This window comes from Ricinus communis, chromosome 3 (genome assembly GCF_019578655.1).
Source record: "Ricinus communis isolate WT05 ecotype wild-type chromosome 3, ASM1957865v1, whole genome shotgun sequence".
Classification (NCBI taxonomy): Eukaryota; Viridiplantae; Streptophyta; class Magnoliopsida; order Malpighiales; family Euphorbiaceae; genus Ricinus; species Ricinus communis.
The window spans coordinates 5,297,414-5,423,464 of record NC_063258.1 but is presented as its reverse complement, the minus strand read 5'-3'; the positions used below and the strand labels follow the sequence as shown (position 1 = coordinate 5,423,464).

Here is a 126,051-nt window from a genome sequence, read left to right as displayed (position 1 = left end):
CCGACTCTCCTTAGCTCAAGCTTCGCAATGGCACTGGTTTCGTGGCGATTAGACTCTATTTATAAATCAACGGCCGAGATCGTTCGCAAACCTCTCGGGATGATCGGGGGTCAGATCGAAAAATTGGAAGCAGGGATCGTCATCAGCGCACCGTTTTGAGTCTGATGGTGAGTTCGGATCGTCGATCGGACTCCGGCGGCTGGAGGCGAGTCGATCGAGCGATCGAACGTTTCAGTAAATTTTCTCTGGTCCATTAATTTTTGGAAATTCTTTGATTTAATTCGTGCTTATTGTTTTGTGTTGAGTGTTTGATATTTGTGAGTCAAAAATAATTGTCTGTCAGTTCGCCTGCCTCGTGATTTTTGTGCTACTTGGTGGAGTCGGGAAATTAGTGAAGTCTTGAGGACCCGACTCCCGTTGTGTTAAATTGTTGGATATTTCTAGTATTTTTCTGGCAGGTCTTAGACCCGTTTTACGGGGGGTAAATTTCTGTATTGTAGGGGAGGTTTTGCCGGATTTTTAGTAGAATTCTCCCGAATCGGGATTCTTAAACAGTCAGTCCTAGGATCTAGACCTAGGATTAATTATCGATTGTTTCAGCGTTTTGATAAATTATTTTTCTGTGATTAGATGATCTGTCTGTTCGGCTCGCTCTAATTGAGGCCCTAGAGCAGAGCTAGGAGGTCACCAAATCAGTGAGTTAAAGTCACTTAATCGTTGCACTATAGCTAAGTCTGAATTTAATATGCTATTTTAGAAATTTATGCGTAATATAATGATTAGTATCGCAATATAAATAATTGCACTTGATTATTAATTATTAAAAATAATATCATAATTATTATTAGTAACGTTATAACAATACAAATATTATTATTTTTTCCACACGAATTGCACGTTGCTTTACCCTAAATTTTTAATCTTTATTTCAATATGTGTTGAATGATTTCATTAGACAATGATATTTATTAAATGTGATGATTGCAATTTGGGAATGTGGCTTTCGTAGAACATGCCACCTGATGGGTTACATCAGGACCGCGTGCGCACCGGTAATGATCATGGACAGGTAATAAGATTATTATAAGTTTTGCCCTTGTCGAGCATGGCTCTCTAGGCTGATTTGAGTAAATTGCCGGAGGTAAGGTCCCTGGTCGAGCATTACTCTCTAGGCGCCGGCTTATTTGGATACCTAAGTGAAAGGCTTAGGCAGATAGTGAGATTTAAGTGACCAGACTGGAAGTAAGGTCCCTGGTCGAGCTTTGCTCTCTGGGCGCCAGTCTTATTGGATAAGAGAGCCGAAAGGCTAAGGCTGAGAGTCAAGTGACCAGACTGGAGGTAAGGTCCCTGGTCGAGCTTTGCTCTCTAGGCGCCAGTTCTGTTGGACTGAGAGATTGAGATGTTAGAGTTGAGGTTAGTCGAGATGTAAGTGTTGAATTAAATCGAGATGTTAGAGTTCGGATTAGGATTCTACTGAAGTACTCCGTCCCGTTGCATGTGGAATTATTTTTGTATAAGCATGGCATGACACGTATGGTTTGCATGATTTATTAATTATTTTAAAATTAAATAATGTGATATTGAGATGTTTAAAACTGTTTTAGATATATGATTTTAGCTCACTCTCGAGACTGACAGTCTCCATTTACTGTTTTTCAGATTCGTGACTGTTAGTCTTCCTGCGACTCTTACTCAGTAACCCGACTTCTTCATCATCGGGTGGTGTTTGATTTGGTATGTAAAGTTGTAAAAATCTTAGATACTCCGCAGTAGTAATAGTAGAGGTATCAGTAGTAATTTTCTGAGTTTCGGGTCTCGCCTAATTTTTCCGGCAGACCGAAGTAATTATGTAAAATGTAACTATTAAGATAATTTGTGGCTTTAATAATATTAATTTGAGATGAGAGTTGATTGAGTTAGTGAGTGTCAGGCTTACTACGGGATTCATTGGCCTTAAGCCTACCCATTCCCTAGTGCCGGTCACGGGTCCACAGAGTGGGTCGTGACAATACAATGATATGTCGGAGCTAGATAGGAGAATAGCATAACACCAAATTTTGATCTACCCACACATCAAGCCTATCAAGCAAAAAATGGGAAGGTTGAGACTAGAATGGGCAGAATAAATCAGAGAAGAGGTCACCAAGTAGGTAAAAACTAACTTTCTTGAGTAGTCGACTATCTTGAGTGGTTGGCAAACATCATCCCCGTCCCAAAGAAGGATGGTAAGGTCAAGATATGTGTGAATTAAAAGGACTTGAATAAGGCATTGTCCTAAGGATGATTTTCTACTACCTCATATCGATGTGATAGTCGACAGTGAGCTTTGAGTGCGATGTACTCTTTCACAAACGGGTTTTCTAGATATAACTAGATTTTGATGGTAGTTCTAGACAAGCTTAAGGCAACACTCATCACAAAATGAGGGACGTATTGCTACAAGGTTATGCAATTTGAGTTGAAGAATGCATGGTCAACTTATCTAAGAGCAGCTACCACCTTGTTTCGTGATATAATGAATAAAAAGGTTGAGGTGTACGTAGATGACATGATAGTTATGTCAGAAACAAGGTAAGAACATTTTCATGCTTTAGATAGGTTTCTCATATGAGTAGAAAGTATAATCTAAGGTTGAACAGTAAGAAGAGTGTGTTTGGGGTAACATCAAGAAAGCTACTAGGGCACATCGTGAGTCAACTAGGAATTGAGATTGACTCAAAAAAGGTTAAAGTGATTCAAGAAATGCAGACACCGAAGGCAGAGAAACATATCAGGGGGTTTTTAGGACACCTGTAGTACATTAGTCAGTTCATCTCCAAGCTTATAATGGTTTGTGATCCTATCTTTAAATTACTAAAGAAACAATATCCCATTATTTGGGATGAATGATGTTAGAAAGCCTTTGATAGAATCAAAGAGCACCTAATGAATCTGCATATGTTAAAATCGCTAATATGGGCAGCCTTTGATCCTTTACTTAGCTCTAGAAGAGGAAGCAATGGGTGCAATGGTAACACAATGTTAGCCTAATAAGTATGCGGTCTATAAACTCAGCAAGAATATCCTATGAGTCAAAGTATAATATCGTAGAAAGACCTTTTTGGCTATGATATGGGCTACAAGGAAGTTGAGACATTACTTTCAGTCTTAGACCTATTGAAGTATTTGTTCGAGGCTCCATCCTTCACTAGTAAGTTGGCTAGATGGTTGGTACTTCTGAAAGAGTTCGATATCAAGTACGTCATAAAAAAATGGTTAAAGGAAGAGCAGTATCAAAGTTTCTATCATAAAATGCAATCGAAAGGGACGACCCTTAGGATTTAAAGTTCTCTAATGAAAATCTAGGGGCAATTGAGATCCAAGATTGGAGGTTGTACTTCGATGGACTATGAATGGAAGAGGTGCATGATTATACGTAGTCTTGATCACACTGGAATAAGAGGTGCTACTAGGAACCAAGAGGTTAGACTTCAAGGTCACGAATAACATGGCAGAGTATGAAGTATATCTGTATGAGCTGGAAGCGGCTATAATGGCATGAGCCAAAAAACTGATGGTCTACAAAAACTTTATGTTGGTAATCAAATAAGCAAAAGAAGTATGAACAGTGAAGAAAGAGAGGTTGAAACCATATATCAACTACCTAGGTATTTGGTTTGTAATTTCTCCAAATGTTATTTTATTGACCTACTGATTGACAAGAACTAGATGGTGGATTCGCTAGCTAATCTCTCATCTATGTAAGACAACCTCGCACAGCTCCCGATGAAATCTTTGGTGATTATCAAATCCAAAGTACCTTCCTATTTATGGGGAAAGGATTGTGGATATCCAAATGGACCCTAAAGAAAAGCCCTGGTTTTATGATTTGTAGAAGTTTGTAGATAGTATGTGGAAGAGGCGCCTGCAAAGGACAAGTACGTGCTTCTGGTACAAGCCAGGAACTACATCAGGCACAACGGAATACTATAAAAAAGAATAGCCTTAAGCATTCAGCTTAGGTGTTTGACTAAGAGAAAAGCATAAACAATCATAGAAGTACACAAAGGGGTGTGCGGGCCTCAGATGAATGACATAGTGCTGATTAAAAAAATCATGCATCAAGGCCATTATTGGATGACAATGGAAAAGGATTGTATAGCCTTTATGAGGGAGTGCCATGAGTGTTAGGTGTACAATAACCTAAATCATCTACCTCAAATAGAGCTTCATAATTTGACATCTTCAAGGCCTTTTGCAGCTTAGGGGATATACATTATTAGGGAAGTGAAGCCTCTCTTCGAACAATCACAAGTATATAGTGGTGACAATTGATTAATTCTCAAAGTAAGTCGAAGCTAAGTCGTTCACTACCATGGGGGCAAGACAAATAGCCAGGTTTATAAAAAGGAATTTAATTTGCAGATACGGAGTTCCATACCACATTGTGACAGATAATGGTATGCAATTTATGGGAGAAACAATAAATATGCTTAGAGAACACAAGATCGAACATCATATGTCCTCTCCATACAAGTCTTAAGCTAATAATATTGTCGAAGCAGCTAATAAGAACCTGAAGAAGGTATTCTCAAAGATGAAGAGTAATTGTAAGGATTATTGTTTTGTCTTCCTTTCATACTTTAAGTATATCGGACTACTGAAAGAACATGGATAAGGCAAACATCATACTTTTTGATTTATGGGACTGAAGCGGTTCTTCCAGTTGAGCTAGAGTTGAAGTTCTTAAGATTATGCTGGAAGTTGACATATTAGAGTATCAGTAGGTGGAGCAAAGGTGTGAGTAGTTGGCTCTGATTGATAAGAAGAGAATAGAAACCTTGTATCACATGTAGTTGTACTAGAAGAGGGTAGCTAAAGCATTCAATAAAAGGGTGAAGCTAAAAAGGATTAGAGCTAGTGATCCAGTGTTGAAACACACGAGGCCTACAACATTTGATCCTAGAGAAAAATTCATGCCAAATTTGAAAGGCTCTTACCTTGTAAATAAGATTTTACCTAAGGGTGCTGCTAAGATTCAAATAAGAAAATGAGTTCTTTAAGCCATTAATCTAGATCGTCTTAAGAAATACTATATTTGAGAAAAAAAAGAAAAAAAATAATAAATAAATAAAAAGTGCCTATTCATCAAAAAACTTGAAAGGGCTAGTTAGGTAAAAATACATGCTATAAAAGAGAGAAAATATTCAGCTGGAAAATCCGAAAGGATTGGCTGATAACGTGAGTTGTATCATGAGAAGTAAAAATGTATATGTTTCAGCCTTTATTGAATAAATAACATGGTCTAGAGTTTTTATCAAATTTGCATATGAATGCTTATTACTTTATACACTATTAAAAGAAAATAAAATATAAATCTAAGTAAAATCTTTGAGATCTAAATAATAGAAGCATCTTCATTTTCTCTTTTTTGTACTAGCCTTCTTAGATTTAGCAGACAACTCTCGGATCCTCTTATCCCTTATAAATCCAAGTGTAGTAGTAGTGTGGAGCAAAACTCAAGCCTTGAAGTTATCATCAATAGTCAAGTCACCTTAGTATCAATATTGCGCTCTATAGTGCGGTGGAACTACAACCTCTCAATCTTGTCCAAGAAGTCCTATCTCAATAGATAACCTTTAAAGTTAGGTGGATATTCTAGAATCAGCTGCTTTTCCCATACTGACGGTAGAGTCTAGAGGGACTCTTAAAATCCAAGCAAAGGGACACAAGGCCCTTATACGAGAAGCTGAATTTTTCACCATGGACAAGTCCAACGAATGAGGGTATCTAGTACACCCTTATCCAGCTAATCCAATTATCCGGCCTTCATGACCTTTAGGTACAACAATTGAGTGAACTTGCACATGCTTCATTTCATACTTGGCAATATTTCTCGGGATAGCCAACAGCTAAAACTTCTTTTACAACTAAATCTACAAAACATAAAGAAAAAGGAAAAAAGAAAATGATAAGTTGAGAATCTAAGAGGACGACTTAAGCAAAAATAAAGTCTACTCAGTTGAACGCCTGAAAGGACGGCTTAGACAAAAATGAAGGCTTGAATAAAATAAAATAAAAAGAGATTTGGTTGCATACTTAAAAGAGGATAAGATTGCCAACAAATCTTTAATGAGTTTTTTATTTATCTAACCCAATAATGGTTCAGCTAGAAGCATTGGAACTCGATTAACACCATGCTTCACCTAGTCAATAATGCTAGCAATCTGAATATCTCCCCCTCTTTGTGGAAAAACTAGCAAGAATTAGGTATAAAGGAAGAACCTCACTATCCTAACCCAAATGTTCCCATTCTTTTTTTTATCATAACAGGCAATCAGAGAAGTGAGGGTAACATATTCATCCACAAAATGGGAAAGTACCTAAGCTGGGGGTATATTGAAAAACTCACAAGTTTTCTAAGTAATGGATCATCAAGTCTTGGCGAAACAATCAGAAGGGTGGACTCACTAGGGCCTTCAAGAATGGCAATGAACTCTTTGATCATTAGGCACAGTTCATGGTAGTTGAAACAAAAAACATGATCTTTTTGCACCAAAAGCTAGTAGCTGATGAAAAATCCTATAGTCAAGCTTGGTATGCTGCAAAGCCTTGAAGCAAGAAAGATGAAATGTTCCAAGCTCGACCCACTCATCACTAGTTAAAGTTTTGAGATGTGTTTGAGGGCCCTTTCACTACCTTGAGTCATATTTTCAAAATTAAGGTAGGAGGAATCGCGTTTAAAGTTTCCAAGGGAGCCGATCGATTGTGCATAGAGTCGGTTGACTGTGTGACTTAGCACAACCCAAAAACCTCAGTTTCAAATTATTTTGATATTTCGGTGCTAACACGAGTTGTATACAAGTTAAAATTGACATTGAACAATGTGCTGGGAATTGATATTAAAACATAAGAAAAGGCGCAATAGAAGCTAAATAGTTTTTTTTTTTTAAATTCCCACTAAGGATCTCATTTTAGTATTCATAACATAAAACAAGCAAAAGAAGGCCTACAAAGCAAATTTTTGCCAATCCAAAGAGTGCTTCTTGCTCTGTTGATTCATAGTTCTTCAAGGATGAGTGATGCACTTTAAAGCTACTCAAGTAACCCCTTTTGATGATCCATAAAAGCTTTTAAGTAAAGATCTCTAAAATTCTTTTAAGAGATTGAAAAAAGATATAGGAGATCAAATGCTAGTTTCTAGCAGGGGATGAATTAATTAATCTTATTTATTGATTCACCTAAAAATTCTTCTTAAGAAAACATTTCTCTCATCAAGAAAATCCACCAATATCACCCCATGCATCTCCTTCTATATATATATGACCTTTTTAATCAAAGTTCTTAAAGGTTTAGGATTTCTATAAAACTCTAGCTTACTTTAAGTTGGGTTTTGTTTTTCTAAATAGACTTTAATTAATATAAGATCTAATACATAGATAATAAACCCATCATATAAGGCTCATTATTTTTCAGATTTTTAACACCGTAATTGTCAAAATTAATTTTCTAAAGGAATTTTATCAATAATTATCTAATTTTTTTATTATTTATAATTAAATAAATATTTATCAATAATTATCGTTAGAAAGTATTTTGACAAAACTCTTTAATTATCTTTAATTCTAGGAAATTATTAATAATGAAAGGGATGTTTATCCTTGGCCTCTTGATCGGTCCAAATTATGTATAGATATTTAAGGATATTTTAAAGCTTTAATGATATATTTCTATACATAAAATGGTGAAAATATGTGCTTTTGCCTCACTTAAGCTCAATTGTCTATTTTCAGGAATATTAGCAAAAAGAGGAAAATATGGAGCTAAAAGAAGCTTAATGGGACATATTCGTGGCAAGGCCCAAGATTAAGATGCATGGACTGCTAATTATAAAGCCCAAGGGGTATTTTAGTCATTTTGTATAATTATTAGGATTTATATTAAGAGTTATTTATGGAATAGTATTTGGTGGAGATTAAGATACTTTAAGTCTTATCTCTTAGATAGACTTATATTAGTATACTCATATCTAGAGAGATTTATTTAGAGGAGGACTCTCCTCTATATAAATCTCTGCAAGGAGGAAGGAAGGAAGAAGGAGGGGAGTTTCTCCTACCTGCTCTCTACACCTGCCACCATTATTCTCTCCATAATTCTCTACAGTTCTTCATAAACACTTTAGTTTTAGTTTTCATTGTTCTTTTAGGATCTAAGGAGCTTTTCAAAAAGTGGAGATTGAGGACCAATCTTCTTCCTACTTGAAGAAATTCTGGATCTTGAGGAAGCTTTTTACTTTCTTATTTTTTTGTCTTTCTATTTAATACCATGATCATTGGGTTAAATATGTTAGGCTAGTTTTCATAAGTGTTTAGTTTAGTCTTTCTACTTTTGTATGAACCTTGTTATTTATTCATTTAAGGAATGATTTCTTTACCTTCATATCTTTATTAGTTTCAGTTATTATTATTAGTTAACCATCATATTAATTTAGCAATAGTAATTGTTATGAAAATCTTTAGGTTTAAGAGTATTAGAAACATCATCTTTACTTTAATCTATGTTGGTATAAGAAACCTAAATTGCATCATTAGCTTAAGTGATTTAGGGAAAAGGCACATCACCATCTCATTCATTAGATCAGGCTTAAAGTAAAATAAGGAGATTAGTAAGTAAATGGCTAGATTAAATACTATTTTTAGCATATAACTTTAGATCATAAGCATTTGCATTTGCATTGCATATTTATTTATTGTTTAGTTACTTTACTTTATTACCATTATCTTCTCAAACATATGATTTAGAGTGTTTACATTTACTTTTATTATTTTGTGTTGATAAGTAGTCTTTATAATAAGTGGCCTCATAATTCCTTGAGAGATCGACCTCTTGGTGAACTTACCCTTACTATAGGAACGGTTCGTGCACTTGCGAGTACTAAAAAAAGACATATCAAGTTTTAACGTCGTTGCCGGGGAACTGTGTCCAACTTTATTATATTGATTGATTATTAAAGTGTCTTGTGTTTGTTAGTTTGTTTTGTGTTTTGTGATTTGTTTTGTTTATGTATTTTTATTTTGTTTGTAAATTTTATTTTTAAGTTTTTTCTTTTAATATGAAATTTTCTTTTGTTTTGTATGCTTAGCAGGAAACAATTAGAAGAAGAATCAACAGAAGAAGTTGATATCATGGCAAACCCACCAAGAGAAGTAGGAGCTGAAAGGTGAATGACTATGAAAGATTATGCCCTGCCTACAATTGGTAACACTACTTCATGCATAGTTCTAGGTGATACATCTAGGAATTATGAACTTAAGAGCATTCATTTTAATATGCTTCCTTCATTTTATGGTATGCCTAGTGAGGATGCATTAATATTCATTAGAGAATTTCATGCCATAGTTCATATTTTTCCATTATCTAGACTTAATGAGGATCAACTAAGAATGTGGTGTTTCCCTTATTCATTGAAAGAAAGAGCAAAGACTTGGTTAATGACATTGCCTCCTAATTCTTTGAGAAATTGGAATGAAATTTATCAAAAGTTTATGAGTAGATTTTACTCATAACAAAAGACAAAAGAATTAAGAGGTGAAATTTCTAATTTTTATCAAGAGAATGCTGAATCTTTTCATGAAGCATGGGATCGCTTAAAATCACTTTTATTACAATGCCCACACCATGGATTCTCACTCCCAATAACTGACCAATCATTTTATGATGGGTTGACACACCAATATCAATGTATGGTTGATAATGCAGCTAGGGGTGCTATGTTAGAAAGGACACCTGATGAGGTTTATAATATCTTTGAGATGTTAGAAGTTAATTATCAATAAAAGAGTGTGAGGACAAAGAGAATAGAAGTAAATGAAGTGATAGCTAATAGTGAGATGGCTATGCAATTGGTTGAATTGACTAAGCAAGTTAATATGCTTACTTCAATAAAAAAACTCACTAAATAATGAGGTATGTGGTATTTATGGTATTTATGGTCATAGTGCTAATGTTTGTTCATCTTTTGATAATTACAGAGAAAATATGTATGACCAAATAAATTTGATGGATTCTTACCAACCTATGCATCCTATGAATGACCCTTATTCCAACACATATAGTACAGGTTGGAGAAACCATCCAAATTTTTCTTGGAAATACAATGACCAAAACCCACCACAATTATTGAGAAATCAAAATCAACCTCATTACCAAGACCAATATTCTCAATTCTAAAGGGACTCCAATCCTTTCTTTCACGATCAAGAACAAACTCTTTGAGCTAATGAACAAAGGAAGCCAAGTTTGGAAGAAACACTTCAATCATTTATGATGGCTTCTCATGATAGGATGGAGATGAATGAGAAAAAGACAGATTCCATTGAGGCTTCACTAAAACGTTTAGAAGCTTAAATGGAACAAATTGTTGAAGATGTCAATAAAGAGGAACTATCAAGTCAACCTGAACAAGCCAAATCCATTACTACTATTAGAAGAGGTGAGGTTGTCGATAATATTGCTATGGAAACTGAAAGGAATTTTCTTCTTATGCAGGTACACCTAAAAATGATGGATTAGTGCAAAGCAATGAGGAAAGCATACAAAAGGAAGAAAAAGTAGAGCCTAATCTTAGGCTGGAGAAGAAAGAAAATGAAGCATTTTCTGGACCTAAATTTCATAAGGCAGCTCAGCCTTATAGACCCCCTATTCCTTTTCTAAACCAACCTAAAGAGAGAAAAAATGATGAATTTTTTTTGAAAGTATTTAGATGCTCTCTAAAGTTAATACAAACTTACCTTTGTTGGATGTTATCAGGAATAAACCAGCTTATACAAAATTCTTTGAAGAGTTGAACACTAACAAAAGGCAGTATACGAACAACGAAAAAGTACAAGTAGCAAGTGTAATGCTTCAACATCAATTGCTTCTTAAGATGAAGGATCCTGGTAGCTTCACCATTAATATTACAATAGGGGATAAAAAGGATATAAAAGTCATGTTAGATTTGGGAGCAAGCATCAACTTGATACCGTATTTGATGTATGAACTACTTGGTTTGGGAGAGTTAAAGCCTACCATTATGTCTCTACAATTTGCAGACAGATCGATAAAATATCCTAGAGGTATAGTGGAAGACTTGCTAGTACAAGTAGGTAAGTTAATAATTCCAATTGATTTTATAGTACTTGACATGGAAAACACACCAGCAAGGGATAGAAAGCAAACCATACTCCTTGGTAGACCTTTCATGGCAACTACTAGAACTGTGATTGATATGCATGATGGAAAACTTACCATGACAGTTTTAGGAGAAACTGTGGAATTTAAAGTGTTTGATTTTCTAACTTTATCTCATAAATCTACTATTGATAAGTGTTCATATAATTATTTAGATTCTCTTGTTTATGAACAATTATAGATGATATTCTATTCTTAATTGACAAGAGTTTTTGTGACACTTTAGATGTTCGCATTAAAAGTATAAAGCCATACTTAAAAGGAATGACTTATGACGAAGAGGTGGAGTGCGCGGATGAACGCCCACCATGAGCATAATCAAGAATGTCTAGCTATAGACAATATACTTAGCAATTGTATTTTTATTTTTATGAATTTAAGTTATTATTATTATTATTATTATTTTAATTTATTTTTTATTTTTTATTTATTTTATGTTTATCTTGTAGGCTTGTATTTGATCCCTAAAAAGGCAATATGTCTCCATAAGAAGCAATTAAAGCTCCAACCAAAAAAAAAAATTTGAGCAAGCCATGTTGCGGCAACGAATTTTCACACGGGCCCGTGGCGAGACAACAGGCCCTAAGCGACCACGGGTTGCGGGACGCTCCGTGAGGAAGCCAACCGCAGCCCCGGCCACGAGCCGTGGGTGCTGCCGCGAGGAGGCCAGCGACATGACGCGAGTCATGGGTTACATGCTCGCCGCGAGAGGGCAGCGCATGCACAAGCCCGCAATGAAGCGAGCCCACAAAGATCGGCAGTATTAGCGAACGAATGGGCCCGCAGCCGTAAAAAAAACTTTTCTTTTGAGCAAAATTAAAATAATTAAATCCAAGAAATTGGGATTAGTTATGAATTATTTTTAGTTAAAATACCCTCTTTTAAAATTAAATATTTATTTATCTCCTCCACATAAATAGTGATATCATTGATCTAGGACTTTATTTTAAATTTTATTCTAGAATTTATATTTATTTATTAGGATCTAACTTTTAATTATCTTAGGATTTAATCTTTCTAGTATAGTTTATTATTTTTAATTCTTCATTATTTTTAATTTTTTATTTCTTTATTTCTTTTATAATTATCAATGATTTGTGTTCAAGTGTGCTTCTAAGGTTTGGATGGTGGAGATTGGAATTCAAGTTCATGGCTTACTATGCATTGCAAAATTTCAGGGGAGTATTCTATCTTTTCCTCTCTTTTTGTTCTTTATTTTTCTATATGCAATGACATTGAGGACAATGTCAAATTTAAGTGTAGGGGGGGGGGGGGGAATAGAATATTTCTTCAATTAACTTTATATGTCATATGCCATGAGAATTATCAACTTTGATTAATCTTTTGCAAAATTTTAAATTTTTCCACTCAACTTTTTCTTATCGTTCTATATAAGAGTCAATGAAAGAAAGCTATTATGTTAAGATTTTTGAACTCTTGAGTTAGTTTTTAATATATATAAATATAAACTCATGAGTTATTTGCACTTAAATGATCAAGTGTTCATCTTTTGTATATGGACATGATGAATAGTTTAATAACATTCGACATGGGTATGATTAGAAGTGTATGATTTAGATTATGATTTCCTTGTTGTTAAATTGGCTTACCTAAGTTTGTGAGATATGATATGGGCAAGTTTAAAGCTCTAAGTTTAATAACTTTACTCCGCTAATTTTAGTTGCTTAGTAACCGGGGATCTTCATGACCAATGTTGATTTTCGCGGAAAAAGGCAATTAAGATTATGAGTATGCAAAGCATCTTGATGTATGTTTTGTTGAGTAACCAGGTGCATTCATTACCATGTTTGTATTTACGTAAAAGGGCATAACATCTCAAGAAAGAAAGAAGTACCCCAAGTATCAAAAATTAAAATCCAAGGGGTATAAAAAAAGAAAAGAAAAAGTATAAGAGCTTCAAAAGCAAGTAATAAATGCATATTGATCTCTTGTTTTTGAATGAAGGTTTTGCCTTTTTGAATAGGGTTATGATAATTTGGATTATGCATCATAGTTGTATCCTTTGAAGATGAGTTAAACTATTTATTGTGAAACAGGTGTGAAGGATTGGATACTTGAGTCTTTTAATTAATAATGATTGAGTTTATATTTTTAAAGAAAATTATTATGACTCAAATGTTCTTGGGTTGACATGATCTTTGCATTAGTGAGATTCTTTTGAATAATATCTTTAAGCTGAGTAGGGATGTTTTTCATGATTTTTACAAAAGTTAATTCTTAGTTGCTATTTACTTGAGGACAACTAAAAGTTTAAGTGTGGGGGTCTTTGATCGGTCCAAATTATGTATAGATATTTAAGGGTATTTTAAAGCTTTAATGATATATTTCTATATATAAAATGGTAAAAATATGTACTTTTGCCTCACTTAAGCTTAATGGTCTATTTTCAAGAATATTAGCAAAAAGAAAAAAATATGGAGCTAAAAGAAGCTTAATGGGACATATTCATGCCAAGGCCCAAGATTAAGATGCATGGACTGCTAATTATAAGGCCCAAGGGATATTTTAGTCATTTTGTATAATTATTAGGATTTATATTAAGAGTTATTTATGAAATAGTATTTGGTGGAGATTAAGATACTTTAAGTCTTATCTCTTAGATAGACTTATATTAGTATACTCATCTCTAGAGAGATTTATTTAGAGGAGGACTCTCCTCTATATAAATCTCTGTAAGCAGAAAGGAAGGAAGAAGGAGGGGAGTTTTCTCCTACTTGCTCTCTACACCTGCCACCATTATTCTCTCCATAATTCTCTACAGTTCTTCATAAACACTTTAGTTTTAGTTTTCATTATTTTTTTAGGATCTAAGGAGCTTTTCAAAAAGTAGAGACTGAGGACCAATCTTCTTCTTACTTGAAGAAATTCTGGATCTTGAGGGAGCTTTTTACTTTCTTATTTTTTTGTCTTCCTATTTAATACCATTGATCATTGGGTTAAATATGTTAGGCTAGTTTTCATAAGTATTTAGTTTAGTCTTTCTACTTTTGTATGAACCTTGTTATTTATTCATTTAATGAATGATTTCTTTACCTTCATATCTTTATTAGTTTCAGTTATTATTGTTAGTTAACCATCATATTAATTTAGCAATAGTAATTGTTATGAAATCTTTAGGTTTAAAAGTATTAGAAACATCATCTTTACTTTAATCTATGTTGGTATAAGAAACCTAAATTGCATCATTGGCTTGAGTGATTTAGGAAAAAGGCACATCACCATCTCATTCATTAGATCGGGCTTAAAGTAAAATAAGGAGATTAGTAAGTAAATGGCTAGATTAAATACTATTTTTAGCATATAATTTTAGATCATAAGCATTTGCATTTGCATTGTATATTTATTTATTGTTTAGTTACTTTACTTTATGACCATTATCTTCTCAAACATATGATTTAGAGTGTTTAGATTTAATTTTATTGTTTTGTGTTGATAAGTAGTCTTTATAATAAGTGGCCTCATAGTTCCTTGAGATATTGACCTCGTGGTGAACTTATTTTTACTATAGGAACGGTTCGTGCACTTGCGAGTACTAAAAAAGACATATCACCTCTAAGGTTTTTCCTATATTCTCTATAAATAAAAAGGAAACCTTGGGCCAGGGGATTGGCAAATCTTGATAGAGAGTGATCGATAAACTTTTGGTAAATATATAGATATCTTAAAAAATAAACACAAACACCCTAAACACTCTAGATTCCTACTCGGTTTTTGTATCAACCTCCTCCTCTACTCCTGAGACTCAAGGATCTGAATAATACGTTGACAACTTAGGAATTTTTAAAATTTGATCAGCACACTTATCTCGTTTTCTTTTCTTTTATTTTTTTTAAACTTTTAGTGGCATGTTTAGGACTTGCTCTTTTAATTTTAATTTTATAGATTTAGATATAATGTTTTATATGAACCTTGTTTAGAACAGATATGCTTGTTTAGGTTGAATATGATATCTTTCATGTTAATTATTAGATTGGTCTGCTAAGTTGATTGATTAAATAATTTTCCATGTTAAAGATTAGAAAAATTGAATATGTTGTTCTTAATTAGATATGTTTCTTTTAGGAATTTTTTTTTCTTTTACTATCTAATGAATCCGTCAATCTTTATTTAATAGCCAACATGCTTAGGGCCTATTAGATTTTCACATCAGTAATTGCTTTTATCTGGATTATATTAATTCTTCCTAAAATATATGCTTTCTCATATTTGGACCTAAATCCCTTATTTTGCCATCTGACTATTATTTCATCAATTTTAATATTATACTAATTGATTTTTGCTTTCTTTACATGTTTAAATTGATGATTAGGGGGTTTCAGAGTGCAATTTTTGTTAAAAACCTGAGATAATTTCGAGTTGTTGCCCAAAGGAGCCGCAGAGCTAATTGGCTATGCATACAACCGATCAGCTATTCATTCCATGCTCGCTCGTTTTTTTAATTTTTGATGGATTCGACCCCTTTCATTTGTTTTTAGATATTTTTTCACTTATTTTAAGCCTTGAGGATGTACTTCTATTCTTTTTTTGCCTTTTTTTACTTTCTCATTTTGCATTTCTGTAATATGTAAATAGTAACAAATATCTGATGGATATTGACTGCTAATTAAAAATAAATCAAATAAATTTAGGTCTGAAATTGAACTTTGACATGAAATTAGTAGTCCATTAAGTTAACAAGATAGTAAATTGGGCCAAATTATAAAACTTAATTAGACTGAGGTGGGCTTTGCCATGTCGAACTAATAAGTTGATCCATTTAGACTTAGAAATTTAAAACAGTCTTTTGGCATGTAAGAAGTAGCTCATTTTAAAGGCTAGTAAGTTTGGACTTAATACATCAAATTAGGCTAGACTAAGTAGGCTTTGTGTATAAAAAATGAATAGTTAATTAGGGTAAAAAACATGTAAGGATTGGCTAGTTTAATAAAAATGGGTTAGAACTAGACAGACTTATGTCATGTTGTATTGCTTATGTGTAAAAATATCTTATTGCATTTATAGATAATAAACTATTAATTAATAAAATTAAGTTAGGAATACAAAATTAAGAAAGTTGGTTTTCAGATCCATCTCTCGATGTGGTGGTACTTCCTTAAGGAAGCGAGTTATCCTACAAATTTATAAGAAGTGTCCTGGTGATTACCTAGGTGGCGACTCCCTTCTCTATGCTAGTCTTTGTGACTAATTAGCATATTCCCAGTTAAGTTGAAAGCCTTGTAGTGCCTTAGTTGCTAAAGACACTTGAGTGCATGCGCAAAGCTACCGCCCACTCCTTGTAATATACTCCATCAAAAATAAACCCAAAGCCAATTTTAATTTTATCCAATTTCTTAAGAGATAATCTTATTTAAAATAGGATTGGTTTAGTTTAAAATAAACCCCGTTTAAATAAGAAAAACCATTCTCCTTCAATTAAACAATCCTTAAAAAAAATCTCTCTTTCATTATATTTACATATGTGCCAGTTTTCTTTTTATTCACATTTTTATTTATCTTTTCTTCACAAAATATTTTCTTGAGACCTATAAGAATATAAAAAAAAAACTCACCTAAAACGTTATACACACCAACTACCATATCACCTCTAGCCACTTTGTCATCATCTGGCCACCAGCTATCACCAGTCAGCCATGTTTCCACATGCAGAACATGTAGCAGATGTGCGACAACAATCTCCCCCTATACACATTGTTAGCCAACCTTCTTTCAATTGCCTATTATTATCTAGTCATCCTTTACCGACTGACCATTGATAATAACAACTCCTCTTTCACTGGTAGCCTTAATTTCATTAACGATCTCTTAAAAATTTGATATACATATACAAAGAGAAATAAATATGTATTTTGCCCAATTTTTTTTAATTAGTTTCATGGATATATAATCTTTGTATTGTTGTTTTCGTGTTGATTTAATGATGGGTATGTGATAAACTTGATTAATTTTATGGAGAATGAGTTAATTCTAATTGTTCATATTTTTAACAATTTATTTGATTTTAGCCAAAAGTTAGAATTAGGTAAAAATCAAATTAATAAAATATTAAAATAACAAAAATTAAGGATGAGGGGACCAAGCATATAAGAGGAGATCATGATCCATAGTACCACATAAGTAGTGAAGGAAGCACTTGACCATATTCTAATAGTTTGTAGTTGGGTGGTGCATGAACGAAGAGAGCTTTTTAATTGCATAAGCAACATTAGGACAAGTGATAGATATTGAAGGCTGCCCACAACTCACCAAAATTATATCACGACAGATAAGGTAATGCCTTGGGTCAGTGTAAAAGCTGGTTAAGTGGCTAAAGGTGTTAAAATTGGCTTGGATGGATGCATTTTCGCTTAAGTTAAGATATCAACTACATAATATTTTTGAGAAAGAAATAGCTCAACAGAATGAGGAAGCACTATAACCCTAAAGAGTATGATAATGTCCTAAGGTCCTTGAGTGAGAATCGAGTTATCAAGATCAAGATGAATTCTTAAACAACATAAGTCGAGCTACCTATCATCAGTTATGTACAAAATTAGATCAGCAAATTGATAGATAAATAAAAAGGTGTTTGTACGAGAGTTGGTAAAGGCAGAAATTTGGAGGAATTGGTGTAGTTCATGATACAAAGCTCTTTAGTTCCTGCTTAAGGCCATATTTCGCCTTTCATAAACGACAAACATGTGAAATTCAGTCTTTGTCAATGAATCCTGGTGGTTATTGCATGTAAGCTACTTCCATAAGAGTATCTTCTAAAAAGGCATTGTTAACATCTAGTTGTCTTAGTGGCCAACCTCGAGCAAGACTAAAAAACAAAAATATTATGGGTTTGATAACTGCTCAAAGTTTCAATTTAATCCACCACAAGTCGCTAGTGAAAGCCTTTTGCTATCTATGGTACTTTATACTTGTTAATAGCACCATCATATTTATGCTTAATGTAATAGATTCATTTACAACTAATAAGATTGTAAGAGGAATTAGGGGAAACAAGAGTGTCGTAATCCTCTAACATTGCTTTACGCCACTGTGGATCTTTGATGGCTTAAGTGATAGTGGTGGGTTAGAGATCAGTGTTGGACTGAAGTCACGCATGTAGGTTTGATTTCCTAATAGGTTTATGAATATTGTATTTGAAATGGGTGATTATGGGATGGTTGTTGCTTATGGTCGGTCGAGGGAGAATATAGTTGAGTTTTGTGGTATTCGTTATTATTATAGTTGATTGTAGGATGGGGTTGGTTAGTGTTTCGAAATTGTAGTTTGGTAAGTTCAGTTTGGTTGCAGATCTGGTGTTGTGAGCATGTGGGGTGTTAAGTAGGTGGTTGTATAAGATGCTCGGTAGTGATGATGGAGATCAGTTGTACAAGATGATCATCATGTGTTCATACTTGTAGGACAAAGATAACATCTCTCATAGTAGATAACCTTGAGAGCAATGTATGAGGACTAGATATTGCTTTATCGGTAGAAAGTAAGAATGGATGGAAGCATGCATGTACATATTCAAACAAGGGTTGAAACTTGGGGGACTTATGACAAAAAATAGAAAAATAGATTCTACAAGTCAGACATGGCAAGAGCATCATATTTTATTTATTTTGGCATCGAGATACATATATGCACTTTTAATAGTTAAGTACCCAATTAAGATGCAAGATTTGGATCGAGGGTCAAGTTTGTGATAAAAATATGGTCAAAGCCATATGTAGCATGAGCAACTGAAACACACATAGTTTTGTTATTGTTCTGCACGGAGCTAAATAGCTTAGCATATGGTGAGATAAAGTGTGGAGTGGGAGTAGGCATGCATCTTATGAGATAGACTGCTACAGTAAAAGCATGGTTTTAAAAGGCAATAGAAAGTGATGCATGACTTTAAAGGATCAACCCTATTTCAACAATATGACAATATTATTGTTCAAAGTATGTGTTGTGTTCAAAAACATATAGTGGTGTTGTGAGGTGAGAGATACCAGTGGTGGCTAGATAATTCTTTAGGACTAGATATTATTCTAAAGTATAGAGTGATAATCTTGTGGTTAAAAATATTTAGAAAGTTTTTTTAACTCCTCAAAGTTGCTAGTTATTATCATTGAATTATATTAATATTTGGAAGAATAAAAGAAATTCTTTACACTTTTCTATATATATATATATATATATATATATATATATATATAATTCATTCATCATCCAATTATAAAATACACCAAAAATAGCTAACAAAAATCACAATTTTTTCTTAAGTAATTAAAATATCAAAATTTTCCTATATCCTATACCTTCTTCAAACTTAAACTATCAATTAAAAATAACTATAAGCGATCTTTTAAAAGCGGAGAGCTTAATTAATAGGAGAAGTGGGAATATATTTTTAAATATCACTTGGATTAAATAATTAGAATTAAATGATAATAACTTGACTTTTTTTAGATTTAATTTGACAATTTCTTTCCTTGAAACTCCTTGATGACCAAAGCTTGCAATAAAAGTTATATTTGAATCAATGAATAAAAAATTGCTTTAATAATTTTTTATTTTGTAAATCTATTAATTTGATATACTAATAAATAAGAGTGTGAACAAGTTTATCAAATAAAGAAATTCAAAAATCTTAGAATTTTTGTAATTTATTAATTTTACTAGAATTCATAAATACTAAAAACTTTATTCTAAAGTAGGTCACTTTTGTCATCCATATTTGAGTGAGCAAGAAAAGCAGTTGATGAGGATATCAACTTTATGTATTACTATATATAGCATATACTTCTTCTTCTTTTTTTTGTCATATTATATGATGCCCTGACTAACAGGTAATTAAGATGAAAAATTAGATTACAATATTTTCTTTTTCTCTTATATTTTTTATATTAATTTTAATTTTAATGTTTAAAATCTAACTCAAATATAAAAAATATTAATCTTAAAAATTTAAAAATATCGAGTTTAAATTTTTAAATTTACAGTAAGTAATTTATTACTTTATAGCAGATATAAAAAATAATTATTTTTAATTATTTTTTAAAGTTAGTTGAATTTCTTATAAATAAAAAGTATTAATTTAAAATCTAATTTTTTTCTATTCAGAATATTTTGTCAAAAGTAAATTCTTTTATGTACAAGAAAGATATATTTGGCAATAATTGGTAAGTCTCATACTTATCACATACAATATAATTATATAATATACTAATTAAAATAAAATATGTGCATAATTTTTTATTTTTTAAAAAGTCACTCATTCTTTTTTTTTTCTTTTTCTTCAATTTATTTTTGGTGAGGGACCCAATTAGTAAGAAAGAAGGCTAGTCTGACCCGTCCTTGATGTTGAAAAGGAGTTTCTCTATGTTTGTCTCATTTTGGAATATGCAATTTTATTTTATTTTTCCTTTTTTCAGGTATGACAAGAAAATAAAAGCTTTTCCTATCCAATAAATAAAATTAAAAATTAGGCCATGCAAGTCTCTTTATGATTGTCTCATGTGAGAATATGAAAATTTCTTTTCTTTTTTATGCTTTCCCCTATCCAATAAAAATTAAAAAGAAAAACAAAGCCATGCCAGAATATGCCTCCTTGGACGTTCCTACAATAACATACAAAAGATTCAAATTCAATGGATAAACTGATCTCATATGTGCTTTCCCTTTGTTGCTTTATATTCTCGTGTGGGTGAAATCGAATAGCCTAGTCGAGTTTTGGCGAGCTTAAGTTTTAACTGAATTTGAATATATTTAATAATTTCTTACAAATTTTATGGGCTTATACAGACTTAATAAGTTTAAATAATTTTAATGACTATTAATTAAATATTAAAGTAGTTATTAATTTATTAAAAAATTAAGTTATTGATATTTTAATTTACGAGACTATAATAAGTCAATTTACGAGCTTATGGACCAAGTTTTTCTTAATTTGAGTTTGATATGTTTATTAAATGAATCTTGATAAATGAATTCAATCGAGCTTTTATGAAGGTGTGATGTATAATATAAATTTTCATGTGTTTTTTTATAATTTTATAAATATTTTCCCTTTTTTGCTTTCAGGACAAAATATAAATACCCATGTGTAGATAATATATATATATATATATAGTTAGTATTTAGTTTTTTTTACGTGCAATGAATTGCTGAACATGCTAGAGGATGATTATCTCAAATAATTGCTATGGATGCAATAAATATAAAGTGCGACCATTTGACTTATAATTCAAATGATTGTGTCGGTAATAAATAGACAAGATTACCTTAGATTTTTAGCTACACAGAGCTAATTAATGAGCTAAAGATTAAGCTAATAATGAGTTAATGATGTAAAATTGAGTTGTTAGCATGCAGTTATGAGATAAAAATGAACTTAAGGAATAAAGCTAAAACTTAGGTAATTGTAAGCTAAAAGCGATAATATAAAATGTGAGCTAAGGACCAAGATGCAATAAATATAACATTGAAACAATAATTGTAAAGTTACAGGATGTAATTAAATGCTGAGGAACACTTAAGAGCTCTGAACATACTAAAAACTAAAGATGAGAATTGCTTGACTAAACTAAAGATTGATTTTGTAATCTAAGGATTGTTATCTAATCTATTGATAGTTTTTTAATCTAAGGATAAAATATAAAAATAAAGTTTATAGACTCTCGGTCTATCTTGGTTTGATTGATTTGTTGGTTGGTTTTTGCTGATTAGAGGGTCCTTGCCTATTTATAGACTTCCGTAACTTGAGAGATGCTTTAGCATATTCTTCATTCTTGACTTGGTCCTCAGTTAACTCCCACCTTGAGAGCATGTACTATTACTTTTCACATTTTGTACATGTTGATGATATAACTTTCTTTTTCTAGTTTCTTACTTTTCTCAATTTTCTAGTCTTATTTCTCTCAACTTCTTTCTTTTGCTTAACTTCCTAGCTTTCACATTATAAACGTGCTTTTTTTTTCTTGGATAAGCTTCACTTTCACACCATTCCTTCTTGGCTGACACTTGTATTTCTTCATTCCTACTTCTCAAGAACGTGCTTCAAGCTTCCAAAAGATTATGTAATTTCTTTCCTCCTTCTTTATCCTTAATTATCATGTGTCAATAATTTTTAGAGATTATCAAACCAACTCCTGGCCAGTAGGCTAAGAATTTACACATGGATCAGGAATTCAGATATGGACCAAAATCTGTGGGTTTCAGGATTCAAATCAACATGAAAATAGTATTTTTCTATAAGCTTAACCAAATTTAATGTGTTTGGACTAGTGCTAAATTTGAATTGCCCCACGAATACAATAAAGTTGAAAACCTTATCTGTATAGATAGATCTCGCCCAAGCTCGGAGATCATCTCTAGCCTTAACATAAGCATACGTCCGTGCAAGAACTGCATCGTCAGCAAGATACGACCTTGTGTGCCCATGCGAGGCAGATCCAAGAATGTGTGCCTCGGCCGAAGGGGATGTCGCCTCATGCGTCAGCATGCTGCAAGGTTGACTATTGCTTGGTTTCGGGCATCTTATGACAATGCATTGCCCATACCGTGCGTTGACAACCTATTAGCACGCTCTTGCATGGGGTTGGGCCCCAACAGCTTTGGTTGGATCTTCCATCCCAGAAATTATTTTAGTCTCTATTAAGAATGATTAAAGCCTTTAAATAATTCACCCAACAAAATATTTAGTTTTAAGTGTTGCAAATCCTATAAAATACTCCATAAAGAATTAATCTTATAACAACTTAATTTTCTCCAAAATAATTAAAGGAGAAATCTTATTACAATTAGATATAATCTAATTAAAACAAAGAAGTCTTTTAATTCTTCAACCAAACGCTCCCTTATAACTCCAACTAATTTATGTCCATTCAAACTCTTAAAAGATACGTCATGTTTTAATTAGAATTTGTTTAAAAAAATAAATTCAATTAAAATAAGAAACTAAGCCTTTAAATAATTCACCCAACAAAACACTCCGTTAACCAAACTTGTCATAATTCTACTACAATTCATGTTTTGCAGCAAACATTCCCCCATATATCTCCATATATATTTTTATTTTCTTTTTCCTTTTCTTCTCCTTTTCTTTTCTTTACAACCAAATACTACCAAAACTTATCCCTACAAAGGTTGTCATCTCATCTCCAGCCACCACAGCGCCGGCCAACAACCCATCACCAACAGCCCAAATAAATAAGCCCCTCCATTGGTCATTCTTATGCAACTTTCTTGAAGTAGATATTTATGTAAAAACTTAATTTTTCTTGATTCAATATTTAAATATCTTGCATAAAAATTCTGAATTTGATGTATTTGATGATAGGCATGTGAAATTTTAGTGAATTTTAAATTAGTTCTATTAATTGAATATTCTTAGCAATTTTGTGATTTCAGCCAAAAAAAGTTGAGTTTAAAGAATACAAAAATAACTAGAATTGTTGTATGGTGATGATTTGATGATAGTGCAATTTTATGAAATTCTTTTTGAAATTAACTTTAATTATTTATGATAAACGTTTAATGTCCACAATTTTAAATTTGTTTTATTTAGCCAATGAATTTATAATTTTATTAGACTAGAATTACTTAATTTGTTAAATCCTTTTACATTAGAGATATACAAGTTTGGACTTAATTAGTTATAATTGAATTTATTTATTATTATTATACGATTCTAGTTTAGTTATTCAAGTCAATATAATACAGAACAATTCAGTATGATTCTCAGTATTGATTAATAATGAAGTTCAGAATCATAACAAGAAATAATTTCGACATGGTTGATGTGTCTAAATTAATACTTATAAGTACACGAACCATTCTTATAGTAAAATATTAAATTCATCTCGAGATCTATCTCTTAAGGAATTATGATGTCACTTATTATATAAAGTAATTATCAACATAAAATACTAAAAGTAAATCTAAACACTCTAACCCAATATTTTGAGAGAATAATGAAGTTCATAAAGTAATAAAATAAACTAGTAAAATAAATATACAATGAGATATTTAAATATACTATATGATAAAAATAGTATTTAACCTTGCCAATTACTTAGTAATTTCCTTATTTTAACCTTAAGCATAGATCTAATGAATGAGATGATAATGTTCTTTTTTCTTTAATTACTCAGCTAATGATACAACTAAAGTTTCTTACAGTAACATAGATTGAAGCAAAGATGGTGTCTCTAATACATTCAACTTAAATATCTTCATAACATTTATTATTACTAAATTAATATAATGGTTAATTAACAAAAATAACTGAAACTAATAAAGATATGATGATAAAGAAATCATTTATAAATATACTAAACTAAATACTTAAAAAAAACTAGTCTGACATATTTAATCCCATGGTCATAGTAAATAAATAGTAAGACATAAAAACAAGACTGAAAATAAAAGCTCCTTCTAGATGTATAATTCCTTCAAGGTAATTGGTCTTCACTCTTACTTCTTGAAAGCCTTCTTTGATCTTGAGAAAATAACAATATTTAAAACTAAATATTTGTAATGAAGAACAATAGAGAGAACTTTATAGATAAAAATGATGGACAGATGCAAATGAGAGATATAGCATAGAGAAGAGTCCACCAAAATAAGTCTCTCTAAAGATAAATCTATTTAATAGATATCATTATCTCCACCAAATATTATCCCACAATAAATATAATATAAATTCTAATAATTATATAAAATGACTAAAATGTCACTTAGGTAAATAGTGATTTTAAGCTATCCTATTAAAATATCTAGTCCATGCGTCTCGGTTTTGGGTCTACACAATATGTCCATTTAAGCTCCTTTCTTTAGTATTTTTTTCTTCATATTTTCCTCTTTGGCCAATATTACTTGAAAATAGACAATGAAGCTTAAGTGAAATAAAAACATATATTTTTATCATATTATAAATAAAATAATATATCATTAAGGCTCTAAAATATACTAAATAACTATATATAATTTGAACTTATCAATGTTTCAATTCAAAGAAAACTAAACAGTCAACTAATATATTCAGTTTTGAATATTTTTAATTTGGTTTCTCGGTACGGTTCGAGATCCCAAATTCTTTCCAACCTTAACAACACCCACCAAAATATCTAAAAAATGAACAAACATCTCTATCTAGATTAAATCAAGTTAAACCCAAAAAAGAAAAAAAAAAAGGAAGGGGACAAGTAGTTTCCAATAAAAATGGCCAAAAGCAACCCTTAGTATATTAGACATCGTTTTTAAACTTGGTATATTTTCAAAATTATTTCAATTAAATTAATTGGCGTATTCCAAGTATGTGTTATCATAGCTTATATTGGAATATATAGTGTACGAGAAATTTAATTCTTTATTTCCAAGCTTATTAGGATTTTTGACAGACTGTTCATATGTGTTTGGTTAGTCTTTTGGTCATTTCACATGTGATTGATTGCTGAGTAAGCAAGATTCTTATTATCTTAAATAGTTGCAATTAATATAATAAATATAAAATGTACGACCTTTTAATTTCTAATCTAGATGATTGTGCAAGTAAGGAACTTAAACTATACTGGACTTTTAGCTAAGACTAAAGCAGTTTTACCAAATCACTACGTAGAGCCAATTAATGAGCTAAAAGATAAGCTAATTAATGCATACTCACCTGTAAAGATCGCCCTATGCAAGCATGAGCTTGTCATTATTAAGTATAAAAGACCCAATTTATAGATTAGACATGCTTCAAGAATTCATGTAGTAGAAGATTGCTCAAACACTACCTTATCTCTTATAAACTCAGTGGTGATCACCTATAATCATAATCGCACCAACGGAGGACTCATCTACAAAAGCTGATAAACATCATCTCCTACAATATATGAGTTATCCAATAAGCAGGCTTATTTATGTCAATAACCACCATAAATATGACTAAGGGAGAGTTGGCGTAGGATAATATCATTTCCATCTGTTTAAGCAATTGTGCCTTTGGCTTTCTCTAATACCAATTTGGCCATCTCAGTAGTTTTTCAGGCACAATGCTTGGCACGATAACCAGTTATTTTTTATAGGTTGCATCAAGAAAAGTTCACCCTTATAGATTAGCATTTTCTAGTCTATACTACTAATAATGAGTTAAGGATTTAAATATGAGTTGTAAGCATGTAATTATGAGCTAATAACATGTAACTAATGAGCTGAAAATATAAAGATGAGCTTAAGGAATAAAGTTAAGAGCTAAATTACTATAAGCTAAGAGCAATGATATAAAATATGAGTTATGTAACTAGAAAGCCTTAAGGAATTAATTACATAAAGTAAATGACTTACAGGATTTTAATTGAATATCAAGAAACAGTTGAAAGCTTGATCGTATTATAAACTATAACTAAGGATTGCTTTTCTAAACTTAGGATTGTTATTCAAATCTAAGAGTTATGTTTTTACTCTAAAGATAGCTTGACTAATGTAAAGATAAATATAAAGATAAATTTTATATTATCTGAGTCTGTTTTGATTCAATTTTGATTGGTTGGGTTGGTTGGAATTTGCTTACTAGAAGGTACTTACTTATTTCCTTATCCCTAGATTAAGAAATAAGTAAGTATCCAAGACCCAATTTATAGATTAGACATGCTTCAAGAATTCACATAATAGAAGATTGCTCAAACATTACCTTATCTCTTATGAACTCGGTGGTGATCACCTATCATCATTATCGCGCCAATAGAGGACTCATCTACACGTGCTGATAAGCATCATCTCCTACAATATATAAGTTATCCAATAAGCAAGCTTATTTATGTCAACAACCACTATAAATATGACTAAGGGACAGTTAGTGCAGGATAATATCATTTCCATCTGTTTAAGCAATTGTGTCTTTGGCTTTCTCTAATACTAATTTGACTGTCTCAGTGGTTTTCCAGGCATAATGTCTGGCACGATAACCAATTATCTTTTGCAAGTTGCATCAAGAAAAGTTCACCCTTATAGATCGGGATTTTCTAGTCTGTATCACTAATAATGAGCTAAGGATATAAATATGAGTTGTAAGCATGTGATTATGAGCTAATAACATATAACTAATGAGCTAAAAATATAAAAATGAGTTAAGAACTAAATTACTATAAGCTAAGAGCAATAATGTAAATATGAGTTATGTAACTAGAAAGCTTTAAGGAATTTATTACATAAAGTAAATGACTTACAAGATTGTAATTGAATGTCAAGAAACACTTGAAAGCTTGATCGTACTATAAATTATAACTAAGGATTGCTTTTCTAAAAGAATTACGTTTTTATTCTAAAGATAGCTTGACTAATGTAAGGATAAATATAAAGATAAATTTTATAGACTCTGAGTCTGTTTTGATTCGATATTGATTGGTTGGGTTGGTTGGAATTTGCTTACTAGAAGGTCCTTATTTCTTTATCCCTCGATTAAAAAATAAGTAAGTATCTAAGACCCAATTTATAGATTAGACATCCTTCAAGAATTCACAAAGTAGAAGATTGCTCAAACACTACTTATCTCGTATAAACTCGGTGGTGATCACCTATCATCATTATCGCACCAATAGAGGACTCATCTACAAGAGCTGATAAGCATCATCTCCTACAATATATGAGTTATCCAATAAGCAAGCTTATTTATGTCAACAACCATTATAAATATGACTAAGGGACAGTTACTACAAAATAATATATTTTCCATCTGTTTAAGCAATTGTACCTTTGGCTTTCTCTAATACTAATTTGACCGTCTCAGTAATTTCCTAGGCATAATGTCTGACACGATAACCAATTATCTTTTACAAGTTGCATCAAGAAAAGTTCACCCTTATAGATTGACATTTTCTAGTCTGTATCACTAATAATGAGCTAAGTATTTAAATATGAGTTATAAGCATGTAATGATGAGCTAATAACATGTAACTAATGAGCTGAAAATATAAAAATGAACTTAAGAAATAAAGTTAAGAGCTAAATTACTGTAAGCTAAGAGCAATGATGTAAAATATGAGTTATGTAACTAGAAAGTTTTAAGGAATTAATTACATAAAATAAATTACTTACATGATTATAATTAAATATCAAGGAACACTTGAAAGCTTGATCGTATTATAAACTATAATTAAGAATTACTTTTCTAAACTAAGGATTGTTGTTCTAATTTAAAAGTTACGTTTCTACTCTAAAAATAGATTGACTAATGTAAGGATAAACTATATCTCGAATCCTATAATACTTAAATGTTTTCTTTTTTCTTTTTTCCTTTTTCCATTTCAAACTTTTTGATTTTAAACAAAAGCTCAACAGTGACCGTGAGCTACCAGAATCCCAAATAATGTTAATTCTTTTACAGAGATATGCATAGAGACCCAACTTTCTTGCTTAGTAGGCATTGGATGGCCATTTCTGGAACTTTAATTGAAGGTCTAATTATTAACCTTAAGCCGTAGTTCAAGGTCCAATTTGCACTTTAAGCTTTATTAGTACTGCAATAAAAACATTAGTGATGTCTTTTTCTCAAGGAACACTAAATTTATGTATTTCATTGAAAACTTTTTTTTATTATATTTTGTAATAAATAATATTTAAACATTGAGTCAATCTATCTGAATTGTTGAAGAGAAAGTATAATTTTATTTATTTTTGAATTTAAAAGACTCTTGGTATTTATTTTTGAATTTACTATATTGTATAAAAATTAAAAGTCACTCTGTTTAAGAAGCGTCTAACAAAAATTTTTCTATTAATTATATTATATATAGACATTAAAATGACTGTTTAAATAAGTTTAAACGATAAAATAGAATAAAATATTTATACTTTTCTTCTCCTATTCATTCATAATTTTTTTTTTAAAAAGTCAAATACATAGTTAAAAAATTCTGAAATATTAATAAAATTAATATGGGTCAAAAGAAATTTTTTAAAAAAATTATTAATTAATCTATAAAAAATGGAAATAAAATACAAAAACATTGAGAAGTTAGTTGGCGCCAACTAGTGAATGTGGATGGGCGACTTTGCTTGTCGTATCTCATAAGTGATCAATTAATGCCAAAAAGTTATGTATTATTAAAATATTGGTATATAATAATAATATTATTATTATTAATTTTTTATTACTAATATATATAATTAGCAGTTAATATAATTTTTTTCCATAAAACAAACAATTAATTTTTCATATTTTAAAAAATAAAAATTACAAATTTAAATTTTAAATTAAAAAATAAAAATTTCAAACTCGAGATTTTAATTTCGGATGGTACCAAACTTTAGCACGATGCTCATAATAATGGTAATATTATATCATAGTGCAAATTCTTAAAAGAAAATGTGAGGTCCATGGGACTGCAAGTAGACCTATGAAGCGATAGCTAAGCTGAGATTGTGATGTAAAGTTTGTTAAGACATGCAAAATCTGATTTTTGGACCACTATCAGTATTATTCAATCACAAAACCCACCTAAAAGGTGAATTTCTTGCCTTACTATTGATATAAACAAGCATGTAGGTGTTAATTCAATCAAGTTTCAGAATATCCATTTGCATATGAACATATATAAAATGAAAATATTAAGAATACAAATGCTTTGTTTGAGTTTTTTAAATTTAAGGATCAAGTAAAAATTTAAAACTTGTAACTAAAATGAACTAAATTAAATTGGTTCTTCGTTACGAGAGTGTTTTGTTCAATTATTTATATAGTTGATAGTTGTTTTTTATTCAGTAACACTTAAGAATTAATAGCTGATAGTTGATTTAGTTTCAATTAGCTAATAGTTGATTTGATTCTTTTGTTTATTTAGATAACATTATTCTTATTAAGACTTATTAATAATTATTTAATTTAAGTTGATCTAATATAATTAATCTTTTATAATTTATAATAAGTAATTATTTTAAAATTATACTTAATAGTCAAATAATTATGTTATTTATAATTATGCATTTGATATTAGGAAATAAATTTAAATTTTAATGCATATTTTTAAAATAATTTTTATAAATATTTTTAAAAATAAATACAATTGAGCTAAACAAAATTACTTGTAACATTTTTAATTATTATAAGCTATTTTTATTGATTTAAATTATTAAAAGTACTATAACAAAATAAAATATTTTTATAAATAAATTAGACTATCTATAATCATTCAACATATTATAAACAATTACAAATAAAATTTTATCAAATGATTTAATCTATCAATTACTATAGGTCAATCAAACCAAATGCTTTATAGTTCTTATGAATGAGTGAACTTTCTAGAAAAATTGATTTCTCTTTTTTGAGTACTTCACATCTTAGGAGAAAAAAAGGAAAAAGAGAAAAAGTAATCAAGAAAGACAAATTCTAAAGTTCACTTAGTGCATAGATATATTTGTCAAATACTATAGGATGTTAATAGCAACTTAATTTTTATCTGTTCTCTAAGTTAGTGGGTCTCTCTTTATTCTTAAAAATGTAACAATATATAATCCCAAAGATGCACCAGACTAACTTTTAGGTTAAACTTAGTAAGAAAATAATTAATAGGGACAAATTGAAGTTATGTAGTTTATTATCTATATAATAATAATAATAATAATAATAATAATAATAATAATAAATCAAATAAGTCAAATCTCTATCTTATAAACCCGTTCACTCCAAATTTATACTAAACTGTTTGGTTAGTAGTTTGACTTTTTCACATGCGATTGATTGCTGAGTGGTCAGAAACTGATTACCTCAAATAAATACAATGGACATAATAAATGTAAAACGCACTACAGTTTAATTTATAACTAAATGATTATATAGATAATAAAATGACCTAAATTATCTTAAATTTTTAACTAAGTTGATACAGTTTTACCAAATCGCTATACAGAGCTAATTATAATAACCTAAAAGATAAACTAATAATAAGTTAAGAATATAAAATTGAGCTATAAGCATGAGTTAAAGATATAAAATTAAATTGTAAGCATGCAAATATGAGTTAAAATGTGAAATTGAGCTATAAGTATATAATTAATGAGCTGAAAAGATAAAAATGAACTTAAAGAATAAAGTTAAGAGCAATGATATTAAAATGAGATAAGAAATAAAATGCAATAAATATAATACTGAAACAATAACTAGAAAGCTTCAAAAATTGATTGTTGAGGAACACTTGAGAGCTTGATCGTACGGTAAATTAACAATTGAGGATTACTTGATTAAATTAAGGATCGTTGTTCTAATTTAAGGATTGCTTGACTAATCTAAGGATAAAATATAAAGATAAAGTTTATAGATTATAGGTCTATTTTGATTTGATATTTGATTTATTCGGATTTGCTCATTGGAAAATTCTTGACTATTTGTAGATTTCCATGGCTTGATAGATACTTCTAGCATTATTTTTATCCTTGGGTTGATTTTTAATTAAGTTACCACCTCACCACCTCCAGAACATGTACTATTGCTTTGCACATTTTGCACATATTAGTAGTAAGGATGTAATTTTCTTACTCCACTTCCCTATTCTTCTCAATTTTTTAACCTCATTTCACTTTATTTTTTTCTTTTGCTCAACCGTCTTCTTCACATAACATAAATGTATCTTTCTTTTCTTCAAATATGCCTCACTTTCATACCACTTTCTTATTCTTTTTAGCTTTTCAGATTTTATTTTATTCCACCTCCTGCTTCTACTCAATTTCTTCTTCACATAGTATAAACATGTCTTTTAATTATTACCCTCTCTCTATTTGTCCTTTTTGTTAGTGAATTGGTTAAATAACTTAATTGATAAAAATAAAAATTTAATTTAGTCATTAACCTTACTATCAAGCATCAAATTATGGATTGATAGAGAATGACAATGTTGTTGTTGGTTGCTCATGTAAGAGTCCTAGTGAAAGCACAACCCTACTTCTATATGAAGCACCGAGTGCTCTGGATGCATAGTCTAAACGAGTATTAACAAGCCAAAAACATCTCTTTCTCTCTATTCTTCCTTTTCTCTTTAGTTAACCTCTACACTTTTCTATACAAACCTTTTTTCTTTATTTTGTTTCTTCATGAAAAAAAATCAGGCACGACTTCACTATTCAATGGCAGATGGTGATGATTCTAAAGAGGAAGAAGAAGTCTTAAGTTCTTTTGCTTTGATCGGTTTGACAACACTAAGGAAGAGGAAGAAAGGGAAAGAAAAAGAAAATAGAGAAGACAAAGCTATGTCATTCTATTTTTTTCTGGAATTGCTGACTCATATTTTTTATATATTTTATGTTATAAATGTTAAGCCTAAAAAGATTATGCTGTAAAATTAGAATTATAAATTATAAATTTAATTAATTTTTTTTGTTAAGCACTAAAATTATATTATTCTAAAAATAATTTTTATTAATAAAAATTTATTTGAATGAGATCGATATTTAAAAAAATTAATGACTAAATTAATTTTTTTTTTTTATCATTTAAGTTTTTTAACAAGTTTGACTAATAGAAAGAATTGATGAAAGGAATAAAAGTTAATAAAAATAAATATCAAAAGAGTACTCATGTAATTTTAAAAATGTGGGATTGAACTTATAAATTTTAGTAAATTTCAAAAAAGTAATAGTAATTTTTCCTTTTTTTTATTTTAGATTTATTTTGATGTCCTCTTTTTAGTATAAGAAAAGTACACTTTATATGCATAATTATGCACTTTTACTTGCTTATATATATATATATATATACACTTTTATAAATCTATTTTATTCTAGAAAAATTAGATTGTGTTATAAAATTTCTTAAATTTAAAGTCCCTCAAATCATTTGGTCCACAATTTCTTCTTAAAACTAAATCTTTGTAGATAATTTTAAGGAAATGATCACCATTAGATAAGCTTGAGATTTCCCTTTTGTTTTTAATAATTTTTTTGGTTCAAAGAATTGTTTTATGCATGATGGTATTGATGTAGCATAAGCTTAATAAAAAGAATTATATTTTTTTATTAATCAGTTGAATTCATAAAAATTAGAATTATACCTTTCCATGAACTCCTTAATCCAAAAAGCTAGGAAAATACACATCAATCTTTATTAATTCATAAAGAATGTTGAAAGTTTTCTTTTTTCTTTAAAAAAGAAAAGGATAAATAATCTTTTAAATTTTATTGATGATAAAAAAATTAAATTCTTAGGCTACTAGAGCATGTAATATAAATGAAAAGTAATAAAAAAAAATTATTTCAGCCTAAACTACAGCCCTGAATGTAACGAAATATATAATAAAATCACTATTAAAATGTACATCTTTCATGGTATATTCAGACAATAAATATGAGTATAAATTAAAATATTCTACAGCTACACAAATAATTATTAAATCGTTAGCACCGTATAAAAATATTCTTCCTAAAGGAACATAGTTTTATAAATAAGATATCATGAAAATAAATTAATAAAAATTATATTTACATGTTTATTCTAAATGGAACTACATATTCCAGTTTGAATAAAATTTTAAATTTTAAATATTTTTATTAATAATAAAATAATAATGAGAATAAATTAATAACAGCTAATGAGAGATAATGTCGATGGTCATGAAATCAAATTATCATAAGCTAAGAAATTGTACTTTTAGGTGAGATTATTGATTATTGGATAACTAATAATGGTGGTCCAAAAAAAAAAGATTTTGCATGTTTTAGCAAACTTTTATTATTATTATTACAGCACTCTGTGCACCAATCACAACCACAATATATATAATATATATATAGTAATAATATTTAAATATTATTTTAAAATATTTGGCATTAATTATTCACCTGTGACAGGCAAAGCCGGCCATCCACTAACTTCTAAAATGCATATCTTATCATATTTCTAAATTTTTTTTTTTTTTTCTATTTTATGAATTTTTTATTATTATGTGACATTCTCATAGTACTTTTTTTTTTTAATTTTATTTTTTTAAAATGGGGAAAATGACAGATTTTATTTAGACAAAAACCAATAGCAAGTACTGAAGCAATTACATCACCAATCCACACTTTGTCTAACTACATCACTAGCAGCTCCCAAGAAGTGAGCCACCTTCTTGTCATCTCGCGGACACGAGACCAGACCATTGTACGTCATCAACGCCCTACTAGCCTCACAAGAATATCACTGTTTCTGGGAGCACGCTTTGTTAGAAATATAAAATTACTTTTTAAATTTTATCTAATAAATTTAATTTTTTTATATGAAATTTAATTATTTATGAGGCTTTAGAGAATAGTTTTAGAAAAAATATTAAAAAAATACCATATTTTTTTATTTTTATCAAATCTATAATATATTTTTATTTTTATTGTGTTAGAATATAAAAAAAAATAGAATTTTAGTCTTTTTTAAAATTATGATTTTTATTGTTTTTATTTTTTTTAGTTGATTTTGTCTGAAACAGTTGAAAAACAACTAAAAAATAATTACACTGGAGATTTAGAAAATAAAAAATAATATATTTTTAAAAATTTATATAGTAAAAATAATAATTTTTATATTAATTTTAAAATATTTTTAAAAATTTGCCATAATTTTATATAATAACATGCATGAAATAACTTTCCATAATGAGATACTTCAATTTCTTATTACCATATTTTTTATTTTTTATCAGATTTATAATATATTTTTATTTTTATTGTGTTAAAATATAAAAAAATAATTTTTAATTTTTTCTTTAAATTACTTTTTTTTTGTTTTTGTACTTTCTTTGGTTGCTTTTAGCTAAAACAATAAAAAAAATAATTGAAAAATAATAAAAAAAATAATAAACTAAAATTTTTAAAAAATTTATACAGTAAAAATTAATAATTTTTTTATTAATTTTAAGATATTTTTGAAAATCTGCCATAATTTTATATAATAGCAGAAACTATGTGGATGAAATTACTTTCAATAATAATGAGATACCTCAATTTATTATTAACAGCCAGCTAGAGGTCCATCAATCATTATGTGTGCTTCTGGTATCTCCACCATCCATGTCTCCTTGCCTTTGTCATTCCTTGCACATCCAGGATCATGAGGCTTCTATTTTTGAGTAGTTTGACATGCTACCATATTCGGTGCTGCATTGCTGCCACATTTTCAGAGTAAATCCTGCTACCCATTTCACTTACTTGACTAGTTTTCTAGTACTAAACCATCCATGCTATGGCATAAGCGAAATCGAAATTCTTAGTTATTAAATCATGAAATCAGTCTCTTGTAGAAACTGTCTAATACCTAATACGCAACCAAACCACAAACATCCCACCCATGGACAGGTACTTCAGCTGCATATAAAATCACCCCTCCAATTCTTCTACTGATATTCTCTTTGGTTGGCAAAATTCTGTTGATAGTTCTCCATTTAAAGTGTTTGGTTTTTAGGGGGATGTTGAGTTCCCACATTAAAGACCATTGGAGAGTACTAGTGCCTTCTTTTGAACTTGATGCAACTTGCATTTGATTGCTTCTTACCTCTTTAAGTGATAACCCGACTTAATTGAAAAGAAACCCTTAATAGAATGGTACCAAATTCTCTTATCTCCGCAAGTATCTCAGCTAAGTGGGATTTGAAGAATTACATCAGCATCTTCTTTAAAGAAGTTGTCCAAAATTGGCTCCCTAATCCATATCCTACTGTTAGGGTGGTAATTCGCGTTTATGGATGGTGTTTGTATCGTATGGAGATGTAGATATATTGTGTATAATTTTATATATGTTTTTGAATTGAATTTTAATGAATTATGTTTTTGATTTGAATTTTGATGAATTCTGAATATATAGTTAGTATTAATTAGAAAGAATTTAAGTTTAATTAGATATTTATTTAAGTTGGATCTTCATTCTAGTTTCTTTTTTATTTATGGTTTATTTAGGACTTTTTATGTCCCTTTATATAGAAAATCTTGAATATAATATATTTATTTTTAAATTTCAAAATCTATTTTGAGTAGGAAATTTATGTCTTTCGACATGGCCTCTCACATAACTTTTTTTCTGGCATGGCCATGCTATTGAAATCTCTTCTTTCAATGCACCATACAGATACCAACACGGCTATATCATTCTAATTCATGATATTTTAATATTTTAAAATAAAAATACCTATAAAAAAGGAAACATTAATTAGCACTTAAATAAAACTCATAATTAGACTAAAATTGAACCAGAAACAATAAAATTCTAATTAAAACTCTAAATTAAAATATTCCTAATTAAAGTAGAATTCTAACAGGCTAATAACATTTATTTAACCAATTCATTAAAAGTCAATTCAAATATACATAATAATTACATACATCAAGCTTACATGCAAAAATGCAATTCAAAAGGAAAGCAATAAAAATTTGAAATTACATATAAAAATAAAAGTTAGAAGGGAGCAATAAGAAGAGGAACAACAATAATAAGAAGAGCAATTCATTATTTAAACTATTTTAATAGTTTTGAAAGTTATAAAGGTTCTAAAACAAGGTTATCACCAACTTTTTAACATCTGAATCATTCTCCACCCCTCCATTAACATCATCCCTAAGCTTAAGAAATGGAGTCAGCTGTCTTCTTTGGATAGTAGTAGCATGAAAAGTCTTGGTATTCTTTTTTTATCTCTAGCCTGAAGCCATTTAATTCTAGACTTTTGAATATCCTACTTTACCTCGAGGTTGCTCCATTTTAATAAAATCTCCAAGCAGGCCCAGTGACTTCCTTAGCATTCTTTTGATTCATCTCACCAGGAGTCAAGTTATGAACTTCAACCTAAAACTGACAGTATAGAGGAGTGTTAGATGGCCATTCCACAAGAATCATGAAAGAATTTGATATAAGCCATGGAGTACCATCTAGGATCCATTGCTTGTCCTATGTAGAGTGAAACTGAAAAAGAAAATAATTATTTTTTTTTTTCATGGATTAAAGATTCTCTTAACAGCTTCCAGAATTTGGATAAAGTTCCTTAACTGTCATGACTGATAGATTCTTGAAACTCAACATCTTCTCATGCAGTCTCGTACCCATGTCTGGCTCAAAGTGAAGCTCTAAGACTTTCTCTTCATGCTGCAACCATTTAGTTTTTGAATGATGTCGTCCAACATGCCATCCTCTAGTCGATTACTATCCTCCTTCACTAAAACTCTGAGATCTTCCAGCTACCCACCTAGAATAAATGCCACTATCTAAAAACCTGACCAAAGAAAAACAGCTAGAGAAGACCAGACATTAATATAACAAACCTACCCATTTTTCCTTGCATCTAATCAACCTCTAATTTGAGAGCAAGGGCCAATTTGTATAGCATAATTAGGCCCAAAAAGTAATCAAAGATTAAAGAACTTAATATGTGTGCATCGTTTTCCATCTCCAAAGGCATTTTCTATGAAATCAAATTAGATTAACATAAATTATTATTTTTATTTTCAATTCAATTTCTTTTTTTAAACTAATAAGAAATTTTCATAAAAAAAATTAATAATAAAAGTGATAGTATCCAAACTAATAATATTAAGAATGAGAATAAGGAACAAACTCATCTTCAAATTAATTATGGAAATAATATTTTGCTCAAGTTGCGTTTTAGTTCAGAATAAATAACAAAATTCATTAACATACAATGTGGTTTGAAAATTCTGGTATTTTGGTATTAGTGATGTTTATATTATTAAGGAAAGTTGTATTTCGTTTTCATCGGATAAGATATTTTGACAATACGAGTAATGTACGTAATCCACCTTTATTTGTCTCAATTCTTTTCCGACTGATATAGCATATAATATTTTTATTAAACTGTCTTTTAATGTTTTGAAATTAAAAGATGATTTTGTAATAATATTATATGTCACGTTAAGTGGACAAGAGTTGAAATAAATAAAAGACGAATCGTATATAATATTTCTCCACTGGCATACAATATGGTTCGAAAATTTTGGTGTTTGGATATTTATATTCTTAAGGAAAGTCGTATTTTATTTTTATTGGATACAATATGTGGTAATATTATTTTTTAAGAAAATATATAGTAATTATATTTATAAATTATAGCAATTTTTTAATATAAGAAATATATTAGCTACAAATTGAATACAAATATACCAAACTTGATAGAAAATTTCCAAAAATGAAATGCTCCTTTAGATTAAAGGAAGAAACTTTGAAAGCTTATTTTATAATTGAAGAAAGGGAGACAAAGTCTTGTGGCTAAAATCATTTTGTAGATTGTGACATCATTTAGTTAAGCCTAATGAGAGAAAAATTAAAAGCCCTAATGTCATTGAGAATGACACTTTGTTTGTTTTTCATTTTTCTTCTTTCCATCATGTGAGTAGGAGTGTGATTGAGCCGAATTGAGTTTGACACTATTTAATTTGAGTACGACGTGATCTAAAATTTTAAAGTTTGCAGCTAAACTCAAATTCGATTAAATTTTATTTTTAAAATCTAAGCTTGACTTAATAATATATATGAATATACCCAAACTTTAATTTTAAAAATTTATAAAACAATAAAAAAAATTAAAAGTTAAAATTTTACATCATCTCATTCTTTAAGCTCGAATTCGAATAATTAATACAATCAAACTTGACTCGATTATTATATATGATAAAATAATAAAATAATAAAATTCTGACTTATTAATTAAATTGAGTATTATTAAATTTAAATTCGACCCAAAATCAACCCTTCTTATTTTTTTAAATCAAAGTCGAATAGTTTAATAGGAACATAAATTTAAGTAATAATCTATAGTACTTTAGCCATTCAATTTTGTCAAAGGAGAGAAGAAATAAGTAGACAAATAATGAAAGCACCAACTCTAAATTATCCATATAATAGAAGTCCAAACTAAAAAGAATGAAGAGTCACTTTCCTTTAACCAGCAAACAGCTTGCATACATATTTTCAATTTGTCTTTTTGGATTTTTGTGGCCTGAGACTGGAACCAACTCTTATGGGTCACCTCATTGTTTGTTCACCTGCAAATACTGAATTTTTAACTTTATTTTACCTTTACAGTTGTATTTATAATTTTTAAAATAAAATTAAATATTTGATACAAAAATCTAGCTAAATAAAATTAAGTTAAATCTAAATTTAGTATTTAGATTTAATGAACAATTTTTTAATAAATATATTTATATGTTATATAATAGATATAATATATATATATATATATATTTTTTTTTCTCATATTAAAAAATTTACTCATTCTATAAAACTGTTTTCTCATATTAAAAAATTTATCTTTTCTGCGAACAGCCTCGTAGAAAGAGTAAATTTTTTAATATGAAAAAATAATTCCATTATACGGGATTATTTTATATAATTATATATTATTAAATGTTGATTGCCTTTTTCAGACGAAAGAGAAGCAAACATATGCAAAGTTGTCAACATAGAAAAATAAATAAATAAATCAAGCACTATTATACAATATCCCAGAACGTGTCCTTGTGGTCCTGAATAATGACAATTATTAATTATTATTTTAATTTATTGAAGGTTTAATCATCATAATTTAATAATCATAAGTTATAATAATTATATGAAGAGAATTATATTTTTAATCTTTATATTTTAAATATGAAGTCATTCTGTTGTTTTCCACCTTTTATAATAATGGCTAAATTAAAATGACTAATTTTCTTTTTAATTCATTGAAGTTGAATTGGCCTTTAACCATAACATGTAGATCTCTTTTATAATGATTGAGGAGTTTAAATGCTTCGGGTATAGAAAAGAGGATAAATATTTAGGTTTTATATATATATATATGAAAAATGAATATAACAGTTTTCTTTTTTAATTTCTATGGCTTAAAAACCGAAGAGAATTTATTTATACAATTTATTTTTAAATTTCATTATGATATTCTATTGGTATCCTTTTAGTATCATTTCTTTTAATAAAGTTATAACAATCTTCATATTTCATTATGAAATTCAAGTTTATCAACCTTTAATTCTAAATCGGCTACTTTTTATATACAAAGTATGTTTCAATGTTCTAAATTTGAAAGGGTCAGTTTATTAATTAAGCATGTCAAAGTCTATCTAAATCTAATTGAATTTTATGATTAAATATAATTCACTATCTTTTAATTTAATGGACTATAGATTGCATATGTCAAAGTCTAAAATTTAATAACTTAAGTCTATATGAGTTACTTTTAATCATCAGTCAAATAAACAAGTATTTATCCAGTATTTACATATTACAAATAAATAAAAAAAGTAACAAAGATAAAAATGTTACATCCCTAAGAATAAAAATTGGCAAGAATTAATAAAAAGTGAATAAAATAAACAAAGACTAGAAAAATTTAATTGTCGGGCAAAGATTCTGCAATAACTGTCAAAATCGGGCGATTAAAGGATGAAAAATCAATTGGTTGTATGAAAGAGCCGGTCGGCTCTGCGTATAGCCGATTGGGTCTAGGGGTGATTCTTGGCCAATTCGAGCAGACAGTAACATTTAACTATAGAATACTTTTGCAACTCAGAAAATTTGAAAATTCTAAGAATTTCCATTTTCCTTAAAAGAATTGCATATGAAGTTGGATAAGGTACATCAAGTGATCTAATATCAAACGCATTCCAAAATAAACAGAATGTTAATAGTGCAATAACATAACCTGCAGGTGTTCTTACTAATTGGCCTATAAAAATAGCCTTAGGAGAAGAAAGAGTAAGGTAAGTTGTCTTGAAATCTTGCATTAAATCAGCTACAGTAGTGGGTTTCATTACAATTGGCCGCATTTGTGACAGTCTGACCTAGAGAAGCGGTCCGACGAGGGCGAAAAGTGGACGCCGGGGGCAAAGATAAAATGCTTGGACAAGGAGCGGCTTCTGGCAGGCTTCTAGGATGACAGCACTCTAAGGTACTGGGGTACATGAATGAATCGAATTACACATCGAAATGGAGTGAGGAATGGTTGATAACATATATGTAAAGAGTTAGAACTAATCATATAAGGTGCCTTTTGGTTGTTTGGTCGTAGAGTTGTAGGAACTCCAAAGTTAAACGTGCTTGGTTCAGAGAAATTCTAGGATGGAGGACCTCCTGGGAAGTTCTTGAACCCACCAAACGGACAACCGTGAGGCTAGTGGGGGCCAAAACGGACAATATCTCATGTGATATGGTTTTGATAGTTACAACATTTGTTACATGTAAGACTTTGCTGAACTTTTATCAGCTTAACTCGCATGGTAAAAGAATTTGCAAATTGCAGAAATTACCTCATTGCAAGATTTTCTGCAGGACCTAGTTTTCACCTTTAGTTGGTCGCAAGAATATGAGATCATACTATTTGGTGTATTTAGGAAAATGAATTCAATTATAGAATGGTTCAAAGGCATTGCTGGAAGACATCCCCTTGTAAGTTATTCTCAAATTCTTATCCAATCTTTTGTCCCTAATTACCAATCTTTTTTTGCTCTTACGAAGAAACACATCTTGTTATTGCTTATCTCCTTATAGGTTTGTCTAAGGATACTAGTGAAGTGGATTTTGATAATGAAAGTGATAATGAAAATAAAGATGAAATTTTAAGGGATATATGTTGTTAGTAGCTAATTGTAACTGAATTAAAAGATAGCGAGGGTGAGCGAGCAACTTGAGACGATAGAAATGGTGGTGGGGGTGATTGTCTATGACCTGAAAAGAAAAAGAAATGAGAGTGATTTTTTTATTTTTAATTTCAATTTCAATGCATTCCATATTAATTGTTTTAAATATTTTTTATATCTAACTATTTATAGAGTTAATATTTGTTAAATATTAAGTTAGGGGAGGAGCATATAATACCAACTTTTAAGAGTTTAAAGATATATTTGTACCTAAAAATAGTTTGATGGCTAGTCTGCTCATACCACCAAATGTTAGGTTAAAAGATGCACCTTTTCCCAATTTTGTAAACCTCTCTTTTGTTAATGAGATATATGAAGTTATTTTTCTCCAGGTAATGGTAGCACAAGTATTGTATGTAAAAAAATATCCATAATATGAACATTGGCAATCATGTTAGTAGTTTAAACCAACAATACAAATACATAGTTAGCCTAACAATACAAGGGTTTAACATCTATATTTTGAAGGACTTACGACTTACTATAGCCTATTTCAACATCATCTTATCACCATGAAGACCATTACTGTGATAAAAGGAACATGATAATGCAACCACCATTAACACAATCACCAATACTGGAGTTTATCAATCTTTTTCACCATTTCAACATTCTTCAATTTCTCATTCTCGGCTAAAATATTCTCCAATTTAACTTTGCTCCTTAAATATTTTTCTAACTTCTCTTTTAGGGCCTCCCACTTCACAAAACAGGCTTTCTGCAATAGTGGAAGCTCAGGATCAAACCATTCAAAGAAGTTAAAGTCATCATATTAGAATCCCAAGCACAAAACTCAAGTTAGCTTAATAAAAACCAAATCAAACTTAATTTTCCATTGGCAACTTGAAAATGTGAAATTTTAACCATTCTAACATGGCATTGGTAGAATTTTCGAGTTGCGTTATCATCGGTTATGGAAGTTAATAGATCGACGTGCGTTTTTGTGGCATGTATACATCATTGTCGGGGTTGAGCTTGCATAAGAAGTAAATGTGCTTGATAATAAGGAGTTTGGTGTTGGGTGCTATTAGAGGAGGTAAAGCAGGAGGGGAATTAAATTTTAAGGTTTCATAATTTTATTTTAAAAGCAATGTTTTCTATTTGAAAATTAAAATACTTAAAATGCAATGTTCTGATGTGGCCCTAAAATAACGCACTTTGTCCAACACTTGAAACGCTAGAAAGCAGCTCACAGGGATTTGCATTTGTGATCTGAATTAAAAAAAAAAAAAAGAGATTTAGTGACTAGATTTACCAAAATTGAAAAATTATATCAAAATTGAAAAAACTGTAAAAGATCGTAATTTAATTTATAATTAGACCGAAGTTTAATCAAAAAATTTTATTGATTTGATTAAATTTATTAATTGAATGACTAATTGAATTATTTTTTATATAATTATTAAAAATATTAATCAATTTTTAAATTAGTTTAAATCACTTAGACTAATAATTTAATTAATTTGACTAGCTAAATTGATAATTAAGATCTTGACCAATTTGATTATTGGTTAGCTTTTTAAAATATTAACTAGTCGTTTAACTGTTATTATTATCTCGGTTAAAAAATCAAGTCGATAGATAAATAAATTATTTAATATTTTTTATTAGTTTATAATGTTTAAAAAAATAATAGCAAATTAACTAATTTTAAATATCACTTTTAATTCTTTTAAAATTTTATTAATGCAATAATATAAAAATTATTTTAAAGATATTTATTAATTAATTTAGTGTTATATAAATTACTACTATCAATATAATTGATATTCCTATTTTATTATTAATTAAAAAATTATTCTATTATTGAATATAGTATTAAAAATATAATTAAAAATATTATTTTATAGAATTAGAATTATTATCTAATTTTAAACTAATTATTAGTTAATATAATATTAAATATAATTAATATTCTATTTTTTAGGATAGAATTAGTATCATTATTTGATTAGAAAGTTATTTATTAGTAAATATGATATTAAAACATAATTAATATGGTAATTAATCTCAAGATGCATGTACTGCCTATGCTTGCAAAGAATAGAATCCTTACCCGAATCCCCATTCACTCGATCGACAGAAGGAACTGACCGATGGTTCTTCTTTCTGAAAAAAAAAGAGTCGTAGGTGCTCGTTCTATTTTGATTTGAATGGGCCCCGAGGTACATATGGCCGGCCCTTCGGGTGTCTCAGTGATACAAACAAAGAAAAGACGAATTCCAATCACATCCTCTATCACTTAAAGCCAATCCTTACGCTTAGGGAAAGCAGATTAGTTCGGTTCACTAGGCGAAGGCGAAGCAGAAGTCGCAAGACGCTTTCAATGACAATTTCTCTTTAGCAATCAGCCATCAGCCTCTTCAAGCTGTCGAATATAGATAAGAGATCCACTTCAAGTGAGCAGACGAATTGATCGAGGAAAGAGATGCGTATTATTATTAGAATAAGTATTTAATTAGGAACACAATTTATTAATAAATAAATTAATAAAAAAATCATATAATTACACATAAGTTTGAATCTCATATGTCAAAAATAAATAAACATGTAAACATAAAAATTATTTTTTAATTTAGAATTATTATCTAATTAGAAAACTAATTTTTAAGTTAATATAATATTAAAATATAATTAATATACTGTTTTTAGAATAAAATTAATATCATTATCCTGATTAGAATATTTTATTAATAAAATATAATATTAAAATAATTAAAATATTATTTTTAAAACTAGAGTCAATATTTAATTTAAAATATAATTTATTAATTAATAAATTAATAAAAATAACTATAAAATTATATATAAACTTGAATTTCACGTGTCAAAAATAAATATACATATAAAAATAAAAAATTTATATGTCAAAAATTAATATATAAAAAAGATTTAAAATTTTAAAAATTAATGTATACATATATAGATAGATATTTTGTATTTACCATAATAATGATTGTTATTATTTTGGTTTTTAAATATAGGTAGGTATATTGCATTTACCATAATAATGATCGTTATTATTTATGTTTCAAAAAATGAAGAAAACAGTGAAGTACTTTATTTAAGGAGAGAAGCATGCAATAATGACAAGGAACCCAGATCAGGAAGAATATTATTGGACTCTTTGCCCCTTAAATTTTCGTAAAAGACCAAATGACTCAATTTTTCATTTTGTCTAACAATTAGGTCTACAATTCCAATTTTAAGGCCTAATAAATTTAAATTTTAGCTATTTTTAATGGTTATATTATATATATTTCTCAAAGATATGAATTGAGTGTTGATTAATAAAATTAATATTACTTATTTTAATTAATTTATTAATATGTTAGATGAAGATAGTGGAATGATAATGATGAATATAGAGATACGACAATAATGAAAGTAAAACGGTAATAATAGCAGTGTTGTGAGGAAAATAATTAATTAAAAAAATAAATAAAATAATAAAACTTATATTTTAATATATCAATAAAAAGTGTGAATTGCAGTTTAGAAATTAGTTAAAATTTAAATTCATTTAGTCTTTAAATAAAAATTGTGAGTTTTTTTTTCAGAGAGTTTTATTGTTGGCAAAAACGAAATTGGACTGATTTGATCTAATAACATAAGCTCAGGGGTATTGGACCATGTGTCTGAATATTATTTGATCTGGTGAATAGATCATATGATAATAAATAAATAATGACAGCAATTATAGATGGCAAAACCAGAGCAAAAATAGCAAATTTATAATACAAAAAAAGGGAGAGGAAGGGCGCAAATGCAAGAAATCCAGTGGCTACAAATTAAAGAAGAAGAGAATTAAATGGGGAGCGGCACTCTCGTTGACGGTGTCCGTCGCTGGTTTCAACGCCGCAACAACAACAACAACAACACTTCCTCTGCTTCTGCTTCTGCTTCTGCTTCTGCTTCAACATCTACTAGTAGTAATCATTATATAAATAATTGTATTAAAAGTAATAAAAATAAAAATAATAATAATTATAGGAGTAGTGGACAGCCTGACTTATCGGGTGGTGTTGTTGAAGAGGAGAATAAGCTAACGGTTATTGAAGAGTTCGATTTAACAGGATTAAAGTGTATTAGAGTTCCTAAACGCATTACCCATTTCTCTATGGATCCTCACAAGAAGGTAAAAAATTCATTTTTCTTTCTTACTTTTCCCCCACCAAAAGAAAAAAGAAATAAAAAGATTGCATTTTTGATACTGGGTAATCTGTGTTACTTGTTTTCTTTTTCTTTCCTTTTTCTTTGGGTTTTATTTTTATTTTTCTGATATATGTGTTTCTCTGTTTGGTTTATGTTTTGATTGTTCTATTTTTAAAAAAAATTTATATTGTCAAAGGTACAAAAGAAAAATTCTGGGTTCTGTTTGGTGGATGGTAAAGGTGACATAGACAGATTATACAGTGTACAATAATGGTTAGATTTTAATTGGGTATTTTTAATTTTATTTTATTTAAATCCCATGTTTGTCCTAATATACATTTAAGTTTTGAATTTTAAAGAGTTAATAGTAATAGATAATCTACTAAAGTTTGATGATATGAGCAAAATTCACCTGCTTTTTTTTCTCTCTCTCTTTTTTCTTTTACGTTATGCAGGATTACAACTTACTTCAGTTAATGGCTTGTAGTGGATGCTATATAATGTAATTATCACTTTTTTTTGAGTTCAAAGGTGGGATTTCAAAAAGATTAGAAATTTGGGTAAAAACATTGTGTTCCTGATTCTCGGTTTTCAATTTAATAATGTGTTTTGCTACAGGTATACTGCTCTTTGTTGTTGGATTTAGAAGGTTTTAAGAAAGGGAAATTAGTAATGTTGATTTTTGCTTGATTAATTTCCCAGTTTCCTGTTTGACGATGAACGATCAGCGTCAGCATTTCAATTTTATTGATTGTGGTTGTTGATCGTCACATTTAATTTTTTGATTATTGTCCAATCCCATAATTGGTTTTACACATTGTATACATTTATGATGCCAGATTTATCGAATTAAATCATTTAATGTGTATAATTTGGATGGTGAATGAATTTTTTGTTTTTTCTTGTTTCCTCTTAAGGCAGATCAAGGAATCAAATTGGTAACTGTGATGTTGTTCCTTAAGTTTCAAGTAGAATTTTGTACAGAGTGTTAAGAGGATGAGACTACTTTATCCTCAAGTTAAGAAGGTTCAATTGTTAAGGGTCTTATTGGATCTAGTTTTCCTTAACACTATCAGAGCCTTAAAGGGTGGGGTTATATACCTCTCTTTCATAGAGTTCCCTTGTTGAATGTTTATTTATGATGTGATTGGATGAAAGATGTCATATCCCTTTCATGTGCTTTGTTCCCTATATTATATATTTCTGTGTAGACTTTGCACTTTGGAGTTAATATTAAGAGATTGCTAATCTTTATTCAGGGCTCAGCTGAAGCAGAATTTTTCACTGAATATGGAGAGGCAAGTCGATATCAAGTGCAGGAAGTCGTTGGTAAAGGCAGCTATGGTGTTGTTGGCTCCGCAATTGACACTCACACTGGAGAAAAAGTTGCAATCAAGAAGATTAATGATGTTTTTGAGCATGTTTCTGATGCCACACGTATTTTGAGAGAAATTAAGCTTCTTCGATTGCTTCGTCATCCTGATATTGTAGAGATTAAGCATATTATGCTTCCTCCTTCACGTAGAGAATTCAGAGATATATATGTTGTTTTTGAGTTGATGGAATCTGATCTTCACCAAGTAATTAAGGCAAATGATGATCTTACTCCTGAACATTATCAGTTCTTCTTGTACCAGCTTCTTCGTGGTCTAAAATATATACATACAGGTTGGTGTCTTTTGATTTTTCTTTTGCCTTTATTCCTCTGCTGATGGTTGATCCATTTTTCTTGATTTCTTGCAGCCAATGTATTTCATCGAGATTTAAAGCCAAAAAATATTCTTGCTAATGCTGACTGCAAATTGAAGATTTGTGATTTCGGTCTTGCTCGAGTATCCTTCAATGATGCTCCATCAGCTATTTTCTGGACTGTATGTTGTCCTGTCATAAATTTTCATTGTGTTTTTCTTTCACTATTTCTTTGCTACATTTTAATGTTTTTAATCTGTTTACTATTATTGGCAAATATGGAAGGCAAGCCTCAAAAGCATAAGATACTAACTAAACTCTTTATTTGGCCTTTTTCTTTTTCCAATTGTATACAGGACTATGTAGCAACTAGGTGGTACCGTGCTCCTGAACTATGTGGCTCTTTTTTTTCCAAAGTAAGCTGCTTTTCTATATTTGAATTCGCGGCCTTATTATTTTGTTTTCTGTTCTATTACTGCGCTGGGATGAATTTAAGGTACATGAAGAGAATTATGCTTTTTGCCTCTGACTATTGGATCTTAAATTTGGATGTCTCTGTGCTTTTGTTTCTTTTTTTCCTTTTCTTTATCGGGGTACTATTTGCCCCCTGCATTTTTTCATATTATATTAGTTACCTCTTAATATTTAAGAATTATATTTTTTCATCATTCTATCTTGTAATTTTATAGTAAAGCCCCCTTCCTTCAGAATTTGCATTAAACAATTGTTAACTAGGTTTTGTTTTATTCTATTTGCCACCTAATTTTTGGTATAATATACAAATTGCTCCTTATAATTTATTTATTATACTAGAACCCCCTTGTCTAATTTCTGTGCAAAAATTAATTCTAGTGTCTGTAAAAACATAATTAACTAGTATTCTTTTACTTACTCAAATTTCTAGCGTAGTCAAATCCTAGTAAAATTTAAGTATTTTAAAAGTACTTATATTTATCAAAATATTTAAAAATTCATATAATTTATTTTTAAATTATTAAAATAAAACAAATATTATTTTAATTATTAATTTTGTTATCCTAGAATTATAACTTTGATAAGAAGTTTGAGGATTAAATTATTTCTTTTATCAATTTAGTTTTTTGATTGCATTGACTTTCAAAACACAAGGGGACTTTAGTGCAATAAATAAAATATAGGGGGGCAATTTGTATATCATACAAAAATTCCAGGAGGCAAATAGTATAAAACTAAACCTAGTTAACGATTTTTTAACGGAAATTTTGACGGAACGGGTTTTTAGTATAAAATTACAAAATAGAATGATGAAAAAAAATAGTTTCTAAATGTTAAGGGGTAAGTAGTATGATATGGAAGAACACAGAGGGTATATAATAATTACCCCTTTCTTTATTTGTTTCTCTGTACATCATTCGAATTTATCATTGTACCTTGAGTGTGTTTGTATGTAGAGAGAGAGAGAGAGAGAGAGAGATTTACTTATATAGTTAGATCTTCTTATTCCTAGTAATTTGTCCAATTGCATGTCTATCATCATGTGAAAAGCATTGGGGAATTGCATGTCATCAGATTTATATTGTTGTATTTTCATATTATGAGGTTCAAGAAACTGCTTGTCGTTTCAATGATTAGTAAAAATTTGTTTGTTAAGGTTATGGATTTAACTAGTCTAAGGTGTTTCAGACTCTATAATAATGATGCTAATCAAATCACATAGACTTATATTCTTATATTTATTGGCATGCATTCAGTATCTGCCAGAAACATGTGTAAAGTTTTCAAAATTTTTCATCCTTTGCAGTACACTCCTGCGATTGATATTTGGAGCATAGGCTGCATATTTGCTGAAATGCTTACAGGAAAACCATTGTTTCCTGGGAAGAATGTGGTGCATCAATTAGATCTCATGACTGATTTGCTTGGCACTCCTCCTCCTGAATCCATTTCGAGGGTTGGTATTCCGTTCTGGTCATTCTTATTCCATCATCAGTCAATGCTTTTTGAAATTGTTTTAGGGCATATTTAATTTTAGAAAACAACTCTCTTCTCGATTTTTCTCATTATTGCACCCAAATAGAAACTTCAGCTTTCTATTTTGGTGAAAAATTATTGTATAAGAAGCTGACATTTTTGTACAACTCAGACATTGAAATTGCTTCAATCTTGAGCGCTGCAGTAGTTGTGCTTTACAGTTATTGGACTTGCCTTTCACTGTTTTATGTTCTGTTTTCTTATCTTATATTGTTTCTGGTTTTGTTATATTGTTTTCTCCCTTTTGATTTTGGCAGATTCGGAATGAAAAGGCAAGGAGGTATCTAGGTAGCATGCGTAAAAAGCAACCAGTTCCACTCTCACAGAAGTTTCCTAATGCAGATCCATTGGCTCTTAGCTTGCTTGAGCGCTTGCTTGCATTTGATCCTAAAGATCGTCCAACAGCTGAAGAGGTAATTTGAGGTTCAACACATACTTCTTTCTTAAAATTTAGATTAGATTGGTAAGTAAGATTCAATGCATAATTATTTTCTTTTAAATATTTAGATTAGTTTGGTAAGTAAGATTCCATGCATAATTATTTTCTTTTAAAAATTTAGAATACATACCAGCAAAATATCAGTTGTCTGGGAATACTGATGCTTCCAAAACATTTCCAAATTATAATTCCTTGCAGGCATTAGCTGATACTTATTTTCATGGTCTGGCAAATGTTGAACGGGAGCCATCCACTAACCCTATTTCTAAACTGGAGTTTGAGTTTGAGCGAAGGAAGTTAGCAAAAGACGATGTAAGAGAATTGATCTACAGAGAGGTATTGCTGTCGCACTTGATATGTACTTTGATTATTGTAATATGGTTTCACAACATCCCTTTGCTAATGGACTTTGATATAAACAGATATTGGAGTACCATCCTCAGATGCTACAGGAGTACCTTCGTGGTGGGGAACAGACAAGTTTTATGTACCCAAGGTAGGGTTATTTCTATAACCTTGTACTATATTAGATACCTTCACTGCAAATCTGTGTTTCGAGAAAAAACACTGCGGTTTCTTTAGAATTCAAATTTAGTTAAACCAGTTAGAAGTAATAAATTGGTTAGAATTTAAATCTATTCAAAATAAACCACTAGTCATACAAAATTCTTGCAAAGTCTTACACTATGGTTTTGGATTTAGTTTTGTGTGCTAGGTTACAGGCTGCCAAAGCCCAACACATATGAAAGCAAGATGTTGCAGCAGTTCATATCTAGTATGGATCTCTTTTATGAAATCGACCAAATATGAAAATAGAACAGTTTTTTTTCCTGTAAAAGTAAAATAATGATTTTATTCTAACTGACACCTATATCATCCATAATTGGTAAAAACATGGAGGGATGGATGGATCCTGAAACATCTATTAATGGGATGAAATATGCATATATACACCAATAAAAATTATATCCATATATACGTTATTATCCCTTGATGTGGAAATGTACTGGAAGGAACTGGCATATATGTAACATTTGGAATGGAAAGCAACAAAAATGTTTATTTCTGTGTCTATAAAAATTGTCATTTTTCTAGTTTTCTAATCCAGCACAACGCCACATTAAGGGACATTAATAGTTCTAATTTATATTTTGCAAAAGGAGCTAGCTGAAGAAATATGTTCTTTTCCATTTTAAAATTGTTAAATGATTTTACTTTTCCAATTTTTTATTCTGTTAGAAGTATCTCTTAGAAGGGAAATTCTATCCTACTCTGAGTGTATGGATCTCATCCATACACCAAGAGAGAACACAATTATTTCTGAAAATGGAAATGGGCTGTTCTTTTATCCTTTTCTTGTATGTGGAGCCCATACACCGGGAGTAGGATATATCTTCTGCTCTTACAACGTACAATGAACTGGTAATATATGAAAATTGTCAATTATAACACATTTTCAGTTATAATTAAATTTTTGAAAACTATTCGACACTCAGCTCTCTAAATGTAAAACTAGCACCTGCAACTACACAAATGGAATGAAGAATTGCTGAGAATTGGCAATTTGTTGTTAGTGCATACATCCTGATTAACTAACTAAATCTTTAAATATTCAGACAACCTTGTAACAGATCAAAGATTTGAGCACCGCTATCTTCTTTATTCTGCTATGGTCCAGTAACTTGATGTCTTCATATTATTATATACTGTCAACTGCAGTGGTGTTGACCGGTTTAAGCGACAATTTGCTCATCTTGAAGAGCATTATGGCAAAGGTGAAAGAAGCACTCCTCTCCAAAGGCAGCATGCTTCCTTGCCTAGGTATGTGGTGGACACAGAAAAATATAACTTTTTTTTTCATCTGTAACATTGGGCAAGTTTGTTTGTCTTCTATTTCTATCCACAATCTATGTGCCTAACTTGCAATCCTGAGTGATCAGTATGATCTGGCCTTAGCATGCAGAATAAGTCATCTTATCTGTTTATGGGTGTGCATTATGTACATGAATATGCATGACATAAAGTTTTTCTTCAGAGAACGTGTTCCTGCTTCTAAGGAGGAAATTGCTGAGCAAAGCAATGACTTTGAGAGTAGAATTGCAACTTCTGTTATAACAACTGTTCAGAGTCCTCGAGTGTCTCAAGCTAATGGTTTAGATAGTGCAACGACAGTAACAGAGAATGGCCCTTGTAAACCACACCCCAACAGAAGTCTATTGAAGAGTGCAAGCATTAGTGCATCCAAGTGTATAGGTGTGCAACCAAGAAGAGATTTAGAGGTAATTTACATTTTTAACTTGAAATTGTTGATTGTTTGGTTTAATTTTCTCAATTGTTATAGCTGCTATATTCTGTCTAAGTGACATGTTTAAAATATAAAGTATTTACTGAAATTGTAATATAGTTAAATTTATTATTCTACTTCGTTACTTAGGGTTAAGGATAATTTTGGGATATTAGAAACTTAAAAAGAAAAATCCTGGAATAAAAATAATTACAAGAATCCGTCATAAATTATAAATGATGGATTTTAGAAAATCTCACTTTTTAGGTGGGATCTTAAAACCTTAAAAAATGAGTGATTGTGGAGGGGATGGATTTCCTAAAATCTATGGATAGTGACCCTCTTTTGGTATGCCAAATGATGTTTTAGCTTAAATCCATGGATGCTGTAAAAGTCCTTGTCTGACATCCTCAATTTGAACGAGGCCAAAGTAATTTCACCATCTTCTAAAGCAGATCTTATTGCAACTGCTATATGGTGCAATATTCAATTAGAGAAGTGGGATTGTATGCCATGGATTTTTGTAATAAACCCCTTACAGTAAGCGGACAGCATAGTATCAAAGGGCTCACTCAGTGCATAAAAGTGCTCCCTGGCTATTGTAGGGGTAGGGGGAGGGTGGATGCAATAGTGTGCAGCCACTCTGTTGCATTTTTGCAAAGAGGTTGCTTCCACATCTTGAACCTGTGACCTAAAGGTCACCAAAGGAACAACTTTAACCTTTGCACCACGGCTTGCCCTCAAGTGGACATCGCAGTGTCATATAATCATATATTATATGTATCTTAAGATACATCATGATATTTTGAACAGTTGACAAAGGAAAGATTTCTTCTGAGTCCTGAGAATGTGTGTCAAACTGCAGACCAGTAGTTCTAAGAGAGCCTTCATCAGCATGTTTGCCGCCACTAAATCATCAACCATCGAATCTGTACTTATTAGAATTGTTGTTTATTATAATCGGAAATGTTGTTATGCAGTATTATCATTTTACTTTGTTTTTTCTGTTCATGAATGTATGTGGTGATGTGTTTTTTGTTATGTAAGAGAATTTTCATGGGAGGTAATGAAATAAAAATATAATAGAAGACTGAACTAACTTTTTGTTCCAACTACTAAATATGGTCTGCTAAACATGTCCTAAAAGTTGGTATTCTGCTTGCATCTGTTTTCTTACTTTCTAGTTTTTTCCTGGCAGGAGGTGCCGATTTCTGAGGTCAATGATGATTCTGTCAGTGAATTGTCTGGGAAAGTTGCAAATCTCCATGCCGGATAGCGATATTTGTTGTAATATTCTCGAGATTCAAATGTAAGAACCTCATAATCTGCCCCATCTTCCTCCATTATATGGATACAGGTAGAAGCAAACAGCAGTAGGACTTCATTGGCATAGTTACCCCATCATATGTGTTGGTTGCTAAATCATAAAAATGCAACTCCAGCTGTATTCTTTTGTTTCTGGGGAGAAGTCTATCTGTATTTTTTGGACAAACACAGAGATTTTGTTCTGTTGCTCAGTCATACTATATGAAAAATAGGAAAAAAATTTGACCTGAAGGAAAGGTGTCTTATTTTGTTCAGTGATGTTTATGAGGAAATCAATATATAGTTTATTTGGAATGAATTCTGATGCATTATTCAAACTACTGCTTTAAAAATTGGACTGGCCAGTTCAATTGGCAATTGATGATCAGTCCGATCTAATTGGTCTAAATAACTATATTTGCAGGAATTTTTTTTTTTTTCATTTTCTTTCTCTACGAATAAAACATAGTTGATTATCCAGCAGCTTTCTTTTTTTATAAAAGAAATAAAAAAAGGTCTATTAGCTATCATTCATAATTTTAATATTGTCCAGGAAGGCTTAAAACCAGCAGCCTCCTTTTCAAGTTTTGCAAGCTCCTGCCTGATGATTCCTCCTCTCTTGATCTTTGTCAACATGAGTTTGAAGCCCTTCTCTTCTGCACAATGAGCTTCCTTCTCCAAGAACTATTCTCCCACTTGTTCTTTACATCGGCTTTAACTAGAGTTTTCTTTTTAAGAACCCTTCTGATGTCAATCATTGTCTGTCAGTGTTAATTAACCTCCTGAAGTTCATTTTGCTCCTTAACATATCAGGAGCATCAACCAGAGCCTTATTTTGATCGATAACGTCGACTATAACAACTAGCTTCCTGTAATCCTTGTTGTAGTTGATTAGAGCCACTCTCCCAATGTACCTCTTGAACTGCAGTTTTGGCCGATTTGCTGAGAATTGTAGATAAAGACGATGGAAGAAAAGAAGTTAAGTTGAAAGATAAAAGAGATTAGATTGAAATTACTGAGAATTTAAAATATAATGTTTTTGGGGCTATTAAATTAATTAAGGTTTTGAATCAAATCCAAATCTAAAGATAAACACAACATAAGTTTATTATAATTACTATTTTAAAGTACGATAAGTAAAATATAATTAATTTGTATTATATTCGTCTAACCGACGGTTCAATCAGTTAAATCATCGAATGTAAACCAACCGCTTTAGAAATATTGTCGTATAATGATTTTAAAACTAATAAAAAAGGAAAAAAGCCTCTACCAAGCTGGTTGGTCTTTATTCTTATATTATAGACCGTGGTTTAGAATATATTATGGATTAGAGAACCATAATACGTGCAAAGACTTTTGTCTTCGTGCTTTTATTTTTTTGAAGTTATAATAAAATAAATATAAAAAATTATATATTGTATAGATTTTTTATATATTTATAAAAGCTAGTTGTTGATCTGTTCAAGCTTTCCAGAACATCTGATGTATAAGAACCTTCTGCAATAACACTCTCCAAAATTCTAATTACCATTACCAAGTTATCACACTGTCAATGAATGATGCAACCAAGGATGCATCTAAGTCAACTAGCATGAATCCACTAGCCTATTTCCTCTTAAATAGGGAGAGCGTTTATCAGTTTGATTTTCTCACCATTACTTATTTTGGTGTTTGAACGTATCCAGTTCGAGTTCGTATCAATGAAGGATTCCAACACGCGCCGAGGTTTAAGGCAACTGTGTTGATTGATGTATCAACTTACATGTCCAGGTTAACATTTCCGCATCGAAAGGAAGGTGAGCAGCATGCTGCAAAATGTTCTCTTGGGTGCATAAAAGAGAAGATGAAAGATGAATGGCACTTCGATTTTAATAGGGTGTATAAACTGTCAGGTTTATTAAAATTGTTTGTTAAATTCAGAAGCAAGATCACCTTCTCTAGTCAATGCTACTTAATAAGATACTGCAGAATCCATTCACTATAGTATTGCTGATAGAATCATGCAAATCATTTTTACATTATATCCATTCAGGATCCAAAAATTTGCAAATCTGTTCTGCATGAATATGCTGTCAGGATGAACCTCAGAACACCGAAGTATACAACCATCCAAAAAGAAGAGTTGCGACCAGTTTTTATCTCTTCATTGCTTTTCGATGGTAAAACTTACACTGGTGAGGTATGTGCAAGCAAGAAAGAGGCAGAGCAGCTGGCAGCAATGGCTGTAATCAAAACACTTCTTGGTAAGGCTCGATTTCATCAGACATCCGTAACCCTGCATAAACAGGTCATCATACCTGTTTTAATAGATGATGTCACACTGAACATTTATGTTACAGGATCTGATTTAGTAGTTCTACGACAAATAATTAACTCCAAAAACAAAGTGTATAATGCACGACATAAGTTCAGGAACTCAAGCTTCAAGCTAAGCAGCTTATGAGTTGTTCAAAAGTCAGGTAAGATTGCAGTCATCCATATTAGTTAATGAAGCTAGAGAATTTGAGTACCTGTACTCAAACTAATAATTTTTCAATGCCTGGTTGTTTAGTGGAGTCTGCTGAGCAGCTAATAATTGCTAGGGTAAGTACTCATCTCTCGAAGTGTTTTTTGAGACCACCACAGAATCTGGTGCAAGAAAAGTATCTTTTGCATAAATGTGTGAAAATGACCTGATTGATTAGGCAGTTCAGCTTACAGGAAAAGAATTAAAGCAGCTGTGTCTCTGTTTTCTATCAAAAACTAATACCAACTTTCTTTACCATGGATAGCCATCTACTGCTCAGGAGAAAAATCGAGAACTTGAGAAGGCTGAGGTAGGAGGAAAGAATATGCAAAGTCAAGGGCAATGAGTTTGTCAGTAAACTTTTTATTTACAGGTATTTCAATGATATCTTTGAACTGTGAAAACTGTCATAAATGGCAGCATTTTTGTTATCTTCCTTGTTTGTACCTGAGTCAGATCCTTATATGCATGTTATGTTTTTTTTCTCATATAACCTCAGCTACCACCATTTTATTAGCTTGCTTTTACTGAGTTTTGGATTTTGTATGTTGCTATTTTGGAAGCAAAAGAAATATTAAACAAAAAACGTGTTACTTATTGTTGAAAGCAAAAAAAATAAAAAATAAAATAAAAATCCTTTTACAATGTGAAGCAAAATTCATATAGTTATCAAAATACTATCATATTGTTATATTCACACTGTAGGAAAATCATAATTTGTAGAAAATACATTCTAGTGTGGAATGAGAGTGTATTTTGTGGATAAAGTGAATAGATGATTTCAACAGATGTTCATTCAGGTTCTGTGGTTTCTCTTAGTTGAGGAACTTCTGTTGCAGCTCCTAATTGGCATTGGTTGTTGAAACGTTTGATATATATATTGACAAATCAAAACCATATTCATTTTTCATAGCACAGGGTTCTATTTTGAAGCCTAAAACATAAAGGGAAATATCCAAAAGGATTATTGTTCTTAAGTAACTCATGCTCCCTACCCCTTGTTCTGTTTCTGATATTTCAGGGGATAATTTCTTTTTTCTTTGATGATGGATTTTTTTCAAGTTCTTCTAGTATAGTTCAAATATTGCAATGACTTTTCTGTTCCCTGCTTCTATCTAAGTTTCGATAGTCATTTTCTTGGCATTCTTGATGATGCAGGCCTGGAGGTTGCTTTAGTGAAATGCCACCATGTTCTGTGGATCAACCGGAGTGTTGAAGCTGATGTAACTTCTTTATGCCTCATGTACATATTCAATGTAAAAACAATATCTCTGTGAAAATTTTTCTTAAACTCAGTCATGCACTAACTTATGCTACAATTACCACTGCTTAATGGATTGTTATATAATATGTTAGTACTTTCAGTTTTTATCACTGAGGTTCATTCCGAGTCTTCAGAGCTCTCGAGACGATTCTAGATTTTTGAAAACCGAATGATAGTCATGATAATTACTATTGTGAAATTTTATATAGAACAGGTAGCCTTAACAGGCGCCTCGGCAAAATAAGAGGCATCCTATGATTTTTGTGTTGGTAGGTGGTAGCCGATGCCGCAGAAATGAACGAAGTGAACTCCATTAGAGGTTTGGGATTCTCCATGGTACCTTGGCAAAATTTACTTTATCACCTTTCAGTAGAATTTAGTTTATATTTTCGATTTTATGAACTGATATTTATTGAGAAATTTTAGAATTTTGTATCTTTAATTATTTTGGAGTTGAATCTTATTGAAGGTAACTTTGGCAAGGGAAAGTAAAAGAGAAAAGTAATAATACAAAAAAGAAGGATCACTTACTAAGAAAACAGAAAATTTCCTGAGAAAATAAACTTGTTCACAGAGGATCGAATTTGGATGATGCAGCTGAGAATCCATTTCCTTGATCAGAAAAAGACACATAAGAACCAAATTCCCAACCTGCACCAAGCAAATTCCATCCACCAGTGAAATCTGAATAATAGAATGCTCTGTTGCATGAAAGCAAATGAACTAGTTTAAATAGGCAGAAGCTCATTAGATGTAAGTTTAGTATGTCATCATAGTATACAATATTAGGCAACTCATGTATGGACCTGACATATATGGAGCTCATGAGAATGTTTTTTCTAGATTTTCATTTGACCAAGAATCCAAATTTTGGATATGGATGCAATGCATTACTACTACCACTAAAGCTTAATCTGTGTTCAGTCGAATGTATTTTAAAATAAAAAAAAAAGAAACAGAAATCATATATTTTACTTAGAAAGATTATGAAGTTTAATTAAAATAACAACACTGTAGCCTCTATATAAAGTTTTGGCATTCGTATACATTTGATGCCATTGACCTTTCTTTAGAAAACAAATTACATTTGCCACATTTTCTTTTAATGTTTTCACTATACTTTGTGACAGCAATTTCAAATTATGGTTTTTACTCTTTAGAAATTCACACTTCAGGAAGTGGACGACTCAAGCTTATAGTTCCAGCCATCTAAACCTTGATAGACATCAGAACTTAAATTGAAGGATGTACCTAATGAAGACTTACCTTATAACAGGGTACGACTTGTTGGAAGACAAGTTGTTTGGCTCTTGTCTTCTACATTTGTTTTATTTGTCTTCCATTTTTCCAATGTTTCACGAATTCCACATGGAAGGTATCTTCCCTTTTTCCAACCTGCCAAGATGCAAGGTGTCTTCCCTTTTTCCAACCTGCCAAGATGCAAGGTGTCTTCCCTTTCTCCAACCTGCCAAGATGGAAGGTGTCCTGTTAGTTCGTGTTCCTCTTATTATCTAAGGTCCATTAGGTGTGTACGAACTGTGTTCCTGAATGGTAGAGACACTTAAAATTAACAAAATACAATAAAAATGCTTACATAATCCGTTAATAAGCGAGCTTCTAATATAATATCAGCAACGCAATGACTTAATAGATGAGTCATTTCCAATGACCGAATCTAATTGCATCTCTGCAGAAGAAACAGAATTTGATCTCACTTCTTCCAGGATTAGATTTATGGACTTACATGACAGGAAGCAGTAATTCAAGCTTCTATTCTTTTGCTGTAAGAGTTGACTACACTTAACAGGTTAAATAGAGAAACTGGCAACAGTTGATAGGTATGGGCAGTATATCCAAATGCATCCGTGGTCCTTCGGTTTACAGTTTCACCAATAATCCCCACAAGAACACAAACCACCTTTGAAGTGGTGAAAGCGATTATTATCTCTTAAAATAATCAACCTTCCCACAATCTTGGAGATGTATTTAATGGCACTGTGACAGTCTTCACATACACGCAAGTTTTTAATCACACGAATAGGTCTCCCAGCTGGTACGGACAGAATGCCATATGCAACAGCCAATTTCTCGCTGTGGTACTTGAGCATGTGCTCTTTTTCCTCCTCTTCTACATCATGTAAAACCATTTTTGTAGAGGATAAATACCCCTCATGCTTCATTTTCAAATACATCTCTTCTAGAAATGCATATATTTTATCCCTCTCTGGGTGTAAGCAATCCCCAACTGTAAATGTATGAATTTTGTTTTGCACTTCAAGCCAACTATACCCAGGTACCTTCTTCACACCTTCATTCCTCATTTTCAATCTCATCTTACTAACATCAAGCCATCTTCCTGAAGCTGCATATAAGTTTGAGAGAAGAACATACATCCCTGTGTTATCAGGCTCCATCTTGAAAATGATCTCAGCAGCCTTTTCACCTAATTCAGTATTGCCATGAATCCTGCTTGCACCAAGTAAAGCACCCCAAGTTGCAGCATCTGGTTCAAAAGGCATGTTTCTGATTAAATTCTGAGCCTCTTCCAAGCGTCCAGCCCGACCAAGAAGATCAACCATGCAAGTATAATGAACTGAGTTTGCTATTATACCATATTCTTGACTCATTGAGTAAAAGTATTCAGTTCCCTTCTCAACTAAGCCACTATGACCACAAGCAGACAGAACACTAACCTGAAAAGCAAATAAATGAAGCTTGTTAATAGAGATAAGTTGTTGGTAAGAAAGAGTTGATTAGAAATCAACACACATTCATGAAGCATAATAGATATTGTATAAATTTAATTGGTAATCTAATTATATCATTTTATTTCCAGTGGATAGTTTTATCAGAATACTATGGATAATCAGAAAGTAGGAAATTTCAAATGGTAAAACCCTCTACTTTATATTATGTTATAACGAGGAGAAAATAGGAATTTTACAGCACATGCAGAAGCCCTTAACAAAGTCAGCCTGTAATGGTTACGAGTAAAAGACTGCTTAAACATTTCTTCGCTGAGAACTGACCAACTTGATCCAGAAGATCAATAAGCAAAATTGTTGCCTAATAACAGGCTAGATGCATAGTTAGACAAGAACCTCTTCAATTCTTACACCTTTTCTTGTCCACATTGCTCAGCAATTTTGAGATTCTGAATATGACTCCAGTCAGGAAGCCTTACCCCCAAAGGTATGGGGTTAAATACACTTATAACTTACTAAACTATCTTAAGTAACATCTCATTCTCCTAGGCAATGTCAGATTACATAGGAGAAAAGGTAGAAATTTTACTCATCATTTATTGAAAGTAGGTCATATAGATAAGTCAACAGTTACCATAGTGGCTTCATCAGGCTTAACACCCACTGTCTTCATTGACTCAAAAACTATCAGAGCCTCTTTACCAAATCCATGCCTTGCATAACCATAGATCATGGTATTCCATGAGATTAAATCCTTATCTGTTATTTCGTGAAATGCATCATCTGCTTCATCTATGCTCCCGCACTTGCAATACATTGCAAGAAGAGCATTCCCCACATAACATCCAGTCTGGTATCCAACCTTAACCAGCCATCCATGAAATTGCTTACCCAAATCCAGAGCTGCAATATCGGCACATGCAGTTAGAACAGAGGTAAATGAGGACCTATTCAAACTTTCCCCATCTCTTTTCATTTCCACATAAAGATGTACAGCCTCTTCATTACAACCATTTTGCACATAGCCAGCAATCATGGCCGACCAAGAGATTGAGTCACGCTGAGGCATCCTGTCAAATAAATTCCTGGCATGGGGAACATTTCCACTCTGAGCATATCCTGTTATCATTGTATTCCATGAACTAATATTTCTAAAAGGCATTGCCTCAAATAACTCTTTTGCCATGTCCATCCTCTTACATTGTACATAACCAGCAATCATTGCATTCCATGACACTGAATTCTTTTCAGGCATCTTATCAAAAATACTTCTAGCTTCATCCACCATCCCATTCTGCACATATCCAGACACCATCGCTGTCCATGTAAATACATCCTGAGTTGGAGACTCCTCAAACAATTTCCTTGCCTCCTCTAACTCTCCATTCTGTGCATAACCTGTAATCATAGTATTCCATGAAACCTCATCTCTCACAGGGATCCTATCGAAAACCCTCCTCGCATCCACTAACCTCTTCTTCTTCACAAACCCACCCATCAAACAATTCCAAGAAACAACGTCCCAATCCATCTTCGATTCAAACAACCTCCTTGCATCCTCTATTCTCCCGTTTTGTACATATGCTGCAAGCAAACCGTTCCACGAAATGGAATTCTTAACCGGCATTTCATCAAAAATCTCTCTTGCCTCAGCAATAAACCCATTCTGCGCATACCCAGATAGCATTGCATTCCAAGAAACAACATCCCTTCTAGGCATTCTCTCAAACAATCCACGAGCATCAGTAAGATTCTTATTCCTAACATACCCACTAAGCATCACATTCCAAGTAAACAAATCTCTTTCAGGCATTTTATCGAACATTTCTCTTGCAAGATCAAATCTGCCATTCGACAGGTACCCAGAAATCATTGCATTATACGTAACTGTGCTCCGACGGGGCATAGTGTTAAACACTTGAAGGGCAGAGTGACATTGGCCATTGCGCATGTGGGTGGTGATTGCCATGTTCCAGTTCACTATGTCTGAGTCGGTGGTTTTTTCTGATTCGTTCTTAGATTGTTTGAATTTTTGGGTTAATTCTTTCTTTGATGGGTAAGGAGTTCGGTTTGTGCCTTTAACTGATTGTTGGATCTTCTGTGTCCTTCTGCAGCTGCTGTGAAGCTGCCTCCATTGGCATCTCTCGCGCATTGCTCTAGTTTCACAAGTCTCAAGATTTTTTTGGCGCGCGATCCTTTTAAACGGTTAAAAACCTGTTGTACATGATCGAGAGGCTAGAAATACAATAATAAATAAAGCCTTCAGTTTTATCATAAAGTCAATTAAGTCCACATTCTTCATTTTGGTTTTTTCAGTGAGGGAAAAAATGAATCTCGAACTCGAAACCCAAATTTGAGATGCACCCAAATATTTCGAATCCCTTAGTCACCGTGCTACTGCATAGTTGTTCTTTATTTTGGTCTAATTAGGTGTAGTTATTCAAAGGATAAAGGATTTATTTTATATTTAAATTTATGATTCTAAAATCAAATAAGTAAAATCTAAATTGAATTTGATAAAAAAATTAAATTTTTATTTATCAAATTCTCATTTTTTAAAAATTTTTCATTTATTTTTACTTTTAAAAATATAAATATCTATATAGCAATACAACCAAACAAAGGCACATCAACCCTTACAAGAAAAGATATATTTGGTGGATAACAATCTCACCAAATGATATCATAGTTCTAGATCAAAGAAGATCTAGTCAAAATATGTACCAAGTCATTCCTATTTCTAGAAATAAATAGAAATTGACAATTTTGTAAATTAGTTGCCAAAGAAAGGATCTCAGAACAGATACACCCAGCAGCAGTAAGGTTGAGACAACCTCCATTTAACAGTTCAACTATTCTTTTATTATCCGAAAACAACACTACTTGATGCAACCCAAAATCTCAAGCCAACAGAACTCCTTCCATAATCGAGTTTAATTCTGCTTCAAGAGGAGATATCACGCATTTTGGATTCTTATACGCCCTCCTATAACCTTACTAGTGTTTGTACGAATGACTATCCCGAAACCAACAACAAAATTAACTTGATCAATGGCAATATCAATGGTGACTAGCATTGCATCCTATAAAATATTTGGCTAGCAAGGTTCTCGCTATCGAGACATTGTGCTGGATCCTTATGGTTTGCTCCCGACCATTTTTTAAGGTATTGATTAACATAAATGACAATGTTCATTGGATTGAGAATTTTACCTCTAATAATTATAATATTCCTGACAGTCCAAATATGCCAAAGCAATAAGACAAATAGTTGAAACTTGTGAGAATGGAATATATGATGAATCCGCAATAATGAAACCAATAAATCATTTGCTTGCAGTAAGCATTTTGCATTTGAAAATATTGTCAAATCCCACAAGTTACTCATAAAATCACATTCTTAAAACACATGAACTAATATCTCTTCTTCACAGTTGTATCGAGGATAGTAACAATCAATATTAACATGACAAGCAAGCAATGCTACTCGAGTAGCCAACCCTCCTTATAAAAATGCCATAAGAATTATTTGATCTTAGAAGGTAATTGAAGGTGCCGCAATATTCTCCACCACTGAAGATTTTGATGTGCAACTGATGTTTTAGGAATGTCTTTTAAACATCTTGCTACCTTGTAACCACTTTTAATTGTATAGAGATCTTTCCTTCTAAATTCTCATGCTTAAATTTCCAATTTGCAAGAGGAAACAAGTATCTTAAGTATACATTGAACTTTTCATCATTAAAAATATGTATTAACTTTTGCAAGTCCTAACCATAACTAGCAGTCATCAAATTTGCTACCATTGCATTAGCAGGTAGCTGTGGATATTCAATAGAATACAAAATTCCTCATTCATGAATCCACTTGTCATTGAACACATGAACTGCATCACCAGTACTAATTTTCCAGCATAAACCTGCTTCCAATACTGGTCTACTGCTTCACTATGAAAATGAGGAATTGGTTGTCGTAGTGGCTGGCAAAAAATAACTATAAGGAAAATAAGGGGTCTAAAAAAAATAAGGTGTTAAAGTTTAAAAAAGCATTGTATGGGCTAAAACAAGCACCAAGAGCCTGGAATAGTTGAATCGAAAAGTAGTTTTAAGAAAATAGTTTTTGAAGATGTATTCATGAATATGCTTCTCTAGGTAAAACAAGAAGAAAAAGATCTTTTGTTTGTTTGTATCTATATGGATGATCTCATTTTCATAGGCAACAATTTAAAGATGTTTGATGATTTCAAGAAAACAATGGCAAATGAATTTGAGATGAGTGACACGGAACTTATATCTTATTATTTGGCAATGGAAGTAAAGCAAATCAATGGAGGAATTTTCATCTCACAAGAAGGCTATGCAAAGACGATAATCAAGAAGTTCAATATGTCAAAATGCAAAAATATTATCACCCCCATGGAATGCAGAACAAAGTTAAAAGAGGAAATAGAAAAGATAAATTTCACTTTATTCAAAAGTCTTGTAGAAAGTCTTAGATACTTGATATGCATAAGCTTGGATGTTTTATTTGCAATAGGCATAATTAGTCATTTCTGATTTTTTGGAGAAACCCTCAATATCTCATATAAAAGCAGCCAAGAGGATTTTACGTTATCTTAAAGGCACAATTTGACTATGGAATCTTTTATTCGTTCTTTAAAGAATTTTTTTTTTATTATGATAGTAATTTTGCTAGTGATATTGGTGATTAAAAAAGCACCACTGGTTTTCTGTTCTTCTTAGAAAATAATGCAATTTCTTGATGTTTGAAGAAGCAACCAATTGTCACACATTCAAATTTTGAATATGAGTATGTTGTAGCTACATCATGTGTATGTCATGCTATTTAGTTACATAGGCTATTGAAAAAAATTCTCTTGGAGCAAAAGTAAGCTACAAAAATTTTGATTGACAATAGATCAGCTCAAGCTCTAGCTAAGAATTCAGTGTTTCATGATCAAAGCAAACATATTGAACCAAAGTGTCATTTTATTCGAGAATGCATTTCTAAGGAGATTGAGTTAGAGTATGTGAAAATTAATAATCAAATTTTTAACATTTTCATGAACCGCTCAAGTATGATAATTTTTAACAACTGAAAATGTGACTTAGAATTATAAAAGGTTCAAGTTTACAAGAGGGTATTAATTATTAAACTTGAATGTAAAAGAGTTATTATATGTTTGAAGTTATATTTAATATATGTTATATTTAAAGTAAATAAAATTTTATTTATGGTTGTAATTTAAATAGTTATTTTAAGCTCTTTACAATTAGTATACATTGCATATATAAATACGTTTGTAAAGTTTTAATTTATAAAAGAGAAACAGAAAACCAAGTTTCTGATATCTATATCTTTTATTCTCTTCCTTATGTGTATTTATGAGTGCCTATCATTTTCTAACAAAATCAGCTTCTAGCAAATCGTACGCAATTCAGCAATTTATGATATTTTGTCCTTCAAGTCTTATAACTTCCGCTACATCAAAAAGTATAAAGACTTGCAGAAAAGATATCTTTACAATATATCATCAAATTGGTAGATTATAAAACCTTTTCACAATAAGACAACATATCCAGTCTTGATAATAATTGATGTTGTAGTAAATGATGCCTTAATAAGCAAATGTACATATAATGCTTATACTTTATTAGTAGGAATAGCTTATAACAATTAATAATAATATAATGATAGGAAAATGCCTAAAAGAGTTACATGCATACATGGTTTGGATAGAATTAGCAAATTGAATGCTTTAATGAAACTATTTGAATAGATGAATATAAGTGTTATTTCTAATTGTCTTCTAGTTACGATTTTTATGGGGATGGACTTATTAAACTGAGTGTTAAATAGAAAATAATTATATAATTGTTTTGAATTTCAATTTGCATAAGACAATGCATACTCCAATTAGGAAAATGAAACAATCCCAAGCCTGATCTTCCAAGGTTTCAAACTATAAAATCAAGGCTTAGCGCCAATCCTAGGCCTCTTCTTAGATTTCAAACTACAAAATCAAAGGTATACCTTAAAAGTAAAAAATCTTCCTTAGAGATCATAATGGCAACTTTCACCTATACAAGTAAAGACAAAATGGAAGCATAAAACCAGGCTATCAAAGCAATTAATAATTAAAATTGAAATTATTGAACACTTATAAGTAAATGTTGGAAATCAAGAAGAGCAACAACCTTGTTCTTCTAATATAAGAGTCCAAGGTAATTTTCCAAGTAAAATTAAGCAAATTCCAAAAAGCATTACAAAGTTATCACTTTAAATAATAGAAAGCAATTACTTTTTTAACAATAGATATGATTAGTATATTAGTATATGAGAGGAAATAAAAAAAAATTTATATAAAAGGAGAATAAATTTCTGACATTAAATATCGAGCCATAAAGCCAAATCCTAATAATTAATGGAAAGCAAACTGAGACGTGCATTTATATTAGAAATTGTTCAAATTAAAGAGAGGTTCAATAGTCTTTTTTTTTATAGAAAATACAATTCTATTGATTTCAAGCATGTTAAAATAGATAATTATAATTTATTTTTTTTATTAACGCTAATATAGTGAAGAATTTATATTTTCTTCTATATTTATTGTATCAAATCAGAAAACTCACTTCTAAAATAATCAAAGAAAACATTTACGATATAAATGAACAGTAATATCATATCAAACTCTACTTATCTTATTAGAATAGTTGTTGAATATCTTCAAAGAAGGTCTAAACCTTTTATTTAATAAATTAATTTTATTTACAAACCATTTTTTCAAATTTATTTTCGAAAAAATTATCAGGTTTGCATCCTCCAATATTCTCCAAATGAAATTGAGTGCTTTTAAAGAATAATTTTGATATAAGTGAACATCTCATTTTTTTTAAAGCAAAGATAGCATAGCATCAAAGCCTTTAATCATACTTGATGTAACTACTCATTGTAGCCTTTGTAGAGCCTAATTCATTTGTATATATGTTGGCTAATATATATATAAAGATAATAAAAAAAGAATATGTTAAACATCTTTTCTATTTATGTCACAACTCTTATCTATTTGATCTGATTTTTTTTTTAAATTATATTTTATGCTATGTTTAGCTGAGATTTATAAAATAATTCATTCAATTCGAGAAAAAGACATATAAAAAAAAGTAAAATGTAAATGATAAAGTTGAAAAAAAAAATTTGTGTTATAAAATATATTGACTTACTAATGTAGAATTTATTTGAAAATTCTATCTATATTGTTAAGATTTAATTTAATTATAATCAATTCCACATAAATTTAATTTTATAGATTTTAAATTAACTTTTACTGTATCTAAATTAAATTTATAAATTTTAAATTTATAAATAAATTTCATAAATTTTATGAAATTCAACTAAATATAACATTAATATTTTGAGATTAAAAAATAATTTTATAAATATTAATGCTTTGAAATTAAAAGATAATTTTATAAAAATATTATATATCGCGAGTAAAAATTGAAAAAATAATAAATGATACTCACAAATATTTTAAAAATTGGACCAACTTTTTGTTGGCTATTAATACTACAAATCAATACATTGTGTTAAGACATCATCTCAGTTTCCTTGTGATATACATTAACATCTTATATTTCTTGACAATGACATTTAAGAAAACAACAATTATTATTATTATTATTATTATTATCATTGGAGTAAATATTATCACGTGAAACGTTAAGGCTGCATTTGGATTTATGGCACACTTTTGTATACTTCTCCAACTCAAATTTTTGGGGTTAATTTTCTTTAAATTTTTCAGAATTCTCTTTTATGATTTTTCAAAATCTTTTTTAGGAAAATAAATGCTTAATTAATAGAAGAGATTGAGTATAAAGATTGGCTTTATCTAGATTTTTTCTCGCTATATTCTTTCGTGCAAAATTCCAAAAATAAAATCAAATATATATATATATTTATTTTTAACATATTAACTTTAAATTTAAATCTAATTTTATAATTTTTTATTAATTTATTAATTATTATATTTTTAATTACATAATTATTCTAATTTTAAAAATAGTATATTAATTATATTTTATATTATATCAACTAATAAATTAATTTTTTAGTTAAAAAATAATTATAATTCTATCCTCAAAAGCATATTAATTATATTTAATATTATATTAATTTAATAAATTAATTTTTTAATTAATAAAAATTTTAATTCTAAAAAGGTATTTTAAATTTTATTTTATTTTTATATTTATTAAAAATATAATTTGTAATTAAAATTATCTTAACTTTAATAAGAAAAACTGGACTATCATTCTATTGATTCAAATAAAAAATATTAAAATACTAAAATTTTAATTATTGATTCTAAATTCACAAATCCTTTCACTTTCAATAGTAAAAGGATAATTTTAAAAAGAAATAGAGAAAAGTCACATTTTATGCTTTAAAAACTGTGCTGACAGATCTGAAATCTTTTCAGTTTTTTCATAGATTTTGATTGAAATACTACTTTAAACAAAATTAATAAATTTGATACTTTTTCATAAGAAAATAAATAAATTTAATAAAAATAGCTTTAATATAAATGAAAAAACAAATTAAATAATATTTTAAAATTTATATTAATTTCAAACATATTCTTAATCTCTATTTGAAAATTTTATTTTAGGTAGAAAAAGAGTAAAGAGGTTAATTATTTATTTATTTAATTTCTTTTACTTTTTCCCTTTCTTAATTTTTGTGTGCAACCCAAACAAAAGGTTACTCCCATGGCATGAAAAATAGTGAAAAGGAAGACTAAACCTTTACGTGCGCTTAGCAGCAAGCAGTTCTTTGGAAGGCAGCAGCTTACTTTATGCTCAAAGGCGTGCAAGCTCAGATTTCAAGGCTTTCTTCTTTTTTTCTTTTTCTTTTTCTTTTTTCCCTTTATTTTTATTTATCAATGCATATAATATTATAGAATAAAGGATCAATTTCCCTACTGATTTATTTAATTTTATTTTTTTAATAGAGAGTCATTTAAATTTATGTTCCCAACACATTTGATTTATTTTTTTAAAATAAAATAATATTAGATTTTTAGATTTTAATTAAATTATAAAAATTTAAAATTATATTTATTTTATTACTTTACTAATATAATATTTAATAACGGGTTATATAAGAACATTATTTAAAAATTTAAAAAATTTAATTCTCTAAAAATTAAAAATTAAATACACTAAAAAAGACTCACCTTGTTATGGTGGGTAGCTAGCAAATCTTTTTGTCACTTTATATAAGACAATCATATAAAGTATAGTATAATGCAATTTTTGAGTGCTCAAAAGAATGTCTAAAGTCAAATACTTTAACATAAACAATCCCTAAGTGGGTTTGAGCTTGATATGCATTCCAGAGTCAATTGAACAAATAATTATTATTTTTTCTTTTTTTCTTTTCATTTTCCTTTGTTAATATACCTAACAAAGTATAATTAGTGGGTAGCAGATGATGATGATGATGAAGAAGAGAATCTCAAAAGGCAATAACTTAATTAAGTTTTTCCCTTGGGAAACAGAACCGTATATCTTGTTTAGATTTCATTTGTTTTGAATATAGTTAATCCTTGCTTTATTCATTACACTTCTGTAACTTTTTTTAATAATTATTGCACTTAAGCACCCAATGTTTGAGGCTGATTCCTAGTGATGGTGCTTGTCCCAGTTCAACTGAAAGAAAACAAAAGAAACTTGCAAGGTTTACTTATGATTCCTATTTCTAGATTAGATCTGAATAATCTTAAGGGAAAAGTACAATATTTGACCCATGATTTAACCTTTTGACACAAAGAATTCTATGAATTTTTATAGGATACTTTAGTAGTATCTTGAGAGTTAAAACTATTAAACATTTGCATCAAAATTTACTAACATCATTTATTCAATAGTTGTAGCTCATTGATTCATGATTTAACTATCATTCTACTCCTTACTAATTTAAAATTTCATTCATAACTAACTATATTGATTTCTATAGAATTTAAAGAGAAAAATCAAAGAGAGAAAATAATTTTATAATTCATTCTTTTTAAAATTTTAATCAATTTGAAATTTTTTAAATAATTCGATAAAACTAAAAAATTCTAAGCACTAATAAATAAATGATTTTAGTGCATAAAATACCAATTTAGTAAAAAATTAGGACTTGAAGATAGCCAAGAAAAACTTGAAGACATTGAAATGGTAACAACTAGAATAAACTTGAACATATTGAAATGATAAAATTACAGCCCCAAATATCAAACTCTAAACCACAAATTCTTTAAATAATGGCTACTGTTAGCAGAACCACAGTTTTTGTGGTGTCAATTGTCACTAAGTGGACAATCCTGACCAAGGTAAGAATTTATGCAGTGAATAGTCCTAATTTTGCATACATTAAATTTTTTTATAATTTTAAAAAGGGCAGGAAATTCTAAGTTAGATATTCAAATTAAAATATTTTATTTTTATTTTTTTTATTGGGTTTGGGAGCAAGAAAGCAAAAAGAAGTGAAAAGGATAGCCACTGCCTGAACCTGAAACTCTGAGAAAAAAAAAAAAAAGAATAGTGAAACCTGAAAAAGCTTGAACTCTTTTATTCTTTCACTTTGGTTCATGAATTAAAAAATCAGGAATTCATGCTCATTCCACCTGCTGTTTATAACAAATTGGAAAATAAGTACAAAATTGTCTTGCCAGAAAAAGAAAATGAAAAGGAAAGTTTCCATCAGTAATTTTCATATGAGGCAGGAGCCTGAAGAAATACATTTTTACATCTTTTTGCAGGAGAAATTGAGTGGACCACTTGCATGCCTGGCAAAAGAGACCAGAAATAAAAATGAGTTGTGTGGAACTTCACTACTTTGGAATGGCAATGATAAATAAAAAAAAACTGTAGCTTTAAGCATTGCACAGGATTGTCTTCTATTTATTCCATTTTCAGGTTTGCACTTTGCAATGTTCATGGCATATTATATCCAACTATGATTACTGTTTCTTGTCTTATGTAATCTATATATAATAAGAAGGAAAAACAAGAAAATGTAAAGAATAAAGGTAGACATAAAAAAATAATAATAAGGGGATGTAATATTTTTTTATTAAATTATAAATAATTAATTTTTTATTTTAAATTATCTTAAACTGTGTGTGAATGATATTTTTTTTATTTTATTTTTAATTAGTTTTTAGTAATTAAAAAATTAAGAGAAAAATTAGTAAAGAGAAGGAACTCTTGACCAAAAAAAAAAGTAAAAAAGAAATAATAAAATCTAGTTAGGAGTTATTTTTTTAAAATTTAAAAAAAGAAAATATACCTCTTGAATAATGATGAATTATAATATTTTGGAAACCTTTATTTTATTAGAACATTCCCAAGAAGTTTTTAAATCCCAGAATACACAAAAGGCTAAATGCATTTTTTAGGCATCTGAATTATAATACATATGAGCTTAACACTTTAACTTTTAATATAATCTAATAGACACTTCAATTTATTTTTTATGATATTTAAACACTTTTTAATATGTGGCTTCATTCAATACGTCCACGTATACTACTTATAAGTGTTTAAATGTTATTAGAAAGTTAAGCTCATATGTTTATTAGGGTAAATTGAAAATAAAAAATATTTATGAGGTTATAAAAATAAAATTCATGTGTTTGATAGGTTAAATTGAAAAATAAAGTGTTAAAGTGACTAAATGATTAAAACTTAAACGTTTAAATATGCATTTTGCCTATACAAAAATTAAACTTCCAATAAATTTTCTAATTTATCATTTTTCTTTAAGGTGGTTTAAGAATCATGTTCTCTTTCCTTAAATTTAAAGGGAGAGAAAATGACTTTAAAATATATTTTATTATTTATTTTCTTTATTTTTTATTAAATTTTTTTTATAAGAGTCATATTTTCTTTTCTTATATATTTCCTTTTTTCATATCTTATTAATAAAAAATTAATTAAAAAGCAAAATAAAAAATAATATTACAATATAAATGCATTTCAAAAAAAAATTAATACAAATAAAAAGTTAATGTGACTAGCTCAACTTATTTTTGAGATATTCTTGCCTTCTCATAATTACCCAATGTGACTAACTTTATAATTTCAACTGAACTTATTATACAAGTATAAATTTAATTTGAAATGCAATTTATTTGCAACAATGGTATGGTTATAAATAGCATGAGTTATATCAATGTTACCTAAGTTGTTAACTTGCAACTAGAGAGCTGCCTTATGTCCAAAATATCTTATAATTAGTCTTTTGAAGTGCCCCAAATTGACTTACTTTTGTATCAAATGATGAGGTATTTCCAATTTTGTATTTAACACCAATTTTAGCATTATTACATTCATTATTAAAATAAGGTAGAACTTATATTGTGATTTTTTTTCCAAAGCTATAGGAAACCCCCATCATTAAGGACCCATTTAAGATTTTAGTGGATAAGTGGGTTTCAAAATATATATATATTATTTGATCTTTTATTTTGAGTTTAAAAAATTGTTTTTGAAAATTAATAAATAAGTAAAAAAATTTATTCAAAAACAAGTCTGAAAAAAGTAATTTATAAAAATTAAAATGATTCTGAATTTCTTATTTAGCACCAATACCAATCTCAAAGAGAGAGTAAATGATCTTGAAAGGAGTTTTAGAAAGAATGTTAATGAGCTTATTTTAATTTAAATTATGAAAACTTTTAGACATAATTAACTATAACATGCATCATATTATAACTATTTTTTTACAGAATCACAAAATAGTATAACTAGTGATGGAGTTAGGATGAAATTTAAGAAGAATTGAACTGGGATTTAAGGAGAATTAAACTAAATTTTTAAATATTATAAGAATAAATTTTAGAAATTTTAAAAATTAATATTATATCTAATCAAAATTCATTAAAAAATCATCTCACTTGAGAAAAAGATATGAGAAAAAAAGTAAAATAGAAATGATAAAATTGAAAAAAATATTTTAGTGTTATGGAATATATATTGACAAACTAATATGGAATTTATTTAGAATATCTATTTATTTTGTTAAAATTTAATTTAGCTATTATTAAATTTACACAAATTTAATTTTAAAGACTTCTAAATTAACTTTCACTTCATTCAAAACACGTAAATTTTTTAATTTATAAATAAATTTCATAAATTTTATAAATCTTTATCAAATACAATGTAAGAAGAATCAAACTAAAATTCTTTAAAAAGATGTTTCTAATTAATAACTAAAATTTTAAAAATCTAGGCGGCATCTATAACTATCAAAGCATATTTATTTTCTATTATCACAATTTATAGAATTGATTATTTATTTAATAGTACTAAGAGATTGATTAAATTTATTCGTTTTTACCCTCTTCAGATAATAATAGATCCCTTATTTTTTCATTATCTACAAAGACAAAATTAAGGTTATTTGAATAAAGTTGATGCTTTATACTAAAATGATTATTTATAAGTTATTTGAAAAAAAAATGTATTTGTAATGTTCAAGTTTTTTTTTCTTTTTGCGATATGATGTAGTAAATATATTATCCATTATTAGTAATTTAAATTATAAAAATATAAATTTAGAAAAAAAGTCTTAGTATTACAATTTCAATAAATAAATTATATATATATCTATATATATATATATATATATATATATAATAAACTATGATAACATATCAAATTTATATTTATTTATGCTCCAAAATTTTGGCTTTTTTAACTATAACTTTTGCCTATTCTAAATTTATTAGCTTGTAATATTTTGACACTTTTTATTTATATCTTCATTGAAAACTTATATTTGTAATTTACGAAAGTGTTTAAAACTAAAATTTAAATATATATTAGGTTAAATTAAAAGAAAAAATATTTAAATATTAATAAAAAAAATAAAATTCAGATATTTATTAGATTAATTAAAAATTAAAATACAGAATTAACTAATCAATACAAATTCAGTGTATAAATATTTATTTGGCCTAAAAAATAATATATTATTTTTATTAAATAAAACATGCTATCTTAAACATATAATTAACTTAAATAATATTTCAATCGGTTCCCATCTAAATGTTTTTCACTTTTTTTTTTTTTTCACTTCTTAAGCACAACAAAGTCCATAAAAAATGTGCTCATGGCACATATAAACAAATTAAGAAAAAAGTAATTAATGAGACATAAGAAATAGTAAATGCAACTTTACACAAAAAGAAATGATTTCTTCATGATACTATTTAATGATCCCTACTTCTTTTCTTTTTTCTTTTTTCTTTTCTTTCCCTTTCATTGTGGGTAATCCAATTGTTGTGGACTCTATATTAAGAATAATTAACTCTTATTATAAAAAATTAATAATTTTTAATAATGTACTAATTAAATGATGAATAAAAAATTTGAATCATTTATTGATTCAAAGTTTAGCTAGTGCTCTCACAATCTTCTACAACATCTTATATGATTAATGAGTTAGATTACAAGTCTAATGAGCTAAACATTATAAATATTATGTATTTTCAATTTGAATCATTTATTGTTTCTTAGCCAAGATGAGTCATTTATTAAATGAGAATCACTAACTCTATGTATGGCATTGAAGAGGAGAGTGGCAAGGAAAGGTAACTTAACAAAAAAAGAAAGAGAAGAGAGTTTAAGAAAAAAGAAGAAAAATATTAAACCTATTGTGTTTGATTATATAGAAATAATTATTAAAAAGAGAAGAAAATTAATTAATTTTAAATGTGTTTTATTATTATATTAGTGATAAAAAGGAGAATTAATTAGAGTTAATTTCTTTTCATAAGGTAAAATTTTTTTATATTATAAATTGAAATATAATCAATTTTAACTTCTGCAAGAGGAATAAAAAAAAAAATTATCCTTCTTCAATTTTTTTATTCTTTTAAAAAAATTTATTAGCCAAACATGATTAAAACTTATTCTTCTTTCATTTATATTTCTTTCTTTTAAATTATTTTCTATCCATATATAGTGTAAGTAAATTCAAATAAATTTCTTAAAAATACTTACTAACTCGAGATATATATATATATATCATAATAAATATTTTATATTTTAATATTAAATAATTAGTATATATTTTATTAATATATAAATAAAAATATACACCACCTGTGAATAGTAAATGGCACACCCTCCTCTAACTTTAACTAGTAGTACCCTCTCAGCCTTCTATAAAGCTTGGAGCTTGGAGCTTGGATCTAACCAAAGTAGCTAACAGCCAAACTCACCCAACCCCACTTCCCCTCCTCACCTCACCTTCCTTCCTCAAAACCCCACTATTCTTTTAATCTTTTTCCTTGGCTTTTTCTTCTTTTTTTTTTTTCATCCTCCAAACCCAATGCCTTCTTTTTATTCACTCACTCACTCTCTCTCTCAAACCATTACGAAACTCTAAAGTGCTAAACCACAGACACTCACCAAATGTTCCCTAACATTTTACTTTTTCTCTTCCTCTTTACCATCCTTCCCTTTCCCTTCCTGATTTCGGGTGTATCCAACCCGGACCCGGTAACTATCCAGTCGTTCCTCCCAAACCCATCACCCCCAGCAACAATTCCTGCATTCCCAGAACAATCCAACATCGCTGGCTGTCCATTAGATATCCCAGATGAGCTTTTCCACAGCGTAAAATCCGCCTGTGGAAATGGGCAGCAGCAGCTGCACAAGAGCAGATGCTGCCCGGTTCTTGCAGCGTGGTTATACGCTGCCTACTCTGCCACTGCCCTTGGTAGGGCTGCCAGAGTAGCCCCAGCAACAGTGGCAGGGGCCTATGACATGCCACTGTTGCCAGATGACTCGGAAACTTGTGTTGATGATTTGGGTAAGGCATTGAGCCAAAAAGGGGTAGAGTTGGTTAGACCCAATGAGACTTGTGATTTGGTGTATTGTTATTGTGGGATTAGATTGCACCCACTGAGTTGCTCTGAAGCTTTTTCTACTAACCAAGAGGGGAAGCTTGTTGGGGATAAGAGAGTGCACAAGTTAGAAAGAGATTGCTTGAGTAGCAGCACTAATGTCAATCACTTTCCTGGTCTTGGTGGCTGCTCCAAGTGCTTAAATGCCCTCTATTTGGTTTGTTTTCCTTTTCTTTCCTTATTTTATGTTATAACTTGTCCATTTTTCTAAGTCTTTCTTTTTTCAATTATTGGGTATTGGGTATAGAGTAAATTGATGGGTAGGAAGCTTAAAATTAGAATTTGGAGTTTGTTATGTTTTTTTTTTTTTTTTGATGTTACAGAATGATTCTTTTCTTAGTTATCTTGAAAAGTAAACTATGAGGATGGTGACATATTACTAGTCTTTTTCACAAAATAACTATCATATAAATTATGAGGCAGTTCACTGTAATTTTCACTGTTATTAAGTAGAATTCTGTGGTCCTGATTATAATTCCAATTCCATGGCTGTAAAGTTGGTGCTCCAAGGCCTAATGTTTGTACCATTTGATATTTTTATATTGTAATTATGGAGCGGCTTTTCATTTTCCTCATCTTACATGAATCTTTATTCTCCTCTGTTTCATTTCTTGTTAAAAATCACCAGTGGACTTAAAATTCAGATTCTGTTCTTTCCATGGCCCTACTGTTTTTAGTTCTACATCTTTTTCTGGTTATCATAGCTTTTCAAGGATTCAGCAACCACTCTTTTCAGTATGCCCTTATTGATTCAATATATAACAGTATATACTGAACTTGTCCAGTTATCTTTGTTGACTCGTTCAACAAAGAACTTTGCTCAATTTTGGTACATTATCTACTTCTCTCGTCATAATCTTTCGTTCACAAAACTACTTCCCTTTTTTTTTTCAGCATACCTTATTTCTAGTGTTGATTCCTTAGTTGGCTTACGATAGTGTCCAAAGTACTGAAAATGGATTACTGTCATGACATTCAATAGATATATGTAGCCTTAAGCAGAGTGGACTCCAGGGAAATGATTCGTGTAGTTGACCCCGAATAGTCCGATTTTGGGGTTTATTTTGTTTTGAAGTTCAAGAAAAATGATCCTTTTGCAAATGTTGCTGACAATTGAAGTCTTAGACAGCAGTTGGCAACAGTTTTTGATTAGATGTTGTAACAAGCAGTTAGGAGTTCAGTACTTCATGTACCAAACTTGTGCTTGTCTGATCATTTAACAATTAGTTATTCTACTTTTATAATCAATTATAAAAATCTCAATGCAGTTAAACAACAAGAAGACTTTGAACTCAAGCAAATCAGATGATAGGACCACTAAAATGCACAATAAAGATTGCCAGTTGATGGGTCTCACATGGCTGTTAGCAACGAATAGAACAGCTTACATTCACACAGTTTCTGCGGTGTTACGAGCTATGATGATGAACGTGGACAGCTCTAATCCTCAGTCATGTACTCTTGGTAGTGATGGAATGCCATTGGCTGTTGATTCATCTGAAATCTCCAACAATTCTTTGTCAGTAACCCATCAGGCACCCATCTACCTATCTGTTGTTTTAATCTGTTTGTTACATATCCTCTTCATTGTACCATCCACCAGATTTTAGATGATAGCTTTAGCTTAATGAATTGTTGCTATTATGACTTGATTTTTTGTTGTTGTTCTCTGCTGTGTTCTGGTATGGCAAGCCAAAGTGCACATTTTTGTTATTTCTTTTCTTACTGTATGTGAGTAGCATTACATCTTTTCTTTTTGTTAATTACCAAAACAGATAGCAAACTTTTATGGTAATGATCAACATTAACCTGTGCTCAAGGTATATGGTGAAATCATGGCTTATTTTAGCAACCTTTTGACTACTTTTGGCCATGATTGTACCTCTTAAGTCATAACTAATGTATAGGCAAACATTGATCATTCTTAGAGTGGCATAATTTTCTATAATTTGGTGTTTTGTGTTTGAGATTGCAGTTGGGTGTTAAAAGAAAGAGTTTATAATATAATTTTTTTTTTTAAATTTGTAAGTAATTTTTTTGAAACCTGTTTTTAAAAAAATATTAATTAATTTATATTTCTAAGAGTAATTATTAAAACTCAAAAAGAAAAAAAAATAGATTTTCCAACTTCAATGCCAAAAAACCCTTGATATAGTTTCCTTATACAATAATTAAGCAGAAAAAAAAAAAAAAAAAAAAACAGTTTCCAGTCCATTGTCAAATAGATATTATATAGCAAGAGTGTCTCCTGAGAGTAGGCAATGGCATTGCAATCTTTCATGTTGCTGGTTTAGTGAGTAGTGGAAGAGGTGATGTTTGTTTTTGGGTCCAAAATTCTAAAAATTTGGCAAGTGGGCATCCACCACCCATGTGCTTGAAGGAGCACTTGGTTTTGTCTTCAAGACAGTTGGGTCTTTTATTTCATTCACAAGAAAGAAAATCCATGCTAAATGTCAAAATCTCACAATTATGCAAATGTTATCTTCTATGGATTATGTATGCTTCCCTTTGATTGGAGAACTGGGTGACAACTGGACCCTTCTTTTTTGTTCTTTTGAAAACAGAACCCAAGCATAGAAGTATTTAATGCATAGAATCTTGATGTTTGAACTGACTCCAAGGTAACTTGGATTCATATTTTAAAAAAAGAAAAAAAGAAAATTAAAGATAGAATTTGCTTTGCAATATAAACAGAAAATGGGTTTCATATAATTGTAGATTTGGAGCTGTTCCAAAGTGAAAACATTGTTTTCAAATCAATCTACATTGAAGAGGCTTTTTTCAGCCACAATATCATAATAAGCCACTTATTTACATGATTTCCTCACACATGAAGCATGCTCTATACATCTCTAGGCCCTGAAATTCTTATAAAATTAAAGTCATCATCCCTTAAACTTTAATACAACCTTTGGTAGGATATAATGACATATTTAGTGAAATCACCATAGGACAAAGAATCAAATATCTTTTTAAATTATATTTCAGGCTAAATAAGTTTAATTTTAATTATTTTAGTAAATAGACTTATAATTTCTTAAAAACTAAATAGATTCATATTTTAACTAAAACTGATAAAACTAATGATAATGGCGCTGATGATGGTTTAACAAAATTGATGGTGATCGTGAAATAAAAGCAATAATTATTAATTTTAATTTTCTCGATAAAATATAAAAAGTTTTTAATATATAAAAGTTAAAAAAATATATTTTTAATATTAAAAATTAATAATGGTTTAGTTTTATTTTATTTGATTAATTTAAATAAAAAATAAAAAATATGTTCATAATTTTTTTAAAAATGAATCTAGTTAGTCTTTAAATAGAACTTATCTATTTATTAAAATAGTTAAAATTAAACTTATTTAATCCTTTATCCATTCACTATTACATTACATACCTCATTTTTTTATATAACAGTAAAAAAAAAACTATCTTACGTAATACAATAATAAACTTATCATATAATCTGTAATACCCACTTAATGCATTTGTATTTATTTTTATAACATGCATATCATATAGATATGAGAAATGCATGAGATATGTATGATATTAATGCTAATGTTAAATAAAAGAAGATTCTAAATATTACAATTAAGTTCACAATAAAAATTAGAAACTTAAGGGACTGAATTGATTAATGGCAAAAATAAAGAGGTTAATTAAACCTAAAAAGAAAATTAATATGACAGAAAAGAGGAAGAAGAAAGAAAAGGTGGTAGTTCTTTTTCCTTCTTCTTCTTCTTCTTTCTTTCTTCTTCTTCTTCAAAAAAAAGAAAACTGAGCTTCCAAGTGGAGTTTGGAGGTTTAGAATCTATTTTAGATCTTAATCTTCATCTATAAAGGCTTTAGATGTTTATTTGGTAAGTAATCTTAATATTTTGTTGAATTGAGTTAGGGTTTAGAAGACATAGAATTCGAGTTCCAAAGACCCAGTTTTTCAATCTTATTATTTTGATCATATCTTGAGCTAGGAAGCTTTAAATCGAGTGTTCTTTGATGATATAGAAACTTTAAAGAGTTATCTAAAACTTTTATTTACTTTAGCTCGATCTGAATCAGGCTCTATATTAGTATAATAAGAGAATACATTTTATTGTTCAGTTTCCATCTTTGATTTGAGTAAGGTGGATTGTTTTGTAGGGATATTTCTCTATACACCTCCAATTGAAACAAAATCAGTTTTAAATTATATTAGACACATAAGGTTAGTGATCTGGAAAGTTTCATCATGAAATTTATTGTATAGAAGTTTTGGTGGATTTTTAAATTCACCCTATTAATTCTGTCATAGTTGGCAGCCATACATATGTAGATAATTTAGTGATATTATCATGCTAGATGAAATTCTATTAACTTTGGGTGTTTAAAAAATAAGTGAATTATGATATATTTCAGCTAAACAAATTTGGAATGAGGGTGACACCCAAGTAAGCTCAAGCAAAGGGAAGGGAGCAACAAAGGTAAGTGAATAATTTAATGTTCTATGTGAATATAACACAAAATAAATAATTATAATTTATTTATTTAATTAGTTGATTAAGGGAAATGTATATAATATATTAACAGATGTTACTTTTTTTCTAATGGTGATTTTTTATTATAGTATTGATGGGTGATTGTTTTCGAAATGAGATTGTATATATGAATGTTGATTGGTGAATTAAGGTGTCTTGTTATAATGTGAACAATATATTTGATTTAGCCATATCTGAAGTTTTACAATTCTAAATGGAGTGCTACTTATTGCTATAGAAAATTTGAGAGGCAATTTACAAATGTTATAGAAATAGAGGAAGCTTGATTTTGCTGTTTTGATGGTCAATCTGGATCATACTTTTTGTTGCTTAATTTTATTGCCAGCTTGACCATGGTGGATTATTTTTTATGTTTCTCTTTCTATACACATCCAATTGATGTAAAATCAGTTTCAAATCAATCTAGACTTATAATATTATTGATATGGAGAATATAGTCTTGGAATTCCTAATGTGAAATTTTTGGTGTATTTTTGAATGCACACTATTAAATCTGCCATGTTAAAATATAGTATGTTTTTGGTATATCATAGGTATATTATGATTTCTTATATATTATGGAGATGTTAGTTATTTAAATGGAGTGGTATATGATATATATAAATATAAGAATTATGGTTGGATGATCGTAAGGACACAATGCTACTTGTGAATGAGGCAAGGCTGTGTGCGATATGGAATTCCCCATGAGATTATGGTTGGCTGTGTGCATATGGGGATTCATGAAAATAAAAATATATATATATATATTATTATGGAATTAAATTATAATTCACAAGTTCATTGCTGTCCTAAAGAAAATACTATGACAATGTTTATATATACACTATAAAGTCATAATTAAATATCGAATGATTTGATGCTTGATAATACTATATGTTTTATTTCTTTTTCAGGATTAGAAGAATTATAATTAGTTTTGACGAAATATTTGCATCTGTCGCACTAGCATTGTGTCAGGTAGGTCAGCAGGAGGTCGACTTCAGTTTTTCTTGGACTTGACATGTCTAGTGGATTTTATTATCATGTATAAAACTGGAGCATTTTATATGTATATAAATAAAAAAGAGTGTACTATTTGATGTTGTGTGTTTTTTGGTGTGTGATATGTATGACTCATATAAATAGTTTTGTTATACATATTAATTTGTGAGTTGAAAGTTAGTAGTTAAGAAACATGTTATGTATCAGTCTTTTGCATACAATGTATGCTTGACATCCTTTACAGGTGTCAAATAATCAATTATTCTTAATTTAATATAATTCTAAACATAAAAAATATATGTATTTAAAATTTTTATCTTGTATTTATTTTATTTTTCTATTAATATAACTTAAACACCTTCAATTAATAAAATTAATTATTTCACAAGTAAAATTTCTTTTGTCATAACACTTTTACTTAGTATAATATATGCAGCTATATAAGTGGATAAATAAATAGACAGTTTTTTATTTAAAATTACAGAACTAAAAAGTATATAGAAAGAATACATAGCTTAGCTCTAAAGTTAATATATATATATGATGATTATTCTTTGCTCATTATGAAAATTTTAAATTGAAGTTTTTGTCAAATTTTTTTTTATAACTATCGGTTCTGATGGTTATCATGACAGAGACAATTTTATTTTTTATGATTTTTTTAAATTATTTAAATTATTTATTATTTATAAATGGATAACTAATATATTATAAATATTTTAAATTTTAGAGTTTATAATTTATTTTAATTTTTTTTATTCAAATCTTATTTTAATTAATTCTCTTTGAGAATTTATGAGTTTATTGATTGAAAATTGAATTATAAGATTAATTTGTATTGTGTCAAGATTTCACCATATTAATTATGAGTTCACAGTAATAAATAAAATAAAGGTTACAGTAAATTGTAGTTAATTGTTGTTTATTGAAAAAAAAAAGTAAAATATTTCAAACTGAAAATTATTAAATCAAAATCATATGTACATGAGAAGATTTGACTCTTTTTCTTTATGATTTGTAACTATTTTAAAAGAATAAAAATTTTAGATTTATAGAATCTTTTTCTGTTTTTTGTTTTTATTGCATAAGAATTTCCAGAGTAACTCCTGCCACTTTTTTTTTTTTGTTTTTCCAAAAAATAATTTATACACATTTCACATGAAAAATATATTTTATTTTCTTGCAATAACAAAATAAATTTTACTTTAAGTTCCAATAATCCAATTAAATTTTTCTTTGATTTTTCTACAATTTACATAATTCCTTCACTTACTACATAAATACGGCATAATACCTAAGTGTGCATAGATGAGATGATAGGGGTCTCTTCTAGTTTAACCAAGATTTGGAGTTCAAACCTTGAATATGTAGCTACATTAAAACTTTTGAAAGAGTATTTTGCCACTCGCAAGGGTCCTACCCGACACGCTCTAGATTAACACTCGATATATGTATACCAAAAGAAATAAGGGATAAATGTATATTTAGACATTTTAACTTTGATTATTTAATCACTTTAACACATTAACTTTTAATTTAATTTAATAAACATCGGACCTCTATTTTTAAAATCTTTTAAATATTTTTAATTTTTTAATTTAATTTATATTATTTAGTCAGTAAATATATTTATGCCAAGTGTATACTTCTGATTGGTTTATTTTGTTAGTTAGTTGGATTATATGCTACAAGCTATAATATGTATGTAATTTTGCTGACTTGAATAAAGAGTAACTTTTACTCCCATTTTATTTCCCTCATTTCACGTGGTATGCTTCTAGAACAGGAGCTTTCTATTCTCTCACTTTCTTTCATTTTCTAACTAAACAGATACTCTTATCCATTCCTGTGAAACTTCTCGAAACTTTAAGATTTTTACATTAAATCTATACATTTCCTTTTAAACAAATTTTTTAGCTTCATCTGTTTAAAATTGATTCGAGTTTCTTGAGCTTTTTTGCAATGACCACTTCTACTGTTTCACCTATGGAAGATCTAGCCTTACCTTATTTTCTACATCATTCATAGAATCATAACTATATTGTTGTTACACTTCAATTGACATTGTTGAATTATTTTACTTGGAGAAGATCTTTTCTTTTAGCTATTTCTATTAGAAACAAGCTAGGGTTTCTAGATGGATCGATTTCTAAACCTAAAGATGATAGTGCTTTACTTTTTTCATGGACAAGATGCAACAACTTAATGATAGCATGGATTTTAAACTCTATTTCTTCTTTTACATGGATTCTATAACTCAAATCTAGGAAAGCCTATTTCATCATTTTTTTACAACTTGATGACTCGAATCTCACAACTACAACATTTATATTGTTCTACTACACAAGGAACGAATAGTTTTGATGCATACTTTACTCAACTGAATGGAGTATTGGAAGGCTTATGCAATTACAGACCTCAACCTAGTTGTGAATGTGGTAAATGTAATACACAGTGTTTTCAGAAGTATGTAAATTTGCAATAGAAAGATTATATTTTCCGCTTTCTTAATGGTCTTAATGAGACATATCAGGGACTTGTACACAAATTATAATGCTTAAACCATTTTCCTCTCCAGATCAAGCATATAATATGATAATTAGAGAAGAATCATAGAGATAATTACATGTTAGCACTCAGTCTTTCCCGAATTCTGCTGTAATGGCTGTTAAACATTCTAAATCTGATGAAATATGTAGCCACCATGGTAAAGTTGGGCACTCAAGAGAGAAATGCTTTCGTCTAATAGGTTTTCCAACTAATTTCAAGTTCAAAACTCCTTCTCATTCACAGAACACAACTTTACAAACTGGGACAAGGCAGAGTCATTCTATAATTCACAAAGTCGAGCTTCAAATGCTTTTAATTACATATCTTCAGTTGTTCATTAAATCTCTCAAATACAATCTAGTGATATTGCTAATTCTGATGTTGAAGGCAACAATTTTCTTCTTTGAATTTGACTTAGGAGCAAGTTCACAATCTAATGGCTATACTTAGTGATCAACCTTCTGTATCTTCTCATCCAAAACCTACTACATCCTCTTTACAAACCGAAATTCCTTTTAGTGAACCCAGCATGCGAGAATGGGTCCACTGGTAAGTATATAAATCTTTTATAATTGTACAAAATTTCTTATAATTACTTTTGATCAATATTAATCTTTTTTATCCTTTTGAATTTAGCCATTGTTTCTGTTTTGTTTTGTTTCAAACATCTTCAGGATAGTAGCAGACATACCAGGAGGAACAAATCCTAGTAAAGGTGAGCAATACAGGCCTTTGTTCTATGTTTTAATTCCTCTCTTCTCTTAATGACTGAATTATTTGAATTTCTGTCTCTTACATACACATATATATAAAATATATGTTCGTTATCTCATAATACTTGTAAAATGAGACAGCTGCTGGAGCAGCAGTGAGAGTGGGAGTGGGAGGCGGTGTCAGGATTTAAACCTGATCATGCTAAAATAATTTTCTTATGAATCAAATAGAGTGAGGTTTGATAACTAATACGAAATATCAGATGTTAGAATTTTATATCATAAGAATTAAGAATATCATAATATATTATTATCTACATATTTCTAGAACCAAAAGTATGTCATATATATATATATATATATATATATATATATATATATATATATATATATATATATATATATATATATATATATATATTTTTTTCTATTAAAATAATACTATTTTTTTTTTTTTATATAATATTATTGACATTTAAAAAATATATTTTTGTATTTTTCTATTGTATAATACTAAAAAAAATTTATTAAAAATTATTAACTAAATTTAATTTTATACTATTTATTTTTTATTTTTAGATATAATATATAAATTATTTTTTATATTTTATTTATTGTATTAAAAATTATATTTTAAAATTAATATAAATAAAAATTTAAATTAATAAAAAAATATATTTAATTTTTAAACTTCTTATCAAAGTTAAATTAATAATAATAATAATAATAATAATAATATTATTATTATCTATCTTATTTTAGCAAGTTAAAGTTGTATGAATTTTTAATATTTTAATTAATATAAATATTTTTAAAATATTAAAATTTTATTAAAATTTAATTATATATTAAATTTATAATAATTAAAAAATATTAATTGTATAAATATAATAATTAAATAAAATAGTTCTAATATAATATATAACCTATAAGGTATATTACATTAAAGATCAAAAAGGTAAATAGTATAACAGTTGTTCAATAATAATTTTAATGAAAGAGATTTTTAGTATAAAATTATAAAATAGAATAAATGATAAATTATATTTTTTAAAATATTAGAAATTAATTAGTATAATATATAAATATAAAATAAATAGTAAATTATTATTTTGTTTTACATATAATATTATTTATATTTTATATTTTAATATTAAATAATTAATTTTTAATTTTTTATTTATTTAGTATACAAATAAATATACAAATACAGATATATATCTGAATTACTTAAAAATAAATTGAAATGATAAAAGTATTTTAGATAAATTTATAAATAAAATAGGATAGTAAATTTATTTAAAAATATTGTCTATAAAAGATAATATATTATCTAGAATTATTAATTTGAAAATAACGTAATAAATTGAACTTATTTAATAATTTGCCTACCAATTGCTGGAATATTTGGAAAAGAAGGCATCAAAGACACCAAGTACTCTGCCCAATGAATCCTCATAGTAACCAAATCAACATACAATCCATTATTCTCCTTAAATACAACAAAACCGATATCATCTTCATGTGGTTACCCTCCAAAACATCATGTTACTTTCAAATAATCAAGTTGGTATTAAATGCCACGTGGCACAGAAGTTGGTATTAAATGCCACGTGGCTTGGATATATAATAAAATTCAATGTGTGGAATTCTTATAAACTTAATGTATATCTTATAATGAATATAAAATTAATATAAATGTATAAACGTTTTATATTTGTGTGTCAAATGATTGGTATAAAATTTTTTACCTATACAGCAAATAGGAGAATTTTGTAAATTAATAATTTTTATATTAAATAATAAATATATTTTATTTATTTTAAATCAGTATATGTATATTAATATCTATTTATTTGGATAAATATATATTAAAAGTTCAAATGATAATTTATATATATTTGTTTAATTTTTTAGTCTAATTTAATAAATATTTATATTTAAATTTATCTATATTTTTTAATATTTATATTTATATAATAATTTTATATATAGTTTATATACATATTATATAATAATATGTAATATTATAAATAAAATTTAAATGTAAATTCAGATAATTATTTTTTATGATATATTTTAGACAATAATCTTTTCCGTGATGCGGTAATTCTCGTGTTGACAAGTGGCACGCAATAGTGGATTACATGAGGTTCAGTGTGAATGTAGCAGGTATTAATGGCAGGTGACACGTCCTGTGCCACTTGTCAATTTGGTGGCTACTAAGATTTCTTGTATTAACATAAGCAATCTTATGCTTCTCCACGTGTCATATTTGCAAATCCAGATTTGCCATCTAGCTAAATACGATAGGGGAAAATATTTGGCTGCTGCAGGTATATAACATTAAATATGTAGTTAATTGATAAATATTGGTAATAAATAATTAAAACATATATATATATAAATTTTTGAGATTTAAAAAATTTTAGTAATTATTTTTAAAATTATTTGAAATTTTTGTTTCGCTATATATATTTTTTGCTATATAAATTTAAATCTATAAATATATTTACATTTTTATTAATTATTTATTTAAACTATCTTTAAATTATATTTTAATTTTATATTAATTAATAGATTTAATTTTAACTAAATAATAATTTTAATTCTAAAAGTAGTAATACCAATTCTTGATATTATTAGTTATAAGATAAAATAATTTTATATTATTACACTAATAAAATTTTAAAATATTTAAATATATAATTTTATTATTAGATTTAATATTATAATTAAGATAATACAGATAAATGACTAATTTAATATTAAATTATAAACCATTTAATATTTATTATGAAGGGGATAAGAAATAGAAACTTTACCATAATTGAAGTTAGAGTTTATGTGCAATTTTAAGAAATCAAGTTGAAGTTCACATTACAAGGAATTTTAAGATTGTATATAATTGGTATATTGTATGTTTTAGGGAAAGAGATTCTGCCTTATGTTAGTCCTCGTCCACCGGTGGGAATTCACCGGTATATATTAGTGCTCTTTAGACAGAAGATGCCGCTAGGGCTGGTGGAGCAGCCACAATCCCGAGCTAACTTCAAGACTCGTATGTTTGCTGCTCATATGGACTTGGGTCTCCCAGTTGCTGCGGTTTACTTCAATGCCCAGAAGGAGCCTGCTAGCAGAAGGCGTTAAAGGTTTTTGTTGGGTGCATGGATTTACCTGGAACCAACTAGCCCGGCTTGATGTTTTGTTTATCTTTTCTTTTGAGCAAAAAAGGAAAAACAAAAAAAGAAGATAATATCAATTTTCTAGTTTCATGTGTATCTTCTTTTTAGCTTCTGGTTTCTTATATGGGAGGTTTAGGGTTTTTATGTTATGATGTAATTTTCTCCAGAGATTATAATGGTGAATGATGGTAAAGTATCATTGCATGTTTTTTAGAACCATTTTACAAGGCCTAAGAGAAAAAATTTGTTTACCTTTTATGCCTTTGTTAGCAATAAACATCTTTTATTTTCTTTCAAAATGTCTTAATTTGAACCTATTTATGATGGTTTTCAACCGACTCAATCAACGATCCTTTTTTTTATTGAGATAGATACTACATGTAGGAATCAGAGAGTTAGAAGACTAAGATAAATGTCTATAGACACATAAATACTGTTGTTATTATGGATGTATTTGACTATTTTTTATAATAATTAAATTTTATTTAATCATTTATTTTAGAACTGTTTTAGTATATGAATGCTCGTAAAAAATTTGTGGGACACGAAATGATTATCTTAATTTGTATAATAATTAATTTTGATTTAATAATTTTATATTATTTAATTATGTCGTGTAATAATTTATTTAAATATATTTTTTTTATATTTATATCTTTATTATTTATAATAATTTTAATTTAATTATGTATTATAATATAATTTTTATAAAAAATTATTAAAATTAAATTAAGTTAATTGAATTGGTGGACATGGTATTTTAGAAAAAATTTGTCAGCTATATCTATTCTCCATTTCAATTGGTGGACAGATTTTTTTTTTGTTACATTTGAAATCCGTCTGCCACTTCAATTGGTGAATAATTTTTTTTATTTTACATGAAGCCTAGCTGCTAGTTGGAGAGTCCAATTAGGGGACAGTGCTGTCCGCCACTTTTACTAGTGGACAGTGTCCACCTATTCAAAATTTCATTCCAAATTGAAACTTATTTCTCAAACTATTCAAAAATAAAATTTTCTTAACTTTTATCCTAGATTGAGAATTTTTTTTTTCTAAATACCCTAATTAAAGAGAAAACCCTAACTAGGAGTGGACTGTATCACGAACCTGATCAAAGTTTCACAGCCTCCTATTAAGAATAACTTATTTTGCCATTCACAGCCTCCTATTAAGAATAATTTATTTTTCCATTCATGAGGTCTCTTGACAACCATGTCCATTAGGTAGCCAAACTGAATCACCTTGTCTCTTATTTCTTAAAGAAAAAGTTGGAACCTAAGATAAATTTCATGGCTTAAAATTACTAGGATAAAGAGAACACCACTAATAGCATTTTGAGTTTTACTAGTCATGTTTGGGATAAAGAACAAAATCGACTCGTCATGATTGATAAATTGACTGGAAGCTTGCTCATATAGGCCTAGTAGGAATTTCAAGTTCTTTAGTAAGGCTTTAAAAGACATGAAGTTACTCAAAGAGTTTTAGAAAATCATATATTTTTTTTAAATAATTCAAAATATAAAAGCTTTTGAATTTACAAAATTTCTTAATTTTTTTTAAAATAGAAATATATAAGGAGAGATATATTAGGAGAAGATAGATTGCTCAACAAATGAGCTTTCTAAAGTCTAAGCTCTTTGTTCTTTAAAGAAAAAACTCTGATTTTGAAGGGTGAATTTTTCTCCTTTTATAGGAGGAAAATTATATCATTATTGGTATCTTCTCCAACGATTAGACAAGCTTGAACTAGCTTATGGCTTCTAATAGAAGGAATCTTGTTTTCTTCACCAGTATCATACCAAATCTCGGTTATTTTAAAATTGAAGGTACCAGTACCGTACTAAACATAAAAGGATCCAATACCGTATTGTACCAATTTTACGGTTCAATACAGTTCGGTTCGGTGCTATTTTCGGTTCTAAAAATTTTAAAAAATACAACTTTAATCTCATCTTTAATCAAATACATTTGTAGAAAATATGATTACTAACCTAAAAAAAGTAGCATGAAAATCTGAATTAAAATTGCAATCACATTCTTTAACAACCTGTTTCGTAATTCAGTCACTTGCAAATACAATAATTCATTCAATATTCAAATACAAACCATTAAAATATATGTTACTGCTAGCATAAAAATATTTTACAAATAGCAATCATTAAAATAAATAAATTTACAAACTTTATGTAGCACTAAAATACATGTCCAAAATTAGCAAAGGAATGTTATTACCTCCCCTTAAAATTAGCACTCCACATTTAATCTTGGCATAAGGGACTCACCAATCTCAGGATCTTGAATAATTTCTACAATAAAAGTAAAAAAAAATTACGTCAATAAGACTTAACAGCATCAAAAATAAACAAACATATGTAAGAAGTTATGTTTTGACAATTTTTTTGTCAAGTTTTGTTTCATCCTTTTCAAAAAAAAAAATTAAATTGTAAATATAATTTAATATATTTTTTTATATTTTAATTAATTCCCCCTGTCGATGCCAACACGGCCGTGTTGATGCCTGTGTTCCCAACACGGGCTGGTGTTTATACCCGTGTTACTCTCTGTGGCCGTGTTCCCTAAAAGCTTCTTTTTCTTTGATGTTTGATGCATCCAACACGGCCGTGTTGGTGGCCGTGTTGGGAACACGGCCAGTGTTGAAACCAACACGGTCATGTTCAGCTTTCTCATGCCCATACTTAGCTCGTTTCGGCAGCTTTGACGTCCAATTATGCTCCAATTCTTTCTTTTATCATTCTTTGACTTCTTTTGGACCTAATGCACACAAACAGATGCATAGGGTGAGTGTTGGGACCAATTCACATCCAAATGTCCATAGAATCAATCTTAAAAACCCCATTTAGATGTATGTATTTTACGCACATCAAATAACCCCACACTTAGCTCATTGCTTGTCCTCAAGCAATCAAAAGTAAAATAAGGAAAAATAGTATGTATACTAGATTACTAGTATCAATATACTATGTGACATATTAATATATATAACTTATATTTTTTATAAAGTATAAAGTATATTATAATATTATAGTTATTTTTAATATGTATTATTTTTTGTATTTCGATAACAATTGTTTCAATTATATAAATGATAAATATAAAATAGTTTTTTTATAGAGTATATTTATTATTTTTTTAATATGTATTATTTATATAATATAAATAATTATTTATAAATATATGTAAAAAATTCGGTTCTACGGTTTGGTCTGGATCAGTACAAGACGGATCGGTTCTGGTACGGTTAGAGTACGGTTTTTACTAAAGAACGAATACCATACCGTAATAGTAAAAAAAATCGGATCGGTACAATTCGGTTATAAAAATTTTCAGTTTTCTTCGGTTCTGGTACTTTTCGGTACGGTTATTCGGTTCGGGTGGGAATCACCAAGATTCATGCTCAGCCCTAGTCGAGTACCATATGGTCTTGTTTTCTTCTTTTAGAATATTGTATTAAACACTATTTTTAAAATCTCTTTGCATTTGCCATCTAGGGGTGTTAGAGAACTTTTTTAAAATTTCTTTCTTTCTCTTATTTTGCTCTTATTATTTTTTTACAAATTGGACGTAAAATACTAAAGTAGTCATCCTCGTTGTCATCTCTGAGATTGATGATTAGTTCATCTGAGTTTAACTCAACTATTGATGATTCTAATTTATTTCATAATAAAGTATTCCTTAGAGTCTGCTCCTATTAAAAGAGTTTGTGCACTAAAAAAATTATTATAACCAAAGTTTTTAGATTTCAACTCAAATAGATTTAAATAAAATATTATAAATTATTCGAATGGACTTTGATGAATCCTAAACTCGTGAAAAGGTCTAGTTGCAATCTAATATAGCACAAGCAAGCCATATTTATTATTTTTAATAATTAATGAAAGAGTAGGGATAACAAAACATATGATCCGCGCTTATAAGGAATCCATCTCCGCTCTTAAGTCGAGAGAGTCCCTATCCTGAGGCCGGACGAGATTGATTCATCCACACCTTGATTCACATCTTAATTTCTAAGAAATTAATAATATATATTTTTTATTATAATTTTATATTACATATATATATATACATATTATTTACTTAAAAATATTATTGAGTTAATTAATAATATATAAAAGTTAACACAAATATATACAATAATTTGTATAAAAAAATAAAAGGTCTATAAAACATTACATAATACAAATACGATAAAAGGATATCACAATATCATAACATATATAAATATGCGAATAGGAAGACAAATAGATTTACAAAAATAGTCTTATTGATTGTTTAATTAATTAATTAAGTTAATTGAGCCATTGGATAAATTTAATTCTAGAAGTCCAACTCGATTAGTATTTTAACATCAGACAAATTTTAGAAGTCAATAACAATTAAGAAAATAATAATGAGAACATATTTTTATTAGGATTAATATCCTATTTAATAACAATTACCCAATAAGCCAATGCATACAACAAAAAAAATAGCAACGTGCAAAATCTTACCTAATTTAAATGACCTTTATGAATCAATAATGGAAAATAACATTAGCACGCATATATAATTATAATTATAAATTTATTAAATTGAAAGATTAATGATAATTTATAAGAGTTTCTTTTAATATTATATTATAATATTAACTTAAATATATTTGGTCCAGATGTATGTCTACCTAATAAAAAATTATTTTTTTTAATTTTCTACTATATATTATAATGAATTCTCATATTCTTTTTAGTAATATCTTGTGGGTTATGCTTTTCAAACACTATAAATTATTAGTAAATTAAACTACTAGAGCTCCAACTTTGGATAGTAAATATTCCCTTGCATGCATTGTTAGTAAATTATAATTGAGACTAATCATCTAATTTTACTTAAGTAGTTAAACTTTTAGACCATTAATTTATATTGACTTTATTTATTATTTAGTTAATTAATTAGATTAATTAGATTATTGGATAAGTTTAACTCTAGAAGTCTAACTTTATTAATATTTTAACATTAAATAAATCTTAGAAGTCAATAACAATTAGGATAATAATAATGAAAACAGATTTTTTTATTAGGATATTCTATTTAATATGAATTTGGTTTAATACTAATTTAATATGATTAATAGAAAAAAAAATAATGTATGGTAATAGTGTAAGAATAAAATCTATTTAGAGATATGACATTAAGATATTGTAAATAAAAAATAAAAAATCTACTAATAAAAAGGAAAAACCAACTATTGAAAATAAAAAAAATAAAATTAATAATTGATTGGATTAATTAAATTTGATAAATAATATTAATAACTTATTAATTGCATATTCAATTTTAGAAGTCCAATTCTCTTATTTTGTTCTTTTTTTTTTCTTTTACAAATTGAAGATAAAATACTAAAGCAGTCATCTCTGAGACTGATGATTAGTTCATCCGAGTTTAACTCAATTATTGATGATTCTAATTTATTTCATAATAAAATATTCCTTTTTAGAGTTTGCTCCTATTAAAAGAGCTTGTGCACTAAAAGGTTATTATAATCAAAGTTTTAGATTTCAACTCAAATAGACTTAAATAAAGTATTATTGTCCGATTATGAATTTTTTGGATAGAATTTGATGAACCTTAAACTTGTGAAAATGTCTAGTTGCAATCTAATATAGCACAAGAAAACCATATTTTTTTATTTTTAATGATTAATGAAAGAGTAGGAATAACAAAACATGACCCGTTCTTATAAGGTATCTCCGCTCTAAGTCGAGAGAGTCCCTATGCCGGGGGCAGGATAAGATTGAGTCATCCATGCCCTGATTCCCATCTTAATTTTTTAAAAATTAATAATATATATTTTTATTATAATTTTATATTATATATATATATATATATATATATATATATATATATATATATATATATATATATCAAAATCGAAGAAAGAGATATCAAAATTTCAAAGTTTTTGAAGAAATCTATCTTCTAAATCCAAAAACCTTCCAGAAACATAAAAAAAAATACTATAAATACATCAAAATAGGCCTTGTCCAGGTAGGAATAAAACCCCTTATGAGAGAAGGTTTAGATACTTCTATCTTAGCAGTCCTTAGAGACGCTAGGTTTATAAATTTTTATGATTTTTTATTAGGTACTGTCGAGTCAAGCCTTAACAAAGGACCTATTAGTTTCAAATATTTTAAAGAGTATTGTTCTCCAAATAAAAACACATAATTACAAAATGCTTGAAGGGTCTATCCCGATAGCATTGATTTTTAAAATATATTATAAAGCCATGATTTCTACTTTTGGTTCGAAACACAAACTTCACTCACCAAAAGGACAAACCTTATTCCTCCAAACAGATCTTTCTGAAGCCAACACAACAATTCCAAAAACTATTCAATGGAAAGATATCACTCTTCGAGAAGAATGGATCCTTGAAGGAGCAACCCAACCTGAATCACCAAAGCAGACAGAACCAAACACCGATCTCAGAAACATAACCCAGTTTTCAGAGATGGGAAAGTAAAGCTCACATTCAACAGAAGCTCAACCTCTTTCATATTTTCTAATGACAATTCTTCAATTTCGACCATAGATATTCGAAGCGTATCAAATATACCTTATGTTATCTATGCCCCTTACAAAAAACCAACTTCATCACAAACATTACCAAGATTTTCAACATCAGATTTACCGAGATTTTCAACATCAGACTTACCAAGCTCAAACACCACATTACACAATGTTGATTACCAAAGCAATGTCCCTAGACCTATTTACAATGAACCAAAGAAAGATGATGATATAGAGACCATCTCTACCCCCTCATCACCATCACCATCAGCAATAACCCAAAATATAGAGGTAGAAATCAACTTGATTTCAAAAGATTTTCAAATCAATAAAAAGCTTTTACATAAAGATTTCTATTCAAAGAAAAACCATTCCAAAAAACTTTAGTTTTTTAAGAATTTTCTACAAGAAAAAGAAAGTATTCAAGAAAGATACTATGAATTTTGCATGCAAAACAAGATCCAAATTACATTTTTTGACTTGTTTTAGATTTATTGCAAATAAAATAGCATCTCTTATTCTTTCAAAGATAAACTCATTAGTCCAGTTATCATTAGGAATAAAGCCCCAGAATGGAAGATCGGAGAAAAACAAACCATCCCGTCTGAACATCCTCCCCTTAGGAAGATAACCATTCCTTATGGAGAAAACGAAATCGAAGCCGCACCTTATAAATTAGTAGGAGAAGAGTTTGAAAAAAATGTCAAAAATATTGTTCAACAGAACAATTTCTCAAATACCTATTTTAACACAATAGGAAAATAGCTAGTTAGGATAGAAAGCCAAATCCAGAAACCTACTACAGTTTTAACCTCTGTTGTCCCCAATATTGGTCATCAAAGAGAGGTAAGTCAAATAGAAAAATTCAAAAACCCCGTCTTTAAACCCTACCAAATTTCAAAGCATAGTCAAGACCAATTCTACAAGCAAATTGAGTTTGCTAGAGCAGTTAGAGAACAGCTTAGCAAATTAACCACTTCCGAGTATTCCAAGAACTTAATACCAAGTACGCCTCAAAGTAGTAGAAATATTAGTGTTATAGATCAAGCCCAAAGCAATGAATCTAATGATTCAGAGCTCGAAAGTGTCACTGAAAAACCCTCCCAAATCAGTAGATTGAGATGGCAAGCCCCCTAGATTAACTTGACATACTCCTAGGAATACTGCCCTAGATTTAAGCATAGAAAACAGAAATAATGTCCTTACTCAATATAGGTTCAATTCTTCCTCCGTCTATGAATGAAATATAGATGGAATGTCTGAGTACAACATTATTGGTCTCTTACAACAGATGATCATAGTAGCTAATACCTACAAAACCCAAACCGGTACCTCTAATAGAGCTATAGCTGAGCTCCTTATAGCTCGATTTGGTTTAATACTAATTTACTATGATTAATAGAAAAAAATAATGTAAGAATAAAATTTATATAGAGATATGACACTAAAATATTGTAAATAAAAAATCTACTAATAAAAAAAGAAAAACAAACTATTGAAAATAAAAAAAAATTGATAAATAAAAATAATAATTAATTGATTAATTAAACTTGATAAATAATATTAATAACTTATTAATTGCATATCCAATTTTAGAAGTCCAATTTTATTAGGATTTCTAATGTTGGTTATAAAGTAGAATTTTAAAAAGATAACAAATCTAAATCTTTTGTATTATTTCTATTTTAACCTAATTTTACATTTTTATTGCAATTATAACCTATTTAGTGCAATTGATTTCATTTATACGTTCACTAGCCCATGTGTTAGATCAAATTAATACTATTCCTTTCTCATTTGTATTTTTAATCTCAATTTTTATAGGTATAAGAAATTGTAATACTCCTCTTTTTCAATATTAATAAGTGACATTAATGACTTTATTTTTTATTAAAAAATAATATAATATTTTTATTTTGTTTTATTTGGATTAAGATTTGTCAGTAGTAGTATAAAAATACAATTTATATAGAAAAATACTTAAAAAAATTTACAAAAAATTAAAGGTAATGAACTAATGTCATTATCCAAAAGCATGCCTTAATTAAGTATGAAAGAGTTACTACCTTATATCGACATTGCAAACATATAAATTAATTAGCAAAGTTTAGAAAATTATGAGGCATAAACGTTTTTACTGATTTAAATAAATTATTAGTGATATATTTATTCATAAGAGATTTAAAATAAATCATTAAACTATGTATTTAAATAAAAAAATTATGATTCGTTTGAATATTTAATAAAGAAATATAATAAAAATTGTAAAAGAAGCAAAATTATGATAAGATTGAAAGAAAATTAAAATAACTTAATACTTCTATAATGTTATTATCTAAAATTAATTTTTATTAACAACATATTTCAGTACAATTTTATGTTGCCGTCGACAATTGAATTTTATAATTTAAAGATTATGTAATTGTTTTTAATATTGAAATCTTATATTTAGATTTAATTATTATTTTAATTATTTAGGTGAACTAATCTAATTTAATTTGTCATTATATAAATTAAAAGTGTTTAAAATTATAATTTTAATAATTATTTTATTTCTTAATATATATATATATATATATATATATATATATATATATATATATATATATATATATATATATATATATATATATATATGTGTGTGTGTGTGTGTGTGTGAAGAACATGGAGATAAATAATGTTATTAAAAGCCTTACTTATTGTTTAATTATTATGATTAAAATAATTATTTTTAATTAAATTTAAAAATAAATAATATAAATAATTTATTAAATACGAATCTAATCCTAAAGTCTAATTCTATTAAGATAAAATTATATTAAATAAAAAAATTAATATCTAGTACAAATTAAATTAAATTCTATAAAAAATATAAAGTCTAATAGCAACTAAAAATGAGATCCATATTGTTCGTTTTATTTTGACATAATAAAATTTTTAATTCATAAAACGTAATAGAGAAATCTATAAAAAATATTAATAAATAATGAAATTATATTATAATACAAATCTAACTTTATACATAATAAATTATAAAATTCAATTCAAATAAAAAAAGTGAGAAATAATCGTAATTAAAGATGATATTTATGTTGTTGATATTTTTCTAGTAAAATATAATTTCTAATAGAAAATTAAAAAGAAAAAGTTAATTCAATCATTTAAACTCTCTAAATTCTAAGATTGTATGGATGATATAGATTTATGATATATAAATGAATACAATGTTATATTTTTATATTTTATATTAAAATTATTATTACAAATTAAAGGAAACAAAATAAATATAATAGTAGTATGTAAAATATATTCAATATAATAAATATCAACAATCCACTTTCGACATAATATATTCTAAATATTATGAATTAAAGCTTTACGTCGAATTACATATCTTTAAAATTAATAAAAGCTATAAGAAAAATAAATAAAAATTATAATTCATATTAAAAAGTGAAGATTATATTAAAACTTGAATATTTATTTGAATTTTTAAGACTGAATTAATTAATATACAAAATTAATTAAGCTTATTAAAGAGCTTATCAAATGAGGAATTGTTTCAATATCAATCCATTATTACTTCAAGGATGCATATATCTCAATGGTGTAAATCAAACCAAACACTCTCTAGAAAGAATTGAGATCTGCAAGGAATGCAAAAATGCCATTGCCATTCTCAACACTGTTTGAAGTGAAGTGAAGTGGTCACTCTCTTGACTTGGTGCACTGCACGACTCGAATTAACAAAAGTAATTAACCATTCAAAGTTGCCTATTCTTTTCTTTTCTTTCTCTACCTTCCCTTTCGCTTCATTTTCTCCAATTTCCCCGCAGAAAATGGCACAGCTATCGGAGACCTATGCCTGTGTTCCCTCAACTGAACGGGGCAGAGGAATTCTAATATCGGGCAATCCAAAATCCAATTCCATTCTCTACACTAACAACAGATCAGTTCTAATCCTTAACCTCGACAACCCACTTGACGTTTCTGTTTATGGAGATCATGGCTACCAAGCCACTGTCGCTCGTTACTCTCCTAATGGCGAGTGGATCGCTTCTGCTGACGTCTCTGGTACTGTCAGGATCTGGGGTGCTTATAATGATCATGTTTTGAAGAAAGAATTTAAAGTTTTGTCGGGTCGGATCGATGATCTTCAGTGGTCTCCTGATGGGTTAAGGATCGTTGCTTGTGGTGATGGCAAAGGAAAATCTTTAGTGCGTGCTTTCATGTTAGTACCCATTTCTCCTTCTTCTTCTTCTTCTTCTTATTCTTATTCTTTTCAAGTAAATGATGTTTAATTATTGTTTCTGGTGATGTTGAAATAGGTGGGATTCAGGGACTAATGTAGGGGAATTTGATGGGCATTCAAGGAGAGTGTTGAGCTGTGGATTTAAGCCAACAAGGCCATTTCGTATTGTGACTTGTGGTGAGGATTTCTTGGTCAATTTTTATGAGGGTCCTCCTTTTAAATTCAAGCTATCTCGCAGGTTTGTTATTATTATACAAATATTCTTTTTTCTTTGTCAAGTTCATTTTGTTATGTGTTTTACCTTTTGATAATGCATTCACATGAAAAATATGTTTAGAAATTGTCTCAACACACAATGGTTTGTTCAATTGCGCTCCTAGTGTGTGTTTCTCTATGCTTCCATCCATTTTCATGGCAAAGAAAGGGTAGTCTTCTTCTTTTTTCTTTTTCTTTTTTCTTTTTCTTTTTAAAAGGAGACATTAATCCGATGACTAGTCCATATATCAATTTATAAGAATGTGGAACCTCAAAATTAATACTGTCATAAAATGATCGTTTGGAAATATATAAACCAATTTGATTCAAATAGGATAAAAAATTCAGCCTTCAGCTATTAATTATTTAGTTATTTCAAAGCATTCACAGTTTGACACTAGTTGGATACTGTCTGACTGACCTCATATTTTGCTTTGTTTAGATGGTCGAGAATCAACATTATCATCCTGAACGGTTACTTTGAATTTAATCTTCTTTTACTTTTTGTTAATTATTAATATGGAGGTGGGACTTTGGGAGCGAAGTGGATGTTGAAAAGGAGCTGGCATGTCTTTAGGGTGTTACTTCATTTGCTCAAGGGCTTGGTTCACTTATTTGCAGGGATCATTCAAATTTTGTCAATTGCGTTAGATATTCTCCAGATGGCAGCAAATTCATCAGTGTAAGCTCCGATAAGAAGGGCATACTATTCGATGGGAAGACCGGAGAAAAGATAGGAGAGCTGTCCTCTGGAGATGGTCATAAGGGAAGCATTTATGCTGTTAGCTGGAGTCCAGATGGTAAACAGGTAGGCTGGCCTATATAGCTGATATTGTATTATAGATATACATTTCTCTAGGTGCCAAGATGTTCATCCTTAAAGATACGGATGCTGTTCTATTTTGAATATCACTTTTTAGTTTGCTTCAAAAAGGAACCAAATGAGGATTAATAGGATTTTCACTTCCATACTATCATGCTATCAGTTTGAAAGCAATTGGATTTGTTTTTCCTTTTTTTCTTTTTGTTTCTTTCTTATTATATTTTTTTTTTTGCAAAAAGTATCTGTCTTTTTGTTGCGAGTCTTCTTCTTTCTCATGCTTGGCTTACCTATTTGCCTATGTCTGCCTGTATCTGCTTATCTACTTCCTACTGTATCATGTATGCTATGCTCAATAAATACTGACATAGAATTACATTATTTTGTAGGTGCTGACTGCTTCTGCTGACAAGTCAGCAAAAGTTTGGGAGATTTGTGATGATGGTAATGGAAAATTGAAGAAGACATTGACATGTTCTGGATCAGGTGGACTGGATGACATGCTAGTTGGTTGCCTCTGGCAGAATGATCATCTTGTCACTGTTTCCCTTGGCGGCACAATCAGTATCTTCTCAGCAAATGATCTTGATAAAACACCCCAACAGATATCTGGACATATGAAGAATGTCACATCATTAGCGGTGCTTAAAAATGTGCCAAAAACCATACTTTCGAGCAGTTATGATGGTTTGATAGTGAAATGGATTCAAGGCATTGGATACAGCTGTAAAGTACATAGGAAAGAGAATACTCAAATCAAATGTTTAGCTGCTGTTGAAGAGGAAATCGTCACGTCTGGATTTGATAATAAGGTGATTAGCATGCTTATATGCTTTAGTTGGGTGCTGAAAGAATTATGTTTCCTTTGCATTATCGTTCTAATCAATTTGCAGTTAATAAGGTGGATGATAATATTCTTGTTAAATACATTTTATTTAAACTCCTTAACATTTAATGATGCCAGGAGAAATTATCTTTTGAAGATATAGATATATGTCCAAGGACTTGCATTTCTCCCAGCCAACATTTTGAAATCCTCGAGTCCTTCAAGTCATATTCAATAAAATGACAGAAGAAGTTACCATATTACACATGAATGGATCTTTGGAATGCTTATTAAGGATAATCCAAATAAGATGGAGTCAACTCAATTGATCTTTTTACACTATTTCATCTAGTTTAAAGTTGCACCTTGAAAGATCTAGGGCTGCTGTTCCTTTTCTCATTATTTTTTCTAACATGTTCATATTTTTCGCCACTTGGTTTGTTATCTTCCACAACTTCCTTTTGCTACATCTTTTATATTGGTGTATTGGTTAGTCTACAATGCACATGTCCAATTTATTTCAATCTCCGATCTCTCAACTTTTCCCCAATAGATGCCATATTCTCCTTCCTATAGATATATGCATTATGGGTCTGTAAATTTGCTAGGTAATTAAACAATTTTGTATGTGGTTTTTGTTAATTACATGTGCCCTCCTCTTTAGCCACCTTGTACTTTTCCATTGGAAAGGAAGTATATATGCCAGGTTTTAGTTATAAAATGGTAATGCTTGCTTTATTTATTTTTTCAATTGTCCAGATATGGAGAGTTCATTTTCAAGGGGATCAATGTGGAGGTGCTGATTCCATTGACATTGGCAGTCAACCAAAAGACTTGAGTCTTGCCCTTCTGTGTCCTGAGCTTGTATTGGTCACAATTGATTCTGGTGTTGTCATGCTCCGTGGTACAAAAATAGTGTCAACTATCGATCTTGGTTTTGCTGTAACAGCATCTGCAGTTGCACCTGATGGAAGTGAAGCAATCATAGGTGGGCAGGATGGTAAATTGCATATATATTCTGTTATGGGTGATACGCTCAAGGAAGAAGCAGTCCTTGAGAAGCATCGTGGTGCTGTCAGTGTCATACGTTACTCTCCAGATGTTTCAATGTTTGCATCTGGTGATGCAAATAGAGAAGCTATTGTTTGGGATCGTGTCTCCCGAGAGGTACCATGTTCACCCATTTCAATTTACTTTTGTGATTTTGTTTGCATCGTAGCAGTTTATTTCTTGCATTAATTAATTCAGCAGAATAGCAATCATGCAAAATTATGTCAGTTATCTGTGATGATTAACCTCTACATTTACTTTTTGGATTATACCCGACTTGTTGCACCTTTGAGCTTTTGCTATTACTTCTGCTACTCTCTCTCTCTCTCTCTCTCTCTCTTCTCTATCACAGCAGTTTATTTCTTCTTGGGATTATACCGGACTTGTAACACCTTTGTGCTTTTCTTGTTACTTCTGCGACTCTCTCTCTCTCTAATTTTGTCAAACTGCATCATCTGTAAAAATACTAAATAAAATGGAGAACTTGAAATGAGACGCAATATTTGTCTTTCTTAAATTTGTTAGGTTTTCCCCACTGTACTTGGTTCTGCTTATTGAACTTTCTACCATAATCTTTTTCTTAAGGATGCATGGGTATGGGTTTAAAGGATTGCGAGTGAAATGTTGTAGGGGTAATGTTTAAGGATATAATGACAAAAGAAGGCCAACTGACCAAATCAAACCCTTACAGCCTGGTTGGATGGAGGCTTTTTAGAGTTTTTGAGAGTCTTATAAAGTTTTAGAACCTGCAACCCTTGTTTGGAAAAGAAGTATAATTTAGGAGGTAAGATTTTTGAAAACCTCCAAAACCTCCAAATCTCAACTCTCCAAATAGGTGAGTTGAGGAGATTTTAGTTTAATAAAGTCATTATTACCTTCTAAAACTTTAATTTACTTTCTTTCTTCCTAAACAAAGTAAAATTAAAAACTCTACCTTACCTTCTAGAATCTTACATTCATTTACTTTATAAAACCTTATCTTACCTTACCCTCATTTTTGCCAAATAGAGTATTGGTGTGCATCTTCAATTTTGGCTAATTCTTCTAATTGGACCAAGGTTTACCAGGAACCTCTGTGGTCATTAATATGTTTGACAACTTGCACTCTTGTCATTGGCCAGAACTTGATTAAAATTGGTTGAACCACTTGTTACCTCCTGAAAAGGTAGAAAGAACAAATTCGCCTGTTGGATACATGAATACCACCCACCACAAATCTATCTTTCAATATGAATCATTGGTCTATCTATTTATTACCTTCTTCTTTTTCCCAATTCACCAATCAAGTTAGCATTTATAACCATTACCTGCAATTAAGTAATTTAGTTAATTGTGAGATGAAAATTATAAGTGGGAGGCATAGGTTGCACAATTGTTTATTTTAAATTTTATGAATATTGTCCTTTAGTTAGCTTGAAAATTTAAAAAGCAAGAATATATTTTGACAAGTGAATTAGAGTCATAGACTTTATATCAATTCATCAAAGTAAATGTTTAAACAGTGAAGAAGCAAACTCTTAGTTGTAATTGATGCCTTTCTTTTTCTTATTACAAATGCAGGCTAGGTGTTCCTAGGTAAACTATATAGTAACTAGTAGATACTAATGCATTTTTATTTGATGTGGAAGTGATTTGATTCTTACACTTAAACATCAAGTCTTGTTTTGGCTAATTCTAGTTTTTCCATGCACTGTGTTCTTAGTATATGAGAACGTAATTAACTTTATTATGCGAGGTTTTTTTATTCTGTTTCAATCATGCAAAGCCCCTGACTGGTTGATTATGTGGATTTAAAAAATCCTTGACTAGTAATACACTCACGAATCTAGCATGTATTTTGAAGCCTCTCTGGCCTGGTTAGATCTTGGTTTTATTGTATATCATGTGCCTTTCATTTGTCTCATCAAAGATGGCGTGGTAATTTCTTATGAGTGGCAACAAAAGCACTTTCTACTCTTTCTATTTACTTTTTAAATTTATTTTATCAGTTATAAATCTGATTTGACTTGACACTGGAGAAGGTCTAGTTTTGTTTATTGTTTATAATTTCTAATAATTTAGAATATAAATTTCTAATATAAAATATATAGAAAATAAATAAAGAATTTCCATTCTTTTTCAATGTTTTGTTTTGAACTTATAAATATTAAATTGCACTCCTTTTGCTTTTTTTTTTTTTTTCATATGTAGACTAAAGAATTTATTATATTATTTTTTTTCCTCTTGCTTAGCTGGAGTGTGAAAACTTTATTGGTTATTTTTGATAAAATCTCACAGGTGAAGCTTAAGAACATGTTGTACCATACTGCTCGTATAAACTGCCTTGCTTGGTCTCCTGATAGTAGCATGGTTGCTACTGGATCACTAGATACTTGTGTCATTATATATGAAGTTGACAAGCCAGCCACTAGTCGACGGACAATAAAGGGAGCTCACTTGGGCGGGGTATATGGATTAGCTTTCACTGATCAGCTGAGTGTAGTAAGCTCTGGTGAGGATGCTTGTGTTCGTCTTTGGAAATTAAGCCCTCAGTCATGCTGATTTATTGAAGGCCATCGCAAGGAAAGTAAGGTCAAAAAGTATGAAGTTCGGCCACCAGCTGAATTGCTTTGAATTTTGTTTGTTGTGAAGTTTGTGTTGCAATGATTTAGGAGAGAGTTTGAAGAATAAGCATATATTAGTGAAGATTGAAATGCCTCTTCTAGTTATCGCGTCACGTTGGAAATGCTCATCTAGAAATAGCAGTTTTGAGTGGGTTGTGATTTATTCCCTTTTATAGCTTGAAGTTGGTATTGTTTCCACATGGTGATTGAAGTAGGGAAACTTCTTTAGTCTTGTCTTTTTCCGCCACCGGTGTTTTGTGCCGTCTGTCTTTGTGCAGTGGGAGGTTTCAGAAGTTTTAGATGAGCTTAGATATGTCATATATCCAGAGTTTTATTTATACATCAGAAACTGTTCGAAATAGCATGCGGCAGAGAAGCAAATTTCGGGTATGATCACTCTCTCTCTCCTTTGGTTGTAAGATGATTGTTGATGAAACTAGCACATTACTCTTCTTTTTCAGTGATAATGGTGCTAGTGAATGTTGTCATATTAGATGTCGTCCTCCCCCTCCCCCTCCCCCACCTTTAGTTATAGTCTCGAGTGTTGTGATCTCTTTATAGAATTTATTTTTTGTATGCAGCTCTGCTATCTACTGTTTAAACTGTTTTTGTCTTCTGTCAAGTTTCTTTCTCTTGAGACTACTGGATATGCTTTCAAAACTACCTTGCATGACATGACAGATTCCGTGTCAAACCTATTCAACCCGTTCCAATTCCCATGACTTCTGCTCTGATTGTTAATAATTAAAGTTCATCATATAAACAAATCTTAACATTGAATCCATTAGAGAGTGATATGATTGGTGTTTTTATTTTTCATTTATGAGATTTATTATATTTCAGCCATTAATTGTAAAATCATAAAATTTCATTTTAAACCCTTTTCCTCAAACTGATTCAACATGTAATATGAACAAATGGGTAATGCGTGAAATCCAGTAGCTCAATCCAGTAGGCGTACTGTACTAGTTTTCAGTATGGAACATAGGAGAAGAGGGGGCCTTATTTCATGCATTCCGAAACATATTGTAATGTAATCCGCTAAGTACAACACGTGTGTCAAAATTTTGACGTATGTATCAGAGTTGTGACGTGCGCTTTTTTTTATTTTATGTTTATTAAATCGGTATTAAATGTTCATTGAATATCTACTGAATGTTTATTGTTTAAACGTTAAATATCTATTATTTATTTATTTTATTTTATTAAAAAAATATTTGTATCATATTATAAATATTTGTAGTATAAATTTAGCTTGACATTTTCTTTTCTTGTTTACTAACTGTAAAGACGATTTATATTATGTCTATATTATGAATGAATTTGATATTCATCAATGATGAATATCTATTAACAAACTAATGAATATTATGCTTATAAATGATGAATGTTTATATCTATCATAAAAATATTTCAATATGCATTACAAAAACAATGAATCTAACTTTTGTAAAACAATTAACATCATTTTGATATCTCAAATTTAGTACTCGTAAGTGTACGAATCGAACGATAGTATATGCAAGTTCACCACGAGGTCTATCTCATAAGGAACTGTAGAGCATATAATATAAAGATCAAGTATCATACAAAAATACTAAAAATAAATATAAACACTCTAAGCTAATGTTGTGAGAATAATTTTAAGGTTTACAAAAGAAACTAAATAAACTAGAAAGTAAATATACAAATGAAATATTTAATGTAAATTATATGATAAAATAACATTTAGTCTAGCTTATACTTAACAATTCCCTTCTTTTCCCTCAAGCCTAAATCTAATGAATGAAATAGTGATGTGTCTTTTTCCTTAGTCATTCAAGTTAATGATGCAATCTAGGTTTCTTCTATTACTATAGATTAAAGTAAAGATGGTGTTTCTATTACTTTTAATCTAAAGATTTTCATAACAAATATTGCTATTAAATTGGTATGATGGTCAATCAATAATAATAGATAAAAGTAATATAAGTATGAAGGTAAATAAATCATTCATTAAACTCATAATAAATAAGGTTCATACATAAGTAAAAAAGCTAAACTAAACACTTATAGAAACTAGCTTGACATATTTAATCCAACGGTCATTGAAATTAAATAGAACGACATAAAAAATATAAAACAAAAAATTAAGGCTCTCTCAAAATTTAAAAGTTTTTCAAGGGATGAAGATGATTGATCCTCACTCTCCACATCCTGAAAAACTTTTTTGATCTTTGAAAGAATAATACAAAACTAAGTGTTTGTAGAAGATGAACTGTAGAGAATTTGTAGAGAGAATAGTGATAGATAGATATCCTTTGTTTAACTAATTTCCATTACTTGTAGATATTTCTTTTGCAGAGGCTTTCTCTAAACACAATGTTGTTATAGTTATCCTCTTAACTATCCTAAATAAAATAAATAATTTAAAAGTAGTTATCTTTAATTACATAATAACTAATTAATTTCCCCTTGTGGGCCTTCATATATTCGGCTAGGCCTACAAGATTGGTACTCCACGTGTCTTTATTTCGAGCTTTCGCAGTAGCAGTCCAATTAAGATTCATTTATATATATTTAGCTCACATTCTTTCCTTTTCACCATTATCACATGAATTTAGACAATAAAACTAAAGTGAGGTAATAAACACATATTTCCACGTATTACGTATATAAAACACACCAACAATCTAATAGAATATCTTAAATATATGTATATAATATAAACCTATCACATTCTCATCTGAAAATAAATATTGCATAGTGATTTGAGGAACATATATAAAGTTATAACTACTTAATTGACAAGAACAAATTAATGAATATGTAGATAAAAAATGATACATCCTTCACTAAAATAATAAGCATTTAAAAATTGACAGAATACAAAATGAATATCGTTAAAGTAAATAATAAATATTATTCTATGGATAATAAATTATTGATGTCCATTTTTAAAATGTAACACTTTTAGTTATGGCATTATCAATTGCATATTAATAAAATTTTTAAATTGTCAAATATGTAAAAAATTAGTTTCATTCACTAATAATATAAAATTTTAGTATATAAAGAGTTTCTAAACATTATTATATTATATTAGTTTTAATAGATAATTTATTTTATTATGTGCTGAAAATATATCGATTTTTAATTTTTCCAGAGTATGACTAATTGAAAAAATAAAAGAATTACATTGCCAATTATGTTAATTCTTAAATTTTATTTATCTATAATATAAATAAATATATATATATATATATATATATATATATATATATAATTGTGAGATATAAATTTTTTTGACACATATTACTATATTTTAATACATTTTGACATATGTATCTTCTTTTAAAACACATAATTTAAACTTATATATTAAAAATTTAAGAAATATTATAAATTTTATTTAATTTTATCTATAAATTCAATTTACATTATAGTTTAAGATCAAAATAATTACGATAATCCTACAAAGTGTAGGTAAAAATTAAATTAAAAAATATTTACTTAATATATAATTTGTTAATATAATATTAATTTTTATAATTTATTTTCTCATAATTTCAAATTAAAACTAAAAGAGGAACTTAAAGGAGCGGGACTATTGTCCTGCATGTATAGCCCTGCCTCCGGATCATAATGTAAAGTGATTCAGGGTGCGGAAGAGTGTAATCGACTTCTAATGTTATCTAGGCTAATTGCAAAAAAGGTCGCGATGTTTAGCGCTTTTTGTGAATTTAATATGAATTTTTAATTTTAACAATTTCAACATATAGATTTTATAAATTTTTACAATTCAAAGTACGGGCTGAAAAATCCAACATAATCTTGCTGATGTGGAGTCAAGAATCTCATTTGCTAAATTACAAATAAAGTCACAGATTTTAATTTTTTTTGTAATATTATCACAATTTTTTTATTTTGATAAATTAGTATACAAATTTAAATATTTAATTATTTAAGATATAATTCAATTACAATAAATAAATATTAAATTTAATGATAATAAGAAATGAATAAAAATTAAAATATTTAGTAACAAATATAAAAGATTATTTGAAATAAGAAAGCCATGTATTTATTTAGAATAAAATAAGAGGTTTTTGTTTTGGAATTAAAGGTCTCAATTTTAAGATCTATGGGGGTGTATCTTTGATGGAGTAACTAGACAAAATATGAGACCTCATAAAAAACCACCTAAGAAATTATCAAATCTTGTTAACAATAATAGCTAATATGTATTGTCTATATTTTTTGAAAAAGATTAAAATAAATTATAAAGTTATAAAAAAATATTTATTCATATTCTATGGAGATAATTTTATAAACAATATGATTTTTAAACAAATTCAGTAATTTGAAAGTTTAAAAATCTTTTATTTATTACTTTTTATATTCTTATTGTAACTAAATTTGTTATTTACTAATTTTTGTTGAATTGAATATTCACACATTAGTTTTCTAAAATTAAAAAGTCAAAATAAAATTATAAAAGGAAAAGAAGCAAATTCATAATTTTCTTTACAATTAAGCAAAGATGGGATTCTTGATGTGGTATTTACACGGAGTAGTTCAGTAAGATTATGTTGAATTTTTTAACCAGTATTTTGTAAAAATTTATAAAATTTTATGTTGAAATTGTCAAAATTAAAAAATTATATTAAATTTATGAAAAAAGCTATTTTTTTTACAATTAGCCCTACTATTAATTATGGGCTAAACAAATAATTAACCTTTCACTACCAAATACCAATTTTTGGATCACAAGATCCGATTAAGGGCTTGAGCCATCACATCCATTTGGATTCTTAGAAATTTATTGATAGAAAGATTAGTGGAATCATCCGGTTCTATTAAGGACCCATTTGGTTGAAGTTCTAAAATAGAAATTGTAGTGAAAATAAAGAAAAATTATTAAATTTTATATATTTTTTAGTTGATTAAGGAATGTGGTTGATACCAATAATAATATTTGATTATAATTAAAAAATTATAATTTTTAAATATACAAAAATAATGTTTATATGAATGATTCTCATTAGAATAAACTTTTTATTTTTTTAAAGAAAGAAGAAAATGAGTCATCTTTATTGACGGAGTAATTTCGTACCGGTTCTGAAGTGATTTTTAATAAACCAAATTCCTTTCTCCTTCTCACCCTATCCTTTGAGGAATCAAAGGACCCTTAAATATCCATTTTAGGAATATAATGATAGGAAGATTAATGGAATCATCCAGAAGCTATTAAATACATAAGATTCATTTATTTAATTTGTAAAATTTATGAAACATGTTCACTTGCTATTATATAAAGAAAATTATTTTTAAGTACAAAAAGTATTTAGAATAAATAAAGTGAAAATTCTTTATTTTCAATGAAAAACAAGTGACTTTTATATATAAAAAAATACAAAAACAAATATGTTAAACTTATTTTTTAAATAGTTATAATTTTGAAAACATGAAAAACTATTTTCTATTTTAATTTTAAAAAAAAATAGTACAAATAAACACAAAGTTATATCTTTTTATTTTTATTTGAATTTTCTTTTCAAATGAACTGATATAATTTTCTATAAATAAAAATATCTTAGAATTTCATCATAGTTTCTTTTTATAATATTTTTTATGGATATAACCAATAACAGAGTTGGACTCGTCGGCTCTTAATCATTAACTTTACGACTATTATTTAAATTTTCATTACTTTTTAAATGAAGAATTAAAAATTAAAGATACTTGAATTCTCTTTTCTAAAAATTTATCCAAAGGATGAACTTTTTTTTACAAAATTCCTTAAAAATCTTCCTTTCAAATTGTTCATTAAAAGTTCATTGATAAAGAGTTGGGAAATTCTTTGGGGATAAGAGTTGTCGGCCAATGCCAAAGGTCCCTTTAGCTTCTTTTGGTCCCTACCATTCCTCAATTATTTTCCTCTTCTCATTCCTCCTCTTTTATTTTCCTTGTTTTGGTATTTCCTAAGCATAAAATTATAATTGATTGACTTTCATTGTCTCTCCACTTGCCAAAAGTACTTTATATTTATAAGAAAAACTTATAATTTCTCTTTTGAGGATTGTCTTTCATATATTTAAGCATTTCTTTTTCTCAAAAAAGTATTATCTCCATAATTGAGTATGGGTAGAATAATTCCATATTCATAAATTGAAGGGCTATTTTTTTAGGTAAAATCCATTATTAAACACTTGAATTTTTTTTATTGAACTCTTGTTTTTGTTTTATTAAGAAATTCTTATGCATATTTCATGAAACTTTTGTTTCTTCTATGGCTTAATTACAAATTAAATTTGAATTTTATACTTTTTAATAATTTTATTATTTCAAAATCTTAAAATAAATACCTGTGCTTTGAATATATTTTTAAAACACATTCCGATAATTTTTGAAATTTCATAGTTAGAAAGATGATATGGAAAGTTGATTGTGCATACTAAAATAAGAATAATTATGAATCGGTAAAAGTAGTTTGTCATAGACTTAACAATATGATGATTAAAAGTCTTACATATGTGCATCATTTCACATATTTTACATCTTAACGCAATAAATTTTTAGATGACTCACTAATTTTTATATTACTAGGTAGAATTAACTTACCACGTTATTTTTTTCTATTTTAAAATTTCAAAAATTATTGTTTAAAAGTATTTTCAAAAATAAAGTGAAAGCATAGCTATTTATTTTAAGATATTCAAATAATTGAATAAAATTATTAAAAAGTATAAAATTCATAATTTAATTATTCATTCTATTGAGTCATTACACTTTTATTTTTAATTTAATTAAGGACTATTAAGTCCTCAATACAAGTAAAAAATAAAAGTATAGGAGTTCAATGAAATAAATACAAATTAAAAGAATCAATAAAATAAAAATAAAAAGTTCAAGGGCTTCAGATGCATTTTTCCTTTTTCTTAGGGTTTTTTACATACATGCATTTTGCTTCAAATGCATTTTTACAGCCTAATTGTTTTAATTTATACGGTTCAAAATTTGAATAATTTTAATTTATATATATATATATTTTTTAGAACTACATTATGATATTTTTTGAGTATTATTTTTTAAAATAAAATTATAACAACATCATTTTTATTTTTCATTCCTATTCATTTGATTATCATAAAATTAATAGTCTATAAACACAAAAACTATTATCCTTTAATTTTATAATATTTGAGAAAGCATAAGTCTTTAATTTAAAAGTGTTAGGTGCAAGAAGTGGTTGACATTCTCAATTACATCAATATTGCTGCTTGTAAGAATGAGGCTATTAACATAAATAAGTAGAACAATGAACAAGGAAGAATTAGAGCTACCAGGATGAAACCCTTGTTTCATTAAGGCCTGAGTTAGTTTGGCAATGCCATTTGTCTCCTAGTTTATTTGAGACCATATAAGGAAATAAGAAGCATCGACATTTTTTATTCATAAAAAATACCCGTATTAAATACCTTTTCGATATAAACACATATCTAATAAGTGTTCGACACGCTCTATATATATATGGGTATTATTTTTATTTTTACTAATATGGTATTAATATAATTAAAATATGTTTAGTACATGGGGAAGGTACTTCTAGAACACGATAAGAAATTTTAAAACTTTAAAAATCAGATTAAATAGTAATTTAACTCTTAAGTTTACACAGTTCCACAAAATATATATTTTTTAGTCTAAATAGTCCATAAAATATAATTACTTTTTTGATAACTTTAAAGAAAATAAGACACATATAAATATTTATTTTTAAATATATATAAAAGATATTATTAAAAATTAATTAAACTCTATTTATGTAAAATATAAGTGTTTTGTATATTGATTAAATTTGAATGATTACATATTTATATTTTAAAATAATAAACATATATTAGCAGGTAAATTTTTATTTAAATTAAAATTGATATTAATATTAAAATATAGTAATAAAATTAAAAATTAAAAATTAAAAATTACATATTAAATTTAATAAAAATCATACAGAGTATAACTTCTTATGACAATTAAGCCAAAAAACAAATTTTTTAACTATTTTTTGTATGTATTAAATTTCAAATATCTATAAAAAGAAATTCTGTAAATATACATGCTTCAAAATCATGTAAGATAATGAAAATAAATTTTTATTAAAAAATAAATATATATTATATAAATATTTTATATTTTGATATTAAATGGTTAATATTTATTTATTAATATTAATAAATATATAATTAATTATTAATTAGTTGATCCATAAATAAAATATGAAATTTTAGAAAATGGGGAATCTTTAAAAAAGAGAAATTAACAGCATTAGGTGACTTATAGAGTCAACTTTCACGTGCTCAAAGACAAATCAGACAGAAAATGATAAAAGGAGATATTTAATTTACTTTGGATTTTAAGCAGAAAATTCCATAGAAAAAAAAAAAAAAAAAAGGTGGACCAGTCTTTGTTATGCATCACCAGATTCATTGCTTTACTCATTTTTTGACCAATGCATAATTATTGTTTCCATTAGACTGACCCAATCATGGCAAGTAGCAGGGACCATAACAAAAAAAAAAAAAAAGCCTGAAGAAATTAAAAAAATGGTCCCAAATTAAAAATCAAAATATTAATTAATCTAAAAATAAATTTAGAATCTATTATTATTAAAAATATGAAATTTAATTAGTTACTGTAAATAGCTACTAATCAATATTAATAATTTGAATTTAAATTTAGTGAATTTAAAAACTAAATATATTTAATTAAATTTTTAAAAATGTCTGGTTCAGTTAAACCAATTATAATAATTTTAAATGGTAAATAATAAAATTGAATAAAGATTTGCCGTCAGTATTTCTTCTTCTAGGTTTTGGCATGGATTGGCTTATGGCAGTGGATCAATCAAAATTTTACATTAATTTTTAGGTACCAAACACGTGAAGATGTCACCTATTAATATATAATCATAAAATAAAATAATAATATATTTTTTTAAAAAAGAGATATAGCTAATATATTAATGTGTTTATGGGGAAGGAGTTTTTTATATATATAAAATAGAAAATAGACAACTTTATCTAAGGTTCAATAGTTTAAAAATTTTAAATTTTGCAACTGTTTACTATTGATATGTCTTTTTTTGTATTCACAAGTACACGAACCGTTCTTATAGTAAAGGTAAGTTCACTACGAGTAATTTTTAATGCAAAACAATAAAAGTAAATTTAAACATTCTAAATCGTATGCTTGAGAAGATAATGGTCATAAAGTAAAGTAACTAAACAATAAATAAATATGCAATGCAAATGCAAATACTTATGATCTAAAACTATATGCTAAAAATAGTATTTAATCTAGCCATTTATTTAGTGATCTCCTTGTTTTATTTTAAGCCTAGATCTAATGAATGAGATGGTGATGTGCATTTTCTCTAAATTACTCAAGCTAATGATGCAACTTAGGTTTCTTATACCAACTTATATTAAAGTAAAGATGATGTTTCTAATACTTTTAAACCTAAGGATTTTCATAACAATTACTATTGCTAAATTAATATGATGGTTAACTAACAATAATAACTGAAACTAATAAAGATATGAAGGTAAAGAAATCATTTATTAAATAAATAAATAACAAGGTTCATACAAAAGTAGAAAGACTAAACTAAACACTTATGAAAACTAGTCTAACATATTTAACTCAATGATCATGGTATTAAATAGAAAGACAAAAAATAAAAAAGTAAAAAGCTTCCTCAAGATCCAGAATTTCTTCAAGTAGGAAGAAGATTGGTTCTCAGTCTCCATTTCTTGAAAAGCTCCTTAGTTCCTAAAAGAATAATAAAAACTAAAACTAAAGTATTTATGAAGAACTATAGAGAATTATAGAGAGAATAATGGTGGCAGGTGTAGAGAGCAGGTAGGAGAAAACTCTCCTCATTCTTCCTTCTCTCTTTAGGATTTTGCAGAGATTTACATAGATGAGAGTCCTCCTCTAAATAAATCTCTCTAGAAATGAGTATACTAATATAAGTCTATCTAATAGATAAGACTTTAAGTATCTTAATCTCCACCAAATACTATCTCATAAATAACTCTTAATATAAATCCTAATAATTATACAAAATGACTAAAATATCTTTTGGGCTTTATAATTAGCAGTCCATGCGTCTTAATCTTGAGCCTTGACATGAATATGTCCCATTAAGTTTCTTTTAGCTCCATATTTTTCTCTTTTTACTAATATTCCTAAAAATAGATAATTAAGTTTAAGTGAGGCCAAAACACATATTTTCACCATTTATATATAGAAATATATATTTAAAGCTTTAAAATACTTTTAAATATCTATATACATAATGTGGACCGATCAACTATTTTGGCCAATTTTTTTAAAACTCTCAATTTAGCTATGATTTGGCCAACTGAGTAAGATTTTGGTCAAATTGAGTTGCCAATTAAAATTTAGTGACGTGAATGTAATTTAGAAAATGAAAATTTAAAATTAAGTAACGTGTATATATAATATAGCACCATGACCTATTAATTTAGATTTTTCCTTTCCCAATTGACATCCACATTAATGTTCGCATCGTTTAATTTTGATAAATAACTCGATTTGTTAAATCCGTGATTAAATTGATAATTGTTAAAGAATTGGTTAAAATAATAAAATTTTATAAATTTTTTGAATTATTTAGACTATTAAGCCTATATTTTGAAATTTCAATTTTTAGGATTAAATGTCCGGCCACCAAGCTAAAATTCAATGGTTTATTTATCCTTTATTTAATAGTGGTGAAAAGCATAAGAAAAGAAAATTAGGTGCAAACTTTTGATGATATTTCATATTTTTCATTATTTGAAGAAGATGAATTGAAAAGTGAGATGAAAATAATTTATATTTCAAATTTACTCTTTTCATGATTTTTTTTAAACTAAAAAAGTAGGGATATGATTGTACTCTAATAAGATAACGTTAAACCCCCTTTTTTATTCAATAAAAGAAAGAACACATTTTATAATTCCTCTTCAGTTCTTCCTGCTTTAGGGAGTGATTAGAAAGAAAAAAAAAGTCTTCAAAGAACTTTTTGTCTTTTTATTCTTTTTAGTTTTAAATTTTTTTTTCTGAAAAATAGATAAATAACTATTTTATAATAAATTCAAAAAATCATTTATAAAAAAATAAAAATATAAAACTACTAAATTAAAGAATTTTGAAACCGTATTTTTTAAGCAATAAAATACTTAAAGTCCAGTTCAAGTGACAAAAACATTTATTTTTTAGAGTGTTCGAATCATCTCTTCTATATTAAATAAATTTTTATTTTTACGACGAATATAAAAAAATAATTAATTCTGTTACATAATTTATGATTGTTAAGCTCGAATTAAATATTAAAAAATCGAAATATTTCAAAACTAAAATTAAGGCAGAAAAATGTGCATCTATAGTCTACATCTCACATTCACAATCATTATATTAGTGTAATCATCATGGCATAGGTCTAGACATAAATTCCTAATTGCTCTTTATTTCCTTTTATAGTTGTATATTAGCCATCCAAAATGGGTTTTTTTTTTTTTTTTTGAGACATGTTAAAAGAAAAGCATCATGCAATTATGTTGGCCAAATCCATATATCTACGACTAAACTTTCATCATTTTATGAAATTAATATAAATTTTTAAATTTAATTTAATAAATAGTTTAATTTATATTTTTATAATATTTGAATATTTATATATGTTATAAATAAATATTTTAATGTTATCATTAAATACAATCTAAATGTCTATTAAATTAAATTAAAAATTAAAAATAATTAATAAATTATAAAAATTAAATTAAATATTTTATCAAATTAAATTAAAAATAAAAATATTAAATAATTAAAATTCAAAAATCTAAATATGGATTGTGGCAATCCTCTTTGAATTGCAACTTCTATCGTTGCATGTGATCATTTTATAGTCTTTCCTCTCCGTTATGACTTTTATCGTGTAATTCATAGTAGATTGGAACTGATTTTTCTATAGTAGATTGGCAAACCATCACCGAAAGTAGACCTTCACCATTCAAATTTAAGTGAACTATAGATATGTCGTCAATAAACAAGAAACATAATTTGCAAGAATTCTGTATCAGCAAGAGTTTTATTCATCAGAAAATTGATCTGCACTCTTCCTTCTCTTGATTTAATCAAAGTATAATGAATTTATAATATATATATATTATTAAAACCACCTTTTTTTATATTAATTAGAACAAAAAAATTATTTTTTAAATTTTTGATAATAAACAATAGAAAAATTAAATCAAAACTAAATAGAGACCTGACTTTGTCAAAGTATTAAACTTATCTTTTACAATCTTCTCTATATATAGCCAATCGTTGACTACATCTTTATCATTTTTTGTCTGTTTCTTCTTTTATATTGTAACTTATTTAAATAAATCTCAAATATACAATTAAATTTTAAATAATAATAATAATAGAAATTATTTTTTATTTTTATTTTTTATCCGGAAAATATATTTATTTTTATTTAAAATAAATTATAAATAATTTGATGTATTAAAAATATAAATCTTCTCATAGCACCTTATAGTACAATTAATATTGATAATATTTTAATTCATATATTCAATAAAATATTTATATTTTTAAATAGTAAAATTCTATTTTTTAATATTAAATTTGAGAGTGGGGTAAGAATTTAAAAAAGAGATAATTCACTCTTTATTACATAAATCTACGAAGTTATTGTAGAAAGGTAAAACTCCAAATCTTGTCAAACAATGAATCCGAGATTTGAGTTAAAGAAATCTAGCAGTATCCAAATTATATTCTATCATTATTTATTTATTTATTTATTTTCTCTTATCCTATAAATAGGACCCTCCCACTCCTTCGTATCTCACCGTTGTGTTCTTGTTTTTTCTCCCTACTTTTCTCCTTTCTGTTTGAAGATGAGAGGTGTCTGTGGGCAATTGTTATGGGTATTGCTGCTGATAACGGCAACTGGCAGTAGAATGTGTATTATGGCGGACTCAGATGAGCAATGGGTGCAGATGGACAAGATAAATTTTGATACAGGAGGCCTGAGTAGAGACAGCTTTCCCGAAGGATTTCTCTTTGGAACTGCAACTTCTGCTTATCAAGTTGAAGGGATGGCTGATAAAGATGGTCGTGGCCCCAGTATTTGGGATGTTTTTGTTAAAGTTCCTGGTATGGAGAATCAGTAATGTCATTATTTATTTTTAATTTTTAATTTTCTTTTGATCTGATACGTGAGAATAGCAAATAGCAAAGGGATCTTAATGACTTAACTTGAGATAGAATTAGGCCTCGTTAATCACATGATATGATTTGGTCTGTACAGTATATTTTGGTACTGTTGAAGCTGTCGGTTGGTTGAGGAATTAAATATGAAAAAATATTGTCAATGTATACTAGAAAGAGATATTTGAATTGTCCTTAGTTGATTATTATGAGAATGGGCTTGTCTCTGCAGTATTTTAATTTGTTATGATAATGTGTACTTTTACTGATGTAATTATTATAATATGACATTACTGATCACATGGCCACAGGAATTATTGCTGATAATTCGACTGGCGAGGTTTCAGTGGACCAATATCACCGCTACAAAGTATGTCTTTTACCTTATATTATTCTAATTTATAGATTTACCGTTAAATCCATATATAGTGCTAGACTAAATGTTCCTGGAATTATTTAGTTGTTAAATTGATATACCAAGAAATGGCTGTTGAACTAAAGGCCAATTTTAGTTCTTAAATCCATATATTGCTCGGCTCATTTATAGTTTTTGCCTTGGATCTCATCAACTTACCTGTTGAACCTTAGTTATTGCAAAGGTCTAGTTGTTATTGGGAGGTCTTAATGTGAGAAGTACAATTATTTTCTAGTCAAATGTCGGAAAGTAATAGCAAAAATTTTAAATAATAGCTTTTCTTTTCTTAAACATTTTTGTTACATTAAGTTATATGGATTAGTGATATGATGACCTTAGCTATTGTTGTGTGTGTCACACTTTTTTCTAATCTTGCAGCAAGATGTGGATATCATGCAAAAGTTGAACTTTGATGCATACCGGTTCTCAATTTCATGGTCCAGAATTTTCCCATGTAAGTTATTCATCCTTGCTCTTAGTCTTTTCTTTTTTCCTTTTATCCCTTTTAATTATCCATGGGGCATATATTTATGTTATATGGTTGCCAACTCTGTAGATGGAACTGGGAAAGTAAATTGGAAGGGTGTTGCATACTACCATAGGTTGATCGACTACATGCTCAAAAGAGGTTAACCTTTGATCAAAATTTATTTTCCAGCTCATGATTTTGACCTATATCCGACTGACATTTGATGTTACATCACTTTCTATTTTATAGGCATTACTCCATATGCAAATCTTTATCACTATGATCTTCCCCTGGCACTTGAGAAGAAGTATAATGGACTACTGAATCGCCAAGTAGTGTAAGTATTGATTGTATATTTGCCATCTAGTTTTATCCGTTTATTTTTCTTGTTAATTTTAGATTATTATTCAGAGTTTCAAACACTTAGGCATTGAGCAACCTTGATGTTTCAAAATCTACAGGAAAGACTTTGCTGATTATGCCGACTTTTGTTTCAAAACCTTTGGTGATCGAGTGAAAAATTGGATGACATTCAATGAACCTAGAGTAATTGCTGCACTTGGATATGATAATGGGTTCTTTGCTCCTGCCCGATGCTCCAAAGCATTTGGGAATTGTACTGCTGGGGATTCTGCAACTGAGCCTTATATTGCTGCCCATAATTTGATTTTGTCTCATGCAGCTGCAGTTCAGAGATACCGTGAAAAGTATCAAGTTAGTACATGCTCTTGGATCAGTTGATATTTTAGAAAAATATGTTATTCTTGTTTCTTTCTTAATAAATTAGTAAAAATTGCAGGAAAAGCAAAAGGGAAAAATTGGTATTCTGTTGGACTTTGTCTGGTATGAACCTCTTACCAGATCAAAAGCTGACAACTATGCTGCTCAAAGAGCAAGAGATTTTCATGTTGGATGGTAAAACTTTTTTAAGTTTATTGTCTGTTTCTTTTTATGCTGCTCAAACTTTAACATTCCTTATTTTATTTATTTTTCTTATAATAAGTTGAGTTAGTTTTTTTTTTCCAAATCTATATTATTGATATGCAAGAAGTATATTTGTAAAATGCAAGAACTTCAGAAATAGTGAGATTTGGTTGTTATGTAGGTTTATTCATCCAATTGTCTATGGTGAGTATCCAAAAACAATGCAAAACATTGTTGGCACAAGGCTACCTAAGTTCACAAAACAAGAGGTTGAGATGGTGAAGGGCTCAATTGATTTTGTGGGTATTAACCAATATACCACTTATTATATAAGCGATCCTCATCAGGCAAAACCAAAGTACCTGGGCTATCAGCAAGACTGGGATGCTGGATTTGCTTGTGAGAAACTACTGACCTTTTTTTGTTGCATAATTACAATAAAGATATATAAATTTAAAGTTCAATTATTCTTTGGTCATTAAGTTTTTGTTTTTTTTTTCCTGTGATCTTTGCAGATGAAAAGAATGGGGTGCCAGTTGGTCCAAAGGTATTATCATTATCATCATAATCCATATCTACTATCTACTTAATATTTTTCTATTTTGTTTAGATTTTGATATGCTATTATCAAATTAATATTTTCAGGCAAATTCTTATTGGCTTTACAATGTACCATGGGGTATGTACAAGGCTTTGACATACATAAAAGAGCATTATGGAAATCCTACAGTGATATTATCTGAAAATGGTATGTCATGGTAACCCTTTCTTTTTATTCAAGTGATTTTTAGTAAGATCTAATGGAGTATGTTCTATGTTTGCCCCTATACCCTATAGGCATGGATGATCCTGGCAATGTCACACTTCCAAAGGGATTGCATGATACAACCAGGATCAACTACTACAAGGGCTATTTAACTCAAATGAAGAAGGCAATTGATGATGGAGCCAACGTGGTTGGGTATTTTGCTTGGTCTTTGGTTGATAACTTTGAATGGAGATCAGGCTACACTTCAAGATTCGGCATTGTGTATGTTGATTTCACAACTCTAAAGAGGTACCCGAAAATGTCTGCCTATTGGTTCAAGCAAATGCTTCAGCGGAAAAAGAATTAGTTTCTTAGTCTTTTATTGAACTTTGGTCGTCTGTGATAATAATTTGCCTTTTAGGTAGTTCAGGTTTAATTTTTTTCTTTTTATTTTCTAGCCTTGTGGTGTTGAATCAAGATATTATCAGTACTTTTTGGGAATAGAATTTTTTTCCCCTTATTTGTCTTTTTCTCTGTTTCATTCTTTTAGAATAATCTACAAGGAATGCTAAATGGAAAATAGAAATTGGTAACTCTAAATAAGTCGAAATGGGAAAAAATAATTATTACTCAAGCTTTTGAAAGGTTCATAACATAGTTTTGGCCTGAAAATCGATCATGGGGCACAATCTGAAACTTTGTGAATTATGGCTATTTTGATCCTAAAAATACACTTGGTTTATGGATCAGGCTTAAAAGATTTAGTGTTTGAAATGACACTTGGGAGATTTTAGACTGCATTTCATAAGAAAGAGGTATTAAGATTATCTCTGAGATTGATTGAAGGGATGTCTGGCTAGAATTGTGATTCCTGCCCAGTCTCTACGAGGGGAAAGGTTTTCAAGAAACATCCTAGTCACTCATGAATTGGTATGGCATTCTAATGTCTGTTAATTGGATAATGGATATTATTACTTCTAGCTCTTTCTCAATCAAGATCAATGGGTGTCTCGAGGATATTTTAACCTTTATACTTTTGATTGGCAATGGAGTGTTTCTCTAGAGCTATGAATCTACAGTGCTCTGGGGATTCATTCAGGATTATTCTGTTTCTATAGTGGGTGACGTGCAGTCTGTGAGGATTTTTTGTAAAGTCAATTGCAGAATGAAATAGGGATTTCAATCCGTTACTCAGGCTATTAAGAATGAGATTCTACAGGTTAGTGGTTTTTCTAAAGGTTCCTTACCTGTCAGATTCTTGGGTCTTCCTTCATCTCTGGAAGACTCTCATTGGAGCATTGCAATAATCTCATACTTTGTTAGATTACAATTGAACACAGCAGTTCTGTAGGTCATCAGTTTTTAAAGCTGCTAAGTGTGTGATCTCTACTGGTAGAAAGTGTTTGGTTGCCTAGAAAGACATATTTGTATGCCCAAAACTGAAAGAGGCCTTGGCAATGATCATTCTGATCATGTCTTAAAATTATGTAGTTCAAGAAGCATAAGCCTGTCAAAAGGACTTTTACAGAGAGTGGCACTTCCCCTTCACTTCTCTTTTCTTGCAGCACATCTTTAATGGCTGCAGGCATAACTTGTCATCTGATGTGGTTTCAAGAGATGCAAGTATCATGACATAATATAACATTTTCTTCTTTCCCTGTTTCCCAACTTTAATCATGTCCTAGAATGATGAAAGAAAAATTACAAATTTAGCAATGTGGACTTGATTATGGTTTAGTAGAACTGACAACTTAGATCATGTGCTTATATATTAAGATGTTCCCTGCAACCGCTTGTTCATAGTGTGTGGACTTGATTATAATTTTCCTTTCATTTAAATATGTCATCCAATCCAAAATTCTTGTACATAATTTTCTTTTCATAAATATAACAACTCGTGTAGTTCAAATGCTCAATTGAACTAAAATTAAGTTTATGGAACTAATTAAAAAAATATGACAAGTTCAAGAGTTCAATTATGTACTCTGTCTATTTCTATTACAAATAACAGTGTTAGTGAGAATATTAACTTTTTATTACTACTATTAATGAAGGGATTAACAACTCGTAAAATTGAGAAATCTAATTGTATCAAATTGAGTTTGGGGGCGAATTACGCTATTTATGTATTTAGCATATTCTAAATAGTATGCTAGAGAGCTTGTTTAGTGCTTTTTAAAAGTATGCCTAGAGTTTCTGTGTCTTTTTTAATTTTTTTTCCTTTTTCTGTTTGCTTTCTTCCATGATGGGTAATTCTTCTTTCTTTATCCTCATCATTCAAATGGAATGCTGAAAAGATTGCAGCATTTTCAGGGTGAATTACTTGTTATGTTAAAGTCATCTTTTCCAGGCTACAGGCGGATCAAGCAACTAGGATGATCCTGTTCTAGTGTTGATTTTCTATTCCAACATGTTTGCTGAGTTTACTTTCAGTTATGGTTTTAAAGCTTACTATTTATTAAAATGAATAGAGCTGCCATTTCTTTTCCTGCTTTCCATTTTCAGCCTTTCTCCGACTGTTGAGGATGCCATGTAACATGGAGTAGTGACTCTGACAATGACTCTTTTATCGCATTATTAGTAGTGTTTCAGTTATCAATTTCAGTTCCTGATAAGTGCTAAATCAGTTTTATTCATTTATGAAATTAGGACTTTGGATGAGGCAAATATTATTTTGGTCCACTGAAACCTTTGCTAGTAAAATTATATGCAATAATTCTTTTTCCCATATGTAATCATTACATGTCATGTTGTTATTATCATTGCATCACTAAAAGAAAACACATTTTTTTATACACAAATTAGCATTGCAAGGGGCAAATCATAAATTGTTTAAGAACTCATTTGCAAATTATAAGAGTTTTGGATGAAAATTAGAGGAAAATAAAATATAATTTAAAATTAAAATATCTTAATTATTATAATTAGCATACATACTTTAGGTAAATACTCATTGCAGCTAGTTAACCTATAAAACATAGAAATGAGAAAAAAAATCAGCAGATGCGGTTGAATAGCTGTATATTATATTTATTAGCTTTTTTATTTTATTTATGTGCATTATGTATTGCATGTGAATAATAATTATTTAACTCGTTATAATTTAAAAAAATAAAATAATATATATATAGTATTATAAATAATTCTAGGATAATGATAAAATCTTTTTATTATATTAAATTCATCATGGACCAATTTATCAATTATAAAATTTATACTAACTAATAATAGATAAATTTAATATATTATTAAAAAATTAAAAATTTACATGTATTGTAAAAAATATATTGATTGTTGCTATTAAAAATTAATATTTCTAATAAGGGTGCATGATCCAAATTGTATATAGATATTTAAGGATATTTTAGAATTTTAATGATATATTTCTATATATAATATAATGAAAAGATATGTTTTTACCTCACTTTAGTTTTCTTGTCTAAATTCAGAAAATAATCACAAAAGATGAGAATTTGAGCTAAAAATACACTAATGGGCTTTAATTGGACCTCGACTATAAAAGGCTCAAGAATTAGACACGTGGGCAATCAATAGTTTGAGCTTAACTTAATTCATTAAGACCCAAGAAGGAGGGTTTAAGTAATTATTATGTAATTAGTGGATAATTATCTTTTGAGTTGTTTAGTTTGTTTAGGACACTAAGGGATAGCTATAGTAGCTATGTGTTGAGAAAAGAACTCTAAGAAGGAAATCTCTACAAGGAGTATAAGTTAATTGAAACAAGGAGTTCTTCGGCTACTAAGATTCTCTCTGGAGAAGGTTTCTATTATTCTCTGCAGAAATTTCTATAGTTCATCATTTTCTATATCAAGCTAGCTTGAGTTGCATCATTCTTTGAAGAATCAGAGAAGCTTTTTGAAGACGTGGAGAAAGATGACCAATCTTCTTCATTCCTTGAAGAGCCTTTGAACTTTGAGGGAGTTTTAATTTTCTGTTTTATGAATCTTAAGTCTTTCTATTTAATTACAATGATCGCTGGCTTAAGTATGTTAGGCTAAATTCCATAAGTATTTAGTTTGGCTTTTTACTTATGTATGAACCTTATATATTTTGAGTTTAATGAATGATTTCTTTACCTTCATATGTTCATTAGTTTTATCTATTATTATTGATTGACTATCGTATCAATTTAGTAGTAATATGTGTTCTGAAAATCTTTAGGTTAAAAGTATTAGAAACATTATCTTTACTTTAATCTATGTTGGTATAAGAAACTTAAGTTGCATCATTAGCTTAAGTGACTTAGGAAAAAAGACACATCACCATCTCATTTATTAGATTGGGGCTTAAGGAAATTAAAGGAATTACTAAGTAAAAGCTAGACTAAATGTTATTTTATCATATAATTCTTATTAATCATTCCAGTTGCATATTTATTTTCTGGTTATTTAATTTCTTTTATTAAACTAAAGATCATTCTCAAAACATTGGCTTAGAGTATTTATATTTATTTTCAGTATTTTGTGTGATAGTTAGTATTTATAATATACGTTCTACAATTTTTTGTGAAATCGATCTCGTGGTGAGCTTGCTCGAACTATCATTCAGTTCGTATATTTACGAGTACTGACACATCAAAAGGTAATATAATAGAACTCTCTATTTGAGTTTCTTTTCCATCAAAGATTTCTTCTATTAAAGCTCTAATCTAGCAGTAATGTAAAATAAATCTTGACTTGTCATTTTTTCTTTTAATATCTTTTTTTTGTCATATATTTTTATATAAACTTAGTTATCACTATCGTTATACTATTCATATATTGTCAACCATATTATTAAGTTATAATAAAATATATCAATTGTTAATAATACTAATTTTAGATAATGATATTATAAAAGTACTAATTAATTTTAATTTTTTTAGTTTTGTCCTAATTTATTTTTTTATATTTTATATTTTATACTTTTACGAGATTTTTAAAATTTTTTAATTTTTCATAAAGGCTATTAATATACAAAATTGGTAATTTATTTTAAATTTCTCATGCCAATTATAAACATGTATGTAATTATTAAAATCTTATTAACAATGAATATTAATAATTATAAATAAAATATCAAATTGGTCCTTATTATAATATTATTATTTTGAATGTCTGGGACTCAAATTTCTATATAACTAATGTTATCATTTCAGTTACTTTTACTTTTATTTTTAAAAAATGTTTAATTAATCATATTATAATATTATTTATGTCACTATACTAATTATTTATTTTCAGAAGATCAAAATTGGGAGCCATTAAATTATTAAACTAATGAGTGGTGTGGGGTCACATGATGTGTGCGAATGTCGGGTATTGCAATGTTGAATTCCATAAATACGTGGTTCTTTTCTCTAGTGGTACTAAGAGGTTCTATTCTTATCCGAATCCATTCTTGTTCCCCTAAACTTTTATAATTTAATTAGTTTAATCTTTTAATTTTTATTTTAATTTAATAAATATAAAAATTTATTTCTTATAATATTTAATATTTTTCAATATTGTCCATATGTATATATAAATTTTTTTAATATTACTAAAAATAAAATTTAAGTACATATTAGATTAAATTAAAAACTATAAATATTCAAATATTAAAAAAATAAAATTTAAATATTTTATTAGATTAAAATAAAAATTTAACAGATTAATTAATATAAATTCAGAAATATAAATATGTACAGTTTATACATCACAGAAGACTTCAA

At 28.7% G+C, this 126,051-nt stretch overlaps 6 protein-coding genes, 2 long non-coding RNA genes, 1 other non-coding gene and 1 pseudogene across 17 annotated transcripts; 6 read left to right on the top strand and 4 right to left on the bottom strand.

Annotated features, from left to right (window-relative positions):
* Nucleotides 1-9,556: 9,556 nt before the first annotated feature.
* Nucleotides 9,557-9,664, bottom strand: LOC112536807. Its single transcript, XR_003080742.1, has one exon. It is a non-coding gene; the product is annotated as a small nucleolar RNA R71 (small nucleolar RNA).
* A 26,776-nt stretch (nucleotides 9,665-36,440) lies between these two features.
* On the bottom strand, nucleotides 36,441-37,552 carry LOC125369472. 2 transcript variants are annotated; one of them, XR_007215169.1, is made up of 2 exons: nucleotides 37,051-37,552; nucleotides 36,441-36,976 (listed from the first exon to the last, which is right to left on the bottom strand). It is a non-coding gene; the product is annotated as an uncharacterized LOC125369472 (long non-coding RNA). The 2 variants fall into 2 exon arrangements; XR_007215168.1 differs by having other exon boundaries at nucleotides 37,172-37,552.
* Nucleotides 37,553-45,512: 7,960 nt separating this feature from the next.
* LOC8273213 (mitogen-activated protein kinase 9-like) lies at nucleotides 45,513-54,033 on the top strand. Its single transcript, XM_015728376.3, has 11 exons — nucleotides 45,513-45,970; nucleotides 47,247-47,655; nucleotides 47,731-47,858; nucleotides 48,033-48,092; nucleotides 49,457-49,606; nucleotides 49,944-50,099; nucleotides 50,324-50,461; nucleotides 50,548-50,621; nucleotides 51,845-51,946; nucleotides 52,161-52,404; nucleotides 53,608-54,033. The coding sequence occupies exons 1-11, from the start codon at nucleotides 45,644-45,646 to the stop codon at nucleotides 53,683-53,685; spliced, it is 1,866 nt and encodes a 621-aa protein (XP_015583862.2). The 5' UTR covers nucleotides 45,513-45,643; the 3' UTR covers nucleotides 53,686-54,033.
* A 117-nt stretch (nucleotides 54,034-54,150) lies between these two features.
* LOC107262446 lies at nucleotides 54,151-55,248 on the bottom strand (annotated as a pseudogene).
* A 429-nt stretch (nucleotides 55,249-55,677) lies between these two features.
* LOC8273211 (pentatricopeptide repeat-containing protein At4g02750) lies at nucleotides 55,678-62,593 on the bottom strand. Of its 7 annotated transcripts, none has more exons than XM_048372264.1 (5): nucleotides 60,827-62,593; nucleotides 59,082-60,180; nucleotides 58,754-58,952; nucleotides 56,228-58,138; nucleotides 55,678-55,992 (listed from the first exon to the last, which is right to left on the bottom strand). In XM_048372264.1, exons 1-2 carry the CDS (start codon nucleotides 62,342-62,344, stop codon nucleotides 59,374-59,376), a joined length of 2,325 nt encoding a protein of 774 aa, XP_048228221.1. In that variant the 5' UTR covers nucleotides 62,345-62,593; the 3' UTR covers nucleotides 55,678-55,992; nucleotides 56,228-58,138; nucleotides 58,754-58,952; nucleotides 59,082-59,373. The 7 variants fall into 7 exon arrangements, with proteins under 7 accessions (XP_048228221.1, XP_048228223.1, XP_025015718.1 ...); XM_048372266.1 differs by having other exon boundaries at nucleotides 55,678-56,014; nucleotides 58,019-58,138; XM_025159950.2 differs by having other exon boundaries at nucleotides 58,019-58,138.
* A 12,855-nt stretch (nucleotides 62,594-75,448) lies between these two features.
* Nucleotides 75,449-77,878, top strand: LOC8261630 (uncharacterized GPI-anchored protein At4g28100). The gene is made up of 2 exons (XM_002533084.3): nucleotides 75,449-76,322; nucleotides 77,434-77,878. Exons 1-2 carry the CDS (start codon nucleotides 75,672-75,674, stop codon nucleotides 77,773-77,775), a joined length of 993 nt encoding a protein of 330 aa, XP_002533130.1. The 5' UTR covers nucleotides 75,449-75,671; the 3' UTR covers nucleotides 77,776-77,878.
* A 1,994-nt stretch (nucleotides 77,879-79,872) lies between these two features.
* LOC125369482 lies at nucleotides 79,873-81,790 on the top strand. The gene is made up of 3 exons (XR_007215184.1): nucleotides 79,873-80,033; nucleotides 80,569-80,633; nucleotides 81,605-81,790. It is a non-coding gene; the product is annotated as an uncharacterized LOC125369482 (long non-coding RNA).
* Nucleotides 81,791-84,678: 2,888 nt separating this feature from the next.
* Nucleotides 84,679-88,339, top strand: LOC125369513 (protein MOTHER of FT and TFL1-like). Its single transcript, XM_048372281.1, has 3 exons — nucleotides 84,679-84,791; nucleotides 84,917-84,957; nucleotides 87,885-88,339. The coding sequence occupies exons 1-3, from the start codon at nucleotides 84,679-84,681 to the stop codon at nucleotides 88,103-88,105; spliced, it is 375 nt and encodes a 124-aa protein (XP_048228238.1). The 3' UTR covers nucleotides 88,106-88,339.
* A 9,956-nt stretch (nucleotides 88,340-98,295) lies between these two features.
* On the top strand, nucleotides 98,296-105,135 carry LOC8261631 (actin-interacting protein 1-2). Of its 2 annotated transcripts, XM_015727779.3 has the most exons (7): nucleotides 98,297-98,459; nucleotides 98,544-98,938; nucleotides 99,036-99,197; nucleotides 99,836-100,022; nucleotides 100,424-100,846; nucleotides 101,620-102,027; nucleotides 104,188-105,135. In XM_015727779.3, the coding sequence occupies exons 2-7, from the start codon at nucleotides 98,547-98,549 to the stop codon at nucleotides 104,449-104,451; spliced, it is 1,836 nt and encodes a 611-aa protein (XP_015583265.2). In that variant the 5' UTR covers nucleotides 98,297-98,459; nucleotides 98,544-98,546; the 3' UTR covers nucleotides 104,452-105,135. The 2 variants fall into 2 exon arrangements, with proteins under 2 accessions (XP_002533127.2, XP_015583265.2); XM_002533081.4 differs by having other exon boundaries at nucleotides 98,296-98,938.
* A 12,258-nt stretch (nucleotides 105,136-117,393) lies between these two features.
* Nucleotides 117,394-120,858, top strand: LOC8261632 (beta-glucosidase 44). Its single transcript, XM_002533080.4, has 11 exons — nucleotides 117,394-117,728; nucleotides 118,094-118,152; nucleotides 118,576-118,651; nucleotides 118,754-118,825; nucleotides 118,916-119,003; nucleotides 119,128-119,380; nucleotides 119,466-119,581; nucleotides 119,772-119,989; nucleotides 120,106-120,137; nucleotides 120,236-120,338; nucleotides 120,428-120,858. Exons 1-11 carry the CDS (start codon nucleotides 117,470-117,472, stop codon nucleotides 120,703-120,705), a joined length of 1,554 nt encoding a protein of 517 aa, XP_002533126.1. The 5' UTR covers nucleotides 117,394-117,469; the 3' UTR covers nucleotides 120,706-120,858.
* Nucleotides 120,859-126,051: the final 5,193 nt, after the last annotated feature.

Coding starts and splice junctions, on each gene's coding strand:
- LOC8261632 (XM_002533080.4), top strand. CDS start 117,470: ATGAGAGGTGTCTGTGGGCAATTGTTATGGGTATTGCTGCTGATAACG. Junction 118,826..118,915: donor CGACTACATGCTCAAAAGAG/GTTAACCTTTGA, acceptor TCTATTTTATAG/GCATTACTCCATATGCAAAT. Junction 120,339..120,427: donor AGTGATATTATCTGAAAATG/GTATGTCATGGT, acceptor TATACCCTATAG/GCATGGATGATCCTGGCAAT.
- LOC8261631 (XM_002533081.4), top strand. CDS start 98,547: ATGGCACAGCTATCGGAGACCTATGCCTGTGTTCCCTCAACTGAACGG. Junction 98,939..99,035: donor TCTTTAGTGCGTGCTTTCAT/GTTAGTACCCAT, acceptor ATGTTGAAATAG/GTGGGATTCAGGGACTAATG. Junction 99,198..99,835: donor AAATTCAAGCTATCTCGCAG/GTTTGTTATTAT, acceptor ACTTATTTGCAG/GGATCATTCAAATTTTGTCA.
- LOC8273211 (XM_048372264.1), bottom strand. CDS start 62,344: ATGCGCGAGAGATGCCAATGGAGGCAGCTTCACAGCAGCTGCAGAAGG. Junction 60,181..60,826: donor AGCCTGATGAAGCCACTATG/GTAACTGTTGAC, acceptor TTTGCTTTTCAG/GTTAGTGTTCTGTCTGCTTG.
- LOC8261630 (XM_002533084.3), top strand. CDS start 75,672: ATGTTCCCTAACATTTTACTTTTTCTCTTCCTCTTTACCATCCTTCCC. Junction 76,323..77,433: donor GCTTAAATGCCCTCTATTTG/GTTTGTTTTCCT, acceptor ATCTCAATGCAG/TTAAACAACAAGAAGACTTT.
- LOC8273213 (XM_015728376.3), top strand. CDS start 45,644: ATGGGGAGCGGCACTCTCGTTGACGGTGTCCGTCGCTGGTTTCAACGC. Junction 47,859..48,032: donor CATCAGCTATTTTCTGGACT/GTATGTTGTCCT, acceptor AATTGTATACAG/GACTATGTAGCAACTAGGTG. Junction 49,607..49,943: donor CTCCTGAATCCATTTCGAGG/GTTGGTATTCCG, acceptor TGATTTTGGCAG/ATTCGGAATGAAAAGGCAAG.
- LOC125369513 (XM_048372281.1), top strand. CDS start 84,679: ATGGCTATACTTAGTGATCAACCTTCTGTATCTTCTCATCCAAAACCT. Junction 84,792..84,916: donor ATGCGAGAATGGGTCCACTG/GTAAGTATATAA, acceptor AAACATCTTCAG/GATAGTAGCAGACATACCAG. Junction 84,958..87,884: donor AGGAACAAATCCTAGTAAAG/GTGAGCAATACA, acceptor TGTATGTTTTAG/GGAAAGAGATTCTGCCTTAT.